Source organism: Physcomitrium patens, chromosome 2 (genome assembly GCF_059467195.1).
Source record: "Physcomitrium patens ecotype Gransden chromosome 2, ASM5946719v1, whole genome shotgun sequence".
In the NCBI taxonomy this organism is placed as follows: Eukaryota; Viridiplantae; Streptophyta; class Bryopsida; order Funariales; family Funariaceae; genus Physcomitrium; species Physcomitrium patens.
Window position 1 is genome coordinate 14,468,587 of NC_143411.1, and position 144,179 is coordinate 14,612,765.

The 144,179-nt window shown below is 34.7% G+C and overlaps 10 protein-coding genes and 1 long non-coding RNA gene across 26 annotated transcripts; 6 read left to right on the forward strand and 5 right to left on the reverse strand.

Moving 5' to 3' along the window:
* Positions 1 to 15,440: 15,440 nt before the first annotated feature.
* LOC112275130 (HVA22-like protein k) lies at positions 15,441 to 18,201 on the forward strand. Its single transcript, XM_024505187.3, has 8 exons — positions 15,441 to 15,668; positions 15,764 to 15,822; positions 16,057 to 16,154; positions 16,576 to 16,627; positions 16,798 to 16,861; positions 17,198 to 17,293; positions 17,551 to 17,623; positions 17,747 to 18,201. Exons 1-8 carry the CDS (start codon positions 15,636 to 15,638, stop codon positions 17,938 to 17,940), a joined length of 669 nt encoding a protein of 222 aa, XP_024360955.1. The 5' UTR covers positions 15,441 to 15,635; the 3' UTR covers positions 17,941 to 18,201.
* Positions 18,202 to 19,631: 1,430 nt separating this feature from the next.
* LOC112275123 (protein SEMI-ROLLED LEAF 2) lies at positions 19,632 to 27,093 on the reverse strand. The gene is made up of 19 exons (XM_024505175.2): positions 26,613 to 27,093; positions 26,426 to 26,500; positions 26,005 to 26,120; positions 25,638 to 25,752; positions 25,292 to 25,420; positions 25,060 to 25,107; positions 24,748 to 24,959; positions 24,250 to 24,446; positions 23,839 to 24,125; positions 23,521 to 23,670; positions 22,746 to 23,270; positions 22,467 to 22,616; positions 22,279 to 22,354; positions 21,962 to 22,092; positions 21,523 to 21,717; positions 21,156 to 21,296; positions 20,885 to 21,016; positions 20,537 to 20,752; positions 19,632 to 20,226 (listed from the first exon to the last, which is right to left on the reverse strand). Exons 1-19 carry the CDS (start codon positions 26,745 to 26,747, stop codon positions 20,065 to 20,067), a joined length of 3,192 nt encoding a protein of 1,063 aa, XP_024360943.1. The 5' UTR covers positions 26,748 to 27,093; the 3' UTR covers positions 19,632 to 20,064.
* A 6,770-nt stretch (positions 27,094 to 33,863) lies between these two features.
* On the forward strand, positions 33,864 to 37,282 carry LOC112273515 (uncharacterized). 13 transcript variants are annotated; one of them, XM_073531860.2, is made up of 8 exons: positions 33,869 to 34,065; positions 34,477 to 34,511; positions 34,736 to 34,860; positions 35,037 to 35,485; positions 35,661 to 35,960; positions 36,086 to 36,240; positions 36,396 to 36,503; positions 36,737 to 37,282. In XM_073531860.2, the coding sequence occupies exons 4-8, from the start codon at positions 35,110 to 35,112 to the stop codon at positions 36,959 to 36,961; spliced, it is 1,164 nt and encodes a 387-aa protein (XP_073387961.1). In that variant the 5' UTR covers positions 33,869 to 34,065; positions 34,477 to 34,511; positions 34,736 to 34,860; positions 35,037 to 35,109; the 3' UTR covers positions 36,962 to 37,282. The 13 variants fall into 13 exon arrangements, with proteins under 13 accessions (XP_090103604.1, XP_090103597.1, XP_073387961.1 ...); XM_024502418.3 differs by having other exon boundaries at positions 33,869 to 34,511; XM_073531854.2 differs by having other exon boundaries at positions 33,869 to 34,511; positions 34,744 to 34,860.
* Positions 37,283 to 52,996: 15,714 nt separating this feature from the next.
* On the forward strand, positions 52,997 to 58,105 carry LOC112279215 (uncharacterized). Of its 3 annotated transcripts, XM_090247482.1 has the most exons (7): positions 52,997 to 53,254; positions 53,667 to 54,054; positions 54,687 to 54,977; positions 55,097 to 55,239; positions 55,328 to 56,651; positions 56,745 to 57,046; positions 57,163 to 58,105. In XM_090247482.1, the coding sequence occupies exons 2-7, from the start codon at positions 53,970 to 53,972 to the stop codon at positions 57,451 to 57,453; spliced, it is 2,436 nt and encodes an 811-aa protein (XP_090103608.1). In that variant the 5' UTR covers positions 52,997 to 53,254; positions 53,667 to 53,969; the 3' UTR covers positions 57,454 to 58,105. The 3 variants fall into 3 exon arrangements, with proteins under 3 accessions (XP_090103608.1, XP_090103609.1, XP_024369207.1); XM_090247483.1 differs by having other exon boundaries at positions 52,997 to 54,054; positions 54,652 to 54,977; XM_024513439.3 differs by lacking the exons at positions 52,997 to 53,254; positions 53,667 to 54,054 and having other exon boundaries at positions 54,840 to 54,977; positions 55,120 to 55,239.
* A 3,907-nt stretch (positions 58,106 to 62,012) lies between these two features.
* LOC112294128 (protein mago nashi homolog) lies at positions 62,013 to 63,465 on the forward strand. Its single transcript, XM_024544323.3, has 3 exons — positions 62,013 to 62,279; positions 62,790 to 62,966; positions 63,167 to 63,465. The coding sequence occupies exons 1-3, from the start codon at positions 62,055 to 62,057 to the stop codon at positions 63,224 to 63,226; spliced, it is 462 nt and encodes a 153-aa protein (XP_024400091.1). The 5' UTR covers positions 62,013 to 62,054; the 3' UTR covers positions 63,227 to 63,465.
* Positions 63,466 to 69,686: 6,221 nt separating this feature from the next.
* LOC112273593 (uncharacterized) lies at positions 69,687 to 72,326 on the forward strand. The gene is made up of 2 exons (XR_002967084.3): positions 69,687 to 71,266; positions 71,456 to 72,326. It is a non-coding gene; the product is annotated as an uncharacterized LOC112273593 (long non-coding RNA).
* A 7,373-nt stretch (positions 72,327 to 79,699) lies between these two features.
* LOC112275849 (uncharacterized) lies at positions 79,700 to 85,058 on the reverse strand. Its single transcript, XM_024506531.3, has 2 exons — positions 84,570 to 85,058; positions 79,700 to 83,215 (listed from the first exon to the last, which is right to left on the reverse strand). Exons 1-2 carry the CDS (start codon positions 84,770 to 84,772, stop codon positions 80,320 to 80,322), a joined length of 3,099 nt encoding a protein of 1,032 aa, XP_024362299.1. The 5' UTR covers positions 84,773 to 85,058; the 3' UTR covers positions 79,700 to 80,319.
* Positions 85,059 to 88,405: 3,347 nt separating this feature from the next.
* Positions 88,406 to 90,007, forward strand: LOC112295646 (uncharacterized). The gene is made up of 2 exons (XM_024547494.3): positions 88,406 to 88,925; positions 89,290 to 90,007. The coding sequence occupies exons 1-2, from the start codon at positions 88,626 to 88,628 to the stop codon at positions 89,665 to 89,667; spliced, it is 678 nt and encodes a 225-aa protein (XP_024403262.1). The 5' UTR covers positions 88,406 to 88,625; the 3' UTR covers positions 89,668 to 90,007.
* A 21,845-nt stretch (positions 90,008 to 111,852) lies between these two features.
* Positions 111,853 to 114,339, reverse strand: LOC112294993 (uncharacterized). The gene is made up of 7 exons (XM_024546045.3): positions 114,078 to 114,339; positions 113,665 to 113,785; positions 113,431 to 113,474; positions 113,115 to 113,225; positions 112,756 to 112,848; positions 112,370 to 112,491; positions 111,853 to 112,232 (listed from the first exon to the last, which is right to left on the reverse strand). Exons 1-7 carry the CDS (start codon positions 114,335 to 114,337, stop codon positions 112,090 to 112,092), a joined length of 894 nt encoding a protein of 297 aa, XP_024401813.1. The 5' UTR covers positions 114,338 to 114,339; the 3' UTR covers positions 111,853 to 112,089.
* Positions 114,340 to 120,230: 5,891 nt separating this feature from the next.
* LOC112279002 (uncharacterized) lies at positions 120,231 to 121,040 on the reverse strand. The gene has a single exon (XM_024513023.3). It carries the CDS (start codon positions 120,954 to 120,956, stop codon positions 120,324 to 120,326), a length of 633 nt encoding a protein of 210 aa, XP_024368791.1. The 5' UTR covers positions 120,957 to 121,040; the 3' UTR covers positions 120,231 to 120,323.
* A 10,545-nt stretch (positions 121,041 to 131,585) lies between these two features.
* Positions 131,586 to 138,775, reverse strand: LOC112278871 (7-hydroxymethyl chlorophyll a reductase, chloroplastic). 2 transcript variants are annotated; one of them, XM_090247516.1, is made up of 20 exons: positions 137,985 to 138,775; positions 137,770 to 137,823; positions 137,245 to 137,320; positions 137,039 to 137,123; positions 136,776 to 136,887; positions 136,303 to 136,387; positions 136,052 to 136,093; positions 135,702 to 135,780; positions 135,504 to 135,555; positions 135,035 to 135,097; positions 134,666 to 134,763; positions 134,415 to 134,450; positions 134,056 to 134,117; positions 133,758 to 133,785; positions 133,521 to 133,600; positions 133,232 to 133,301; positions 132,954 to 133,011; positions 132,511 to 132,575; positions 132,142 to 132,236; positions 131,586 to 131,867 (listed from the first exon to the last, which is right to left on the reverse strand). In XM_090247516.1, the coding sequence occupies exons 4-20, from the start codon at positions 137,051 to 137,053 to the stop codon at positions 131,771 to 131,773; spliced, it is 1,137 nt and encodes a 378-aa protein (XP_090103642.1). In that variant the 5' UTR covers positions 137,054 to 137,123; positions 137,245 to 137,320; positions 137,770 to 137,823; positions 137,985 to 138,775; the 3' UTR covers positions 131,586 to 131,770. The 2 variants fall into 2 exon arrangements, with proteins under 2 accessions (XP_090103642.1, XP_024368500.1); XM_024512732.3 differs by lacking the exon at positions 137,770 to 137,823 and having other exon boundaries at positions 137,985 to 138,747.
* Between the last annotated feature and the right edge of the window lie 5,404 nt (positions 138,776 to 144,179).

Sequence of the window (144,179 nt, forward strand, 5' to 3'; positions counted from 1 at the left end):
GAAAATAAAAATTTTGAAGGATCTTTGGGAGGAGTTTCTAGTGGGGGTTCTTCTAAAGGACAAGGTATGCACATGGATCCATCTATTGCTAGTATGTTTCAAGCCTTCTCATTGTTAATGCAGCAACAGCAAAGCAATGATCGAAAGGAAGCTTTGGCAACCAAAGCATTGCAAGCAGTGGTCAATAAAATTGATCAATTTGATGGAAGGAATATTTTAAGGTATTTAAGATGTTATGTTCGTGAAATAGAATTAAATTGGATTTCTGAGAAGAAAATGGTTGAATTATTTGGACTTGCGACGATATCGGAGATAAGAGACCATATTACATCGATTTAGGATCATTATGGAAATTCATGGGAGGTTTTTTTACATGCATTGAAAGACGAATATTTCTTGGAAGATGTTGATTGCGTTACTAAGAAGCTATTTCTAGAAAGGATTGAATGGCATAATAAGAATTTGCAAGTAACAGAGCTACTAAGGGAATTTGAGAGGTAGTACTCTCAATTATCGAAGGTAGAAAAATTGACATTAGAGCCGAACAAAGTTGATCTATTTCATCAAGCTGCTGATGGAGAATTGCAAGGAAAATTAGAACTCTTTCTTGAAGACAAAGAAGAAGATGAAGGATTGACAACAAAGTAGAAGAACGTTGAAGATGCGGTGGGGTTGCTTGTAAAAAGAGAAAAGAGGAAGGATATGAGCAATATCCCAAAAATAGTACAAGCACCCAAAGCTCCAGTACGTACAACACCACCAACAATGCCTACAGTTCAACCTTCGATATCCTTATCAAAGAAAGCAGATATGGAGAAGGAAGAAATTATAGAAGGGATGGGAGATCTTCAAATCAAATTGATAAGACTTACTACAAACAATTCGAAGAATGTTTCAAAACAAGGATATATACAAAGATGCATTTGGTGTGATGACGCTTCACACACTAGGAAAGATTGCAATGAATTTAATAATATGATACGGCAAGGAATTATTTGCTGGAAAGATGGAAAGATAGCATTAAAAGATAGAGAGGATCTTCTTAAAACCAATTTTGGCAAGGAAGGAATGAGAGCATTGGTTCAAGATTACTTAAAAGAGCATGAAACAGCAGCACGAGAAAGTACAAGTTATGGTGCTAGAGTAGATAATGACCTTGGTGGAAGTATGGAAATTAGTGAGTTTTGGGCTTCTGCCATTTCTACAATGCAAGAAGGAAAATTACCTCGAGAAGCGTTATTGAGGATTGCAGCTACAATACGAGGTGCAACAAGTTGGGAGGATCCTGTTGAGTCTCTTTCAGTTCATGCATATATTGCTAAGAGCCAATATGAAGCTTTGATGGAAGAAAAGAGACGAGGAAATTTTGATGATACGAGAGAAGGAAATTCTTCTAAGAGGCAAACTCGAGGAGACAAGGCTCGGGAGGCAACTTTACAAGAATTGCATGTAAAGGATACCTCAGTATCATTGGAAGAAAAAACCAAGGGAGATAAAAGATAAGGGCAAATCAATTGCTTATAAGCTACTTTTTGACATTGAAGCGGCAACAAATTTGAAAGAGGTGTTGAAAGAATGTATATTAAACGCTAAGGTGGAATTCACATTGAAAGAAGTTTTGGAAATTGCAAAGAAGGAATTTCATGATGTTATCATTGACAGCATTAAGTAAAAGAGGCAATTAATGGGCGAAACTGGAATGAGTCATGCTATTGATGCAAGAATATATAAAGATGAAGGCAGAGGTTGATATTGGTTACAAGCAACCAACAAATGAAAAGAATGGATATAATCAACGAGTACGTTTCGAAGATTATAGTGATAAGGAAATGGAAACTTTGAGCCATTATACTTGAAAGCATTAGACAAGGGCAACTACTGAGGTATTGGTGAAAGTAGGAGATATAGAAGAACCAATTGTTGCTTTAGTCAACCATGGTTCTGAAATAAATCTTATGTCTAAAGATCTTTATAAGAAGTAAAAATGGCCAATTGATATGGAACATGGATGGGCAATACGAGCAGCTAATAACACACGGGGCGAATTATATGGAGCTTGTCCAGATGTCAAAATTTGGATTGGGGATGTTGCGACGGAGCAACATTTCTTTGTTCAAGATACAACGTCTTATCCGTTGATTTTAGGACAATCTTATATTACGGTAACACGGATGGAAACAAAAGTACTTGACGATGGTTTTGCTTATGCAAGGATATGTAGCAAAGATGGGAGGAAAGCTGTACAATTTCTAACAGTACCTCCTAACCATGAACGGAATCGAGATAGGTTGAGGGAAAAACCATTGCCAAAGATTGTTGAAGGATTTAAGGATTTTGGGGAGGTACCACTGTAAAGCGAGATTATGGAGGTACAAAAGAGGAGGTACTCTCGCGAGATGAAGGTACCTTTGATGCGAGTTTTATTGATATTTTGGAGAATGGAAATATTATATATAAAAAAGTTGATGATTTTAAAAGAAAAGAAAGAAAAAGATTATATAGTATTGAAGGAGAATTATGCAAGTTAGGTACATTACAAGATGATGAGAGGATTTTAGGTGTTTATGAAGAAAATGGACTGGAAGATTCATTGGAATTGATTACATCTATTGGATTAGGGGATAATGATAAGATTGTTGAGATTCATTCAAGAGAGGTTTATATCATACTTGAATCTTTTCAAGGACCAGAAGTCACTATAGAGACAAGATATAAAACGGCAGATAAAAAGGTAAAGCCTATTGCCGGACCATTACTAGAAGATTCTAAGAAAAAAATGGGAGAAGCATCAAAAGAAGCAAGTTTAAGAGATCCAATGAGTATTGGACATTAGTTTACTAAAGAGACTTTTGAAGAATTGAAGATTGGTTCTGATGGTTCTTTATTGTTGGAGGAAATTACTTGCTTCAAAAAGATGTTGGCTTAACAAGGTAGAACATTTGCCTTCGAATCTCATGAAATTGGATGTGTGGATCCAAATATTATAACACCTATGGTTATCTTCACTGTACCGCATGTACCTTGGAATCTAAGACCGATTCCAATATCGAGGGTACATTTACCTAAATTGGTAGAACTATTAAAAGAAAAGATGAAGATGAAAATATTGGAACCCTCATTTGCGCCGTATTCTAGTTGATGGTTTACGGTACCTAAGAAGAATGGGTCACTATGGTTTATTCAAGATATGCAACCGGTGAATGCAGTAACTGTCAGGAATGCAAGAATTCGACCTATTGTGGATGAATTTGCTGAGGCGTTTGCAGGAAGGGCGATCTATTCAATGGGTGACTTGTATTCAGATTATGATCAATTTCAACTTGTCGAAAGAAGTAGAGATATGACAACGATGAGGACACCACTTGGATTGGTTAGAATGTGCACTCTTCCTCAAGGCGCGACCAACTCAATTGCGCATATGATGAATGGGATGAATAAGGTATTGAGAGATTTTATTCTCGAGAAGACTATGCCTTTTCTGGATGATGTTCCTATAAAAGGGTGCACAGAAGGAGACAAGGATGAAACTTTAGATAAGAGGGGGTGTCGCAAATATGTTGTTGATCATATACAAGATTGTGAAAAGATTTTAACTTGGCTTGGAGAAGTTCATCTTATATTATCGGGTATGAAGTCCGTATTTGGAGTACGAGAGGTTGTGATTGTTGGACATTCATGTGGATCTTACGGAAGAAAACCAGAACCGACTAAAGTTGATGCAATTGGAAGGATGAAAGAGGATTGTGATTCTTTAACAGAGGTTCGCAGGTTTTTAGGTGCATGTATATTTTATCGAATCTGGATCCCTCATTTTGCTCACATAGCGGATCCATTATATGAACTGTTACGCAAGGGCTACCGATTTAAATGGGAAGAAAGGCATATTCAGGCAATGCAAAGATTGAAGAAATTATTGATGTCACCTCCAATATTGAGGAAGGTTGATTATAAGTGCAATAGATTAGTGATTCTTACTATGGACGCTAGTCCAATTGCCATTGGATGGGCTGTGGGTCAAGATGATTCAAGTGGGAATAGATTTGCAGTTCGATTTGGAGCTAAAGTTTTAAGTATTCGTTAGCGTGCATATTCGCAAGTCAAAAGAGAACTTTGGGGAGTTGTTTCAGCTATGAAAGCTGAAAAGGACTATTTGATTGGGGCAGTAGTAGTAATTGAAACAGATTGCTTGCCATTGCTTAGAATGATTATTAACTGTTCAACGCCAAATATTGCAATGTTGAGATGGATTGCTTATATTAAGTCACTAAATCTGGAATTTAAGCATGTTATTGGGAAGGACAATTTAGTAGCAGACATGCTATCTCGAGCAAGATATGAGAGGGAGGACGAAATGGTTGAAGACATTGATGACGTGGGATTGAAATTCTATTCAATATCAAATCTCAACAAAGAAGACAAGCTATTTCTTGAAGAATCTTATGAAGGATAATTATTGGATATTGGTCATTACTTGAATACCTTGACTAAGCAAGAGAATTGGTCTACAGAAAAATTCAAATAAATAAGAAAACAAGCATATGGATTTTTGCTTCGAGATGGATTCTTATGGAAGAGACCAAAGAAAGGAATTGGAATGCCACAATGAGTGATAGGCAAAAACAAAGAAAAACTAAAATTATTAAAAGAGTTTCATGATAGTTTATGGGCAGGGCATATAAGAATCTGGGCTTCTTTTGCTAAACTCAAGGAACGATATTGGTGGAAAAATATGTATCGAGATGTGCTCTCATTTGTAGAGTCATGTAAATTCTATCAATCGTATTCTAATATCCGACATCGAGATGGTCTTCATCCTACGTATCCTCTGGCTATTCATTTTAAATGGGTTGTTGATTTGATTATTATGCCAGTTGGGTTATAGCAGATGAGATATTTGGTCTTAGCTCGTGAAGATTTATCAAATCAAGTAGAAGGAAGAGCATTGAGGACAAAATCTATAGAGGGGATTTGTAGGTTTTTGCTTGAAGATGTCATTTGCCACTACGGATGCGTAAGAAAAATCACTATAGATCGTGGAGAATTAAATGCACAAGAAGCTCGTAAGTTCTTTGAAAGATGTGGAGTTAAACTATCACCGACTATTGCTTATAATCCGAAAGGGAATGTAAAAAGCAAACGTGGTCACCCACCGATTGTGAAAGCATTAGTTAAAGCTTGTAATGGGAAAGTTAAAGAGTGGCCACGGCTTTTGTCATTTGCATTATGGGCTGATCGAACAACACATAGTTCGGTGACAGGATATATGCTAGTAGAACTTATGACAGGTCAAAAAGTAATTATGCCGATTGAAGAAAGGGTACTTACTTGGAGTATGCTACCATGGGAAGATAGATTGACAAGAGAACAACTTCTGGCTATTAGGATTCGACAATTGGAGCAAAGATCGGAAGATGTGCAAATAGCACTGGAAAGGTTAAAAAGAGTAAGGTTATAAAACAAGGCGCGATTCGATAAGTAACATTGATTGAGACCTAAAGCAATCGAGGAAGGTGACTGGGTATTTGTTTATGATAATAGTCTGGATAATCAACATAGTACTTTGCGGAAATTTTCAAAACGTTGGTTTGGACCATATGTAGTAACAACTGTTCATGATAATGCGACTTACTCATTACGGGAGTTAGATGGTACAAAATTGAGAATACCAATTGTAGGGAAGCAAGTAAAAATATTTAAATAAAGACACGCGGAGATGAATATGGAAGACCTTAATGAAAGTATAGAGATTCCGCAGCAAGAAGATGAATGTGATTTGAATAATGAAGGTGACAAAGACGAACTTGGCAAAGACATAGAGAATATATTCTAAATCAAACAGCAATTGGATAAATTGGTGCATACCGGAGGATGCAGAGGTTCAGAGGGGGTGGATGTCGTGTTGTAACAAGAGTATACCGTGAAAATATAAAGAAAAGGGACTTTTATTAATGTTCAATTACCAAGAATATATCAGGCACACTCGTTTAGGAGCAATATTCCGAAAACAGTACAAGCACCCAAAGCTCCAGTACTTTATGTTGTATTACATGTTTTCCTGCTCAATAAAGCGTCGGGCGTCTGGGTATAGAAGGTGTTATGGAGATTCGCCAATATTCAAGCAGTCTATCAATTTTTGACTGTTGGAATATAAACGACTGCAAGAATACACCGTAAATCTATACGGATGCCCTTCGACTGCTCGCCGAAGTCCTTTTTGTCCCAGCCGATAGGTCTCTAGACGTTATAGAGAATCCCGAACAACCCAAACTGTTAATCTTCGATACCGCTTTGTACTCATAATCTTGTATCTACTGACTGTCTTGTTAGATTAACCCAATAAATTTCATTCACTTCGCATACTCAATCCTATAAACATCCTTTTAATTCTTCATCACAGACATAACTCGATTTCACAAAACAATCAAGAGTAATCACATCCACTTCATTAAAATCTCGATTTACCAGTACAGCACTGACTTCAGCAACGATTGCCTCCGTCTTCCCAAAACCCTATCAAGAAAAAAAACCCCAATTCTCTGTCTTTTTTCCCCGCCCAGAAGTATGAAGCTAGCTCTCCGACCCTTCTCCCTCCAAAACCTTATTCTCTCCCCTTCATTTCTTAACATATCCTCCCCTTTAATCCTAATTCTCTCTTCTTTCAAACCCTAGCCTCTGAATTTCTTCAATCTTCCATCTTGGATATGAAATTGGCTCCGCCATTAGAGCTTTTTCCTCTGTTTATACCTTTAAGAGATCCTTTTACCGAAAGGACGTTCCCGGAACGGCACAAAGGATGGAACAGCATGAAACGGAATCGGAGCCCCATAATCGAGACCACATTGAGTCGCATGACCAATTCAGGTCTCATATTGGCTAAGAGGCCTGTAGTAAGACCTGGATGTTCCCATAATTAGACCACATTGGGTTGCTCGACCAAGTCAGGTCTCATATTGAGTAAGAGGACGTGGATTGGATGTCTTGAAATTGGATCCAATTGGCTCTTCGAACCAGGCTCACCCGTTGTTGAATTGGTCCTTTCCCTTTCTGCTGACTCTCGTTATTGGAATCAAACAGAGCATTTCAGTATGCCCCGGCTGACTGTAACGGGGTGACTGAACCTGACCTCTCAGTATTTGTATTGGAATTGGTCGTTGCTCCCAATATTTGAGGTAACTGAATATTAATAAAAGTCCTCTTTCTTTATATTTTCACAGTATACTCGTGTTACAACACGACACCGGTAGATGTAAACGATATGCAACTGGATTAATTTCTGCAGAAATAGAAAATGGTCCAAGTCTTCATTAGTCCAACTTATCACAAGGACGAGTGGTCTTGATATTACGACGAACTAGCCATACCTTATCACCTAAGAGAAATGGTGGTTGTTCCTTTTGATAGACATCCGCATTGACCTTTTGTTGTTCTTGAGCTTCTTTTAACTACGCCTTTATCGTTGCATGTAGCTCTCACAAATGAATCGCCAAATCTTTCGCAGCAAGATTATCAATTTTTGAAAAGTCAAAAGTATCAAGTCGTGGATGATAACCATAATTAGCAAAGAAAGGTGTTTATTTTGTAGAAGAATGTAGCATATTATTGTAAGCAAACTCTGCCAATGGCAAAAGAGTTGTCCAATCATCTTGTTGGTAGTTAATGGTACATCTTAAATATTGTTCCAAAACTTGATTAACATGCTCCATTTGTCCATCAGTTTGAGGATGGAATACCGAAGATAGTTTTATATCCACATTTAGAATCTTGAAAAGAGTCTGCCAAAATCTTGATACAAATTGAGTTTCCATATCTGATATAATATCCTTGAATAATCCATAATAGCGATAGATATTGTCAAGAAAGAGCTTAGTTGTTTCTTCACCTGTGATAGATTTTGTACATAGTACAAAATGTGCCATTTTGGTAAAACGATCTACTATCACAAATATAGAGTCATAAGAACCTAAGATTGGAAGATCCATGATGAAGTCCATAGAAACAGAAGACCATGGTTGTTCTGGAATGGATAATGGCTAAAGAAGTCCAAAAGGTCAATGACGAGGAGTTTTTGATCTTGAGCAAACATCACATAATTGTACAAAATCTTTGTCTGCCTTCCACATTTGAGGCCACCAAAAATCCCTAGATATCACCTCCAAAGTCTTATTATATCCAAAATGTCCTGTTGCTGAGAAGTCGTGACGAGCTTGAAGAATACATAAACATGCTTTTCCTTCTGGAACATATAGGTGTCCTTCGAAATAGAGTAGATTGTTCTTGAATCCAAATTTAGAGAGATCATGAGATTTAAAAAAATTATTCTTGATATCATGAACAAGAAGATCTAAAGACATACTTAACTGGACTTGCTTAAAAAAAGTTAAATCAACAGTCAATGTTGATTTTATTACTCGAAGATGAAATTGCTCTAGCTTCAAGAGGACCATTCTTTGTTGCTCAAAAGCTGCATTTCCTTCTTTTGGTGCAAGATAAGAACATCTAGATAAGGCATCAGACAAACCTTATTATTTTCTTGGCCAATAAGTAAAAATGAACTCGAATCTTGATAAAGACATGCTCCAACGAGCTTGACGATGATTTAATACGTGTGCTCATATAAAATACTCGAGGTTCTTGTGATCCGTATACACGGTGGTTGGACTGGAAGTGCCTTCTAGATAATGATGCCATTCTTGAAAAGAATCCACAATTGCAAGAAGTTCTTTGTCATAGATTTCATAATTGATTTCTGCTGCTGAAAATTTTCTTGAATGAAAGGCTACTGGATGAAGTTTGTCATCTGTTCTCATTTGTGATAAAATCGTACCTAGAGCAAAGTCAAATGCATCTGTTTCCATAAAGAATGCTTTGGAAAAATCAACACGATACAAGATTGGTGCAGAAACAAACGTTGTCTTCAAAGATTCAAAAGCAACTTCTGCTTCTTGATTCTATTGGAGTTTGTTTTTACAAGTCAAACATGTAAGTGGAGCTATAACTCGAGAGAAGTCCTTCATGAAGATCCGATAGTAGTTGGCAAATCCCAAAAAGTATTGGACATCTTTTACCGTTTTTGAGATCTTCCAATTTATAATAGTTTGAACTTTCTTAGGATCCATAATAAGTCCATCATTTGAAATGATGTAACCTAAGAAATCGACTTGAGTAGTGTGGAATACACACTTTTCTATCTTGGCATAGAGTCCTGCATCTCTTAATTTTTGTAACACACGATGAACATGAAGTTCATGTTCTTCTGGATTCTTAGAATAGATCAATATGTCGTCTAGATAACAGACCACAAAATCGTCTAAAAACTCTCAAAAAACATCATTCATTAGATGTTGAAAAGCAGCCGGTGCATTTGTAAGTCCAAAAGGCATGACGTTGTATTCAAAATATCCATACCTAGTTCGAAACGTAGTCTTCCATTCATCTCCTTCTTTGATGCGTACTAGATTGTATGCTTCCTGGAGATCTATTTTTGTATAGATCTTAGCTTGATTCAGCTGATCAAGAAGTTCAAATATTAAAGATAGTGGACACCTGTTCTTGATGGTAATCTTGTTGAGTCTTCAATAATCAACACACATCCGTAATGATCCATCTTTTTTCTTCACAAATAGAATTGGAGCTCCTGCCGGAGATTTAGAATGGCGTATGAAATTCTTGGTTAGGTTTTCTTCAATATACTCCTTGGGTTCAGTCAACTCATTTTGTGTTAAACTGTAGATTGGTCCGAATGGTGGTTGTACTCCTTCTTGAAGGTCAATTGAGCAATCATAGGGACAATGTTCCGGGAGTGTATCTGCATTCTTTTTTTTGAATACATCTTGAAATTCTTGATATTGGCTTGGAATGCCACTTAAAGTCTTTCCACCAGTAGAAACAAGTGTGGCATAAATAATATATGGTGATTCTTTCATAGCAGCATGCAAGAAAGCTTTTGCACCTATAAATACAGGTTTAATTGAACTGGACTTATCACTCTCTACTTGATTAACTACACTGTTAATATTACTTTTAGAAAAAGTAAGAGTTCGCGAAATCCAATCTATTTGAGGGTTGTATTTTTCTAACCACGATAAATCTAAAATGACTAGATTAGAGGGAGATCTAATGATATTAAATACTACAAAGCTATTATGACCATTGATTATTACTTCTATAAGAAGGGTTTCATGAATAATATCTCCAGGAGACAATGGACGATCATCTATGACTTCTATATGAACAGCTTTAGTTTTCTTTACTAAAGATATGCTATGTCTTTTAGTAAATTCTTCATCTAAGAAACACGTCGAGGCTCCTGAATCTAACAAGGCAAAAGCTTTGTAATATTTAGGTCCTAAAATAATATTTAATGTAAAACAAGGAGAGGGCTCTGAGGAGAAAATAGGACCTTTACTAGATGTTGTGCAAGGTTCCAACCGCACGATCCCTATTGTAGCTGGACAAACTCGTTTTTTAACATATTTTCTTCTTTCATAGCCAAACTCTTCATTTTGTGATTGCGTCATTTTTTTGGACAATGTTGAGCAGTGTGATTTGGTTTTCCACAATATAAACATAATCCTTCTTGACGACGATGAATCTTTTCTTATTCAATAAGAAGTTTGAAACGTACTGCATCAATTTGCATATCCTCTACTTCCCAATGTATGTGTTGAAGAGGTATTGGTGTTGCCATCAAATTATAGTCATATTGAAGTTTACTTGTATGGTTCTCAGATCAAAATTCAAAAAGGCGATTGTCGCACTTCACAACAAAGTCAATTGCTTGACTCAATGTTTGAGGATCAGGTAAGTTGAGCATTCATTTTTTTTACCTCATATTGTAATCCTTAGAGAAATTGGCTAATAAGTGCAGCATCATCCCACTTGATATCAGTTGCAAGTTGTCAAAATTGTGAAGCATATAACGTTATTGATTAATTGTTTTGTCATAAAATACGGATCTTATTAGTTGTAACATGAATTGCATCATGTTCTCCATACATAGATTGAAACTCCGCCAGAAAAGCCTCTAGATTATCTAATATTGGATCTCGTCATTCAAGAAAAGATGAAAATCATGATAGTGCTGAACTTGAAAGAAGCATACCAATGAATCTAACTTACGATCCTGGAGTTGGATAGCTTTGGGGTTGAAGTTCAATCACAAGTTGTACTTGATTGATAAATCCTCGAAACTTGGATTTGGTGCCATCAAACTTCTCTGGTAGGACAATTCTTGGTTCTCTAACACTGGAAGGGTGTTCCACCATATGAAAAAGGACATGGTTTGGTGCACATGTTGAAGCAATTCCAACCATTTCTATATCTTCACTTCCCACCAATCTTGTTGCTCCTTGTAGTAGTAAATTGAGTTGATGCATCGCAAGCATTAACTCCCTCAATTGCTCTTGCATTTGTGCCATTGCACTCTTCATTTAAACAAGTTCTGCCATGATAACACTTAGGAAAGAGAAGATGTCTAATATCACTCAAGACAAATAGAAGAGAGGACTTGAGAATAAAGAAAATACTAAGAAAAATATCAGTTTAGAAGAGGATAATCCGTAACTTCTAATATGCTTATATCTTATCAAGAAAAAGGGGTAATCCACTCTTAATCAAGATTAGACAAAGCTCTGATATTGTAGGTGTATTCTTGTCAATCTGTCAAAGACAAGAACTCGATGAAAAAGCAATTCAGATAAGTGAGCCTTCACTCAAAGAAATGTAACAAAATATAAATAAATAAATATGCATATTGAAAGAGAAACTTGAATGGCTATTGCCAAAAGACAAAAAAACTACAGACCCTTGAAACTAGATTGGAAGCAAAAAAAGAGTTGACAAGAGTGAAGAAGACTTCACTCTTGTCTCTATATATACTATCTAACTAAGAACTACATGGTGACGTTCTATAGGACCTCCAATATGTATTGAATTTGTAGGACACATGCCTTGTCTTACAAGGCAAGTTTTTCTATGTATGGGCCATATAGTTAGCTTGATCTTCAAGCTAACAACATATGTGGCACATGGCCAACTTGTTGACCACGTTTCTAATCCAAAAAGTCAATTAAAGACACCTATGAAGTCAAAGCAGCATCTATGAAGCTTCTAGGAAGCTTCCATCTAAATACTATAGAATTAACTTATTTTTATCTACTTTTACTTACTTCCACCTATTTGTATATGTAATTACTAGCTTACATGAGTATGTCCATGACAAAATAAGAGTGAAGCCTTCTTCATTCTTATCAATGCCTTTGTAGTGCTTAGTCTTATTTCAAGTCTTTTTAATTTTTTTGTCTTTAGTATTAATTATTCTAATTTTAATACTATATTAATTTTGAATGAATATCTCTTGTTTTTTATTTACATAAAAGTGTATTGAATTTTTGATTCTTTGATATTTATATTCTTAAAAATACATGTTGAACACTTATAATACAAGTTGGACATGTGGTGCACATGTAAGAAGCTTGTTGTACAAATTAAATAATTATCTTACAAGTTAGACATGTATTAGAGGTCTTATAGAATGCAACCACATAACTTGTAGTTAGATAGTATATACAAAGGTAATAATAAAGCCATCTTTATTCTTATCAACTCTTTTTTTATTTCTAATTCAATTTCAAGATTTTCTAATTTTTTTTGTCTTTTATCAATATCCATTCTAATTTCTTTTTGAATATATATATATATATATATTCATACATTTTTTTCTTTTATTAAAAAATAATTCACTTATTTATTTATATTTTTTAACTTCTTATTCCTTATAATATCAACACAATTATGCTATTTTATTTTTATAAATTTAATTCATAAATATTTTATTATAAGCTCTTATGATTCTATATTTGTAGAATAGATTAATATATTTTAAATTATATATAAATATTATTATTAATATATAAACAATTAAATTTTCTTTTTTATAACATCTATTACTATTATAGATTACTAAAAGATATTATTTTAAGTAGAGGGATTCAAATTGTATCTAAGTTTTGGAGAATTGTTTTTAAAATATTGAAGGCAAGTATAGAACTATCTTAAAACTTTTATCCTCAAATTGATAGAAAATTTGTTAAGTTATTAAAAAAATCATTTAAATTTTCACAATCTTTACAATAATATAAGAGAAGTAAAGACCTTCAAAAACATGTTTTTTTAATAGATGGTGAAATAAAATCCATTTGGTATGAAAATCTTGAAAAAGACTTATTATATTTGGTAATATTAATAGAAATATTTTTAAAAAAACCATTATTAATAGTATTTTTAATGTTTTTTTTTAAAAAAATTACAAAGGTCTTAACAATGATCAAATAATACATTAGTCTTTCTAACTCAATATGAGATATTATATATATTTGAAAAGACCTATCAACTACCTTCAAAGAAATATTATAATATAATTTGTTTTAAAATATGCAATAAATATAATTTTTTACATCTAAGACTTTATCAATATTTAATCATTATTCTTTGTAGAATTTATCTTTAAAAAAAAATAATATCACAAACATCAATATTGGCATTAGTAATGAAGAAGATAAAAAGAATTAGATAGGATTACATAAAAATATCTTAATTTGATGATATCTTAGTAAAAAGCTTCTTAAAAGCTCTATAGACCTAAATTTGACTTTATAAGTATTTGTAGATGATTTGTAGGTTAAAAACTTGGCCAACAAGTTGGCCTTGTATTGCATATATTGACCACTTATTTTATAAGTTGACTACATTCTATTTATGTTCACCTCTTGTGGTACAAGTTGGTCATGTGGTGCACATATTGGTAACTTACCTTGCATATTAAACATATGTCTTAGTAGTTGGATATGTATTGAATGACCTATAGAATATTGCCATATAATTTTTTAATTAGATAGTACATATGGAGGCAAGAATGAGACCTTCTTTAGTCTTGTCAACATTTTTCTTGTTTATAGTCTACTCTCAAGTATCTCTAGTTTTCATGTCTTTAGCAATAACCATTCTAGTTTCTTATTTTAATGAAAATAAATTTATCTTATAATCAAAGAGAATATAAGTGAATTAAAATATAAGAATTTATAATAGATTTGGGCTCTTATAACACAAGGCTATGGTCTACTTTTTAATAGAAATATAAATTTATTATGTGTCAAAAAAATAAATAAATAAATAAATAAATAAATAAATAAATACCAAGATAAAATCATATATACAACTTTTAATTTTTTTAAATTGATTCCTTAATCCATATTAGCATAGTGCATTGCTATACCAACCATGGATTTGAAGTACTTGTATAGATATCATATATTTATGTAATTGAATATGTATACTATTTTTTATTTTTTTTTGATACATTGATAATGATAATAATAATAATAATAAATACTTTATTTTTATAATTTTATTTAAATTAATTTATTCGGTTTTCCAATTTTAATCTAGATGATAAGACTAATCATTCATTAATACATGGTGCATATTAGAAAAAGAATCAAACCATTCTTTTTAAAGAATATTCATATCTATTCAACAATTTCTTGATGAGCAATTTTTATTTTTATTTATATGATATAATAAAATTTTATTAATACTTATAGGTTACCACACATTTTAGAGAAATATTTGTGGTTATAACCTTATTGATTTACTAAATGTTAGATTAATCATTAATTATATTTTGACCCTTAAATTTTATATATAGATAGATAGATAGATAGGTATTGCATTGCTTATCCTATTTTTAAAATTATTTCTATCATTATCAGTTTTTATTTATGATATATCATTATATACTATATATATATATATATATATATATGTATATATCATAATTTTTCATGAAATTTGGTAATAAATCCACAAATTAATAAATTTAATTTTATGCTTAAACAAAAATAGTATTGGATATAAGAATTTATTTTTGATAGGTATGTTCTAATAATATAAATTTAAGCAAATACATGTTTTTTCCCTCTTAGCACATAAATTTTTGTGCTAAAAACGTGAGAACATTGTCAAGTGTCACAAAACCTCAATGGTAGGCAATGGCCATGCAGGGCTTGTGTAGTGGTATTATATTGAACAATTCAAGAGACAACACATTAACAAATATCATCAAACAAAAAAGAAGAAACAGAATTCATCCAAGCAGATACAACCAGTAGGATTCGGTACCCTCGCGGAAACTATCACGGAACAAATCTGACGTGGCCAAGAGGGGGGGTATGAGGTGGCCAAAGGGAAAGGGACGAAAGAATGATGCATGACGAAGGGTGAGTAGACAAGACGAGAGAGAGGGAGGGGGCGACGAACGATGGACGAACGAAAAAAGACCGACGAGGGAGGGGGAGAGTGCAGACAACGACTGTAGAGAGGCACAGGCCATGCTGCTGCTACTTCCACTGCTGGAAGGGAAGGGAAGGGCAGTGACGAGAAGGGACAGGACAGGCAGTGAGTGTGGGAGTATGAGTGCGATAGTGTGAATTTGCTGCCCGAAGCTTTGTGATCCTTCGTTGCTGCTCGTTGTGCTAGGGTTTCACCGCCCTCTCGCATAAGCATCGTGCTCCCTACTCCTCTTCCTCCTTCTCCTTCCCTCTTGCGTCCATTCCTTCGCTTATGCTCCTTCCGCTGCCATGGCCGCTGCTGTCTCCGCCTTAGGCGGTGAGGTGTGTCTCTTCTCCCCTTCTGCACCCCTACTGCGCTTGCCTCTCTGCCTCCCGATTTCGTGGCTTGATTGTCTGCTTTTTTTTGGATTGAGCAGCTTGGGTTGCGGTTGCTGCTTACGCCTACTGCTTCTCACGTCATTGTGCGCACTGCCTGGTACGTTCTTGTCCCTCTTCTCATGTTCAATCTCGAATGTCCTTGCGGATGGCCATGGCTTGTTGCATGAGGACGTGATGGTTAAAATTGCTGTTCAGGCATATGCTTAAATTTTGGAGGGCTCGCGCTGTGCGTTGTGGTTTTGGTTTGTTCAGGAATTCACCGTAGCGCCTGATTCCGCGGTTTTCACGCACCGTTTTTTGACGCTTTTTGTTGTTGTTCTGCTTTGTGTAGTACCGTGGTTGGTATCGGATTTCCTATCTACTCTACTCACAAGGCAATCGAGAACCGGAATCATTCCGAGCAAGAAGAGTGGCTTGTCTATTGGGCAGGTACATGCATGACGGTTTCCTCGAAACCCGGAGTTGGAAATGGGATCTACATTCTTTTGCTAATGTTAAGGAAACACTTGTTTTCAACTAACCCTTCATGTTTCGGGTTCCTGTTAATTTACTCTGTTATGCGGGTTCGACGTGAAATTCCTGGCGATCAAGGACGTCCTTTCTGAAAACTGGTGTTCTGTGTGACCAGATCGGCATTGTTCTTATGTTATGAACCTCCTTTTGATGACAGGATACACGATTTAATTTAGCTAGCATGGCTTAGAAGGCAAGCTGCAGTTCTCATGTATGAGGCATAGTTGATGAAAATGGGTTAAAGTTTTTAGTAAGCAACTCTGTGATAAGTTGCACCTGTAAATTAGTAAAACTGAAGTACATGCTTTGACGCCGGTGTTTATTTTGGCGTATGTAGCCTATGGTTGTTTCAGTGTCGCGGAAGTTTTCTCTGACAAGCTTTTGTCTTGGTAAGTTTTTATATTTTTTACATTTTACGTTCATATATTGCAGTATAAATTCCAGCATAGATTTTATACATTATATGGCCTTTTCAGGGGTAAACTGGACAAGTACATAAAATCCGCAATGCCGACGAGTGAGCGCAAAACTGTAATGCGTTTTTCTGGTGGGTCTGCAGGTGTCCATTCTACTATCATGCTAAGTTCGTGTTTCTAGTGTGGCTGCAACTTCCCAAAAATTATGTATGTTTTTTTTACCTCTTTTACTCAACATTCTTTGTTAGCGTTATCACCATCTTCAAGTTTTTGGATTCTATAGTGCCCATCATTCGCAGGAAATGTAATTTTTTTGCTAATAATCCATTTCCTTCACGATGTTGAGTCTTTGAGGAACATTTACAGGAGGTCTCATATTTTAGTTTCAATTATATCTTTTGCTTGGCTGTTTGTTTAGTTACTAGCCTGGAAACAAATTTGTGCTGAACTGATGTTTAATATACTCGTTTTACATCTCTTAGACTTCGTCACCTCTGCCCTTGAGCACGGAATAATACTCAACCTCATTTTCTTTTGCTCCAGGGAGCTCGACATTTATACACTAGTCTCCTACGTCCATTGCTGCTGAAGCATCATGCGAGACTTGATCGCATTGTGGATGGCACTCGAAATGAGATGGTGCGACATATTGATTTGCCAGCTGTTTCTTTTCAGCTAATTTTAATCTTGAGATTAGCCTTGTGTTTTTCAGGATTCATAAATGGTTTTCTCACTTACTCACATACACCCACTCTCACATCTCTCTCTCTCTACACACACACACACATATATATATATATATGCACAACATTTAATTGCCTGGTTTCTAGGGTGTGGTGAACTCATTGATTATATAGTGCGAAGATATTAACAATTTGGTCATATGAGTTTTGCAGCATAAGTTCGTTATGAATCATCAAAGTGAAGTGCAGGCAGTGCAGCGGATGCTCAAGAAATTCTCCGTCCTAGGCAAGTTCATTTGATTCATGTTCAACCGTGTATATATTCCGTCTATCAGTGTCTTCTCCGTGTCAGTGTGTTTCAAGTTGGATATAAAGCATTCAGTAATTAAGTATTATCATGTGTGTACAGTATATCAAGCTGCTCAGGATGCTCTGCAATCGGCAAGAGCTATTGAAGGTGGATCCAATCCTGTCGGAAGCAGGTCCAGTCAAGAAAGTGTCACCTCACCACCTCCATCGCCGCCAAGTGATTCAAACTATGATGAAACCGCTGATGATTCTGGATGGATCTACACCGACCATCCACGGCAGTCGGATCAATAGACCGTCCGATGCCTGGCGGGCACCTACTATTGGTGCTTGTGATGTTAATCCAATACCTTCTATTCAGCCGGGGAGTGTTAGTATCGGATACCATTAAAATCTGGTAACCTCTTGTAGAGACTGAGAGAGAGGGGATGGATGCAACGTTGTTTTAACCAGTCATTAGCATTTCTGGAATTGCTGTACTATTCACTTAGCATTTGGTTTGGGTTCGCTCAAACGGAAATTCATCAGGAGATATCTTTGGGGAGTTGGCTTGAAGTTGGTTATAGTTCTCAACTTTTGGTTTACGTTCTGCTTCTGATTTATTGTATATGTTGATTCGTACTCCTGTTGGTGTTCGTATGAATTGTTGATAGTCGGTGTGGAGGAATAGCTTGTTTGGAATAAGAATTTAGGTAACTGTAGTTTAGTTTTACGATTCCAAAATGTTATAAGGTCAAATCTGCTATCATTTTTAGTGTTCTTGAAAGTTTATCATCAAATTTGGTATATCATACCATAATATTTTTCAAGTGTTACATTTCTAGTAGTCTAGGTGACATTATTTTCAGTTTAAGTTTTTAAAGTATATGTGTTCTTTCATTGAATGTCCATAACTTACTCTTTCAATTAACAACTCTACTGTATACACCAATGTTCATTTAAGTAACTGATAGATTTCAAGGCATTCATTTAAGTAGTTTAAATGACTGAAATTTCTATGAATAGAAAAGCCTAATACGGGAATATAATATCATATCTCTTTTTAGGTGTAAATTAACTAAATTCTGAAGAGATGTTGCTAGTATTCCATTTGTTAGTAAATAAATGTTAGAGTTGATTGTGTTATGCTCATGAATAATTCCTCATTTCAAACTTTTTTAATAGAACAAAGGGAAAATATCATATATATCCTGAAATATGTTGAAATTTCAAAAATACCCTTGTATTCTTAATAATAGTAAATCTACCCGTCATTTTTGTGATAATTGACTGAGCTCAGTCCATTGCTCAGTCAATTATCAAACGGAAATTCATCAGGAGATACTCATGTTTTAGGTGAATTTGGGGTCGAAATCACATTCCACGTAGATTTTAGGGTGGCACTTTTTTACACAATTTGGACACCCCACAAACTGGACGCCGCCAGAGCCATTGCAAAATTTCTGTTGTGACTTACGACTTTACATCGGAGTAGTATAGTGATAGAGTGTTGAGAGAGACAAAAACAACTTGAAGTTAATTGATAGTGTGGGTTTCAAAACATGAGTGCTAAGTTCATGCAAGCCAGTGGCATGGTAGATAAGTCAGGGGATTGTGGTACGAGGATGCAAAGCGGGCGAGAAAGACACATGTGGATATCGCAAGACACATGGGTTACTTGAGTTTCATGGTCATCGAAACTGGAATTCCAGTTCGACTTTAGAGACTACTCTAACAATGATGGTGGCAGTAGCAAAAGTTTGTTAGTTGCATGGGAGAGCTGGAAGGCTCGCAACGCACGTGAGCTGAGCAATGGACTGTTCTGGGCAACATTGGTGTGATAGAAGAGAAATTGACGGACAACTATCTTTCATCAAGATTGTCTCCTTCAAGATCTTTTCCTAACTTGCTATGTTTGGAAGGAAGTACATCACAATGATACAACACAAAAAAATTAGACCTAGTGTAAGAAACCACACCTTGCACAAGGTCATGTCACACCTCACTTGCAGCTTGCTAAGTGTCTTGTTTGTATTTACAACTTCTACATTATGTTTGTCATTACAAAGGATAACCACAAACACATAATGGAAGTGGAGGTAGAAGCAGGGTACAACCCCAAAGTGAGCTTCTCCCCGAAAGAATTTCAAACTTCGTAAATCGGTATATTTAGAATTCCTATCTAGTATTATAACCTCAACAACGCCAGAATCGAGATGTGCATTGGACGGCTTGCGAATTGAATGCACTTGCCGCTAACAATGCATATAATGGAGCTGCCATTCAGGATTTCACGGCTGCAGACAAGAACGATTCAGCGTTCAGGAAAACCTCTATCAGATACCTAAATTAATAACTACCCTAAGACCAATCTGGATGACAATATTTACTTCACATAAAAGGAGCGGCAAATACTTCGCAAGACAATGAGCACAGTTATTAACATCCAGCTGCTTTTAGGAAATTGTCATATGGACTTGACGGGGGTAATTTTAGGTCTTCGACATTCGGTGACGCCAACCATGTGGGTTTCGATTCGGGACTTTGACTTTTGGAATTACTTGCGTGTCGTGCTTCCTGATGTTCATCAATTTTGTCCAACTGTCGACAAAACGGCGGATGTAAGCTTAATCATGTTAAATTTGACGACACTTCGAAGGACCGTCAGGAATAACATTGCTATAATAAAAACAGGTCAAAGCACCTATCAACGACTACAGAGAAGGGAGGTCATAAAATTTCAGTACGACGAACAATCCTGGAAATAGGCCAGGTACCTGACTGGGGCATTTTAGATGACATCAACAAGTTTCATAATCGAGCACTACGTGTGAGATACACTAGGATGCATCGAAGACGTGTGAATTGAAGAAAAAGAAAAAGAAAAAAAGCCGCTTGGGACAGGGAAGACCTCGGTGCTTTCTAAGCCATTCGTCCTGTAGGAATCCTTAGTGTTGGGATGTGCATTTGTAGAAGGGGCATTGCCATGGCTGTCCATCTTTAGAACAGCAGACATCTTCTTGTGAGCACCCACTCCAAACTTTTCACACTGGTTTGCAGTATCAGAATACGACAGAGGACCGCTCGGAGCATGAGTAAGTCCAGCTTGTCCAGCTGTTTCATTTGCCTGCATTGATATACATGGGTGTTCATGACCTACATGTTAGTATCCGGGACGAGATAACCAAAACGAAAACTCAAATCACAACTACTTTTTAACGCAGCTTCTTTAGAAGCTAAGGCAAGTAAACGCAATTACCAAATCCAGAAGCTGCGACACGCCAGGTGCTTGGGCAGGCGCGCTGCTGGCAGTATCCCTTAGCATAGGTGGTAGCTCTGAACCTGTTCCACTGGTGCTTTCATCCTCTAAAACTGCATTTGATAGTAGTGTCTGCAATTTCCAAACAATGAACAATAAAAACAATCAGTCAATGGATTTGACTTGGACATTATCATCACCGTACTGAAATAACAGGCATCAGTACTTGATATAGAAGCGCAAACCAAATAAGCAGTCAACGTCACTATACCTCATCAAAAGACATGGAATCTTGGGAGGCATGGGCAGATCGCGCATTCACGGATTCCGAGTACAACCGAGACCTGAGGATTTCGTTATCAGCCGGTACAAACTGTTCTGTCAACCTTTCCTTCAGATCCGCACCGTCAACCTACAATGGCACCGAGGAAAATTGATCAGCCGCTAAGGTCTACAACTGCACTAGTAGGTAGTGAATAATGTTACCCAGAGGGCTAGAGCAATGAGCCTTTTGTGCCACTTCCAACTCGAAGCTACGAAGACTGCATTTGATGATCCACAAGACAGAAATTAATCAAATTCATGTCTAAAATACAATTATGCGTTTATAATGACTGAGGTTAAAAACTGAAGTACACCTCAGGTGAGGAATGAGAAGCCTCGACAATTCGTGCAACAAGTGCCTCGTTCGATAAATCACCAACAAGAGAAATGAGATTTAACGAATTCAAAGCGGCATCATCGTCTGCCTCCGTTGCATATCCATGGGCATGCATAGCTGAGCTAGCTGCTGTCAAAGTACTATCCTCGCTCAGGTCCAAAAATGGATCTTTCTGTTTCAACCCAATATTCAGGTAATCTTAAAACCATTTAAGGTATCGAAATGCAGACAAGAACATGGAAAAGAAAATCAAACGAGGATCTTACATCATATGACAACATGAAGACATCACTATAGTCTGATGTTACTGACGACGAATAATACCAAATAAAGAAAACACCCATCAAACGGTTTCAAAACAGGTCAAATCTAGAGGTTTTTGACATCAAGTGATACAAACACGAGAGCAAGCTCACCACAAGTGATGTAAGGGGAACTTTGACAGGGGCAACTATCTGAGGTATATTGTAAGTCTTCGCTGCAAACACAAGCATTCCGGTAGCTAGTGTGAACAAGGATCTTTTTCTTGCCGGGGAGAGGGAATCACCTGCAAGGCCCGGAGACAAGCCAAAATTAGTAAATCCATGTGCTCACGTCGTTCTCATGGCCTTGTGAACATTCATCAAGACCAGGATCAGTCCGAGAATATGGACAGATTACTAGCAGACTCCACAGGTTGCAAAATCTTTAGATGGACTCCGTAGTGGTCCACCACTTCTCGCTAACAACGTACCAGTTGAATGGAGTGCAAGGTCCCTGATGCTAAGGGCCAACTGTATTGCTTGTAATTGGGTGTTGTGACTGGAACTCTGCTCAGTATCCACCAAATGAATATGAATGTTATAAAATGACAATTTAATGAGTTAACATTGCAAATAACTCAAATAACAACTCAAATGACAAGTGAATGAAAAAATATACCATTGGCCTTGAGAAAAGAAGGGCAAGACTGTAGGTGTGTGCCATAGCCTCGTAGCTGGAGGGCCAATTGTCTGCCAACTTTGCTTGCAACCAAAGAGTCGAAAATATAAGCTGCACTTGATTTCCACTTAACCTTGCTGTAGCCATCTCCTGAAAGATATCAGAAAGACATCACAGAACAAAGGAATTACACGAAGCTCCAAGTGAGTGATTTGAATCCGAAATAGTCATGGTCATAACCAGGCAAAAACCCGTCTAGAATAAGGGTCGGTCATTTACAGTCTCTTTGCTGTTGCCCGTAGAAGGCTTTCGCAAATGTGCCATAGAACGACCCAAGCTGAGTCTAAAGGCTTGAAGTCGGCTGGGGCTGGCAGCTCCATTGGAGATTTCCTCTCTCCCAGATCGAACTTCATCGCGACCAAAGCTATCAGAACGTCCTTCGAATTGCCAATCAGATTTGCCCATGCTGTCTGTTTTACCTACCGCCCTGCCCATACTGTTGGTCTTGCTTTTTAACTTTCCATCCTCATCGTCACTATCTAGGAAACTACCACCGAAGCTTCTGTCTTTTCTCAGCCTTTCGAACAAAGCAGCAGCTGAAGAGAAAGCAGACACCCTCTTCTTACTTCGGCTAGGCGATGATATATCAGTGCGAGGGAGGAACTGCTGTTCATAACGAGAAGATTGGGATGCAGCAGATGGGACCAGGAGTAACACAAATATCCGATGCGCTCCAACGCGAGTTTCCAGATCAGGATGCAACATTGCCTGTAGAAGCTCGTTAAATAGGGATTCTGGAAACTCCTGCACTTGAAGAAATCAACGTGTCAGTGCACACAGTGGCTTATATTCGTGGCATTAAGTTCCTGAAAAATGAAGATGCTGTCGAAATGTGTGACAATTGAAACTCGATAGATCCTTTGAAAAAACAAATTATGAACTGTTCAAAGTAATTAGGTTTGAATGATAAATAATGGAGAGAATAAACCAACCACGCGAAAGGCAGCAAGTTTATGACTCTAGGTGAAATGACTAGTGATGTGATTAACTTCACCTGATGCGCATACAAGTGGTCGGGAAGGTAAGCGACAGCTAGGGCTAGCACAGAGACTGCCTGTATTGTACTTCTGGAAACAATGGCCTTGGTTGATAGTTTCTCCAGAGTGGCAGCCATCATGTCAAGAAGAGGCCCCGCATCTCCGACCTTTAAGAAAGTATGTCACAGCAAAGTTAAAAGTAAGAATCCGCAATTACTACATAATCGAGACGAACTCCCATTGTAGTACTTAACCACTCCAGCAGGAACATTTTCGGAGACGTTTACACAATAACAAATGTGTCACCAGGAATAGATTCAAAGCTAGAAACTTACCCTCCGTCCGAACTCCATCAGGCACTCTTCTATGGCCGCTTGTAATGAAATATTTTCATCAAAAACACTGCCCGGCACTGAAGATTGCATGGACATCTGCAAACTCATTCGTAGATGTCTTGACAGGTCGCTCATGGCACCCACCTCAGCAACTGTGGCCTTTGTCTTCGATTGGCGCGCTAAAACAGCAGTAAGAGCCACGATATTTCTCTTCATAACCACCTTCTCTTCGACAATTTTGTGATCAAGATGTCGAACCAGTGCTGCTAACAGTAATTGACCATTCCCTACACAAATTTAACAACAGCGTCTATTAAAAAAAGGACTAGATGAGGAAAGACGTAATCAAAATGAGAATTGAATATAGAGGATCATGGGCATCATAGGATCTAGACAAGGGAGAGTATTCACCTGTCTGTTCCATCAAAAATTGCATATTCTGTAAAATTACCAGGGCCAGTCCCCTCTCCAGAGACCAATGCTTCTTAGCGTCGAAGTAACGGAACATTGGATCCAAAACCCTTCGTACAGTTGTTGCCTCTTTGGCAAGTGTTCCCATATTTTGGATACAGATTTGGGACCACACTGAAGGAGCGTCTGCTTCCTCGCTGATACAGAAAAGTAAGTGAATGAAAATCACGATAATAGTGAGATTGCACATGTTAGGGAAGTAAAATAGTCGCCAGATTTACTAACCTATGCATGTCGCAAGTACAATCGTAGCGTCACACATTCTGAAACAAGTTCCACATATCTCTAGGCACAAAGATTTTCGCATGCTTCTTGATTCACGGGTTGATAAGAACAACGCACAGTAATCGGTATATCACCTCCCTCATGACCATCGGGAGATCATGTGCTCAAGCGGTGTTAGTAGTACAAACATGTAGGGAGGTGACTCAAAAATACCTAGTCAAGTTGAGAGGATCCATGATAATATCGTGTGCCTTATGCCGATGCAATTTGTTCAATTTCTCCCTCATTACATGAAGTGCATGGGCATGACTCTCTGATCTCATCGTCTCCCTCATCCACTGTTGCTGTGCTTCTCCTTTCTCAATCTCTATTGCTTCCAATTCTTCGGATGGGAGCTCATAATTCTCAAGTGATACAGAAACAATCTACACCAAATAAGAGAACAAGAGTAAGACACTTGCGAAGTGCTTAATACACAGCGGAAGACCGAAAATATTTCAAAAGATATTTCCTAGGAAAACGTACCTCATCAAACTCCGGGGGAATGTGCGAGTGTTGACCCATAAAACCTACCTACAAAAGTGAAGAGTTCAAAAGAGTGAGAATAACCTATACAAGAAGTTGGAGTACTTGCAAAGCAAACAAACTATGTCGTATCTACATGATAATCGATTCAATGCTCAACTATGAATGATCAGAGATACAAGTCATTTATCCACAAATATAATTTGCTACGTGAAAGACGAGTATAGGATACCATTGCCGCTAGGGCTTGTAATGCAGCAGCCCTTATTGGCATCCGCTTTTTCTCATCTCCATGCTCAAGAGCTAATGCGCAGAGTACTGGAACCATTGAATCCAAATTACGTATGTATGTGGCATCCGTCTGTTAAGCCACAGCAGTGACGTAAGGACGAAGTCGAGAGCCTAGTCAGCAACAATATAATCACAAACAAACTCTAAGATTTCCTCAGTCCGTCAAAGGTTCTGCAAAAGCATGCACAGCGACGTCGAACTTACATACCCAAAAACAGAACTAGTCTACGACGGGACATTCTAGCAAAGAAGCTCAGCAGCTTCTCGCAAGGCAAGGGCGACCATACCTGCACCCGGATGAAATCCACCAGTATCATGCAGCCTAAGATGCGCAGGCTGTCATGCTTAGGTTGGTCGAGAAGCGACTTGATCATGTTTAAGGCATTATTTGCAAACAACGACCTGAAACATCATCGTCAATTTCAATTAGCGCGCGATGATCAGACAGTACATCGTGTCCGCTAAGACCAATGTTGAATCACAGCTGAACGCGAAGTCAATTGCAGAAGCCACCAAGAAAGCATTATACACCTCCTGTCTGAAGTTGATGCCCAGGCCAGGACCTGTGCCCAGAGCATGGTGTGATAGGCTACGCACAGAACTCAAGACTAAACATACAAAAGCATCCAAACCGGTCTGTGAACTGCGACTCACATTTCATCCCTACAGGCTATGAAAAGCTTCGAATAAGCGCGCATGACAACCCTGACAGTCCCGATGTGCTCATTCTTCAGCTCTTTGAGGCCTCTCTGCTCAAGGGCACTTGCAATCTGCAACGTATCGTAATCATCAACAATCAAATCCAGATCTCAGTGAGAACGAAAAGCGAAAAAACATCAACATAAAATTCCGCAGAACTCACTCCGGATCTGCTCCGATTAAGTGGACGTTTTAATTCTATCGAAACTCGTCCCTAATGACAGGAATCCACTATGAAAGCTGATGTAGATCTAATTGGTATAAATTCCGGAGATTATGAAGGGCAGCAAGGTCAATTGGGAAAATTAATGTACAGATTGTAACCAGGGGAGCGTGATCAGCTGGCAAGGGATGTAAGGCAGAGTTCGCGACAAACCTTAGGAATCCGCAACGGATTTTTGGCCGCATAATCCACCAACTTCCCAATCTTGCGATCATTAGGGACTTCAACCTACAATTCATGAGCGACGGAATCTGTTGTCAGAGCCAATGTTGACAAAGAATAAGGGGAGTGAAGAATTCGGAAAGAGGAGAAACTGCAAGTTCCACAACGGCGACCTTACTTGGGTTTTGGGATAAATGTCAGCGAGAAGCATGTTATAGCGCTTGACAGGTTGCCGAGAGCGAGCGCGTAGGGCAGGGCAGCAAACGCACATGCTGCCACAGACGGGCAGCACTCGTCTGGACATCAACCCCATGATGGCAGCGGAGAGAGAAGGGCATGAAAGAAATGAGGAAGCGAACGGGAGGAGGAAAGAAGGCCGAAGAGCAACGAGGGAGGAGGCGATAGCAAGCGAGGAACGGAGAAGGCTGGGAAAGCGGAGCAGAGGAGACGAGACACGGTTGGCAACTAGCGGGCAAGCAAACGCCGAGAAGGCTGGCGAGCAGAGGGGGAGAGAGAGGATGGCTCACTGTCGCAGCTCCGCATCGGAGTGCGCGGGTACTCCTCAAGTCTAAAATGCAACGCTCGGTGAAGCCACGGCCTTAACCAACACCATCGTCAATGCCAATGCCAATGCCGCGGTACCAGCTGCCAGCAACAGCATCATCATCTGCCCCCGCACGCGTCTTGGCGTTCAACGGACTCACCGCTCGCATCGCGGGTCCGCATGGTTCGGCCAGGGCCCGTCTCCTCCCCCCCTTACCCTGCCCGTTGAACGGTAATTATTTGAAGCGGACGTACCCAACGACTGGACGAAGACGACGCCCTTCGTTGCATTGTACACACACAATGTCCAACGACGGGTATGTGTCCCTCTCCCTCACCACCCTCCGTCCCTCTCTGCGTCGTTCCCTCTTTGGTTCCCCTGTTCCCTATCAGGTTCCCTCGTTCCCTCGCGACTTTGGAGCTTCTCATCATTTCAAATTTGAAACTGCTGTCCAGCAATACCTCTGCAAGTTTGATTCATTCTTTTATACTCACAGTTCTGTTTTGCACCCTTCCTTACTGGAGTTGCCAAATATGTCCCATGATGCATACAAATACACGTTGCACGACCAAATTCATTGAATTCCATCCAGCATTTCTTCTCAGTGTATTTGATTATTCACTTAGATTTATTTTTTATTTTTATCATTTCTCACACAATAATTCTCTTTACAATCACACAAAGAATATAAGATTGTGTTTGATAAAGTTTCATCAAATTCTCATTTGAATTATTTTTCTAATTTAACCACTAAAAAGGATTATAATATTTTATATCAATAGTCAACTTGTTGACGTTTAATTATATCTATATATATATATATATATATATATATATATATACAGATATGCACATATATACATAATTATTTATAAAGTAATTAGCATAAAAAAATAGTATTCATTATTGTTCATCTCAAGGATATTAGGAGGTCTTAGATTTAGAGAAGGCAAGAAGCAACAACTTTTCAAAATTGTATTTAACTGAAGTTGAAAAGCTTCTGTCTATTGGCTTTATATTTATATATAGGAAATCAAGTAAGAAATTATGAGAGGAAAATATGATGTAGAATGCACTTTTTCTCATATGGCATGAATAGTATTGCGTCCCGGAATTTAGGGTTAGGCCCACCTTAAAAGGTGTTTTAAAAAGAATTTGAAGAATTGTATCAAACATTGCTAAAAGCATCTATAATAAAAGCATTTTTTTTTGGGTGTGTATGTATATGTATGTACGTGTATATATATATATTTATATATATATGCATCATAATTAGTAAAAATCAAGATACCAGTTATTTCATTTTTAAGAAAACAATGAGTTTATTAATGCTTCTGATTACATTATACTAATTACAATAGCCAAGGCTTCACAAAGACATCGTTGTTTTACCAAATATATGGCTTTCAAATTTCATATAAGGCTTTCAAATCATGATCTGTTCGAGTTAAATTCTAGATCTAAGAACCCCTTTATATCATGTTACTTTTAAAGTTTTTAACTTAGTTTAAAAAACAATGACAACACATTTGAAGCCATTTCTATTATTTTTCAACTTATTTTCCACAAACTAACTCAATCTTCTTATGTAAATTGGATTTTTTAACTTTTATTTTGTTAATTTGCAATTTAAACCTCTACATATTGTTAGGCTTGCTATCATGTTTGCTAACCCTTGTTTTTCCTTCACTATCAAATGGAAAAAAAGTGAAAAGTAGAAAGTGAACAAAGTTGTGCCTGGAACTCAATATGGGATGATGTTGACCAGGCAAAAGTGCAGACATACTTGACACCAGGACCTGATTTTAAAGAATTTTCAAATTTTCAAAAAATAAAAGAAAAGGAGTTGAAATAGCAAAAAACTGTGAGACATGAGACTAAATTATGGGCAGAACAACCCTTCTTGCCCACAAGTTGATCCAAAGAGCACATCCCCAGTTCTCCAAGTCCTTGAAAAAGAATTAGTCTTGCAAAACCACTAATTCAAAGCCACAGATATCTTCAACCATCCTCCAATTCTTTCCGCTGAACTGGGTAACATGGTTATAAGTTATGCACTGCAGACCTGGATTTAAACGAGGAATCTTAATGGAAGGATTCAACAACGGCGGCATTGGAAACCCCCATGTAAACAAATCCAGAGAAATTACTTCCACGATTTCAGAAGAGGGTCCAGTTGTAAGCTGCAGGAACTCTCCAAGATTCTGAGAAATTTGCCTCCGCTGAAACTTAAGTGTTTTTTTTCTAAAAAGAGAAGGAAATCCAGCAGATCCCGATCCTGGAAAATCACAGTGAGGAACGGAATTATGAACCTCGATCAATAACTACACCAGCTACAAAACAGGGTCGATAATGAACCTTTTTAAATTAAATGGATCATGACTAATCTCGAATTGAACTTCCCTTCGTGATATGCATGTGTAGTCATTACTAGGGTTTTGAGATTCTCCGTTTCTATCCATCCTCATTACAATCTCGGATTCTCACTTTTTGCTCTGCGCCACAAAGTATCACGTCTGAAGTGGACAGAGCATGAAAGAGTTCGGGGATAGGGTTCAGGTACACAGGGGAACCTGCCATGTGGGCACGCACGGACTCACGCAGTCAGGCAGGCAGGCAGGCGGGGTTCTGTTATGCCGTTATGATCAATCCAGCCAATTCGTTAACGATTCCGTCATCGCTCAGCTTCCAACCACGCCCCTCAAACCTCACACATCTCCGCCATCCTCCCGGTGCAGTCCAGCATTTCCAGTATGATTTGATTTCTCTCCCTCTCTCGCTAGTCCCAATATCATCATCATCAGCAGCATCTCTATCATGTTATTGTTGTTGTTGTTGTCAATTGGGTGAGCCAAAACTTCACTGAGTGGTTGCCTGTGAGATAAGAGACTCGCACTCTGTGTTGAGAGTGGAGGGCAGAGTGGGGAACCGAACTCACCCAGTTGTTGTCATCGCATGGGCACGGCGATATTGTCATCATCCAGTGGAGGTCTTTGTACTACAGGCATGCGTGCCGAGCATGCGGTGAGGTGGGGGAGTTTTTGGTGAGGAAGACCCTGAACAGCAACGTGCAGTTTCTGCTGTGCGGGCGGTGCATTCGACTTGGCGGAGTGCAGAGCAAACTGGCGCAGTACTCCATCGACCTGTGTGGTGTCACAGGCAAGCTGCGGGGTCCTACTAATTCGACCCCGGGATCCAGGCCTACTTAAGAAGCTACGAAGCTTCAACTTCCACGGTTGCCACGAAACGTCTCCATCTAATGCACTCACGTCTACATCAGGTGCTGACCACCACAACCATTACGGAATCTTAGGCCTTGAGAAGCCCGCTCTGCAGCAATGGGCATTGGGGAATTTCCAGCTCCTCACACAATTTCCATTCCAATGCGCTATGCTATACTACTGCGCGACCTGCGCCTGTCATTCCCAGTGTGTGATGACAGCTTCAACCCTGATGATTTCTCCACCATCTTCGGTGCACTGAAATGCCTGCAAGTGCGCATGGGGAAGTTTGAGCACAACTTGGACACCATCGAGCTGGGCATGAGCAAGCTGGAGCACCGCATCGACAACATGGAGCTCCTCATGGAGCAGTTGCAGAGGGAGCTGAACTATGGGGAAGGCGAGGTTGATCCCCCAAACTCATGCTCCCGCATGCACGAAACGCAACAACAGCACCAACAACAATACACCCCTCCCTCGCCGCACCCCTCTCTGACGCCGCCCTCCAATTCCACGTCAGCTGCCCACGTATTGGCTCTGGAGCCTCCTTGACCCTTTCCAATTCAGCTGAGTCAGCACTGTTTCTCCAAGTCTTGTCCACGTCACTGCTTTATCAACTTAATAGCGTAGAAGAATTTATATTTCTGATCGATACATCATTGGATATATTGAAATAAGGAGTGGAAAATCTCACAATAATCAACTCTTGACTTGGTAGGATTGTCAAAAACTGGTTATGTGTGTTGATTGTTTTAATTTTTTCCAATTTAAACTGAAATGTAGTGAACGTCTTAGACACCTAGATTTTTGAGTCTAGACAAATGTTAAAATAAATTTATTAGTTAACAAATTTTCACAATATGATTTGATTCAAATGAATACTTGAATTATTAAAAACATATATATTTGTATTGAATTTTTGAATTTGGAGCCTGGGTTTTCTTAAGCTTAAGTGGTAAAAACAGAATTGCAGAACATTTATGTTCATTCCTCTATACTATTACATGTGGAAATGTTTTATATAGTAATCTATGTAATATACTGAAGTATCTATTTCACTTCTTCTGTATAAAATATTTCCTAGAAATTCATTTTTTCTGGTTTATCAATCAAATTATGTAGCAATTCATTTGATCTTACAAAGTTGTAATGTAACATTTGTTTCAGTAAATGATTATAAGTTATAAGTAATAAGAGAATCACTCAAATATTTAATTAAAGAAATACTTTACAACTTATTGATAATGTAAGAATTATTTGAATTAATTTACATTTATTAATATTTTCCTATTTATGAAATTGGAACAAAAAACAAAAGTATTTGTAGAAAACATGTAAAACAAATTATTTTTATCATGAGTATTACTCTCTATATTGACTATTATTCTTTACTAAAAAATTGGTATTTTTTTAAAAAATTAAATTTAAAGTTACCTCCGTATAGAAAATATTAAATCAACCCACCTACATCTTAAATTAACACAAAACTTATCTTAAGCTATTAATTCTTTGGAATACGGGCTTGGATTGAAACAATTACTTTTGGATCATCTCTATGAACTACAAATTTTGCAATGGAAGAGTCACAAAGCAAATTTTGATTGCTCACGTTGGTCCTCTCTTGTCTGGCTGCAAGTTTGGTAGTTGAAACCTTCAATTCCAACCTAAACACTTCTCAAGCTCACAAAAACTGCTAAGAACGTTCATTCATGAGATTGTTGATTGCTTATTACTATAGTGGAATTCATCACCTAAGACTTCTGAGACCGTTTTTGCAAATGTTTCATAATGTGCATTATACTGGGCTTAATATATACCTTCATTTCAAAAAAGAAAAGCCTTGCAAAAGGTTCTGAGTCAATTGAAAATGTAGGTGGGTTTCTTTAATATTCTTCTAAATAAACATGTGTGTGTGTGTATATATATATATATATATATATATAATTGCTCATATTTTAAATTCATAAAATTGCTATTAATTCTATAGCCTTAGAAGTTAATTGTCTTACGAAACATCAAATAATTTAAAGTTATAATATTTTCATACTGAATATTATTTCCAATGATCATAATCATAATTTTAAAGCTAATTTTTTTATACAATTAAAAAAAATTGACATTGAAGTTATAACAAAAGATTAAAAAAATGATAATTACGCTAAAATCATAGATTATATATTGAGATAATTTTTGGTACCTAAAAATTATAATTAGCAAGATTACAATTGTCACTAGAATATATCCCAACCAAATTTATTAACAAATTAAATCGTAGCAATAGTTGGAACTACATATTTAGATACAGCTTATGCTTGCCAATATATTATTAGTATTTAAGGTATGTGACTGAAATTACCTTAAATTGTTTCAAATAAAAAAATCTAAGAGTTAAATAAAATTTTATTTTGAATATTTTTAGGCACTGGATTGTGTATGTTTTGCTTAAATAGCACTTTTGTATTTATGTAATTAAATATAATTATTTACAATTATGTTCTTAAACAATGTTTCTATCATCATTCTAGGTGAGCATCCAAATGCAAGATAAATAATATTGTTTTGCATCATTTAATATAAGAATCCAAATTTGAAGTATGAATCTTTTAGAAGTAATGTTCATTAATTTTGAAAGTATAAAAAATAATAAAAAATAATTTTTAAAATTTAAAAGTATTATGATATACCAAATCTGTGCATATTTGAATGTTTGTAGAGACATTGTTGCAAGTTGTGTACATAAATTCTGTACATAGAATTGTTATAATAGAATTTATGTACACAATGTATGTACAGAATTCTATTATAACAATTCTGTACATTGAATACAATAATATTGTATTTTAATTGAAGGTTCAAACTTTTAGAGATTTTTATGATAAAAAAGTAGATATTCGTTAAAATGTTTTTTCTAATAAAAACATAAAACCTCAATTTAATTATCTATATTTACTCCGATCAGAGTGCAGTATCACATTTTCTTTTTACAAATTTAACATATATATATACACATATATATAGAGATAGAGACACCCATAATTTTCTTTTAAATTCAAACAATAAAGAAGATAACTAACTTATGATCATGAGATGCATCAAATCCAGGATAACTCCCCCCCACAGGTTGTTGGTTATTCTCTCCCCACAGTTCCAAATGAAGACTGCATCCCCAGCCCAAACCAGGGCTCGAATGGACCTTCGATTATTCAACACAGATCGACGGCGCAAAGCTCTCGAGAATAGAAGAATGTAACTGGGCGTGGCAGCGGATGTAGGACCCACATCTGCACACACGTGGAATCGAAGTCCTGTGGACGGAACGATCTCGCCGTTGCTGCTGCAGTCACAACTCCGATCATGCCTCACCGTATATCTATCACCGACTTCACACCACCGCCCGTGTTCATCAATTCCCTTGCTCTTCTTTTCAACGTCAAAATCGGTTGGGAGTTGGCTGGTGGACTCAAGGCGTTGAATGTTGTGGCTCCAGTAGGAGAGTGGATCAGCGAAGGTTGAAGTGGTTGATATAGACTACTGGAAGGGACTGACGCTAGGTGACGTGATCGGGTTTACGGTGTCGACGATGTGAACAATACTGGTATTAAAGTATTTGCACATGTGCACCGGTTCACGAAGCGATACTGCACTCTGATCGGAATGTGGCATCCTCTAATTCTAGAGTCACGAACCAATATCCCTGTGTATGTGCCGGCTTTCTTATACCCTTGGGAGGTTTCATCCAACATAGTTTGCATCGGGGAATGAGCGCGGTGACGGTTACCGGAGATAAAGAGACCAAAAAATTGAGTCCGTCTTTTCTGTTGCAACACTACTTTACACTCATGGATGATCAAATATTTGCCTAATCGGTGAGCCATATGCACACACAGGGACTTAGCATTCATCTTTACCAGACATTCTCGTTTAAGGTTTACTAAGCTTTAGATTGAGCGATGGTTTCACAACGTCGAGTTTTTCAAGAATACAGAATAGGCTCTAGGCTTATTTTTCCAATATTTTGCAGCGTTCTGTCCCGATTCTGTTTCGATGTATCCCATGTGGAACTTTCAGATCAATTACATTCTGCATACCTGGGGCATTTTCATTAATCCTTTGAGATAATAGGTCGGATCAAGTCTTGTACCGCCAGATATGCAAACATGCATTATCCGACGCATGGTTGGAAATTTCTTTTCAAACAATTCATTGATATCAACGTGTTCAACTGTATATTGAGAAATTCTATCGCACAGTAAACCTTCCAAAGGATTCTATTGCAGATCAGCTGGATATACTATTTGTCTTAATGCACAGAGTAAGTTTATAAATGAACCTGAGAATCTGCTGCAACTAAATTGTTGTTCATAATCTCAGCAGCTTCTTTTATCCTCCAAGAAATGCCAATAGTTCAATTGTGTCACGATTCGTGTGTGCTTACAAGAATTTTTTAGAAAGTAACTGAATGAAATTGTTAACTATGAATCGATCCATGATATCATTGTGACCGTCATATTTTCGTTTTTTTCATTCCGAACGAAGTTTGCCAGGTGTGGACAAGAATGATAACAATTTCGCAGAGCTTCGCAAGACCCTTGCACACACAATACTCGCACAATTAAAATTTCTGATGCATGTTTGTTAATCGGCTCGAAACCGGATTGACAGTAATAAAATTATACCTTCCTAAATTATTACACTCCAGGATCACAATTTCGTCTCTTATTCCACCATATTGTTGTATTGCTGCTTTGTGTCAAGGAAGTCTGGTTCGCATGGTTTCATGTGAATGCACGGTTAAGAACAAAACACTGAACTATTGTTAGCTTGTCGCCTTTCTAAGTGGTTTTTGTGAAGGTTGAAAGCCTGAAATGATCCATATATGTCACGCCTGTTGGACTTGGTAAAGAAATAAGATGGTCCAACCAAGACTGAGTGGCGATGCTTCCAAGTACTGGTTGAGATCGAGGAGTGCCAGAAAGAACGGTGGAGAAAACTTAGTGTTTGTGGATCATATTCAAAATATTTTTAACGGCAGCCTTGCAAGATCGTCAGCAAAGAAGGAGGAGGGTACATCCGCTGCTGCCATACCTACCACCACTTCAACCAACCAATATTCCCTATCTGGTTCTTCGACTGCACCTACCATACGCAAAAGCACACGCCTCTTCGAAAAACGAGTGGCTTTGTTACCAGGTCGTCATCGAGTAGGGCCGCAGTATTGGCTTCGACCAAGGTTGAGAGGGGGAAAGCGATCGCTCTTGGTTTCGGTGAAATCACTGTATCTTTCAGGTGAGCAATTCCTGCTCTCACTTCTGTTTCCATACTCCGCCGTTTCAGATAAAAAAATTTCCAATGCGAATCTCAGGTATGGAAACCCGTGGAAGATGTAGCATCGTCCATGAGCATCATATGTAAATCCAGCATGAACTTGTGATACATTTTCAGTCTCTGAAATAAATACCAGAACAACAAGATCTGAAGGACGGTGATAAGAAAATCAAGCCTTGCAGTGGCTGCTGTCAACCAACTCCGCACAGCAGGAAGAGCGCCCGTTTGATTGAAAAGCACGCAGCCTCACTAATAGGTTGTCGAGCAGGAAGAGCTCACAAGCGCAGGCGCAAAGGCTCACAATTCAAAAGGAAGAAGAAACGCGTATGCTGGTTATATTTAGGAGCTCCTTGGTTGGGAGGCTGCCATAATTTGAAAATGCCTCTTCATGAAAGGAGGACAGGACTTAGGGTGGACTCTGATTCTGGGTGTAAGGGTACACTAAATTGTTGTTAATCCAGTTCCATAAACATGAATTTCCTTTTTGTTGTCTTCTCCCACCACCATCCATGACACTTGGCGCCGATAAGGTTATTTACCTCAGTCAATTTCCTGTGGCAGGTCTTGTAGTTGACGCTGTTAACTCCTCCAGTGAAAAATTCCGTGATCCTGCAAGCCGCCCTGTCCTACAGCGCCTAACTGACCTTGGGCAAGACGACTTGCTGCATAGTATTCTGGAGAAGTTGCCACCTGCAAATCTTCTCAAAGCTTCACGAGTATGTTGCTCAATCTATGTGATCAAGTTTACCAATACTACTACAACATTCGACTAAGATTTTTCGACGTTCAGCCTTGCAATTCTAAACGAGTCGTCAAGGACTCCAATACATGCTAATGCACTTTGAAGTTTCATGCCATCTTTGTCTTGCAGGTGTGTAGGTCATGGGCAAGTCTTTGCGAACCAGCCTTAAGATTGCAATGTCAGCGACATGGATGGTCGTTACCTCGTCTTCCTCGTGGTGCCACCCCAGCATTTCCAGTATGATTTGATTTCTCTCCCTCTCTCGCTAGTCCCAATATCATCATCATCAGCAGCATCTCTATCATGTTATTGTTGTTGTTGTTGTCAATTGGGTGAGCCAAAACTTCACTGAGTGGTTGCCTGTGAGATAAGAGACTCGCACTCTGTGTTGAGAGTGGAGGGCAGAGTGGGGAACCGAACTCACCCAGTTGTTGTCATCGCATGGGCACGGCGATATTGTCATCATCCAGTGGAGGTCTTTGTACTACAGGCATGCGTGCCGAGCATGCGGTGAGGTGGGGGAGTTTTTGGTGAGGAAGACCCTGAACAGCAACGTGCAGTTTCTGCTGTGCGGGCGGTGCATTCGACTTGGCGGAGTGCAGAGCAAACTGGCGCAGTACTCCATCGACCTGTGTGGTGTCACAGGCAAGCTGCGGGGTCCTACTAATTCGACCCCGGGATCCAGGCCTACTTAAGAAACTACGACGCAACATTTGCAGCAACTCCTGCTTTCTCTGTGTAAATTTACAGATCTATGTATTCTTTATACACTATTTATCCGTCTGTCTTTCCTCTTGCTGTGGTCTCCATACATCCAGCAGTTGTTGTGTGCCAGTTCCATCCCCAGGACCCTGCTCACCTACGTATCTGCACCTTCCATCACATTTTCCACCAAATGTCTCGACCTCATGCACTCACGTTAACACCACCACAACAACAGAGTCCTAGGCCATCCGCAAAATTTGTAATAAACATTGAAATATCTAAAAATTAAATAAAAACCCATTCTTTTGTAATTTATTGATGAAATTCTAAGATGTCACATCTTACTTAATTTTACTCAACAATGTAGATGTTGAGCTTTTTTAATATAGAATCTCTTGAAATTTCAAATGTTGCAAATTTTCAAGTGTTTACATGACAATTTTGTAGATGGTAATCCTTGAATTTAAAGTTTTAAAATTTATTCTATTTATTTTATAAAATTTATCAAAATCATTCAATCTAGAATACTTATTATATATTTTAAAAGTTATGTAGTATATTTTGAAGGTTGTTGCATTTTTTTAAAATCAGTTTACATTATAAAATAAATAAATATATATATATATATATATATATATATGCCATAAAAATAAATATACTATCAAAATACAAAGTATTCTTTGTTAATATCAAAATATGTTTAAAGACATGTTAATGCAAGAATTTTAAGCCAAAAAATGGATAATATATTGTCAAAAGTTAAGATTTTAGTAATGACTTAACATCACTTAGATTAAATTTAATAAAAAAAATTTGTGAATTAATTATGGATTTGATTTAAGATAATAATTAGAGTTAATTTCTCTATTATTTCTTTTTTGATATTATACTCTTAAATATAATTATGATGCATATTAGAGGTGGTCATACATTATAGGAACTACCATTTATTTCAAATTATGTTCTTTGTAATTTAGACCAAGATCCCAATAATACACTTATATAAAATAGGCAAATATAAAGAACAAATATTATTTCTTTAGATTTTTTATATTTATTTGCCTATCTTATAATTGCCTATCTGTCACGGACATACTCATGTAAGCTAGTAATTACATATATAAATAGGTAGAAGTAAGTAAAAGTAGATAAAAGTAAGTTAATTCTATAATATTTGGTATAGAAGCTTCTTAGAAGCTTCATAGACGGTGCTTTGATTTTATAGGTGCCTTTAATTGACATTTGGATTAGAAACGTGGTCAACAAGTTGGCCATGTGCCACACATGTTGTTAGTTTGAAGATCAAGCTAACTATATGGCCCTCACGTAGAAAAACTTGCCTTATAAGACAAGGCATGTGTCCTACAAAGTCAACACATATTGGAGGTCCTATAGAATGTCGCCACTTAGCCCCTAGTTAGATAGTATATATAGAGACAAGAGTGAAGCCTTCTTCACTCTTGTCAACTCCTTTCTTGTTTCTAGTCTAGTTTCAAGAGTCTTCATGTTTTCTAGTCTTTGGCAATAGCCATTTCAGTTTTTCTTTCAATATACATACTTGTTTATTTATATTTTGTTACCTTTCTTTGAGTGAAGGCTCACTTGTCTGAATTACTTTTTTATCGAGTTCTTGTCCTTAACAAATTGACAAGAGTATACTTACAATATCAAAGCTTTGTCTTTTCTTGATTAAAAGTGGATTAATATTTTTTTTTGATAAGACATAAGCGTATTAAGAGTTGCGAATGACCCTCTTTTAAAATGATATTATTTTTAGTATTTTCTTTGTTTTTAAGTTCGTTCTCTTACTTGTCTTCAATAATATTAGACATTTTTTTTTCTAGGTGTTACCCTAGCTGAGCTTGTCGAATTAAAGAGTGCAATGACACAAATGCAAGAACAACTGAGACAATTAATGTTTGTGATGCATCAACTTAATTCACCAACAAAAGGAGGAACAAGAATAACAGAAAGTGGAGATGTAGAGATGGTCAGAGCTGCCTCAACATCTACATCGAATCATGCCCCTTCTCCAATGGTGGAACACCATTCAAATACTAGAGAACCAAAAATTGTCTTATCCAAGAAATTTGATGGTACGAGATCAAAATTTCGAGGATTCATGAATCAAGTATAATTGACAATTAAACTTCAACCCCAAAGGTATCCAATTCCAAGATCACAAGTCAGGTTTATTGGAACACTACTTTTCGATTTTGTATTATCATGGTTTTCATCTTTTTTTGAACGACAAGATCCAATATTGGATAATTTAGCAACTTTCTTGGTAGAATTTTGATCTATGTATGGAGAACATGATACAGTTCGTGTTGCAACAAATAAGATCCGTATCTTACAACAAGGAAATCAATCAGTAACAACATATGCTTCATAATTTTGATAACTTGCGATTGATACTAAGTGGAATGATGTTGCACTCATTAGCCAATTCCTTTATGGACTACAATATGAGGTAAAAAAATTGATGCTCAATTTACTCGATCCTCAAATATTGAGTCAAGCAATTGATTTTGATGTAAAATGTGACAATCGACTTTTTGAATTTTGATCTAAGAGTCACATAAGTAAGGCTCAATATTATTACAATTCAATGGCAACACCTACGTCTTCTCAACACATATCTTCACAAATAAAAGATATGCAAATCGATGTAATATGTTTCAAACTTCTTACTGAACAAGAAAAGACTTGTCGTCGTCAAGAAGGATTATGTTTATATTATGGAGAACCAAAATACACTGCTCAACATTATCCAAAGAAACGACGCAACCACAAAATAAGGAGTATGGTTATCAAAGAAGATAATATGTCAGAAAATGAGTTTGTCTAGCTACAATAGGGACCGTGCGGCTGAAACCTTGTACAACATCTGATAAAGGTCCTATTCTCTCCTCAGAACCCTCTCCTTATTTTATAGTAAATGTTATTTTACAATCTAAATATTACAAAGCCTGTGCCTTGCTAGATTCAAGAGCCTAAGCGTATTTCTTAGATGAAGAATTTACTAAAAGACATAGTATATCTTTAGTAAAGAAAACTAAATCTGTTTATGTAAAAGTCATAGATGGTCGTCCACTGTCTTCTGGAGATATTACTCACAAAATCCTTTCTATAGAAGTAATAATCAATGGTCATAATAGCTTTGTAGTATTTAATATCATTAGATCTTTCTCTAATCTAGTCATTTTAGGTTTATCGTGGTTAGAAAAATACAACCCTCAAATAGATTGGATTTCCCAAACTATTACTTTCTCTAAAAGTATAACTAAGAGTGTAGTTAATCAAGTAGAGAGTGATAAGTCCAGTTCAATTTAACCTGTATTTATAGGTGCAAAAGCTTTCTTGTATGCTGCTATGAAAGAATTACCATATATTATTTATGCCACACCCGTTTCTAATGGTGCAAAGACTTCATGTGGCATTTGAAGCCAATATCAAGAATTTCAAGATGTAATTGAAAAAAAGAATGCGGATACACTCTCGGAACATCGTCCTTATGATTGCTCAATTGATCTTCAAGAAAGAGCACAACTGCCATTCAGACCAATCTACAATTTTTTGCAAAATGAGTTGACTGAACTCAAGGAGTATATTGAAGAAAATCTTGCCAAGAATTTCATACGCCATTCTAAATCTCTGACAGGAGCTCCAATTCTATTTGTGAAGAAAAAAGATGGATCATTATAGATGTGTGTTGATTATCAAGGACTCAATAAGATTACCATCAAGAACGGGTGTCCACTACCTTTAATATCTAGACTTATTGATAAGTTGAATCAAGCTAAGATCTATACAAAAATAGATCTCCGGGGAGCATACAATTTAGTACGCATCAAAGAAGGAGATAAATGAAAGACTACATTTTGAACTAGGTATGAACATTTTGAATACAACGTCATGCCTTTTGGACTTACAAATGCACCAGTCTCAAGGACAAGAACTCGATGAAAAAACAATTCAGACAAGTGAGCCTTCACTCAAAGAGAGGTAACAAAAAATATATAAACAAGGATATATATTGAAAGAGAAACTAGAATGGCTATTGCCAAAAGACAAGAAAACTAGAGACCCTTGAAACTAGACTAGAAGCAAGAAAAGAGTTGACAAGAGTGAAGAAGCCTTCATTCTTGTCTCTATATATAATATCTAATTAGGGGCTACGTGGCGACGTTCTATAAGACTTCCAATATGTGTTGACTTTGTAGAACACATGCCTTGACTTATAAGGCAAGTTTTTCTACGTGTGGGCCACATAGTTAGCTTGATCTTCAAGCTAACAACATGTGTGGTACATGGCCAACTTGTTGACCACGTTTTTAATCCATAAAATCAATTAAAGACACCTATGAAGTCAAAGTAGCATCTATGAAGCTTCTAAGAAGCTTTCATATTAAATACTATAGAATTAACTTACTATTACTTACTTTTACTTACTTCTACCTATTTGTATATGTAATTACTAGCTTACATGATTATGTCCGTGACAATCGGCAGCTTTTCAACATCTAAAGAATGATGTTTTTTGAGAGTTTTTTGGACAATTTTGTGGTCTGTTATCTAGACGACATCTTGATCTATTCTAAGAATCCAGAAGAACATGAACTTCATGTTCATCATGTGTTACAAAAATTAAGAGATGCGGGACTCTATGCCAAGATAGAAAAGTGTACATTCTACACTACTCAAGTTGATTTCTTAGGTTATATCATTTCAAATGATGGACTTATGATGGATCCTAAGAAAGTTTAAACTATTATAGATTGGAAGATCCCAAAAACGGTAAGAGATGTCCAATGCTTTTTGGGATTTGTCAACTACTATCGGATCTTAATCAAAGACTTTTCTTCAGTTGCAGCTCCACTTACACGTTTGACTTGTAAAGACAAACTCCAATGGAATCAAGAAGTGGAAGTTGCTTTTGAATCTTTGAAGACAACATTTGTTTCTACACCAATCTTGTATAGTGTTGATTTTTCCAAAGCATTCTTTATGGAAACAGATGCATCAAACTTTGCCATGGGTGCGGTTTTATCACAAATGGGAACAGATGACAAACTTCATCCAATAGCCTTTCATTCAAGAAAATTCTCAGCAGCAGAAATCAATTATGAGATCCACGACAAAGAACTTCTTGCAATTGTGGATTCTTTTCAAGAATGGCATCATTATCTAGAAGGCGCTTTCAATCTAATCATCGTGTATACGGATCACAAGAACCTCAAATATTTTATGTCAGCATGCATATTAAATCGTCGCCAAGCTCGTTGGAGCACGTCTTTATTAAGGTTCGAGTTCATTATCACTTATCGGCTAGGAAAACAACAAGGTTTGTCCAATGCCTTGTCTAGACGTTCTTAACTTGCACCAAAAGAAGGAGATGCAGCTTTTCAGCAAAAAAGAACGATTCTCTTGAAGCCACAGCAATTTCATCTTCAAGCAATAAAATCAACATTAACTGTTGATTTAACTTTTCTTAAGCAAGTCCAGTTAAGTATGTCTCCAGACCCTCTTGTTCATGATATCAAGAACAATTCTTCTAAATCTCATGACCCCTCTAAATTTGAATTCAAGAACAACCTACTCTATTTCGAAGGACACCTATATGTTCCAAAAAGAGAAGCATGTTTACGTGTTCTTCAAGCTCGTCACGACTTTCCAGCAACAGGACATTTTGGATATAATAAGACTATGGAGCTGATATCTAGGGATTTTTGGTGGTCTCAAATGTGGAAGGCAGTTAAAGATTTTGTACAATCATGTGATGTTTGCTGAAGATCAAAAACTCCTCGTCATCGACCTTTTGGACTTCTTCAGCCATTACCCATTCTACAACAACCATGGTCTTCTGTTTCTATGGACTTCATCATAGATCTTCCAATCTCATGTTCTTATGATTCTATATTCGTGATAGTAGATCGTTTTACCAAGATGGCACATTTTGTACCATGTACAAAATCTATCACAGGTGAAGAAACAGCTAAGCTCTTTCTTGACAATATCTATCACTATCATGGATTACCCAAGGATATTATATCAGATAGGGGAACTCAATTTGTATCAAGATTTTGGCGGACTCTTTTCAAGATTCTTAAAGTGGATATAAAAATATCTTCGGCATTCCATCCTCAAACTGATGGACAAATGGATTGTATTAATCAAGTTTTGGAGCAATATTTAAGATGTACCATTAATTATCAACAAGATGATTGGACAACTCTTTTCCCATTGGCAGAGTTTGCTTACAATAACACGGTACATTCTTCTACAAAACAAATACCTTTCTTTGCTAATTATGGTTATCATCCACGACTTGATACTTTTGACTTTTCAAAAGTTGATAATCCTGCTGTGAAAGATTTGGCAATTCATTTATCAGAGCTACATGCAACGATGAAGGCGCAATTAAAAGAAGCTCAAGAACAACAAAAGGTCAATGCGGATGTCTATTGAAAGGAACAACCACCATTCCTCTTAGATGATAAGGTATGGCTACTTTGTCGCAATATTAAGACGACTCGTCCTTGTGACAAGTTGGACTATCGAAGGTTTGGACCATTTTCTATTTCTGCACAAATCAATCCAGTTGCATATCGTTTACATCTACCGGAATCAATGAAAATCCATTCAGTATTCCACGAGTCTCTTTTTGAACCATACAAGATAGTGGACATACCAAGAAGACGACAAGCTCCACCTTCTTCTATAGAAGACGACAATAATTAAGAGTTTGAAGTAGAAGAAGTCTTAGATTCAAGGCGAAGCCAAAATAAATTAGAATAACTTGTCCATTGGTGCAGATATGATATTAGTGAATGCACATGGGAGCCAGTAAAGAATCTTGCAAATGCAATGAAGGCTGTGGAGGCTTTTTATAGATGAAATCCATCAAAATGAAGATGAAAACTTTTTTTACAAAAGAAACAACATCTAGGCAAGATAACATTCTATTTTCAATCCTTGTTTGTAGCTTCTTTGTAGTTGTGACGCTGAGGAGATGGAGAACCAACAACCAGCGAATTTGACTCAAGAACCTTCATTTATTGACCTACCGGATGAGATATTATGATTGTCACAACCTTCAAGACGATGCAATCGAGATGAAGATCTTCAAAAACGACATGTTCTTCATCGAATTGATAGAAAGCTACAAAGCGTTTGATATCACGACTTGGGATGGGACTCCTGATGTTCGGTGATTTTACTAGAGGTAGGAACAACTCCTGATGGTGTTCCAAATGTTCTATTTGAAGGAAGTTATGAAGGCGTCAACAATGATCAAATAACTAGGTCGTCTTTCCGCCTTGATATGGGACACTATTGGTGGTTGAGAGGCCCTATCAATCATCTCTGAAGAAAACAAAGATCAAAGTATGTGGCAAATACAATTTGTTGCATCACAGATTTCTTCAACATATGATGACCGCCACTCGTGGAACTCGTCCCTAGAAGGGGGGATAATGTCATGGACATACTCATATAAGCCAGTAATTACATATATAAATAGGTAGAAATAAGTAAAAGTAGATAAAAGTAAGTTAATTCTATAGTATTTGCTATAGAAGCTTGGCCCACACGTAGAAAAACTTGCCTTGTAAGTCAAGGCATGTATCCTACAAAGTCAATACATATTGGAGGTCCTATAGAACGTCGCCATGTAGCCCTTAGTTAGATAGTATATATAGAGACAAGAGTGAAGCCTTCTTCACTCTTGTCAACTCCTTTCATGTTTCTAGTCTAATTTCAAGAGTCTTCATGTTTTCTAATCTTTGGCAATAGCCATTCCAGTTTTTCTTTCAATATACATACTTATTTATTTATATTTTTTAACCTTTCTTTGAGTGAAGGCTCACTTGTCTGAATTTTTTTTTCATTGAGTTTTTGTCCTTGACACTATCTTATATAAAAAAATAATACAAAATAGGCAAATAGAAAGAATAAATATGAACAAATATTCTCTTTTAGATCTTCTACCTTACTTTACAATAGATTTTTGTTTTAGACCAAAAACCACAAAGTTTTTGACTTATTAGATTTAAAAGCCTTAACTTGTTTTATTTGCAAAGACTTTGTTAAAAAAGAAGAAATATCTTTAATAAAAAAAACTAAGCTTATGCATGTAGAAGTCAAAGATAGTTAGTTGTTATCTTTTAAAGTTGTTTCTCATGAAACTATTCTTTTAGATGTAACAACTATTAGACATAATAGTTTAATAATATTTAATATAATTAGATCTTTCTCTAATTTAATTATTTTATATTTATTGTGGTTAAAAAAATCAAAATTTTAAATAGATTTATATTTTTATATATTTATATTATATTTTTACATATTTATATATTTTTAATTTAAAGGTTATATTTTTTCAATATAATTTTAAATATATAAATATTATTTTTAAATTATTTTCTTGTGAATATAAATGATATATAAGAAGAAACTCAACCACCATTTACACCAATATATAGCTATTTATAAAATAAATTAATAGTATTAAGAAATATATTGACAACAACTTAGCTATGAATTTCATTCACCATTCTAAATCTCCAATAAGAGTTTATATCTTAATTTTGAAGAAAAAAAGACAAATCAGCGAAGTTATATATGAATTATTAAGGACTTAATAAGAACTTCATTAATAATAGGTGAAACAGAATTGGTCTATCTCAAGTATCTAAGAATCTTTTAATCCACCGCAATATAAAACCTCATTACAGGGTAGAACAAACTGGATCAGAACAGAACTAATCAAAATGGCTCACGAAAGACAAAATTGAGCAACGAAAAATAGAACAAAACAAAACTAAACAGGAAGATGCAAAACCAAACTTTACTAAGAGAAAGGGTTTGAAGGCATACTTGTTTAGATGCCCAAAAGGCCATGGCCAGTCCTATTTATACTTTGTTCTATCACCTTGGATTTTCTAGAATGTTCCTAGATAGTGGATCTCACTTAAATAACCGCCTTAAACTCCTTCTAGAAGGTTCCATGGTAGGCTACATCTGAAAAATCGTCCTAATTTTTTTAGAAGGTTATATGGTAGGTTCCACCTAAATAACCACCTTAAACTCTTTCTAAAATGTTCCACGGTGGATCCTATGTAGTTTACTAATCTAACTCTAATTTTAAAAACTTCCATGATTCGAACTATCTATTCTTACACAAATATCTTATTTATACCCTATTATAATAGGTATCTTCTACATTTAATATTAAAACTTATTAATCAATTGAATCAAACAAAGATCTATACAAAAATAGATTTATATTGAGCATACAACTTGGTATGCATAAAAAAAAGAGATAAATTAAAGATTTCATTTTAAACCAAGTATCAATATTTTGAATATAATGTCATGCCTTTTAGAATGATCAATTCATCAACTATTTTTTAACATCTTATAAATAATATTTTTTTGAATTTTTTTAGATTATTTTATTATTTATCATTTAAACAACATCTTAATTTATTTTAAAAATACAAAATAATATGAACTTCATATTTTTCATGTATTACAAAAATTTAGAAATCTATGATTTTATGCCAAGTTGAAGTAGTGTATATTTTATACAATTCATGTTGATTTTTTAATATACATCATTTCAAATGATAGTCTTTTAATGGATCCTAAGCAAATTCAAACTATAATAAATTAAAAGGTTCGAAAAATAATAATAAAATATTCAATTCTTTTAAAGATTTACTAGTTATTATAGAATCTTTATTAAGAATTTTTTTTCAAAGTTTAGCTCCACTTACACATTTGATTTACAAAGATAAACTTAAATGGAATATAAAAGCTAAAGCATCATTTATATCTTTTAAAATAATTTTTACTTCTATACTAATCTTATATTATATCAACTTTTTCAATGCATAAGACTTTGTTTTGGGTGTAGTATAATCATAAATAAGAGCAAATGAAAAACTTCATCCAATAGCTTTTTGTTCAAAAAAATGTTTAGCAACTAAGATCAACTACAAGATCCATAACAAAGAACTTTTTGTAGTTATTGATTCATTTTAAGAACAGTGCCATTATTTAGAAAGTACTTCTAATCCAATCACTATATACATGGATCACAAAAATATCAAGTATTTATCTCAACATATATTTTAAATTACCAACAAGCTCTTTAGAGCATGTCTTTGTCAAGATTTGAATTAGAGATTACTTATTGACTAAAAAAATAATAAGGTTTATAAGATGGCTTTTTTAGATATTCTTATCTTACATTAAAAAAAAAGAAACTTTTGATCATCAACAAAGGATTATTTTAAAGTCATGGAAATTTTATCTTTGAACAATAAAATCAATAATTTATTGTTGATTTAATATTTTTTGAATAATTTTAATCAAATATTTATTTTTCATGATATTAAAACTAATTAATTTAAATCTCATAATACTTAAAAGTTTAAGTTTGAGATTAATTTACTCTATTTTTAAGAGACACTTATATGTTTCAAAAGGTGAAGCATAATAACATGCTCTTCAAATTCATCACAACTTCTTAGCTATATAGTAATTTGGATTAATTTGATCTAAGAATTAATCTTAAAATATTTTTATTAGCTTTAAATATTAAAGACAATTACAAATTTTGTATAATTGTAAAACATTTATTCAAGATCAAAAACTCTTTAACATCAATCTTATTAACTTCTTTAGCCATTATAAATACCAAAACAACCATGGACTTTTATTTCTTAATTTTTTTTATCATGGATCTTTTAACTTTAAATTTTTATGATTTTATATTTTTTATAGGTTATTATTTTATAAAAATAGATTATTTTGTATCATGTATAAAAACTATTACAGATAAAGAAATATATAATCTTTTCATTGATAATATTTATTGCTATCATAGATTACCTAAAAGGACTCAATATGTATCAAGATTTGAGAGATTTTTTTTTAAGATGTTAAATATGGATAAAAAACTATCTTTTGTTTTACATTCTCAAACTAATGGACAAGCAAAGTAATTAAATCAAGTTTTAGAGCAATATTTGAAGTATACCATTAACTATTATTAAGATGATTGGACAACTCTATTCTCATTAGAAAAGTTTGTTTATAATGATATATTGAATACCTCTACTTATTAAATATCTTTTTTTTATTTAATTATGGTTATTATTTATGACTTGATATATTTGACTTTTCAAAAATAGATAATCTTATAGAAGAAGATTTAACAAATTATTTATTAGAACTACATGCAACAATGAAGGTACAATAAAAAGAAGATCAACAATAACAAAACATCAAAGCAAATGCATATTACAAAGAACAATCTTAATTCTATGCAAGTAAGAATGTATGCTTACTTTATTGTTATATCAAAATTATTCGCCTTTGTAATAAGTTGTATTTATCTATTTTTAATTTATAAATGGATAAATCCAGTTGCTTATTAATTACTCCTATTAAAGTCTATAAAGATTTATTTCATGTTTCATATATCTTTTCTTAAGCCATACTAGACAATAGATATATGAAGAAGAAGACAAATGCCACTTTCTCTTATAAAAATAGATAATAGTTAAGAATTTAATGTCAAAGAAAGTTTGGATTTAACACAGCTCCAAAATATGTTAGAATAGTTTGTATGTTGGCAAGGATGTGATATAAGTGAATGCACATGGGATCCACTAAAGAATCTTGTAAATGCAATAAAAAATGTTGATACTTTACATCAAAACTAAAATAAAGAATCAAGATATGTGTATTGTTCTTTAAAGAACTTATTTCTAAAAATGGAGATAATATCATGAATACACATAATTACTTAAATAAGAAGTGTTATATAGAAGGTGTATATATATATATATATATATATATATATATATATTTTATAATATTTTGTGGATTTGACACAAATTTGGTTTTATATATGTTTGTAGTTGATTGATAGGTTGAAAACTTAGCCAACAAGTTAGCCAAGTATTACACATATTGATTACTTATAATACAAGTTGATTATATGGTACATATATATGAAACTTATCTTATAAGTTAGATAAAAGTCTCACAAGGACACATATCAAAGATTCTATAGAATATTGTTATATAGCTCCTAATTAAATAATATGTATGGAATCAAGAGTAAAGTCTTCTATATTCTTAACAATGCCTTTTGACTTTTTAATCTTGTTTCAAGAGTCTCTAATCTTTTTTTTTTAGCAATAGCCATTCTAGTTTTAATACACTAATATTTTTGAATGAATATCTATTATTTTTAAGTGACACAAGAATTTGTTGAGGCTTTTAATTTTCTAAATCATGTCCTTAAAAAATAATATTTTAAGATTCTATACAAAATAATTATTCTTTTATTGTTACAAAGATGACATAAATTTCTTTTAATTAGACATATTAATTATAAAAAATCACTTAAATTACTTTTTTACAATTTTTAGTGGCTTAAATTATAAAACATAATTAATAGATTTTTAATAAAATATAAGATATGTGGTAGATTAAAATATAATTAGCATTATCTTTATATATTTTAAAACAATTTCTAATTTAAAAATAAAAATTATTATTTTTATTATTAATTTTTACCAAAATATTTTTGATCATCAATTTTGATATATATATTTAATTTGTGGTAGTAAACCAAATCATCAAAACAAGACATTTTATTCTCTATTGAAATATAATAATACAAATTGTTATAAAAATTTAAGTGATGTATTTAAAAAGATAAAGTTTTAATTTAAGATAAAAGATAAAATATGATATTTTTTCTTTTAAAACCAAATGATTAATTGGTCTTGTAAAAATATGCACTATCAAAAGTTAGACATTTTTTGATTTAAAAAAAAATCCCCTTAATAGTCTAAAATTTAAAATTACCAATATATACTTATGTAAATATAAATTTTAATGTTAATTTTGAAAATATTATCTACATAAAAACTTTCAAATACTTAATAAAAATTAATTCTTTAAAATTTATATAAAAAACATATATGTATTTTTTAAATATTAAAATTTTGGATAAGACATAGAAGTTTAGAGTGTCTTATATATTGATATATTAATTTTGTTATTTAAAAAACAAAAAATTCTTATTAAATTTGATTAATACATGAAAAATATTTAAAATATAGAAATAAACATTGATTATCGCTAATATTATATATTAACAAATATAATCAAATAAAAATATGTATTTATCAATATCATTTATTACTGATAAAAAATATTAAATAATACTATATCTAATTAAGATTCAATTATATTTCTATTTTTTTAATTTATCATTTTAAATCCTAAAATATATATATATATATATATATATATATAGATTTATCTTAACATATTTTAGTTGCAAATTAAAGTTGAATAAAAAAGTATTAAAAAATAAATTTTGAGTATGCTATCAACTAAATTATATATATATATATATATATATATATTCATAGTAAAATTTTCTTATTATGAAAAATTTAAATATCTATTTAAAAAAAATATTATGCTCAAAAAATAAATTTTATTTTAACTTAAACATTATTAAATATTCAATAATAGATACCTTATTTATAAAATATTATACTATATATATAGATATATTTTATAATAAATATAAATTTTGGCTTTTATAAAATATAATTTACAAATAAGTTTATGAAAAGGTGGACTATAAAATAAGAAATCTTTTTACTATCTTAAAGTTAGAAGGTTAAGCATATTGTCATGGTAATAATATTAATAGAATTTTGACAATAGAAAAAATTAATATATCATTAATCAACATATTACTTAAATAAAGTATCATGTACTCAACTTTTTAATAATGTTATTTGACTATTTGAATCTACTATCTTAAAATATAGCATTGAAAGAAAAATAAAATCCTAAAATTAAAAATATTTTAATGACACAAACTTCTAGAATATTTTTATTTATTTTATTATTTTTTATAGAAAAATATTAAATAAATCCACTCTTTTATTAAATTGATCCATCCATCTTAATCATTATGAAAAAAATAAAAAAATAAAAAAATATGACATCTAGATTCATTTCTCTATTGTTTGATCCAAAAGTAATAAAAACTAACTACATTCATTATGATTACTAATATTCTTTATCATGGATAGGTCAATTTAGTAAAAACATGGATCTATTTAACATTCTCTTTATTATATTTTTCTTATTTGAAACTTGCAAGATTACTAATACTTTGCCAATAATCATTTTATTGTTGTGATGTAATCTAATATAAATGTTACTTATTATTTATCTTTTAGCATTTTTTGCATGAGATTATTAACAACTAATCAAATTATTTATTTCTATTTTTAATAATAAAATTTTAACTTATTTTATACATTTTGAGAACATGAAATAAAATAAAAAAATTAACACTACATCATTAATTAATACTTGTAACAACCATGTATGGGGGGAGGGTAGCAAATTTTTCTTTACTCCAAACAATTAGCTTCACTAGTATGCTTCTTATCAACACATTGTGAATGATGCATTTTAGCAAGACGGTGGAAACCTTCTTGACAAAAGGATCACAACATATATAAAAATAACAATGATGAATAAAAGCTGGGCCATAGTACATGACAAAATTGTGGGTGATGCAGACAAGGAGTAGCTATATAAAAGGGAGCACAAACAGATGTTGATCTTGGAGGTAGTTGCTCAACTGAAGACCACTGTACAAAGATTTGCTGTCCCTCTTTTCCCCTCCCTCCAATTGTTGCAGGTATTAATTAAAGTGTAGCAATATCAATTAGGAATGTAATGTTAACAATTTTTCATAAGAATCTATAACTAATATTGAGACCATAATAATTAGTTTTTTCAAAATTTCTCATATTGCATATAAAAAATATATATTGAAACAATTCATTTTATTACACATATAAATATGAAGTTTTGGTAACCAATATATGTTTCCTAATATATAATTTATTATACTATAAATACATAGTAATAATATTTACAATAATATCTTGTACAAAGATTATCTCAAAATTTTAATTTTGTTATCATGTACAAAAGTAAACAATTCGTGTTTTATTACAAATGCAACGGTGCAATATAAAAATTTGAAAGTGTGTTAGTGTGTATATATATATTTATATATATATATATATATAGAGAGAGAGAGAGAGAGAGAGAGAGAGAGATATATATATATATATATATATATACACAACAAATGTTGTGGCAAGTTGGATAGGTTGTAAACAAACGGATAATCAGTGAACGGCAGAGAATCAATTTGCAAATTTTGTCAAGGTTTCTCTTTTTGAATGCTCTCTTGAAATCTGATTGCAAGTGTGCCCCAATCAACAAAAATTTCGAGATTGGACGTAAGCGGTCCAAATACACCGAGGGTTCCACTGGGATTCGATCCACTTTCGAGCACTCCAGAGCGAACCCAGGTGTCAGCCACTTTAAAAAAGAAAAGTTTGAGAGGGTTGCCACGTCGACCATAAAAGCGACAGGTCAGAAAAAAGCGCGGGAGACGACGGGGCCACGGAAGGAGAAGCCCCGACAAGGGCGGGGCTCTGACTGACGCCGAATGGGGCGGAGGGGAAAGATCGCACCCTTCGTGCGTCGATCTCACAGCGCGTGTGTGGGCGGCTTGATGCTTTTTTGTTGCCCAAGTTGCTGCGAGAATGGAAGCAAGCGGGCAGGGGGTAGGGGACAGTGTAGATGGTGGGGTAGCCTCTACCCCCCAACTGCACATTGCGAGCTTTTCACTGGCGCTGCAGGACGCTGGGGCGGATGACGCCTCGTGACTGCACGTGAACAGCCCGTGAAGGATCAGAATCACAATGGCGGCCACGCCCTCCAGGTCCTAATATGGACTCAAGCGTCGCAAAGTTCGGCCGGACGCTTCAGTGGGCCTGACTTGATCATTCTTCATCTCTGTGTGTGCTCGACTGACTGAACGACTCATTAAAGTCAACTTTTTCTTGCATGGTGTGGGGCATGGACTGCCGCACTGCTATCATCGGCTTGAAGCGTCTTATCCAAGGCTGCCTGGATCTCCATCTTGTCTCTTAATTGTGTTCCTCCAACCACCAGTGAAGTCAGTCCATCCGGGAGATGAGCTTCTTCTCCAGTAGAATGGAACTGCTGGAAAGGTGACCGCCATTCAAACAATGGTCTATGAAGCACTCCACAGAAACTAGCTGCATCGCATTAAACACATCCATCTGCAATAAAAAGGCACCTACCACAGAAACGGGAAGAAGTTTCGGCAAAAACCAGTTAAGATCTGGTGTTGTTCCCCTTTCATCCTGGTTGCAGCTTCTCGCAATTAGGAGTAGCCATGTCATTCTCTTCGCTGTTTTAACTTCGTTGCAATTAAGAGTTGCCACTTGTTGCTCCAATTTATTCTCTTCGCCACACATGACGGCCATATCTGCCACCACGGACAACATCCAGTGCAGGAACCCGCTAATGGCGGGAGGATTGATGTACTCAATCTCAAGCTGGAGTATCATAATGTCGTTGTTGTAGCGGTGTGTTCGTGAGAGAGAGAGAGAGAGAGAGAGAGAGCAAGTGTTCAGGCACTTGGAGAGCTGAACTACGTGACATCTGCTAAACTAGATGAGCCTGGCTGAATCATCAGCGTGGACGCAATGGGACACCAGATGACAAACATCGCTAAACATGCAGGTGAGATGACCAGTGGAGTTGGAGGTGATTCTAGTGGAGAGCGAGAGAGCAGGAGCGGAGAGGGAGAGGAATACGCCGCATGAATGGTGAGGATGAGGGAGGCGATGGGACAGCTTCGAGGAGGAGAGATTGGTGTGATGGTTCGCTCCCCATGGACGTAATGCATCGCTTGCACACCTGGGAGTATGAGCGTGACAGGTTGCTCTCAAAAGCAATAACCGAACGACGGGGACAGTTTATTTGTCCGCGAGAAGTTAGGAAGGTGTCGAAGGCGACGAACGGGGAAGGCTCGGCAGAAGAAGTATGGCGAGAAGAGAAGCATCTGAGGATGCCCGGAACACCGTAGTGCAAGTCGCCGCCGGAGAAGTTCACACACTTGCTCTCACAGGTAACTTTCGCAGCACTTGTTTTGGAACAACTCTCCTCGCATGCACTTGTGCAGCTTGGACAATTCTCGGTCGAGTGTGATGAATGGGACTATCTTGTGATTTGGGGGGCGTGGCGCTCAGCTAGATGCAATGTTAGGAAGTGTTCACGGGAACCTGACTCCAAAAAAATAAGGTAAAACTTCCGGTGTTCTCGAGCTCTCTTAACCTTTGCAAAGCTTCAAGGTCGTGACTCAAGTGCGGCACTGCGCATTTTGATGAGGAAAATGCAAGTGGACTGCGCGACGCTTAACTATCAAGAGCTGCAGTAGTGAGCCTTATTCCGTGTTTTCCAACATCGGAGCTTACTGTTGAGGTGTAATACCCAAAGTCCTCAGCTCTCGGGCTTCGTTGACTTGGGTAGAAATTCAGCCCTGTTACTACTACGAGCAGAGTTTTCTACGAGATAGGTTTGTCCGTCTTTAAATGTACACCCCCATTAAGGAGCGAATGTTCATCAGTCTTTCTTCTCTAGGTGGAAGTAAGTCCTACCGAGATTCCAGCGTTGACTCAGAGAGATTGAGATTCGCATTTTTCCTGACCGTGCAATGTTCTTACAGTTAAGAGATGGCGATTGATTGGTGTTTTTGTGAAGCTGTGGGTGGTGTATACACATGGGGGCGAAACCTGTTCGGGCGATCGGGCATTGGTGGTGTCCAGGATGGTTTTGTTCCCACTTACGTATCCGTTGGGACGAATCTCGACGATGGAGACGGTTCCCGGAGCTCGCATTCGTCTGGAAGAGAGGGCAACTTCCATTCTCTTCATGTACGTGACAGAGACAGAGTTAATCGGCCACCAAAAGTCGTGCAAGTTGCTGCAGGGGCGAACCACAACCTCGCATTGACAGCAGATGGCGTAGTGTGGTCGTGGGGTTACAATGCCTGTATCCAACTCAAGATTTTACATTATGCTTCCTCTTTCTTGTTGCTCTTCATTCACGAACTGCGCATGTTTGAATGTTATCTTATGTGCTCGAATTGCATGTTCCTTAACTAAGCATGGATGGTCAACTTGGTCGTGAAAAGGACGCATCGCATCCGTCGTCAGTTACCTTCACTTGCAGAACCACCGCCGAAGACGGTCGCCGAGGCGCAGCTATGCGGCTCAAGAGAGGAACTACCGACCAGGAGCGCAAACGGCCGAAGGTAACCTCTGAATGTTCCAATTTGTGCGATGCATTGCTGCAACGTAACCTGTTAATGAAATCTAAGGTTGCAGTAGAAATTGGTGCAGATCATTGCGGTGGAAGCTGGTGGCATGATATCTTGTGCCATAGACTTGGATGGCGCTCTCTGGCTTTGGGGTGCCGTTCCAAACCCTTCGGATTGTTCTGGTAGTCGCAGCAGCGGCAACGGGAGCTTCTCTGTCATAAGAGTGGAGAGGCCTGAAAAAGTAAGAGGACTTTTGGGGCTCAGGGTTTATCGAGTCGCTGTGGGGAATGAACACATTGTCGCTCTTGTGGAAGGAAGGGACGATAGCGACCTCGACTGCTATGCCTGGGGAAACAACCAATTTGGTCAGCTAGGTCTCGGCGATTTCAGAGACAGGGAGTACCCTCAGGTGGTGAAAGCTCTCTCCGCATCCGTTATCGGTTCTATTGTGGATCTTGCTTGCGGCGCATTTCACACTGCGATTCTTGCCGTGAAAGAGGATCATCCTGCCAACCTCATACTGGAACCAAATTCCCCAAGGTGTAGGCGAAACAAGCAGGGTTGGGATGTCAGTCAAGATATCTCCACCCCCAGACATAGTTTCTTTAGAACCCATCAACCGATGGCCGAGGAGTTGGAATCTATCCGAAACTCTCCTAATGTGCGCATGAGGCAAGATAGTGAGACGAGCTCCTCTCTAAGGTCGACCGCTTGGGGCTCATCGCGCATGTCTTCCAGTCGCAATTTCACACAATGTACCAGCACGAGGTCTAAAGAGAGCTTTTGCTTAGAGGGTCGACTGTCCGTTTGTTGGACGTTTGGACAGGGAGAGAGCGGACAATTAGGTCAAGGTACGTCGTCTAATCAATATTTCCCTGCTCCTGTCGAAGGTCTTCCGAACGAGCGTCTCCGGACGGTTGCATGTGGACTCTTCCATACATCCGTGGTAACCGAAACAGACGACGTTTGGGTGTGGGGAATGGAGGGAGGATTAGGTCTTTGCCCCGGAATTGGCCCCCCTGGTACAAAAACTGGCGATGCATTCTCTCCTGTGCGCGTATTCGGCGATAGCTCCGCAAGTTGTCATCCTGTCATGGGGTCCAAAGGCATCACCTGCGGGGCGGCACACACTGTCACTATTTCTAACGGCGGTAGAGATATCTGGGCGTGGGGGCGAGGTCAGAGTGGAGTTCTGGGGTCAGGACACACCTCCGACAGCTGGTTCCCATGTCCAGTGATATGGCCGCCGGCGGCCTCAGCGTCATGGTCTGGTGGAGCTAAAGTACCTTCTCAGTCGGATACATTGTTCCCCATAGACTTCGATTGTCGAAGGTCAAGCCGAGCTTCAAGTTGGACTGGGTCCAGAGACAGAGCAGATTCCATCAAGTCTTCTCCCAAAGTAACAGGTCAGTTCTCCTACCCTGTCTATGTCAATCGTGCATCCGATTTTCTTGTCCCCACAATATTCTTATGCTAGTTTTATCCAATTGCCCATGCAGTCATGGTCGACACGAGGAAGACCGGAGGTCAACCATCAGAGAATTCGGCCGTGTTAGATGAAATTAAATCCATCCAGAAGGAGCTGGCCGAGGTACGACGTTACGCTGAAAGCCTCCACGCAGCCATTTACGGGGAGGCGGAATATTTCTATCAACAACCCGGAAACCTTTTCCACTCGGATAGGAACAGCGATTACGATCAAAGCTCCGATCAGGGACAGGGGAGCGGCGGTGCTTTGCGGAAAGAGAAAGCTCTTCAGGAGTGGGAGCACCGCATGGAAGCTGCATCTGACGCCAATCTGGTCTGTCCACTCATCCATTGTTCCACGCATCTGTTATCAGATCTTTCCCTGCAACTCCTCCAAACCTTTGTGCATTCCTGTCCGAAACTAAATGCCTATCGTTTTTGTCATGGCAGGCAAATCTCGATCGTTTTTACAGAGGAATGCGAATTCGATTGAAGGAGGTTTTGTTTGAGAGGAAAAGCAGTGAGTGGTGTCACCATTACATGTCGGCAATGGATTCCTCCGCTACTCCCGTGGACCCACAACCTATGCGGGAGCCGTATTCAGCGGATTGTACTCCCTCCATGAATGGTCCAGGAATGCTGGCCATGCTTAAGACCGGCCTCTACAATGACAGAGCAGAAATGCTTCCACCGGCAGCCTCCGTCGCCGAATTTTGCATGTTAGCCAGACAGCAAAGATGACAGATTCCTCTCCTTCTCCTCCTCCTCCTCCTCGTCTCTGTTGCTGCGTTTCCTCACCGTCTCTCTACCCCGCACTCGATCCTCCTCACCGCACTCGATCCCATGTTTAGGTTCGCCGATACAATCGCTTCAGAGGTTGCGGTAAGCAGATGCTTTGTAAATACTTCCATCATCTCCACATTACCATGAATCGGAATTGTAAGCCTTAAATCTTCAACTCCGTGGAGGAGTTTCATCCTTGCGGGGAGGGTATCTGGACATCTATCTATCAAAGAGGTGAAAGCCGTTTCCGTCTTTCGAGAACGAGCGGCATCGCTTGCTGATCACTCCGACACTTGACATAATCTTACCAGCCTGTCTCGAGTAAGCTTGTCCGTGAACATCCATCGCTAGCGAACCATGCGACAAGTTCTAGTGCCCATGCAAAGCAAAATGGAGATAATGCCTTTGAGCTTTGTATGTGCCAAGGCAACTGGAATTCATTGCTTCCAGTGGATGACAGGTTGATCATGGAATCCTGGATGAGACATCCATCCACCCATCCATGCTCGTCGTATCTTCTTTGTATATTTAGCAACAAGTGGATTAACCCAAATGAGGTTCCAATTCAAAGGTTATGTAGTTGTATTGACAACTGCATGGATGGTTTTAACTGTTGTATCATGTTGGATTATGCAAGAGGGCAACTTCTTGAGGTCTTTGGCAGAATGTATGGATTGTGAATCTGTGACTTTGAAAGAGAAAAAGTATTTGTGTAGAAATTTGAATAAATCACAAAGAGTATGTTAGTGGAATGTAATTTTGTCCAAATAAAATATGAGCTGCAAATGAATTTTGACCATCAATTAGTGCTGTTCTTGAAACCTGGGGGCATTGTTAAGAGTTGATTCTATTGTGGTGGTATAAGTTTATATTGTTTGAGAAAATAAAACTTCATGAAATGTTTTTAATGAAAGAAAGTTGGGAAACAAATGTTAATAACCATGATATTATGGAAAAAATATGAATCGGTTTGGTGTCAAATCTTTCTTTAACATTCAATTTTGAGGACATCATTTAAGACTTCTTTTTGGGAAATTAAGTATATTTAATGAAGAAAAGCATCTACAAATGTTTCATTAGAATGCATTTTGTAAATATTGCCATCATCTCCACCACATAGATGTTAGAACACGTAATACAATAGAATATATGTATATAAAATTGAAAATGTTACTTGGAGTTTTACTGTTGTATTTATTTTTGTATCAATAAACTATATTACTACAAATAAAATTTAGTATGTTTCTAATTTAATAGATGCATCAATAGCATATTATTAGAAAAATAAAAAAGTAAAGACCAAAAATAATATATCAATCTTATGTTATTTTTTTATTTCTAGTTTTAATTTTAAACTTCATGAATTAGAGTAAATTTGAGTCTAGAAAAAAAAAATCACATGTAATATATTTGATAAACATAATTGAGCTAACATAATTTCATATCAATAAGTTGTGAAAAGTAATAAATAAATAGAAGTTGCTAAAGCAACACGTCCATGTTATTAAAGCAACACCTCCTTGAATTTCATGATTTAATCAATCTATCTCTCGTCTCCATCGAAGTCATTGTCCCAAGTTGCCATTCTTAGTCACCGTCCTCAATCTCCAACCCCCCATCTTTGTTTTCTATTTCCAATTCTCCATTCTCATCACATGTCCCCCATTCCAATCCCCTCCTCTCCCTCCCATCTCCATTCATATTCTCATTTTATAGAAAAATGATATATAACTTTCAAAGTAATTTATGTTTCTTACTTAGAAAACCAACCCTCAACTCCAAAGCCTTTAGCCATAGATTTTGCACATAATTTCTATATTAAAAAACTTGTACATTTTTAACTAGAAAATTTTAGATTCCATGAGCACACAAAATACAATCAAGTAATCTAGCATTGTTTAAATTAAAATAAGATGTATTATATTTTAATTGCAATTAGAAGATTACAATGCAACATCAACAATGTTTCAATTAGAAAATAATTTTATTTAAAAAAAAAATCTTGTTCAAGGTTATTGTTGCCATCTACAATGATAACAAATAGGAACATGGAACAAGTACTAGAATCAATGACAATAGAGGCTAGAAGAGAGGTTGATACAAGAGACATGGATTAAAAACAAGGAATTGAGAATATGGAATGTGGAATTGGAAACATTGAATGGAAAATTGGAAATATGGAACATGAAATTGGGAACTAACAATAAGGAATTGGAAACATGAAATAGGAAATTGGGGATATGGAATCATGATGGAAAGGTTGAGATGGGAGATGAGGGCTAGAAAATAGAGAATTAGAAATAGGGAGCATGAATGGAGGAGTTAAGACAAGAGATAGGAGGCGGAGAATAAATTGAATTAATCATGAGAATCCAAGGAGCATGAGTAAATTTAAATAAACTCATTGCATGAAACATAACATTGAAAGTAGTAGTGATTAATTTGATTTTTTTTTCTTATTTAAATGGCTATTATCATAAGAACATATATAATTTTGAAATGTATATGATGTTCCAAAATAATTAAAATACTAAAAATTATCTTTGTATTGCATAGTTTTTAACAAGTATATTTACATTGCAATTTTGTAATCAAAATAACAAACAATAATTCATTAGTATTATTTATAAAGGTATAAAGCATAAGTACTTTATAAAAACTATGATAAAAAAAATTTAAAATTTTGAGTTACATTCAATTTTTCATTCTACAACAAACAATTCAATTAATTATAAGATAATTCTAATATGTAAGGATCAAATATTAGTTATTTACAATATACATATAGTTTAATTTTAAATACTTGCTACATTTAAGAACTTATAAATTGACAGATATACGTATGCAATTTGATACCAAATTTGTATATTTTTAAGATTTTTTTTTATAGATATACATGCTTATAAAAACAATGATGCATTGTGTTTGATGAAATTAGAAGTAACTCAAACACAAGTGTGATCTTTGAGTAAAATTCCTACATTAGCAATAATACTTACAGACTATCCTTCCATGATTTGAATACGATTATATTGTATTTTCTAATAAAAATAAAAACCTTGTGAATTGAGTAACATGAATTCTACAAAAATATGTTCTAAATTCAAATGTTAATTCTTTAATCAAAAAACCATTATAAAAATAGCAATAAATGTTTTTATGGCAAAGTAAAACATTTTCTTTTTGTGAAGTTGTATTAATATATTACATATTTGAAACTAGAACTAAGAAAAATAGTAGTAATAAAAAGATTCAAAAAATTGAGTAGATGTCTTTTGTGAAAACAATATCATGTTTCTGTTTTGATACTAAAATAATGATTAAATAAAAATGATCAAGCTGAAGGTGATTAAATAATAATTATAAGATGCTATTCATTCTCTTAATTTTTATAAATATCTATCAGCTATAATAAATCCACAAGAATGTTTTTGTAATTTAAAATATTTTCAGAAGTATTTCATAACTTATTTGTAATTTTGAAAGAAGATAAACTTTACACAGACAAGTATTTATATTTAAATGAACATGAAAATTCAAAAAAAAAACAAAAAAAAAAAAACAAAAAACAAAACAAAACAAAACAAAAAATAAAAACATAATAATAATTTTTGTGATTTCAAATTATTCTTGTTTGTTGATGATTTATACCAAGCTAGTATTTTAAAAAAAAAAAAAAAAAAAAAAAATGGCCAAAGTAACTTTCTAAATATAGATTTTGTGTTTAAAAAATGTAATGATAGGATAGTATTTTGAAGGTGTGAATACATTATAAGGAAACAAGGGTACACTCAAAGTTTTTATTTTTTTGTTTTTTGTTTTGTTTTTTTTGTTTTTTTGTTTTTTTTAACTCTTTTAGACAACCCAAACAGTAAACTCAACATTACATCCTTTCACAGTCAATTTCAATATTGTTTAATTTTATTCATTTTTATATTTTTTTTTATAGAAAAGTAAACAGAGTTAAAATGAAGTGTGTGTTTTTCATATCCACAATTTTTCCACCTACAAAGAATTCACTAATTTTAAAGTATTTTTTACGTATAAAAGTAATATAACTACGAATACATCTTAAAACCTAATAATAGTAAAATATTACTTATTAACATAGTTGCAACATAACATTCACTGTCATAGCTTGTGTCAAAACAAAAATTACATCTAAAAATGCAATTTGTCTTATTGCAATTGAGATCAAGCTTCAGAAATCATTCATATAATCTACACACATATATAATACTGTAAAACGCTTTTCGTAGTAAAAATTAAAGGACACAGTAACTCACTGGCATAAATTTATTGATCCATGTTTTAAATACTTTCAAAAAGTATTATCTACAAAACTCACACCCTGTTACATCGTAACGTCAATTCAATACAGTACAGTACAATACACCACCATATACCAAAACACTATACTATACTATTTCATACAATACCGTACATTACAATCCCACACGCGTACACGGGCTGCCCTTGTTTGGCCTTTGCTGCGGAAGCCATTAGGGTTTGCGTTTTTGCACTGCTTTGGAAGTTTGTTTGTATTGGAGAGGTTAGCGATGGCGGCGACTCCTGCCGAGGAGTTGGGCGAATTCTACGTCCGTTACTATGTCGGGCATAAGGGCAAGTTTGGCCACGAGTTTTTGGAATTCGAGTTTCGTCCCGATGGCAAGCTCCGCTACGCTAACAATTCCAACTACAAGAACGACACCATGATCCGGAAGGAGGTTTTTCTCACTCAGGCCGCGCTGAAGGAGTGCCGTCGCATTATCACTGACAGCGAGGTTCGTGCTCGTGTGCTTCTCTATTCTGCTGATTCGATGGAGGATTGGGGCCACTAACCGTTGTTATAAATATCGGGTTAAGTCATTGACTTATGGGTATTTGGAGCTGTCTGATGGTGCTGCGTGCTGGAAACCTGCCCTTCCACTTCCTATTCTTTATTCAAGCGTCGGGGGTTTTATGTCAATGGAGTGCTTTGTAATTGACGACGCTATGCTCCTATATCTTCACATCATTTGATAGTTAGCATCTGTACATCCAATCTCGGACATGGGTGAAAGAAAGTGAGTTGCTGTAGGCGTGTAATAGTCCGTCGAAAATATAAATTCGTGGATTTACGCTCTTGCTTGTTTTCTGATTATTTGGATACGTGAACCTTGATCTTGCTTTTTATTTTTGTTGACCCAAGGCTCGCGGGTCTATGACGAAGAATATATCATGGTTCCCGAAACTGTTTTGGTTGGTGATAACGCACTTACCTAACTCCGTCGGCTACACTGTCGAATCCTTAGATATTGAAAGAAGATGACAACAACTGGCCAGAACCTGATAGAATTGGACGACAAGAGCTGGAGATTGTGATGGGGAACGAGCATATATCATTCACTACGTCAAAAATCGGTTCTCTACTTGATGTACAGAGTAGCAAGGATCCTGAGGGACTTCGAATCTTTTACTATCTTGTCCAGGTAGGTTGTTTCGGAACGTTTGCTAACTGGCACGGAGATATTTTAGCAGGAAGTCTACATTGTGTCAACGTTAAATCTTGAGGATCCGTTTCTAGATATTCGCTCCATAAGATCTACTATACAAGTTTCTTGCATTGAATTCTAGGCTGATAGTTGTGGTTAGAGATTCTAACACTTCTTATTGTAACGGTATTTTTCAGGATTTGAAGTGCTTCGTCTTCTCGCTTATTGGTCTACATTTTAAGATCAAGCCTATCTAAATTGCAGTACAAAATTTGTAGGCTGAATCTTCTGAAGCACGGATGTGGTCATAATTTGCGAGGTTCCCAAATCTATTGAATCAGACAGAGCTGTTAGTAGTCAGGAACTTTATAATACTCTCAAATTACTGTTGGACATAGAATTGTGTCATTATGCCCGACCAGGAGTTTTTCAGTTTCAGTTCTACTGTACATTGTTTGCTTCTGATTAATTGGCAAAGTGTTCGATTTTAATGTGACTCACGGTTATTTCAGTTGTAATAAATTAGATGATGCAGGTTATGAGTCCTTGGGCTTTGAAGGGACGTTGTGGGTGTTAATGTACTTCACGCATTTGTCATAGCTTACTAGAAAATTTTGCCTGGTTATTTCGTGAGGCTTGTCAATGTAATAAGACACGAATCAATGGGAATCTCTATTGAGCATGCAAGTCGAAAGAGTGGAACGTGTGCTGACTTATTTGGTTTGCGGATCCTTTCAGTTTATAGCGTATGTGAAAATGGGTTTCGGGTTAAACCCGGGTACCACTTCATGATGTATTAGGGAAGGGAAAGCAGCACTTCTTTTAGTCTCTCCCCTGTACACGAGTTGTGTATACATGTTCCATGCTTCCATTTACACATGTCAGTGCATGGGATCTTGAGTTAGGCACCTCTGTTTTGAGTTAAGCACTGGTTGCATCAAAAGCCGTATGGCCTGGGTCCTTACTTCTGGTTTAGGAAAAGGTTATTTTAGAGGAAACAATAGATTGATACCTATATCGTAAGTTTGGCATGTTAGTATGTACGCAGTGTGAAAGTTTAATGCATTAAGGGTTCTTTACAATGTGATTTTTTGAGTTTCTAACTGTAGTTAAGTAAATTTAACAGTTTCCATCTGTTACACACTCTGGATGGCAGATTGGCAACGCCTTGGAGTATGGTCACAATTTTGGATGAGAGGTGAAGGAAAAAGAACATCTGTCTCAGTTTGCCTGGACTGCAATGACCACACTGTATCCGATGGTGCAGATGACTTGCCTAGTACCAGTTGGGCTATTGTAATAAAGCTTTTCCAACATGTATTGTTTAAAAAAAAGTCATAACTCCTGCATTGGTAATGTATTTCGCACCTTCATTGTACAGGTTTTTTGAAACTTCAGAGCATCTTGAATATTGCTCTTCAAAAAGATTTTTCGAGACACATTTCATGTATGACTGTTAGCAAATTTCAAATCCTGACATTCCAAAAGTGAAGCTAAATCATACCTTAGAAAAAGCAACACAATGATACGCAATGATTTGTTAGCAAATTTCAAAATTTCAAATCTTAACATTCAACCGTTGGAACTAGGAATATAATTACTCAAATGGTAAAAAAAATGCAATTTTGTATAAATGTTGCTGTCAAAGCCAGATTTCTTTCTTAGAATTGAACTTGAGGAACTGATTTGTTTTACTTTCATAAGTAGTTCAAATTGTTACTCTTCTATTTTCTTTATTTTATTTTTTGTTCTTTTACATGTGAATATGAAAAAATAATCAGAGAGCGAGAAATAACTATATACACAACCATATACTAATAATACCTATATACTGTACCATCAATATATTTTGTTCTGTTTGTAAAATCAACTCAATTTCAAAGGCACCAATGTACATTTTATATATCCCACTATCAAAAACTTAAATAACTATGGCAACACTCTGAATATTCACACCAAAAAACTGAAGTCAACTAATAAGTAAAACAACATTTATATTTGTAATACAATAGCTACTACTTCCTTCAAAAATATTAAAAATAACCTCAAATTTTTTTAAATGTTCCCATGCAAATTGTCTTATATTATTATTATTATTATTTCATATTTGTGACTCATTTACCAATTTTCTTTTTAAATCCAGATAATCTATACATAGATGCCACAAAAAGAGTGTCTAAATAACTCGATATCTTTTAAAGTAAAAAGAGAGGTTAATGGCAAAGACAGCCAATTTTTATGTATATGCCTTTTATAGTCTCCATGTGAGTGGGTTGTAGCCTATTTAGTGGAAAAAAAATAAATTAGCTTAGTCCCACACTTTGTATACTTGAATGCACTACTCAAAATTGTAGAAGATTATTTGATTTATTTTGGGGGTACAAAAGATGTAATATGGACTTGTGGCATGGTTAAGTTGTGTCTTCCATGTATTTAGTACAACTCTTTTGAGTCTCACCAATCATATTAATATGACTTTCTTTCTTGCTTGGAACTTAAAGTGCATGACTTTTCAGTTAAGTTAGAAGTTTTCATTCAATTTTAGATTGGACAAGGTTCTAAAGATGTTATGATTTCGACTTCTACCAAATTTAGTTAAATTAATCTAAACTAAATCTAAGTTTCTAATAGTAGACTAAGATATCAAAGAAAAAAGTATCTACTTATCCACAAAATAGTTTAAGTCTGTCTACTCCTAAGTCCTATTAAATAACTTTGACAACTACAACAAACTCTATAAAGTTTATAATAGCCTTATTATTGCTTTCACTTATATTTACATTATTTTGGACCAATTATTTAGATATGTTATAGTTAAATTCTAGTAATTCTAATTAGATTCCAAATTGATAATTTGACAATACAAAAAGTCTTAAATATCTAAAATTATTTGCAGTCAATAATATTTTAAGAGGTGCCTCAAATTAAAAATACTACAATAGGAATAAGATTTTTTTTTTTTTTTTTTTTTTTTTTTTTTTGAAACAATTCTATTTAGTTCCAATTTGTAAAAAAATAAATATTCATTTTAAGTCATTACAATTTATTTTGGAGTGATATGATATGATGTAGTGCTAAAATTAATAACCTTTAGGTTCAAGATCAAAGTCTTCTCAAGCTTCATTTAGATTAAAAAGTAGTTATTATTTATATTTAAACATGGCTTTGATATGTTGTTGTTGTTGTTGTTGTTTTAAGGACAAAAAGGTGTTATTTAGAGTTGAATAACATGCTCTATTATTGAAAGTTTTAGATCTTATTATAGAAATTTATTCCACATCCTATAGAAAAATCTAAGAATTTTTAGATTAACATAAAAAAGAATTTTTTTAGACCATGTATTTTCTATCTTTGTTCAATTTAAAATTGCATTTGTAGTTTAAATTAATATTCATTCTAAATTAGGCCACTATTTTGGAAAGACTATAGGAGTTTCTTTGATAAGTCTATATTTGATACTAAAATTAAATATTTGTTTTTTTAGGTAAATAGCTTTCATGAACTATTTATAAAGTAGTATTGTCATGGCTTCTTTTGAATCAATCAACCTTAGGCTTCTTTCAATTATGATTTTACTATGTATATTCTATAAGCTATCTTTGCTTGAAAAAGCTTTTGTCTCTCATTTCATTACTAACAATAATTCTATCTTCAATGTTAAACATTGTTGAATACTACAGTCCAATTTTTTTTGTAACTTCTTAATGAGAAATTGATCTGCATTTATCTTTTGAATTGAAAAGCCAAAAAGAATTCTAAATAATTTTCTAACTTCTTAGTTGATTGTCCATGTCCATCCAAATTAATATATTTGATTGAATTTGAGACATTTTTTGAAATACCAATATTCTAAAGACAAACCAAATAATTTTTAGTTTAGAGACTCAGATGAGCCTTAATAAATTCCAAGTAGGTTTGATATTGATTTTTAATTGCTCTAAATTATTAGAATTGAGCCATTTTTGTAATAACTTGGATTTTTTGATCCCCACTCTTTGATGAAAAGAATTTTATTATTCTTAGAAATTGGAAAAAGAAATTATAGGCTTAGTTAAATACTTCTATATCAATGATGAATATATATATATATATATATATATATATATAGTAAAAATAAAAAACCTTATTTTATTTCTCTTTGAAAATGGAAGCTTTTGATAAGATTTTTATTTATACATATTTTTATTTTATTTTATCAAATAAATTGTTTATCTTATCAATGAAGTTTTTTTAGAATCCTAATTTTTGTATAGTATTAAGTAAGACATCCTATAATATATAGTAATAAGCTTCACAAAAAAGTTAGCTCAGGCATTAGCAATGGTTGTTTAGATAACTTGACTTAATTTCTAATTTTATAAACAACAAGGACGTTATCTAAAATATACTAAAGTAGAAGAAAAATTATTTAATTTAGGCTAAAATTATTTTAATAATTACTTGTAGTCATTTTTCAGTATTTTTAGCATAAATTTTGTATGAAGTGTTTAGTAGAGTAATATGTCTCTAAGAAATATTTTTTTTACTTCCTTTGTGTAACAAGACAAATTTTCTTTTAATAATTATAGATAGAAGAATCCTATAGCTTAGTGCCTTTTTAATCATATCTAAGAAGTTAGCTCCAATGATATTTTGTAAAGTTTTAAAGAATTATACATTTATCTCATTTAGACATAGGGTTTTCTTATTAACCATGTCTTTGACAGCCTTAGGCATTTTCTTCTTAATTAGGTTGGAATTCATTCTTTCAATGACTTTGAAAGAGATTGTTTTAATCATTGAGTTAAATGCCGAAAAAAATTCTATTGTGTAGTAGTGCATAAGAGGAGATTAACATAGAAATCCATGCAAATATTTTGGAAGTCCTCTTGCTTGAAACTTTGAACATGATCTGTTTTATGTTTCTCATGTAAAACATGGTTTGGTCATCATAAGTACATTACAAAAATGGGAACTTTTCTCACCAGCCAGTACATAAACCTAACAAGAAGAGTGGTTTCAATTAAGTTACTAAATATTTACGAAACCATCCAGAACAAGGTCCAGAAGAAGCAACACAAAAAGTGAAACAATGGTGGTGATAGGGTAGAAAAGAATACAAAAGAGAAATGTAAGAAGAGGTAGTGGAATGCTCGGAGGAAAAGCTTTCATCACTTCATTCAGTTCAACTGGGTCCGCGAAATCCTGAATCCCTAATCCTGTTTGTTGCAGTGGATGTGAGTTTCCGCAACCAGTTGTTAACTCACAAGGTGTACAGTTGGCGATGCTGCGGTGAAAGTAGAAATTGCGATGTAGGAGACTGAAAGTGAGAGAGAGGAAATATTATTTACCTGTTCGGGGAACCCCGAATTGCAGAGATGAGCAAGGAAAAACGGCCACGAACGCACATCGTTGCAGTTGAGCTGCACACTCCGCTGTGTTGTGCTGGCTTTACACCCTGACGTGGTCCCTTCGAGAGTTGAAGGCTGGATACGTGCATTTATAAATGGATCTGGCATTTGGATTCATGTGACATTCCCCTCGGCTCGACCCATTTTCAGCCAATCTTCATGCCTTCATTATTCTGGAGCTCGAACCGTGGACCCACAGACCCGCACCTTATTCCCTCAAGGAATTTTGTTTTTGTTCCAATTTGTTCCTGTCGAGCTTGATCCATCCGGACGGAATCCTAGAGTGGATAAATATACATCTTGTACAGATTTAGCAGTGTGGGTATTGGCGACTGGGAGCCTTTGCCTGTGTGAAGTGAGGTTCGTGGAGACAAGAATAGTATCGCTGTTGATGTTTGTGGGCTTCAGAGGGGTGGTGATTGGGACATGAGTGACAAAAGCAAGATCGGTAATGTGACTCGGCATCTTGCGTACCACTTAATTTAGGTTGATGTGATTGGCGTGCCGAGTTTGTAAGGGACCATAGAGTATCGAAGTGGTGGATCGACTTTTGGACTTTTAGTTTCTGTTCGTGAACACTGCACCCGCCCTCACGATGACTTTGATGCTTCAATGATGGTTTTGTAGCGAGTAGGAATGCCGAAAGACGGAAAACCGTCACTCTATCGTTTCATGAACATGAATGTGGACATTGACCAACCCAAGTCTGTAGAGCGAAAAATGTTCGAAACAAAGGACCAACCCAGACCTAGATGATTTCCGAATTCCCATTTTAGAACAAAGTTGGCACCTTTCATGCAGTGGCAGCATTACATTGCGGCGACAAAGAGTATGTTATGAATCCGAATTTGCTGAGGAATATAGGCCCAAACGAATCACCCTCGCTAGAACTGGAGAAGGGGGAGCAGTGAAGATCCATTCTGCTTTTAGAATGAGAAATCTCACGAACACGTGATCCTTTCCCATGGAAATCTTAAAATTTTGCATCAACACAATTGTTAAGCTGTGACGACGTGAAACTAACTGGCGCCAAGCTCTCGGCATTACGGTTGCAATATGATATTGCACTCTTCAAGCCAAGAACAGAACCTGCGGCAGCCGAGCGCCTTCTGCTGCAAAAAACATCATTAGAAGACGCATACGGCACTGCGATGACTGAAGTTGTCTCTGCATTACTTTAATAAGACGGCGGTATCCGTTTTCGATGTTGGTGGCGCATTTTCGGACATGTCACTGACACAGGCCTCTGACAACTGCAGACGTTCGTGGAATTCGAACGCCAGGTTGCAGGACAGCGGATGACTCCGACGAGAACCCCGGCAATGGGGGGATATCCAGCATAAAAAGATGCGGGCCCAGGAGGCCTTGAAACAGTGGGTAATCCTCCCCGAAATGCCCACGACCTGTTTCCTCTATTGTGAGGCCAAACGGGAGCGCTTGTAGGCTGTGAATCCCGATCCCTGTCATCAAACGTGCACACAATTAGGTCATGTCCAGGCTGGAGCAGACCCTCGATTATTTTCTTCAGTGCATGTTGAAGATCTGCACATCTCGAGCTTGGAGTCCATTTCTGTAGGATCTGGGACACCACTCGCAGCACGTTTGTGGATGTAGGCGCAGGTCCCGTCGCATGCGGCGGTAACACTTTTATTTCCGCATATTTGAATCGTAAACATCGGAACGGAGAATAGGGTGGATTACTGGGTCACCAGTGATCTACTGTTGGTGTGCTACCGCACAGCTCACTCGATCCACTCGCCATGCGATAAGTAGCCAACGCGTGGTGCATGCAGCTCTTGTATCCACAGCTCGTATCTCTCCGTTTCAAGTTCGCATATCTTTGTTCTCCTTGCCTTCACTCATTCTCTTCAAGTTAGTCAGAGTCCCCTTTTGTTTGTGCGCGCTTCTCTGGTCAGTCACAGATCTGTTCAAATCGATTCCACATTTTGTAATCAGTAGTTTTAGTTCGGATTCTTCACGTGGGTTGTGTATTGCAATTTCAGTGTGCCGTTCTGCTAGTGAACTTACCGATTTGCACATATCAACATAGCGACGAATACTTTCGTTTGATCCGCACACTCTCCTCCACGGTAGTGAAATCTATTCTCTTGCTTTCATGTTCTGTACTCTTTTCCAGATCTGATGCTCGGTTGCAGCTGTTATGCTCACGAATCTGAGCATGAAACTCTCCCCTTTTTTCTTTATAACGTTATGAAACGAGATCCGTTATGCGGTTGAGCGCGGCCCTGCACCGTACAAGAATCTCACACCCTACCTTGAGAGCTTGGCAATGACCAAAGGTCCGCACCTTGAAAATTTGTGGGAGAGCTGTTTACTTCGCCTGCTAAATCGAACATAAAAAAATGTGCGACAACCTCTTTCCAGGCTCTGAATTTTATTATCTTCTCTTGCTATATAAACTAGGGGCTAACCTCTCGGGACTTGGCTCTCAACACACGTCACACAGTGCGTTACTCGACGTGGAACCCCTCGTGATTGCAGCTTAGAGCTCGTCGTTTTCATCTAACGCACTTTTCTTTTCCAGTCTTGACTGTCATGTCAGTACCTTCAAAGAGCCCGCCTGAGTTCGTTTGCTACGACTTCAGTGGGTACCGTCACCCTTTCACGGAACACCACAAAAAGATTTCGGAGCTACTTGTGAGAGCTGTTTGATCATGCCATTGTGCTCTACGCGCTCGCAGAATTGATCGAGAACACTAGATTAGCTGATGATATGTGAGGATTGAAGTCGTTGCATTCACGTTAGCTTCAAGTTCCTGAGCTCATTTCGAATTCCGTAAGGGTGCTTCACGTCTCTTGCAGGTGCCGACTTACACATTGGAAGCGTTGAGAGTTACTTGTGCTTCGTAGTTCACTTACATCTTGGAGTACTGCATCTTCAGATCTGTGAGTCTTCGCCGCCTATTGCCTTCGCCACCATGCTTGACGAATGGTTTGAAACTGATCACATCCAACTTGAACGGATATCCTGCCCCTTCATAGTGCTGTGATTCCGTTCAAGCAGTTCAGTTGTCCGACAACCATGGTGTGGTAGGACAGTAGTACTGCTAAGGCTTTGACATTTTGAAGATGCAGCACTACAAGAAGTGTGTGAGCAACGGGCTGGATTCAAGATGTGATTCTTTCTGCACAACACAGCGACAGCACTGCTGCTGGTTCCGGCGTCTTCCTTAACCTTTCTCGCATATTCGAAGATGCCAATCTTGCAGCCACCTTACATTTGGCCGTTTCGAGTCTGAAGTGAAGAGGTGCCGAGAACCAGACGTTCTCAATTTCCTCAACCCCGTCATCTATGGCGGCGCTCTAGCCTGTTGGCGCATTCATTCTCGTTCCCTCAACTAATCTCCTTAGAGTCCACTCTAACACCCGAGTTAGTAGCGGATGAACCAAGTTTTGACCATTGTGTTACATGTTTAACCATTTTTGTGTTTTTTAAATCCTTTTTCGGTATCTTATTTACGCAGTCAACTTTAGCAGGCACAGCACAAATTTCATCTGGAAAGCGAGCGTTGACGTGCCGAGTTGTATTCGATGGAGCATTTTCCGGACGGGGTAGGGCACATAGCTCCGACATCCACAACACGTTATGCGCTCTCCCAGCTAGACAAACTTCGCTACCAGTCAAAAAGAATATTGCAAAACGGCTGAAAGCTCGCATGACTTCAGCAGTCGTACGGTGCAATGATCGCCTAGATCGATTGGGCTTCAAGTTCGGGTGCAATCTCATTCGAGATTGTTTGTGACGAATTGTAACTAGGATTAGATCAAGTATGACTCATATGGGTGCATGCAATCTATACATTCTTGAATCATTTCTGCCACAGGGTCGCCCTTCTTCACTGTGGTCAAAGGTCTTGCAGACTATGCACAAGCTGTAGCAATCAATTCATACTCTAAAGGTTCTGATAAATTTTATGAGTAAATGACTCTTCTCTGATGCTCACCACTTAAATGGAACTTGGATTGTTGGGTTGTATTAAGGGGTGGCAAAGCACTGACGTCTCGTTGTAGATTTACTCTCAAACTTGCTTCAGCAGATTCCCGCACTGTGTAGTAGAATACTGCTTTACACGTTCAATTGCTATCTCCGCAATCATTGACGTGGTTCCCGAGCGCCCTGCACTGACATTATAGTCCAACACAACCTTTTTGACTACGCATATTGTACGTTTTAGCAACTGTGACAATGTCTGCTATCTTAGGTCCATCGCAATCGGTTGCAGCCAACTGTGCAACTATCAAATTATTCTTTGCAATGACGGCATCTCACCTTGACTGCTTCGTAAATCGTGTATTGTGCGGAGAATGAAACTTTCAATGGAATGTATGACCGCACATGTGACTAGTGCGAAGGAAAATTGGATAACGAAGGCAGAAGATGCTTCACGAGACCAAGACCACTTTCAATAAATACAAGCTCGGCAGTGTCCCCTGTCCATCGTACTGGTTCATGCTATTCTTAGAGTTTGCATTTGGCACAATATGAGATTTCTGGAACTGGTTGAAAAATTGGCTGAACCATCGAAATATGGGCTTGGAATGGGAAACGAAAACAAGAGACTTCTCACTTCCACCTGTAACCTACGAATGCGAGTGACAGATGATAGCAACTCAATCTGGAGAACTGTCGCTGTTGTTTGTACACTAGTGTTGAGAAAAGCTTGAGGGAAATCAGCCTGCCACAGAAATCGGAGCTGGGAATCTTCACTACATTGAACCAGCGGGCACACAAAGCAGTGGGCAGAACAAATTCGTGCACAGTCGTCTCGTAATAGCTTCTTGTCCGGTCCCGCCGCCTAAGCTACGATCTTCAGGTGTAGCCCTTCCTTGGGCAACGTTGCATCAAGTTCGGATAGAAGATTCCAGTTGGAAGTCACTGCATGTAATTGACCCATCCGCAATTGCAGTATACGGTTAACTTTGTTAGATTATTATCATGCGGAGAACCAAGAAGGCGAAAAGTCCATAGCATGACGGTATCAAAGATGCCGCAAGAAGGATCCAGCACACACATAAAATGAAAATTGTTTAAACCGCAACCTTCTGCTTTTTTGTCTTCCACGATATGTACATTACACGCTGTCCAGCACTGTCCTTCCATGTCAAAAAAATCAATATCCTATATACTGTAGGGGTCAACTTTCAGCATAGTTATCGAAGTCGGGCGGCTTCTTCGATCACCACAATCACAAGCTCGCGGAATACTCCATTTAATGCTGCAGCTACACATGCCGCTTCCAGCTTAGCGTCGAGTACTGAAGGCATCCTTTTGAGCCAGGACAAATAATTGCCATTTTCATAAGCTTACTTGCTCAACGGCGGTCATTCTGGACCTGCTTCAGAAAAATACAGAACAGATGCAGTGTCAGCGTTTAGCTATCGGTGTGGGCTTTGTCTAGATTCGGTACTGTTCTCGCATGCAGAAATGAGTTAGTAATCTGGCAGCTCTCCATCCCATTTCCTCGCAGCAAAGCTTCACTTAAGTTCTACCTATCTATCGATCTATCTACCCACCTACTTACCCGTGAATAAGCCCATTTATAACTGCATCATTCACGTGTTTCTATATAGATACTAGACTCGGTTGAGAGCTTATCAGAGTCTGTGAACTGGAACTGGGGATAAGGTATGTGGGTGGTGTTTATCTATCTTTTTCATTTGTATATTTGTTTATCTATGAGTCGAAATGTGAGTTTATCTGATTAAGATTCAAAGTCATCATGGACCACCTGCCAGTACCCAATGAACCCAGAAGTCAGCGTGTATGCAGAAGGTTGAATTCTATGTGCAGCTTTACATTTTGATGAGCACAAGACAAGAAATCACTGTTCCATTGAAAGAACTGTAATGTATGTGGGACTGTTTGTAAGAGTCTTTTGTTTTCATATAATTTTTATATTTCAATCATTTTTTAACATAATCTACTGTATGGGTTTTTTTTTTTCTTTCTTTATTTGTTCTCTTACAATTCAAATATTTGAAGATAAGAGATTAAATGACGTGGTGTCTACATGTCATTACTTTGTGAAAAATATAATTGTCCTGTCCATTGTTTTGGAAGTGCAATGAAATGGATATTAAGAGTGTATGCAATGGCACGCATTACTTTCATATATATATATATATATATATATATATACATTATCATCTTAGATATACATACACTATATATGTGTGTATATATATATATACAGAATATCTAAGATTATCATCCATCTTATTATCTTTACAAAAGTTATTTTAAATTATAATTGCTTCAACCAATATATTTAAAAAGAATTTAAAAATTAATTAAATTGGTTTTTGTAAGAAAGTTTTTTAGGAAAATTTAAAAACAAAAATAAAATTGATTTGTCTAAAAATAATAATAAATAAATAAATAATAAGGTTATAAATATGTAATTAGAATTTTATAATTAATTTTAAATATTTATTTTTTAAATTTTATATAATAGCATAATAATTATAATAAAAAAAATAAAAAATAAAATTAATAATAAAATCTAAATATAAGTTACTAGTCAAATTACCAAAAAGTCTAATTTATAATAAAGCATTATCTTTAATTTAATTCACATCAAATCTCAAATATCTTAGGAATACCATGACAATTGGTGTGCTTTACTCATTGTTGCACTTCTTTTGTTTTTTAAATTATGTAGGGCAATGTTAAACTCTTTTGCCTATACATATACATATGTTTATTAGTCTCACAATTGTACAATACTAATCTAGATTTTCCCGTTATCACTATGTGGGCTATCACATTGTAATGATGAAAAAGTGGCATTTCAACCATTGGAACATGAGCTTACAATGTGCAAAGTATTACTTCAACTCAATATTAGCTTTGCAATGGTTGATCAGATTTGCAAAAGGCATACAATTAGGTATTTTGCTACCAAGGTGAATTGACCCCAAATTTTGTTTGATGCTAATTACTAGAAAGGCCTACACAATGTTCTAACATGCAAAGTACATATGGCAATTGAAGCTTTTGCAAGCCTTGGTTGTCATGCCAATATAGTTGCATGATCCAATACAATGCAAAATTTGCTCAAAACAAATAAATTATAAATAGAGCCAAAAACCAAGAAGCCATTGCTATTACAATATTACCATCAAGCACATTTAGACTTTCCCAACCAATACAAGTATTAGACTATTAAAAGCTAATAGAAAGTTGTGTAGTATGATAAGACTAATATAATTTGTCCAATTAACTTTGGCCAATTTAAGTGTTGGAAAGAAAAAGAAAAGCATTATCTAATTGTATTTACTATCTAAGTGTCAAACATTGTAGTGTTTTGTTTTTGGTTTGGAATTGCATGACTGCATAAGACATATTGTATTTTACCAAGATTAAAAGAAATATGGATGCAACCTTATACAAGAAGATAATGCATAACAAACTAATAGAGATCTTAGGTTATTATAACTTAGGTATTAATGATACAATTTTTGAACAAGATAATAATTCAAAGCACACTTTTTGAAAGCCAATAGATTGCTTTAAGGAACTTAGCTTGCAATTCTAGAATGGCTAATATAGTCTTGAAATCTCAACTTTATTATATACAAAGGCAAAATCAATTCTATCTTTATACTTATTAATATCTTTTTTGTAATTAATCCTTGAATAAAAAGATCTGTAGTTACTTTTATTTTAGCAATATTTTATTTTAAATTTTTTTCTATTTTATAGCTAAACCTCTTCTTTGATTTTTTAGTCTTTTAATTTTTTTTATATTGGCACAAGAGAATTTGTTTTTTTAAGGGTTTTTATAGATTCACATCTTTGATAATTATACGTGAGTTGATAACAGATTTGGTAATAGAAGATTTAACATTTTTACAATATTAATATTTTTTATATATATGTTATTAAATTGTATCTCATATACTAATATAATTTTGATTGTGATGGTGACAATTAACAAACACTAGTAAATAGACACAAAACTACCTACTAAGGATAATTTTTATTTTTAATACTTTAATTTTAAATTATTAAATTTTATTTTTTATTTTTTTATTAATTAAATAAAAAATAAAAATTAATTCTTTTGTATTTTATATTATATTATTCTTATAGAGCCACTTTTTCAAAAAACAATCCATGATATAAAAGTACCTAAATCAAAATGCCTTTGTAATTTATTCTTTCATTACTGTATTTTGATTATGAAATTTTTTTTATTTTCTTCATATATATTATTTTATTTTTAAAATAAAGTAAAAAATAATAACTTAATTAAAAAATAGAACGAATTCTAAATAATTTAAATAAACTTATTGTGTCTACTTTGTGCCAAAGCTAAACTTATAGAGTAGACTTGGTCTAATTTATGATCATTCTTATTTAATCTATTAAATTTATTAAATATATATATATATATATATATATATATATATATATTTATATATTTATTTTAAACCATTATTAAAATTATCTTCATATAATTTACTAAAGTAAAATTCCAAATACCATTCATACAATCAAATCATGTATTCATATCAATGAAATGTCTTAGTATTTATATTTGTAAATAATTATTGTAAACAATTTACACAATACCTATTCAAAGCTAAACTTAAATATTTAGTAGAAGTTTAACAAAATAAAATAAAAATAAAAATAAAAATAAATCTTGCATTTCTAAAACTTATGAACTATTAAACTTACAAACTAAAAAAATTAGTTATTTATTCAAATTACTAACAAGTATATCTAAAAATAAAGACAACTAAAATATTAGAAATATTTAATAAATTAATCAATATAAAATCTTTACTTCAATCCAAAGTAGTTAATATTTAAAAACAAATAAAATAATTAATTATATTCTAAGAAAAGATAATTGAGTGTAATTTCATAAAAGCATAGAACTATTTTTGAAATATTTTTTAAATTTTCGTCTAGAAGCTCTAATAGCTTAGAAAAACATCGAGATTTATTTTTGTGATAAAGTTACATCTTATAAGTGCAGCCTTAGATCAAAACTCTAGTTTTTAAAAACAATTGACTTATGTTTGCAGAAAGTTAATAAATTTTTAATTAAACAATCAAACTATACGACCTACTTTTTCAACACCAATTATCTATCGAATTATGTAATTACCATCATTCTCTTAAGTAGTAGAATTTGTGACCTTCTACAATTTCCAATCTACTAAGTAATTGTAAATATATATATAAATTTTATTGAAAATAAGTGTTCAATTGGTACTGAATCAATAAATCATAAATTAATTGAAAACTGATTTTTATAATTTATTTAAAAATGAAAAGTAAAAAAATAAACATAAGCATATTATAATGAATAAGATATAACTTTTAATCTCATTTCTAATAAATATAACGAATTAATTGCATTTAATAGTAATTGTGGTATACATATTTTCTATTGGTGGTATATTTGGACACATCCCACACTTAGTCCAAAAGAATAAAAAAATATTTTTATTTGAAAGGACTTATTGAAGGAATTTATTAAATAAAAAATAAAATAGAATCTTCTAAAAGAAAAAATTAAAAATTAATTCTAATATTAATTCTACTATTAATTACATACTATAGTTTACATACTATTGATTCTAATTATTGTTTTTTAAGCCATTTAAAATTAGAGGTATTTAAGTACATAGGACTAATAATACTATCCTTCTAACATCTTGAACCTAAAATAATGAAAATTATATTTTTAGCCAATCAAATAAGAACTTAATTTCATATCTATTTTTTATTTTTTATTGCAAGTAAATTACAAAAGATTATATATATTTGGTAAGTTAATACAAATTTTGAAAGAAAGTTTTAAATTTTTTAAATACCATATAGATTTATTATATTTTTTATTTCAAGAATTTTTATAATTATTCATAAAATAATAGTTGAAGTATATAGTTAAAAATAATTTATAAGGATTTCTTATGTAATGTATCTTCAAAGAATTCAAAAAGTTAACAATAATCATTTTTGTCTTGATTTCTATTATTATTATTATTTTAATTTTAATTAATTACATAACAAAATTTAATAGAATTCATTTTTAAATTGGATATATTTAAAAGAACTAAAAATTAAAATTAAATAAAAATCGTTTTTTTTAACCTTATACACCATCAATTACAAAAATATTTATAAAATAGATAAATGCATATTTTAATACAACATAAGTAAACTATAATATTTGGCTTATTTTATCATCTATGCATCTATTAACTTCAATTACATAAAGCAATAATATTTTTAAATAGTAAACATTAATGATTTTAAAAAACTTATTACATACAACATTATGTAAGTTAAAAATATTAAGAACATTTAAAAACTATGTAACAAAGAAAAAAAAATATTAATAATTTTATTGCATTGGTTAAAAAATTAGTAAGAGATATATGTCCAAATATCTATAATCACTATAATACAGTAGTATTTCTGTGATAGAATAGTAAATCTTCAATAGACTTAGGAAAGGCTTTTAGAATTTGTTACTACATCAAACCCTTGTCAAATTCACATTTTACATTCATTCACCAATTTACTAAATTACTCAACTTTCTTTCCCTACTCAAGTGTTTTGTTGAACAGTAATAAAAAAATAATATGTTAACATGTATTGTTAAAATATTAAATCAAATTAAATCAAAAAAATTAGTGTCTATGAGACATAAGTGTTTTTAGTATTATTTTTCAAGAAGTTAGATAAATAAATTTTATAGCAATTTTTTAAAAGTAACTAGATTAGATGGTGTGATTTTATTTATTTATTCCTTTATAAATATTATAATCCTTGAATAAGTTTTAAGATATTACTTACTTTCTAGATTATTGACATTAATCTTTCTAAATATTTCTAAAAATTAAAATATTTTCTAAAACTTTATTATGCAATAAATTATAATTACACATATATTCGTAAAAAGTATTATTTACGATTTCTTTTAAAACAACACACTCTGTTTACTAGACTCAAAAATGGCAATCATTATTTTAAAAAGAAAATAAACAAAGAAAAGCAAATGAACAATACAGTAGTTATATCTGGCATTTTGGTCTAATTAACACAGATGGAAAGAGGCGTACTGGCCTCCCATTTATAATTGTCCTTGTGGTTTCATTGAAGGCACATGCAATGCCCCCATATCGTGGAATAAGCCCTGTATGGAGGATGTTGTAGACAATCTTTAGGATGTAGACAATCCATGACTCGCACAGAAAACCCACCACAATCCATGACTCGCACAGAAGTGAAGCATCCATCACCTCCTATTGTGTTGGGAAGCCGGCCCTGGACCACTCGGTGGAAATGCCACTTGCAAAGTAGTTGTCCACGTAGACGTTACTGAATGTCGCAGCAATTACATTACTCATCTGAGCATTTAAGACGTATCAGCATCTCAGTTTTTAAACAAGTGGCGCATATTAAAATAAATTTAAAAAAAGAAAGGAAAAAAAAGATGTTATCCAACCTTCGTCCTGTAAGAGAATGGAACTTCCATACCACCTATAAGTGGCACAGCTTGAATAGAAACTTTCTAGCCTCTAGAATCAATGGTGAGTTAAAAAACCCGACTGCCAGCTAGATTTATGAACAGAGGGGAGTAAGAAGATTCCAGTCTACCAGTTTCTGAGGCAACATTTTAAATGGTCAAGAATCACCATCCACTAGGTGGATTGAAAGTCTTAGTAGGAATCCAATTCAAAATCCTCAGACCCCCCATCGAATATCGAATGCGATCTAAAGTTACAGTCTTCATTCTTCTTCCTGCGTGGGAAGACCTCAAGCTGATTGTTCAGTAGAGGCAACAGGACAATGAGAACTGTCCTTGCCGGCATCTCTGAACTCCTCTATATACCAGGAAAATTTCCGAAAATCCAGCCCACAATCAGCGTCCGGGTTTGCTAAGGTAAGATGTCCACCAGTAGCACTAGCTCAATATAATTCAGTGGAATTGAATTTTGCGAAGGCCTCTTTTAAAAGATCAAAAACCTTCTCTGCAATATATTTTTGTTGCACGGTAGCCCCTTTCTGCTGCACCTTGTCAGGGTGAACACAAAGAATCGCTCTCTGATAGGACTTTTTCACAGAAATACCTGTGATTAAGTCCGTCAAAGACACGGGTTTCCAGTTGGTATCTGGCCACAGTATCAAATGCAAGGACGAGAGTAATGCTCGCAAATTGCCTTCTTTGCCAGTTGCCCAGCGCCGTATTTCAGCGTCCAAATTTCCAGCGGCCATACTCCTTTCGGCTTGTTCCCTCAGCTGGGCCTGATCGCGTTCATTCTTTTCCCTCAGCGCCTGTTGCGCACGCTCTAACGCTTTTTGATGCCTCTCAAGCCTCGCTTTGGTTCTCTCAGCACTCTCTCCCGGTATCTCTTGAAATTCATCACCTGTTGGTGCAGTCTGTGTCAGTAAAGTTGTCCAATCATCGACAACCTTTGGTTGAGGTTGAGGTTTCCTGACGGGTGGAGTAGGAGCTGGGGAGCTTCCCGTAGAGGAGTACACAGGATTTGAAGGCGAGGGCCGTCGAACATCGCCACCAAAAGAAGCAGCAGGTTGATGGTTAGGCGGTCGCTGTTTTGGCTCACTAGTTGCCCGACTACTTGCACCAGCAGACCGAGATGGTTCAGCCGCACCTCTTTCTCTTTCCCTCCTCCGGTCACGCTCTCTGTCCCGCTCTCTTTCTTTCTCTCTCTCCTCCTTCTCCCGCCTTTCCTTCTCCCTTTGTCGTTCTTCTTTTGCCCTTGCTCGCTCCTCTCTTTCCTTTTGGTCCTTCTCTCGCTGCTCCTTTTCTCGAGCACCATCTCTCGCTGCAGCTGCTCTCTGCAGTGCGGCCCTCTCTGCGCGCTCGCGTGCTTCGGCAATCGCCCTCTCAGCAGCAGCTTTCTCCATCCTGTGCTGTGCTTCCTGGGCAGCTCTTTCTGCTGCTTTTTTGGCTCTTTCCGCACTCTCATCAGTTTGCCGAGCTGCTGATGCCCTCTCTGCCCGCTCACGTGCCTCGGCAATCGCCCTCTCTGCAGCAGCTTTCTCCACCCTGTATTGTGCTTCCTGAGCAGCCTTTTCTGCTGCTTTCTTGGCCCTCTCTCCAGCCTCACCAGCCTCCTGCTCCCTCAGGCGGTCCATCTGTCTCTCCCTTTCTCGCTGTCGTTCACGCTCTTTCTGCATCCCAGCTCTTTCCCGCTCTGCAGCCTCACGTTCCTTCTGCACCAAGGACGCTTCTCTTTCTCTAGCCGCGGCTCGTTCTCTAGCCAATTCAGCCTCCTTCGAAACATCTGAACCATTTGGTCTACTTCCATACACTGGAAACTCGTCAGATCTTCCCCTACTTCTTTCACCTACACTGTCCTTGTGGATTCCAGAACTCCTTGGGATCCTTGTCCTGTCAGAACCAGGCCTAGGAGGAGCTCGTGAAGGGGGGCGTGCTCTAGAAGGCGATGTTGTAAGCTTGACATCGTCAACGGTCAGCCAATTCTCTTCAAAAATGTCTACAGGCACTTTGTCAGTATCATGCTTCTTATTAGCTCCTAAGGAAGGCTCGTCAAACTTTGGCTCGCTATCGAACTTTGGCACAAAGCCATTCGACTCTGATTCCGCCGTGGCTTCATACCTACCTGATGGGTAAGTGGGCGATGCAACTTCGGGAGTTTCCTTGGGATTCACGTTAAATGGAACGCTGCCGAAGTCCCTCCTTGACGACTTCTCATCCCAAGTTCCTGAATCTTGAGAACCTTCTCTGCCATGAAAAAGAGAGCGATTTGATGCTGTATCCTCATTGGACTGTGACGTGGCCACAGGTGAGGGATGAGGAAATCCGTCGAAAGGATCAACCGGTCCACTTCCATTATCATCCTGATTCTTTGATACGTCTGTTGTATTACTACTGGAAGATCCAGAAGCAGGAGGTATGTAGAAAGGATCTGATGGATCCGCATAAGCAGGAGGAGCTGAGTCTTTAATAATCTTAGCAAAAGGGTCTTCCTCTACGGCAGAAGAGAATGGATCATCATCAAGTGTCGGGGAGGTATTCATAGTCGGAATTCCACGCATCTCGTCAGCATCCAGGGGAGTCACAAGAGGTACTCCTCGAGATGCATCAGCATCAACAGTGGCCTTGGCAGGGGGGATGCTGCCGAAAGGATCTGATGGAGGAGCTGGTGTTGAGCTGGGGATGTTACTAAACACATCGTCATCATCTGTGTTTATGATTGGAATGCCCCGCATTGCATCTGCGTCTGCAACAGGTTTCTTTTTTCCTTGGTCGCCACCGCCAAAACCTGGTGCATAGTCATCGAACAGAGGTTCAGAATGCCTGGATCGAGGCGGGCTAGAGTGTTGAGGTTGGTTTGACACTGGTTGCTTAGGACGACCTGTAGACGTCGAAAATCCTCCCAAAAGGTCACCATCGAAAGAAGCGTGCAGCGTTCCTCCTCTCGGTGCAGGTTTAGAGGCACTGAAGTCCCAATCATTATCAAACATTGTCTGAGATTGGGTTACCTTTGGCGCGGGCCTCGGCATGCTGAACGTACTGAATGGGTCGTCTACCTTCTGACTCACAGAACTAGTCTGCGATGAAGTTCTAGTACGACCATATCCTCCAGAAAATATATCATCCAAAGAACTGGACGGAGTGTGAGCAGTTGATTGTGGTGGCTTGGAGGCACTAAATCCTCCCAATAAATCATCAGTAAAGGAGTTTTGACTTGGTTGTGGCCTTGATCCTGAAGCGTTGAATCCTCCCAAGAGGTCACCAAAGGCATCATTGGACGAGTTCGTTGCCATTGGAGGTCCCCCAAAAACGTCATCGTATCCAGCTCCTGAATTGCTGCGCCTGATCAATGTAATACCCCCATTCTACAGTGAGAAGTGTGATCCTGAATTTGTATTCGAAGTGAAACAGTACAGTTTTACAGGGAACAAGGAACATACAGTTACATTTCAAGAATAGCTAATCACAAAATTTTCAATTAACGATAGACTCAACTATTTTTCCTACATTTACGACTGCTGGTTTCAGAGGCAAGCAAGCGAGAAAGACTTCAAGACCTACACGGATGACATATGAACCAACTAGAAATCAAAGATACCAAGGAGGCTCCGGTTCATTATGCCCTGAAAGTAAATCATGACTGCACGTGCTGATTCTGAAACTAAGTAAAAAATAATCTCAAACTATAGCGGAGCATTCCGTTACCTCAAAGCTGTTACCTGCCTCCCTCGCAAGCATAGAATAAAATGCACCGTGCAGCATTCTAACAGACATAGCATCTCATTACAAAAGAAAAATTCAGATCGTAAAGGGCAGCTGGACTAGGCACACGTCGGCATTTAGCCACGTCATTAATGCCTGCACCTAAGCGTTAAAAGAGTGTATTATGGGCATTAAAAGCCAGTTCTAAAGTTTTTAGGCACGCCTTTGACAACAGCCGGCTACATGATTCAACTTGCGCTCTGAAACTGTGGAGCAGAAAGAAATGGTGGAAAGTGATAGATCGCCAGAGGATACAAAAAACCAATAACTCTCTTCGAATGTATAGCCATAAATCAGCCAAGAGCTCAGTCTAAAATAAATTACCGATGTTCTCGAAAAGCACATATCATTTCTCGGTATGGCGTGAAAAGCAGAGCGTGACTTCAGAGGTTTCATGTGCAGTACAAGTAAAAAGAACATGTTCCAGTATGCACATGAACCCCACGACAACCCAACTCAGCATGCAATTGCATTGAGTAACATTCATCATAAAAACAACGCACTCACTAAGAAGACAAAATTTAGGTTCCTTCTCAAGAAAAATGCAGACAAATGGAGTTCGCAAACCCTACACAATGTCCACATCCATCCGCCAAACGACTCCGATCGGGGCAAACAAAGCAGCATCTCAAATACCTTTAGAAGCAGATCTCATATCGAAGGCCAGTCTGACTCAAAATACTCACAAGCATCGATCTACTGTAATCTCTGTTGATCACGCCACGCCACATCCTCCCATCTTACCTCTACCTCGTGTCGTCAGCATAGAACCCCACAACAGAAACTACACATATCATATCTCTCTAAAACTGCACACCGCTCACAGCCACAACAACCAGAATCCAGGGGGCCATCCCCAACATTGTATAACCCGGTTGTAAGAAAATGCCGAAGTCCCCACCCTCATGCCATTCAAAACCGCAAAGGCACACACCTAACGCCGGTCCCGTTAGCGGGCGAAGAGTTGAAGACCGAGTTGAAAACGTCGTCGTTGTTAGCCATCCTAGGTGCAGATCCAGACCTACCCATGCTCCCTCCGGTCGATCCAGCTCGGCCATGGCCCCCCGCCATAGGCGCGCTCTTGCCGCCAGGTTTCAGCCCATAGTTCCGCTGCAATATATTGGCGAAGTCCTCCATCTCCCACAATCCACAAGATCCGCCAGCCACTCCCCAACCCTTCCTCACCACTACTGCTCGCCCTCACCTGCCGCTCTGTAGCTCTTCCTCCTCGTCCACACTTCACTGAGTTGCGCGTGTCTCCTATCTAAAAACACATCGATGGTCACAGACCAAACCCATGAACAACACAAGTGAGCGGAAGAGGAAGGGGAGGGAAATAGGATGAGTAGAATGGGGAGGAAAATCGGTAAAGAGACAACATCAGAGAGGCAGCAGCAGCAGCGAGGCCATAGCCACAGAGAGGCGAGGGGGGGACAGGAAAATGCCGCGTGAGGAGAGAGAATGATGTGTGGACCAAGCCAGTGCAGTGAGCATGAGAGCGTCTTTGGTTCGTTGGTTCGTTGGTTAGTTCGTTCGTCGGTTCGTTGGTTGATTGGTTGGTTCGTTCGTTCGTTCGTTGGTTCGCTCGTTGGTTCGTTCGTTGGTTGGTTCGTTCGTTCGTTGGTTGGTTCGTTCGTTCGTTGGTTGGTTCGTTCGTTGGTTGGTTCGTTCGTTGGTTGGTTGGTTCGTTCGTTGGTTGGTTGGTTCGTTCGTTCGTTGGTTGGTTCGTTCGTTCGTTGGTTGGTTCGTTCGTTCGTTGGTTGGTTCGTTCGTTCGTTGGTTCGTTCGTTCGTTGGTTGGTTCGTTCGTTCGTTGGTTGGTTCGTTCGTTCGTTGGTTCGTTCGTTGGTTCGTTCGTCCTCTCACTCGTTCGTTCAGCCGTTCGTTCTGACCCCTTCCCCGTTGGAGTTGTCCACACAACCCCCGTTTCACCTCTCGAGCCTGTGGGCCCATTGGCATTTCCTCCTCCACATCTACGCTAGCTTCAGATTTTACAATTGGGTATTCTTTTGGGGAAAGTGCATCTTCACCTAATTGTAGATGTTTCCTTGAGGTGGGTGTCCTTGTTTGCATAACCCATTCCATGAAAATCACTTTATTGAGTTTCGTCAAATAAAAAAATATGAGGAATTCCTTTATATGATTGTGTGAGTGCATCATGCACATGAGATTGATTGTGTAATTGAAATTTTAGAGATGAAACTGTTGCACTGATTGCACATGGAAATGTATTTTTGAAATCCAGGCCATGAATGGGTTAAATAGAACTTCATCCTAGTAAAGTGTAAATTTAGATTTTTTTTGGATGTGACTCATTTATAAATGATTGAAGCTTTGTAAAGTATTAAAAGAAAATAAGATATTTTTTAAAGCTTTTACATTTTTTTTTTAATTTCAAAAATATTTACTGAAAAAGTTTTTAAAAGGTCTCGATTTACTTATTTTCACTATGAATTCTGTAAACAATTAGTTTGTAGATATGAACTATCTACACATATACAAATTATTTTAGAATTTTCCACATTATATACACATCATATTCCCTCACCACCTCAAAACTTCTTTTTTAATTTAATTTTAAATAAAAAAAAATTGGGTTAAAATTTCTTTCTTAAGTTTTATATTTTGACATGATATTTTTATTTTTATTTTTTAAAATACTTTAAATATCTTAAATGCAACATTGTATATTTTTTATAACACTATTTTGTATATATAATAACCATAAGGCTAATATAAGCTTGCAAGTTTGTTAAAAAAATATAGTTACATTTTATTTGTTTTCAATTGAAACTTTGTAAAGTTGTATTTTATAGATTTTATTTTTTTAAATGCACAAGACAGAATCCAAAATTTACTTGAAGATGTCTTTTTTAAGCTATTGGTCTACAAGTCAAGGAATTTTTAATCAAATATCACAATCATTTCTACAAAAATGCGTTGAGTTTTTAATACCAAGTAAGATTTTATTAATACAAAAATTGTACTGGCAACATTCAAATATCTCTTGTCTTACCTCCTTATTTGTATTGTAATAAGTAGATTATGTAGACGCTTTAAAAAAGATTCTAAGAGCAACAGAATGTAATATCACTTTTGAATATGTTAAAAATAACTTTTATTAAATAATAAGACTAAGCAAAATAAGATACTTTTGATATTATTTATAAGATTGCCAACAATTAAAATTTATGGTTTTAATTTTTAAAGACTACGTGTATTTATATTAACTATTAATAATTCTTGATTATGAAATATCTATATTATTAATTAACCATTTAAATTTTTGGTCTATTTATTAAAGACTTAAGTTTCATCCAACTCATGACTTTTTCAAAAAACATTATGATGTTTTTTTAAATTCTTATTAGGAAACTAAGTATGATGTACTTTTAAAGATGAATGTTTAAAAAATCATCAATATTCTTGATATGGCAAAAATGATAATATTTCATGCTAAAGTGATTTTTAGTTTGTCATTTTTGTTAGCAATTTTTATGTTAATAAAATTATGTGCAATAATTTTATTAACTTCAAACTCCTATTCAATATTATTTTTATGTACCATTATCTTACCATCTTAGAAAAGATGGTAAATACATATTATTTTAAGTACTACGGTTAGCTTAGCATGCAGTAGTAGTGTTATAAGTGCTATATGCAGAAAATTTATACACTTTGGATAGAATAACAAAGATTTTGTTTTTTTGTTTTTTTGTTTTTATATATATATATATATATATATATATATATATATATTTTAAAATATAATGACAAATTTTAGCATCTTACATGATTAAATTATTTTTTAATATGAATTATTTTGATATTTGAAGACATAGTTTTATGCAAATATGAAATACTAGATGATATATTGCTATGACAATACTTAGAAGAAAATTATAAATTTTTGGAAATAAAGAATATAAGCAGAACATCTTTAATTTTTTAACATGTGATATATTGTAATAAGCTTGTGTATATCAAAGTATGTTTTTGGACAAGTCTAGTAGTTTGCAAAAATCACATTATAAACTAGTATATTGGTATGTTATTTTAAAATGTTATACATTTACATACAAATATTTTAAGGATATGAGATTTTAGACACCTTTTCATAATCAATCTTTAAGAAAAATTCATAAAGATATATGGATATTTAGAAAGACTAAATAGAGGTATTTTTATTGTATGTGTGTTCATATATTTAAAAATCCAATCAAATATTTAAAATACAAATACATATTTTTGATATTCTAGAATATATGTACTAATTTGTAGAAGTTGTAGATATCGTTTTATAATTTATTTTAACAAGAAGCCTTACCATTGCCAGACATGCAGAACCACTATTACCATTTTCCAATTTTAAAAAAATTGTCACACTCACAAACACACAAACAAACACACACACACACACACACATACATTACATATATATATATATATATATGAATGACTTAAATCACTTAAATTTTTTCTGTTTTTATTTTTATTTTTTTGTGTGTTTTTTTGTGCTGTTTTGAAGCCAATTGTAAACCTTGGACAATCTTTTTGCAACATGTTGACTGAAGTGCAAACAGAGAGTGAACATTCCAATTTCCTCCCTCGCGCTCCTCCAATGTAAACAGCCAAAACACGAAGGCGATTGGTAACGGGCTGATATCCGGATACTCAGGAGAGCTGGTTAATACCCTTTCCCTGCGAAGCACTAACACGGGTATTAAACCAGTGGAGAACCTGTTACTGGGTATCATCAGTGAAGGCAAACTGGACTGGTGCACTCACATCGCTCCGATGGTGAGATTTGCATTGTTTTGTAACGGAGACATTGATTGCTTCGTGATGTGGTTTGTGGGATTTTCGTGTTCATGGTTGTTAGGTAGCAGTGGTTGTGTGCCAGTCAACTTAGTGGAGCTCAGATCATTTTGAAGGCTTCCTTTGAAGTATTCTGAGGTCTGCGGTGAAGAGATACCGAGGTTTTGGAGGCGATGCCAAGGTACACGACGTCACAGACTTACACAGATGGGAACACGCAGATTGTGGCGCTACCGGAGCCAGGAAGTAGAGGGGAAGGGACAGGAAGTGGGTTAGGAGCGTTGATAGCGGTACCAAGAGCTGAGGGTGGAAGCAAGGCAATTGTTGAGTACAAAGCGGGGGAAGAGACAATTAAGCCCCTTGATGATGAGGATTTGGAGGTCAAGCTGCGGCGGATCAGTGAGCAAGTGCCGGTTCGCATTAGTAATACCTCCGGGAGTTCTGCTGGATCTGGGTCTGGCGATTTTCATCAGGTATGATTTAACTTTAATCCTTGTACAGTTGCCTTTGGAGGTGTATTGAACAGGTTTTAGGGTTTTCTTATCAATGCACAGAAAAGAAACGTGGGATGAATGAATGCTTTGAGTAATGTGCTGCAGGTTATTGCATGAAGTGAAACATACGCAGAATGGGTCGACAGGATATTAATAAGTAATTTACATAAAAGAAATTACAATTTTTAAATTTTAAACTGATAGAATCAAATACATTAATGAAATCAAATAAGAATCTGGGAGAAGGTTGCTCTGGTAGTGCATAGGAAATAGCCACATGCATGGTTTTTATTTCCAAGAAAATAAAGCACCTAAGAAACTGTTGTTGTGTTGATATGTCCAGTACCGACAAATGCGGAGGAGGGAGCAAGATCGCCTAGCGCGTATGGAAGTTGATTATCAGAAGAGAACTGCGGAGCGAGAGTTTCTTTTGCGGCGAGAAGAACGTTTACGTGCTGCCGAGGAGCGAACTGCGAAGAAGCGGGCGCTTCGCCAAAAGAAAAAAGAAAAGAAAAAGCTGAAGAAATCTAGGCTCGGTCCATCGTCTGCAGAGGGTCACGATGGAACTCAATCTGCCTCCCAAGCTGCAGACACCAATCACTCAAACGACATCAAAGATGAATCAGACGGAAGCGGCGGTTCAGACGACGATGATCTGAGCAAAGAACAGGAGAGGCTAGGAGCACCAAAAACACAACATATATCTGAACGCACTACATGAGCGGGTCTCTCCAGTTTTTAAACTAATTTTGACGAAGATCGTGCTGTAAAGATATAAGAGGATCTTATGAAAAACATTAAAGCGTAAGGCATTGTCAATGGGAGGTTTTTCATTTACGCCATTGGTTTTGAGTATTTACAGCGGTGAGTGTGGAGGAAATTTTAATGGATGGAGTAAGTTTTGTCGACCGAGCACACTTACGATGCCAATGTAGCTACTCAAAAGTGTATCATAGAGCTAGTGACAGTGTTCTTGAACTTAAAATTGTTATGCTATAATCTCAGCTTTTTTGATAATCAATTGATAGTTGCAGGTGGAAATTGACACTGTGCTAGTTGTACCTCCCATTTGTATAGCTTTTTCTCCATTGTTGGTCCTCTTGTACACTTTTCTTTGGTATACTGACGCACAAGATGTGATGAACTGTTATGTATAAATGTTTGGCACGAATTGTTGATTCCTGTCCTTGGAGGTGTCTCCTCGCCTGCTGCAAGCTAAATTGCAGATACATGCATAATGTATGATCAAGAGAAATTGTACGTCTCAAAATTGTGGCATTTCTATGAAATGCTACAGTTATTTCCAACGCCAGAAGATGTTAATTTAAACAACAGCAGATGATGTTACACTCAGTTGGAAGGGCCAAACACTATTGGCAACCCTAGGCTGTAAGTTCATACGCCATCGAGTTTGTGAAGGCTGCAATGGTGATCTATGATCTTCAAAAGTGTTCAACTTTATGTCTTGCAGAAACTCAGTGCAGTTCTGTGACGAAACGCGAGTTAGTCAAGAAGCAAGGTGTAATGAATAAACTGCAGAAAGTGCTCATGCTGCTTGCATCATTACATCTCTCATAATCGTCGAGAAGAGTTAATGCTTGTCAATGTAATGTGGTGAAAGACTGCGCCACCGTTTGAAAGCAGCTCCGGTTTCTTCACAAGAGTTCGTGGCAGTTTCTGCTGATATGAACAACACGAATCAGATGAGGGAATATGCCAGGGAGTTTGTAAAGAACATTTTTGAAACTGCACTGTGAAGAATTAATCGACAAAGGAAAAGTCTCTGTAAACCTGGGATTCGTTCATGGCGATTGTGAAGTTGGGCCTCCTGATTGTTCTAGCCCTATCTGTCTGCAGCAAATTTAGTTTCCTTCCTTCAATGGGAGCCTTCCTCTTGGAACATGTAAAAGATAGTGGCTCTAGTAGTGTTGGTGATACCCAACCAGCGCCCTGGTTCATCCACCAAACATCCCATCCCTTTGGTATTAGGGTTAGGTGAAAAGAAGGAAAATTATGCTAGTGCAGTTTTATGTGGTGGGTAAACTTCAACTTGTATGTAATCTTTGTCTTAATACTTCATAAAGGGGTAAACTTTAGAGAGATAGCAGAAACTAGAGAGAAATCCTTGAATTGTGAGATAGGAGAGTTGAATAAGTAATCAAGAGCTCTAAACTATTATTTTTGGAAGCTTAAGATGTCCGCAATCTTGAAATAAGAGAACAAGTAGGATATTATAGAAACAAAGATGTCAATAATTTCATTTTGAGTATCCAGAGTTGAGAGATTCTACACTGAGATACAAGTAGTAGAAGGTAACTTATTATATTAGTAACAAATAATTTGATTGGAATAGTTTTACAACATAATCATCCAATATATACATTGGACATGTTTAGAAAGATATTCAATGTAAGAGACCAACAACAAATAATACTATTGACAAATAAGTTGAATGGAATATCAATAAAAGAAAGGGGAGATATTAATACTTATCTTACAAAAGCCATGGATATAAAGAATCAGCTAAAGGTTTATAAGTGTCTTACTTGCAATGGTTTTACTATACCATGTAGATCTCCACAACATTAAAATATTAGACCATATTTTTGCTATATGTATAAAATACCAAATCATATTGCTTGCAAGTGCTCACAAAACTAATATCAAAATACTAACATCAACTATGTGGAAGGAAAGACTTATAAAGGATATGGTGACAAGATTGTTGAAACAAATTTTATTGATTATTAAAACAAAAACTAATAAGTTGATTCACAAGCTACTAATTACTTCATAAGAAAAATGTAAAATCTTCAAATGATAGATAGATAAATCTCAAATAAATTAGTAAGAACAGCAAATGGTAAGTTGTGCATGATTGAAATTGTTGAATCTATCAATGTAATTTCATATTATAGAGCAGTGAACTTGTATAATAATTTTATGTGTCGATGTTCACTTGCAACTTGATATTGATAAGATCATTGATAGACAATGATAAAGTAATTGTTTTTATTTATTTATTTATTATTTTATTTTAAAACTTGATATTAGATAATAAATCTAATATAAAAATAAAATAACAAGTAGTAGAAATCATAAAACAAACTTTGTTAATTTCACAATAAAACAACTGATCCTAAAGCTAACTTGATTATAATAGAGAAAAATACAAGATTATAGTACAAAAGATATAAACACTTACAATATGTTAGATTACAACATTTATTGTAAGGTAATCAAGTAAAATAAGTGTTGCTATTTAATACCATTTGAGAGACCTATAAAGATTGCTTAATGGAAGGACAACATTAGGAGTAATTTCTAAAGGCTTCACTATATTGTGCTAAAAATATACTTCAACTTGTCTATTCTAATTTAATTGGATCCATAAAAACACCTTTCTTATAAGAATTGAGAAACTTTGTTGTCTTTATAAATGATTATTCTTGCAAAAAATAAATTTATCAAAATAAAATATTAAAAAAATTAAAAATTTAGATTATAAATAGAAAGAAAAATGGGAAGACAAATAAGCAACATGAGAACTGATAGAAGAGAAGAATACTTGATATATGAATTCAATAACTTGATTAATCATGGAATAGATAGATAATTCACCATAGCTTGTATCTTGCAATAAAATATGATTAGTGAATATCAAAACCAAATATTAATTAAAAAATCATTCTCAATATTAATTATTTAGCAATTAATTGGATATTTTAAAATTGTGGCTATCTATATAATTAATTATTTAATGAATCTAAATTCTATTATAGCTAATTATGATATAATTCCAAAATAACTATACTACAAAGTTTAACCACATATAAACCACCTTTGAGTCTTTGGTTCAATAGCTTATCTATACATCATAAAAAAAATCAATCAAAATTTGAGATAAAATCCATTAAATATATATTTATAAAATATGACAATCATATAAAAGTTTACAATTTTTTTTATTCCTTCTATTGCAAAATATGCATCAATTGTAATATTATATTTGATAAAATATTCATAAATTTTGACTACATCAAGAACTTCTTAACTCCTATAAATAAACCTAAGTTGTTTCTAGAGATAGAAAAATTACTTGAGGATTCACTTGAAAATAATCATTGATTAATGATTGATTAAATCTCAACCCTTGAGAATAATGATTATAGAGATGATAATAGCTCAAATACTCCTCTATCCACATTAATCAGCAATTCACTCTCTCTTTCTCTAAAGGATACATCTACTTGCACACTCCAATCATATATAGAATCAATTAATTAAAAAAAAACATCCTATCAAAAATAAAAAATCCAATAAAAAATATAAATATAATTATATGTTTATAGTAGAATATAACATAGAACCTAGAAACTATGAAGAGGCAATTCAATAGATTGGATGGCAAGAAGCCATCAAATATGACATAGAATCAAATTGTAAAAATAAAATATAAAGACTAGTGGATTTATCAAAAATATTTTTTAATATTAATAAGATAGATCTTCAAAGAAAAATTAAGATATAATAAGAATATCTAAAAATTAAAAGTCAACATAATTGTCAAAGAATATAAACCAAAAGACGGTATTAACTTCTTCAAAATTATTGATTCATAGTTAAAAGCTTATAGCTTTGGTGTCACGAATATATATCTCTTGTAATTGTTACCTAAGTAAGTAGAATTAAGTGAAAGTAGATTAATTTCATTATACCTTCTAAAAAAGTCTCATAGATATTGTTTTGACTTTACATATGTTTGTAGTTGATTGATAGGTTAAAAACTTGATCAACAAGCTATCCATGTACCACATATGTTGATAGCTTGCGGAACAAATTAACTATCTGGCGGCTATATAGAAAACTTGTCTTACAAGTGAAGATATGTGTTATACAAAGTCAATGTGTTTTTAGAAGTCCTATAGAACGTCGCCATATAGATCCTAGGTAGATAGTATATATAGAGGCAAGAATGAAGCCTTCTTCACTCTTATCAATTCTTTTCTTGTTTCTAGTCTAGATTCAATAATCTCTACTTTTTTTGTCTTTTGGAAATAACTATTCTAATTTTTTTTAATATAAATATTATTTTATTTCTATTTTATCACTTTTCTTTTGACACAAATTTTTCAAGTTTATACATCTTTTTTGAGTTTGTATCCTTAATAGATTGACAAGAGTACTCTTACAATATTAGAGCTTTGTCTTTTCTTCATTAAGAGTATATGCTATTGAACAAGAAAAGACTTGCTGTTGTCAAGAAGGATTGTATTTATATTGTGGAAAAGTTAAACACATTGCTCAACATTGTTCAAAGAAATGATGCTACTATAAAATGAAGAGTACAATTGTCAAAGATGAGAAAATTTTGAAAAACAAATTTATCTTGCTACAATAGGCATTGTGTGGCTAGAATCTTATACAAATGAAGGTCCTATCTTCTCCTTATTTTACAATAGATATGCATTTAGGACCTAATAATCAAAAAGCCTCTGCCTTGATAGATTCAAGAGTTTTAGCTAGTTTCTTAGATGAAGAGTTTATTAAAAGTCATAGAATATCGTTAATACAAAAAATTAAATCTGTACATGTAGAAGTCATAGATGGCCGTCTATTATCTTCTAGAGATATTGCTCATGAAACACTTCTTATAGATATAACAATAAATAGTCATAATAGTTGTATAATTTTTAATATAATTAGGTCTCTTTTTAATCCAATCATTTTAGATTTATTGTGTTTAGAAAAGTATAATCCTTTGATAGATTAGATTTCTTATAAACTTAACTTTTTTTAAAGTACTATTAATAGTTTTATAAAAAGCCATGAATCTAGTGTAGCCAAATCCATACTTATAGGTACAAAAACTTTCTTGTATGATACAAAAGAAAGATTGCCTTTTGTTATTTATGACACACCTATTTTTAATAATGGAAAGACTTCAAATGACATTCCAAGTTAATATTAAGATTTCTAAGATATTTTTGATAAAAAAATGTAGATATTCTCTTGAAACATTATGCATATGATTGCTCAATTGACCTAAAAGAAAGAAGTCAGTCACCATTTGGTCCAATCTATAGTTATCACAAAATGAGTTTCTTGAATTCAAGAAATATATTAACAAGAACTTAGAGAAGAATTTCATACATCATTCAAAATCTCTTGCTGAAGCTCTTATCTTATTTGTGAAGAAAAAAGATGAATTAGTACAAATTTGTATAGATTATAGGAGATTCAAAAAGATTATCATAAAAAAAGATATCCTTTACCTTTGATATCTAGACTTTTTGATCAACTAAATCAAGCTAAGATCTATACAAAAATAGACCTATGAAAAGTATACAACTTGGTCTACATTAAAAAAAGAGATGAATAGAAGACTTCATTTTGAATAAGGTATGAATATTTTGAATATAATGTCATGCCTTTTTTATTCACAAATGCAAGAGTTGCTTTTCAAAAATTTATGAATGATATTTTTCATAAGTTTTTTGATGATTTTATTGTTTGTTACTTAGAATATATTTTAATCTATTCTAAGAATACAAAATAATATGAAAATCACGTTTATTATGTGTTACAAAAACTTAAAGATGCAAGATTATACTCTAAGTTGGAAAAATATGTATTCCATACTATTTAAGTTGATTTCTTAGGATATATCATTTCCAACAAAGGACTTATAATAGATTTGAAGAAGGTTCAAAGTATTATAGATTAGAAGATATCAAGAATAATAAGAGATAAATAAAATTTTTTAGCCTTTGCCAATTACTATCAGATCTTTGTTAAGAATTTTTTTCAAATTGTAGCTCCTCTTACATATCTTATATGCAAAAACAAACTTAATTGGAGTAAAGAAGCTTAAGCATCTTTTGAAGCCTTGAAGTCAGCATTTATTTTTGCACCAATTTTATATCGTGTCAGTTTTTTGAAGGCATTTTTTTATGAAAATAGATGCATCAGATTTTGTTATGGATGGTGTTTTGTTACAAATAGTAGAAGATGACAAGCTCCATCCAATAGCTTTCTATTCTGAGATATTCTCAATAGCCAAGATTAACTATGAGATCCACGATAAAGAACTTCTTGCAATCATGGATTTTTTTTAAGAATGACATCATTATCTAAAAGGCACTTCTAATCAAGTCACCATATATATATAAATCACAAGAAATTCTAATATTTCATGTTAGTATATGTTTTTAATCATCACTATGCTCATTCAAGTATGCTTTTGTCAAGATTTAAATTTAATATCACTTATCAACCAAAAAATTAAGAAGATTTGTCTAAAGTCTCTTTTAGATGTTTTTATTTTGCACGTAAAGAAGGAAATATAATTTTTCATCAACAAAGATAATTTTATTGAAGTCAAAATAATTTCATCTTTAAGTAGTGAATTCAACATTAATTATTGATTCAACTTTTTTCAAAAAAATTCAATCAACTATGTCCTCTGATTCACTTATTCATGATATTAAGAATACTTCTTCTAAGTCTTGTGATACTTCTAAGTTTGAATTTAAGAAGAACCTACTTTATTTCAAAAAATGCCTATATATTCCAGAAAGAAAAATATATTTACGTGTTCTTCAAACATGTTACAACTTTCCAATGGCAGGATATTTTGGATATAACAAGACTTTGGAGCCAATATCTAGGAATTTTTGGTGGTTGCAAATGTGAAAGGCTGTAAAAGACTTTATTCAATCATATAACATTTATTTAAGGTCAAAAATTCCTTATCATTGACCTTATGGATTTCTTCGACCATTATCTATTCTAGAATAATGATGGTTTTTTATTTCTATGGATTTTATTATGAATCTTTCAGTCTCAAGTTCATATGATTCTATATTTGTGATAGTGGATCATTTTATCAAAATGATATATTTTGTACCATGCAAAAAATCTATCATAAGTAAAGAAACTACCAAGTTTTTTCTTGATAATATCTATTGATATCATGGATTACCAAAAGATATTATATCAAATAGGAAGATTCAATTTATATCAAGATTTTAGAGAACTCTTTTTTAAGTTTTTAAAGGTAGAAATAAAGCTTTTTTTGGCCTTTCATCTTCAAACTAATAGATAGATAGAAGACATTCATCAAATTTTGGAGCAATACTTAAGGTATACTATCAATTATCAATAAGGCGATTAGAAAACCTTCTTGTTATTAGCAAAATTTACTTATATTAATATGATGCATTTTTCTATGCATCAAACATCTTTCTTTGGTAATTATGGTTACTATCTAGAATTTGATACTTTTGACTTTTCAAAAATTCATAATCTTGCGGCAAATAGTTTGGCAAATTATTTGTCAAAGCTACATGTAACAATGAAGGTATAATTAAAGGAAGCTCAAGAATGACAAAAGATCAATGCGGATGCCTACTGAAAGAAACAACCACAATTCAATGTAAGTAACAAGGTATGGTTACTTTTCGTAATATCAAGACTACTTGTCTTTGTGATAAGTTGGACTACTATAAGCTTGGATCTTTTTCTATTTGTAGACAAATCAATCCAATTGCTTATCAATTACATCTATTGGAGTCAATGAAGATCCTTCCTATCTTCCATATGTCTCTTCTTGAATCATACAAGACTGTGAACATATCAAGAAGAAGACAAGTTTCACTTCCTCTTATAGAAGTGGATAATAATGAAGAATTTGAAGTGGAAGAAGTTCTAGAGGCAAGGTGGTGCCAAAATAAATTGGAATATCTTGTCCATTGGAGCAAATATGATATTAGTGAATACACATAGAAGCCAACAAAAAATCATGCAAATGTAGCAAAGGCAATGGAGGCTTTTCATTGACAACATCCATCAAAACCAACATAAAAAATAGTAAGTCTTTGCTATAAAAGAAACAAGGTCCAAAAAAGATTTCATTCTACTTTCTATTTTTATTTGTGATTTCTATATATTTCTGAAATTAAAGAAATGAAGAACCAATATCTAACAGATTTAATTCAAGAGCCTTTATTTGCTGACTTGCCAAATGAAATATTGTAATTGTCACAACCTTTAAGATGATGTAATGAAGATGAAGATCTTTAAAAATGACATGTTCTTTCTTGAATAGATGGCAAGATAGAATGCGTTTGGTATCTCAATCTTGGAAGGAACTCCTAATGTTTGGTGATTTTACTAGAGATAGAAATAACTCTTTGTAGTGTTTCAAATGTTTTATTTGAAGGAAGTTATGAAGGCCTTAACAACAATCAAATAACTGGGTGGTCATTTTGCCCTAGTATGGGACACTATTGATGGTTTAGAAGCCTTATTAACTCTCTTTGAAGAAAACAAAGATTAGAATATCTGACAAACATAATTTGCCACATCTTGGATTTCCTCAACATATGATGAACTCTCTTTGTGAAACTTGTTCCTTGAAGGAGGGATAATGTCACGGATATACACATGTAAATCAATAATTATCTATGTGATTTAGATAAAATTAGGTTAATTCTATAATATCTTCTATAGAAGCTTCATAGTTGCTACTTTGACTTTATAGGTGTCTATAATTGATTTTTTAAGTTAGAAACGTGGTCAACAAGTTGGCCATGTGCCACATATGTTGGTAGCTTGAAGAACAAGCTAATTATGTAACCCACATATAGAAAACTTTCCTTGTAAGCTAAGCCATGTGTCCTACAAAGGCAATACATATTAAAGGCCTTATAGAACATCACCATGTTGTCATGATATACTACGACTATATAATAAAATTATAATCAAAATTAAAAATTTAATTAATATCTAATTATTTTGATTCAATAATAATTCAATGTATCTAAATATGGCTATTATAAAAGCATCTTAGTTTATTTTTTTATCTTAATAATTAGTAGATTGAAGGTTGGTTAGTACTTTTATCTTCTAGGCTATAAAGACTCTTTTATTACCTTAGAAAGACCATAAATTAATAAAATCAGATTAGAAGAGATAAATAATTAATATGGTTGATACTAGGATTAAGTTGAGGATAGGATTGGGCTAAAAAATCCTTAGAATAGGTTAGATTGATATCCAAGGTTGACTGTTCATGAGATAGGGTTGAAATTAGAGCTTTCGCTATTAAAATAGTTGCCTAAGACAAAACAAGGTTTCATTCAAAGATCAGAGATTAGGATTTGAGAACTAGGTTGAAGTTTTTTTCAAAGACATAAGGCTGGTTTTGATAGGATTTGTTGGAACTTTAAAATTATTGTTAAAAATCAAGGTTTGTATTGGCAACTTAGAATTTATACAATAAAATTAGGGCTAGCACTCTTGGCTAATTTATAAAATTAGTATCACATCTATAGTTTAAATTTTGATAGTACTTAGTTAATTAGGTGTGATAAGTGCATATAAAATTTTGTGATAATTCAATGATGAAATTGAAAGATATTTGGATTTCGGTACAAGAATATATTAGAAATTGGTAATTTAGAGTTGAATAAGACTTCTATGATATCTAAAGATCTACTAGTTGGATCAAGGTGAAATTTGGCATAGTCTTAAAAGACTTAAAGATCAAACTATACATGTATTTTGAATTGAAGTTAATAGTTGGAGAAGGAGAAATTATTGTTGGAATATTTGTATCAACTTTCAAATTAGCAGCGAAGTAACATCAGTGTGATTTTTGGATATTTTCTAACAATTTGTAAATTAGATTAGAATAAATTCTTGTTAAGTACATAAAAAACTTATAGTGGCATTTGTATGCAAAATTTTGCTTCAAGTGAATGGTTAGATTACAAGCTATAATTTGCTAAAGCTTAGTAATTAAGATTAAAGTTTACAAAGAAAGTTCAAAATTACCTAATTATTAAAGTAGTAAGGTAATTGGAATTTATGTATGGTTGAAATTACTAAAAAGAGTATTTTTGATCACTTTGTATTGGATTTAAGTACTTTTGAATTAAAATTCAAATTGCATTCCTCTCATAAGGATGAAACATATTAGGATTTTTGGATATTTATAAAACACAATCCTACCTTCTACAACTAGATGCCTAGCACAATCCCAAATAGGACGACACATATTATGACAAAGTAGCTCCTAGTTAGATAGTATATATAGAAGCAAGAGTGAAGCCTTCTTCACTCTTATCAACTTCTTTCTTGCTTTTAGTCTAGATTTAAGGGTCTCTAGTTTTCTTGCCTTTTAGCAATAGTCATTCCAATTTCTTTTTAATATATATACTACTTTATTGCTATTTTGTCACTTTTCTTTTAACATAAATTTTTTAGGTTTATGTATTTTTTTCTAGTTCATGTCCTTGATATTCCTCCAATATGCACTATCATTATCATTTTTTTATGGTATGCCATTTTATTACTCTATTAAAGGTACTCAAGCCACTTTAAGTTGTTGTCAATAAATTATCATTGGTGACATTTTTTTTTTTTTTTTTTTTTTTTTTTTTTTTGGTATATTATTCTTTTGCATTAATTGACTTTGAATTTTTATTTTTTTTTATCCAACTTTAGTTCTCTCTTCTTGCAATGAGGCTAGTGATAGTAGTCCTTTGTATATGTATAGAATAGTCTTTATTTTTGTTTTATCTTAGTTGACATTATCTTTGTTGCAAAAATGTTATAAGAATAGTGAAGAAGATTTTTTGGTTAACGTAGCTTCTCCTCTTGGGGTACAATTGACAATTTTTTTGAAGTTGGAGTTTTCATGAGATGTATTTCCATTCAAATTCTATGCCATTTATTGTAGATAAAAGATGAGAGTATTTGAATATTTTAAAAGTTAGATTCAAGGTTATAAAGATGTAGAATATAAAAGCTTTAGAAAACAAGAAAAGATAGAGGAGTTTCTATGGCAAAAAAGTTAAGTAAAATTAGTATTTAAAGCTATTTTTAAGGTTAAATTTTTTAAATTTTGTATATTTAAGCTCATACTTCTTTTTATGTAGTTAATTTTCTATTGTAAATAAAATTAATAGGACTTAAAGATTTTATAAATATATCTGCTTGATGTAAGTACAAGGAGAGGAGAGTGTAACTTACTTCAATTGTGCCATCTTGATACTTGTTTCTAATGAGGTGATGGTCCAATTCAATGTATTTTGTTCTTTGGTGCATAATAGGATTTTGGACTAATGTAATGCTATTCATATTGTTGTATAATAGCTATATAGATCTTTTTTCATCAAGTTGTAGTTCTTTGAATAATCTACAAAAGTATGTGATATTATAAACAACTTTACAAAGAACATAGTATTTTTCCTGTATAGAAGAGAATAATATGATTGATTGGAGTTTACTTGATCAATGAATTGGTATTAATCAAGTTTGTATAGAATTTCCAATGTAGATTTTTATAAGTCAATATCTCCCATTCCACTTGCATCAACAAAGGTAAATAAATGCCTTTTGTTATTGGTAGGATAGAAGATATTATAATCCATTGTATCTTTCAGATATTATACAATTTTTTGCAACAACAAAATGTGTAAGTTGTAGCTTGTTTTTATATCTTCATACTCTATCAACTATAAATTATATATCATAATAATTAATTACTACATACAATAACTTCCTTAATAGGCTTTAATACATTTTAGGATTGACTTGAAGAATCTTGATTTTATATTATAGTTGAGTTATAAAGGATGCTTTAGAATGGCTAAAATCATTATAATAAAGTTTAGATTTACCATCTTTGGTGAAAGTAGATGCCTTTGTTGGTGAATTATAGCTCAATTTTTAAATCTAATTTTTATTTCTAAGATTTTTTATTTTAAATATATTCATCAACTTCTTTTTAAATTTTTGAATATAGTCTAAGTTTTTTCTTATAATAATAATTTCATCTATATATATTAATATGATGGTATATTATTGGTTATGTATTTTAAAATACATATTTGGATCCTTCTATTTTTTTGAAGTTTCTAGTTACATTATAATTTAACAACATAACAATTAGGTGAAAGAAGAAAGTAAGTGTTTTATTATAAAAGAGCCTAATTAAAAGATATTGATAAAAGATTGGAAAATAGTAAAATCTTGTAGTGTTAAAAATATTTTTTATGAAAATGAATGATACTTACTTTCTATGGCCATAAATAAAGAAAAATAAGGTAGATTAGAAAAAAAAAAATATGAGCATATGTGAGAAAAAATTAGAAGTTTATTTTAGCAAAAATTACTTCAAAAAAAAATTGATACATGAAGAAGATTGGTTTCCAATGAGGATCAAAATCAGACCCGGAGGCACAAAACTAAGTACTTATGCTATTTCTAGGAATCTTTTTTTAATCAAAGAGCAAAATTTGAGAAAAAATTAGAGATTTTTTTTTTAAATATTATTTTTATATCATTTGAATTAATATTGAGGTTTTGAAGGATTTTCAAAGTTAATAATGTACTTGGTGGATTTAGATTTTAAGAAATAAAATACATTTATAAATTTGAAGGTTTTTTGAATTTTGTAGCTTATATATAAGTAAAAATTTGGTAATTTGTTGTTGTGCTTGTTATGGACATGTTTGAGAAATTTGAGAACAATTAAGCAATTAGATTGAAGAATACAAGAATTTTTGTGAATTATGGTCTTAAATAATTGAAATCTAGGATTGGTGAGGGATTTTACAATCTGGAAATATTTTCTAATTTAATTGAAGAAAAAATTAGTGAGAGAAATTTAGCATTGAATATTTATATATAATCCAAATTTTGGAATAATTAAATGATTGAAGAAGGAAAAATCTTTGTTGAAAAATCGATGTTCAACTCAAAGAAAGAAAGCGGCCAACAACCAAGAGATTTTGGAAGCTTTTCTTGTAATTAGTATGTGCAATCTTCTTCAAATATTTTGTGCTTGTTGCTAACTTAGTTGTTGTAAAGTTTAAAAATTTTGAATCAAAACCAACAGTTCAAGTATTAGATATTGAATTTTCAATCTGCTATAGGATTTCTTAAGAATTTATTTATGATTTAGGATTTGATTAAGAATTGATTAGCATTGGTTTAGAATTTAGGATTTAATTAGGATTTAGAATTTGATTAGAATTTAATTAATATTTAATTTAGATTTATTTAAAATTTAATTTAATATTTGATTAGGATTTAAGATTTGTTTAAGGTTTGGTTAGAATTTATTTAGGATTTATTTAAGATTTGATTAAGATTTAATTATAATTTAGATAGGATTCTATTAAGATTTCATTAGGATTTGGTTTAAAATTTGGTTAGAATTATTTTGCAAGCTATCAATACATGTAGTATATAGATAGCTTATTGATCAAGTTTCTAACCTATCAATTAATTAAAAATATATGTAAAGTTAAAACAATATCTAAGAAGCTTTTAAAAAGATTCTTTAGAAGATATTATGAAATTAATCTATTTTTATCTAATTCTATCTACCTATGTAATACTTATAATAGGTATTTATTTATGACATTATCCCCCCTTCTAAGGATGAGTTCTATAAGGAGCGGTGATCATATGTTGAAAAAGTCTAAGATGCAGCAAATTTTATTTACCGCATATTCTGATCTTTATTTCCTTCAAAAGTAGTTGATAGGTCCTCTTAGCTATCAATAATGTTCCATTCTAAGGCAAAAAGACTACCTTGTGATTTGATCATTCTTGAAACCTTTGTAACTTTCTTCAAAGAAAACATTTGCAACACCATTAGGAGTTGTGCCTACTTCTAATAAAATTACCAAATATTGATAGTCTTTTCTTAGGTTGTGATATCAAACACATTATATCTTACCATTTATTTGAAGAAAAACATGTCATTCTTGAAGGTCTTCATCTCTATTACGTCATCTTCAAGGTTATGATAATTATAATGTTTCATCTAGTAAATCAACAAATCATGGTTCTTGAGTTAAGTCCACTAGTTATTGGTTCTCCATCTTCTTGTACCACAATTATATAGAAATCACAAACAAAGATAGAAGATAGAATGTAATCTTTTTTAAATTAAGTTTTATTCATAGTAAAGGTTTGGTATCCTTCATCTTCGTTTTGATAGATGTTATTGATGAAAAGCCTCCACCATTTTTATTACATTTGTAAGATTCTTTGCTGGCTCCTATATATGTTTACTAATATCATATCTGCACGAATGGATAAGTTATTTCAATTATTTTGGCACCACCTTGAGTCTAAAATTTCTTCCACTTCAAACTCTTCATTATTATCTACTTCTAAAAGAAGAAGCAAAACTTGTCTTCTTCTTAGTATATTCACTGTCTTATATGGTTCAAGATGAGATATGTAAAAGATAAGATAAAACTTCATTGACTCTAGTAGATATAATTGATAAGCAATTGGATTGATTTGTCCATAAATAGAAAAAGATCTAAGCTTGAGTTAATCCAACTTATCACACAGACAAGTAATCCTGATATTACGACAAAATAACCATACTTTGTTACTTACATTGAATTGTGGTTGTTCTTTTTGATAGAAATCCACATTGATCTTTTGTTGTTCTTAAACTTCCTTTAATTGCATCTTCATTATTGCATATAGCTTTGATAAATAATTTGCCAAATCTTCTACCACAAGATTATCAACATTTGAAAAGTCAAAACTATCAAGTTGTAGATAGTAATCATAATTAGCAAAGAAAGGTTTTTTGTTACATAGAAAAATACATTGTATTATTATAAGCAAATTTTGTCAATGGCAAGAGGATTCTCTAATTGTCTTATTGATAATTAATGGTACATCCTAAATATTACTCCAAAACTTAGTTTACATGCTTTATTTATCTATTAGTTTGAAGATGAGAGGTCGAAGAAAGCTTTACTTCTATCTTTAAAATCTTAAAAAGAGTTCACCTTGAATAAATGTCTCATGATTAAACAAAGTCTTTTACAACCTTCAACATTTGCAACCACCAAAAATCTCTAGATATTAGCTCCAAAGTCTTATTGTATCCAAAACGTCATATTTTTGAAAAGTCATGACGTACTTGAAGAATACATAAATCTCCTTCTCCTTCTGGAACATATAGGCATCTTTCAAAATAAAGTAGGTTGTTCTTGAATTCAAACTTAAAAGTATTACAAGATTTAGAAGAAGTATTTTTAATATCATGAAAAAGTAGATTAGAGGACATACTTGATTGAATTTGTTTGAAAAAAGTTGAATCAATAGTTAATATTGATTTCATTGCTTGAAGATGAAATTAATCTGGCTTCAATAAAATTATCTTTTGTTAATCAGAAGCTGCATTTTATTTTTTTGGTGTAAGATAAGAACATCTAGAAAAGGCATTGGATAAATCTTGTTGTTTTTTTTAGCTAATAAGTGATATTGAACTCAAATCTTGACAAAGACATACTCCAATGACTCTTGTAATGATTGAAAACATGAGCTGATATGAAATATTGAGGTTTTTGTGATCCATATATACAATAACTGGACTAGAAGCACCTTCTAGGTAATGATGCCATCCTTGAAAAGAATCCACAATTGTAAGTTCTTTGTCATAGATCTCATAGTTAATCTCAGCTGCTAAAAATTTTCTGGAATTAAAAACTATTAGATGAAGTTTATCATGTATTCCCATTTGAAATAATATGGCATCCAGAGCAAAGTCTGATGTATCTATTTCCATAAAAAAATGCCTTAAAAAAGTGAATGCAATACAAGATTAGTACAAAAATAAAGGTTGTCTTTAAAGCTTCAAATGTTATTTCCGCTTCTTGATTCCATGAAAGTTTTTCTTTTCAAGTCAAATGTATAAGTGGAGCTACAATTTGAAAGAAGTCCTTGATGAAGATTTGATAGTAGTTAGCAAATTTGAAAAAATATTTGGACCGTTTTTTGGGATCTTCTAATCTATAATAGTTTGAACTTTCTTAGGATCTATCATAAGTCCATTGTTTGAAATGATGTAACCTAAGAAGTCAATTTAAGTAGTATAGAATACAAACTTTTCTATCTTGATATAGAATCTGACAACTCTTAATTTTTGTAATACACAATGAATATGAAGTTCATGTTCTTCTATGTTTTTAGAATAGATCAAGTTGTCGTCTAAATAATAGACAATAAAATCATCCAAAAACTCTTGAAAAATATCATTCATAAGATGTTGAAAAGCTACTGGTGTATTTGTAAGTCGAAAAGGCATGACATTATATTCAAAATATCCGTACTTAATTCAAAATACAGTCTTCTATTCATCTCCTTCTTTGATGCATACAAAAATTATATGCTCTTCATAGATCTATTTTTGTGTAGTTCTTAGTTTGATTCAATTGATCAAGAAGTCAAAATATTAAAAGTAGTAGGTACCTGTTCTTGATGGTGATCTTATTGAGTCCTTGATAATTAATACACATCCGCAATGATCTATCTTTTTACTTCACAAATAGAATTAAGGCTCTTGCTCGAGATTTGGAATGGCATATGAAGTTCTTAGGTAGATTCTCTTCAATATACTCCTTGAATTTTGCCAACTCATTTTGTAATAAATTATAGATTGGTCCAAATGGCAGTTGTGCTCTTTTTTAAAGGTCAATTGAGTAATCATAGGGATGATGTTTTAGAAGAGTATCTACATTCTTTTTTTCAAATACATCTTAAAAATCTTGATATTAGCTTAGAATGCCACTTGAAGTCTTTGCACCATTAAAAATAGATGTGGCATAAATGACACAAGGTGATCCTTCTTTTACAACATCTAACAAAGCTCTTGCACCTACAAACATAGGTTTAATTCTATTAAACTTGTGATTTTTTACTTAATTAACTACACTCTTAGTTATTTTTTTAAAAAAATTGAGAATATGAAAAATATAATTTACTCGAGGGTTGTATTTTTTTAACCACAATAAACCTAAAATGATTGGATTAGAGGGAGGTCTAATAATATTAAATACCACAAAGTTATTATGACTATTGGTTATTACTTCTATAGAAAGGATTTTGTGAGTAACATCTCCTAAAGACAGCAGATGATTATCTATGACTTCTACATGAACAAGTTTACTTTTTCTTACAATGATATCTTAAGTCTTTTAACAATTTTTTTATCTAAAAAGCATGTTGAGGCTCTTGAATCAAAAAAGACACAAGCTTTGAAATGTATAGGTCATAAAATAATATTTAATATAAAACAAGAAGAAGTTTTTGAGGAGAGAATATGACCTTCATTAGGTATTGTATAAGGTTCCAATCACATGGTCTCTATTGTAGTTGAACAAACTTGTTTTACGATATATTGACTTCTTTGACATTCATACTCTTTATTTTATAATTGCGTCACTTCTTTAGACAATGTTGAATAGTATACATAGATTCTCTATAATATAAGCACAATCCTTTTTGACGGTGATGAGTCTTTTTTTGCTCACTAAAATGTTTGAAACGTACTACATCAATTTACATATTATCTACTTCTGAATATATGTATTGAGGAGACATTGGTATTGCTATTAAATTATAATAAAGTTAAGGCCCACTTGTTTGATTCTCAGATCAAAATTCAAAAAATCAATTGTCATATTTCATAGCAAAGTCAATTGCTTGACTCAATGTTTGAGGATTAGATAAGTTGAGCATCAATTTTTTTACCTCATATTGTAATCCATAAAAAAATTGGCTAATGAATGCAGTATCATTTGAATTGATATTAATTGTAAGTTGTTAAAATTGTGAAGCATATAATATTACGGATTAATTGCCTTATCGTAAAATATGGATCTTGTTGATTGCAACATGAGTTATATCATATTTTCTATATATGGATTAAAACTCCATTAAAAAAAAGCCTCCAAATTATTCAATATTGGATCTCGTCATTCAAAAAAAGATGAAAATCACAATAATGGTGAACTTGAAAAAAATATACCAATGAATCTAACTTGTAATCTTAGAATTAGATAGCTTTGAGATTGAAGTTCAATCACAAGTTGTACTTGATTGATAAATCCTCAAAATTTGAATCTTGTGCCATCAAACTTCTCAAGAATGGCAATTTTTGGTTGTTTAATACTGGAAGGATGTTCCACCATAGGAAAAGGGATATGATTGGATGCAGATGTTGAAGCAACTCCAATCATATCTATATCTTCACTTTTTGCCATTCTTATTGCTCCTTATGGTGGTAAACTAAGTTGATGCATCGTAAGAATTAATTCTCTCAATTGTTGTAGCATTTGTTCCATTGCATTGTTCATTTCAATAAACTCTGCCATAATAATACTTAGAAAGTAAATGTCTAATATTGCTCAAGACAAGTAATAAAAAGAAAACTTGAAAACAAAGAAGATACTAAAAATAATATTAGTTTAGAAGATGGTAATCCGTAACTTCTATTATGCTTATGTCTTATTAAAAAAAAAAAAAAAAAAAATTACTCTTAATCAAGAAAAGATAAATCTCTAACATTATAAGTGTACTCTTGTCAATCTGTCAAGGACATGAAGTGGAAGAAAATACATAAATTTGAAAAATTTGTATTAAAAGAAAAGTGACAAAATAAGAATAAAATAGTATGTATATTAAAAAGAAATTAGAATGGCTATTGCCAAAAAATAAGGAAACTAGAGATCCTTAAATCTAGAGTAGAAGTAAGAAAGGATTTAACAAGAGTGAAGAGGGCTTCACTCTTACCTCTATATATACTATCTAACTAGGAGCTACATGGCAATGTTCTATATGACTTCTAATATGTGTTGACTTTATAAGACACATGCCTTAGCTTACAAGGTAAGTTTTTTATATGTGGGCGACATAGTTAACTTGTTCTTCAAGCTATAAACATATGTGGCACATGGCCAATTTGTTGACCACGTTTCTAACTTAAAAAGTCAATTAAAGACACTTATAAAGTTAAAGCAACATCTTTGAAGCTTTTAGAAAGCTTCTGCAAAAGATATTATAAAATTAATCTACTTTTATCTACTTTTATCTAATCACATAAGTTATTATTGGTTTATATGTATATGTCCGTGATAGGGAATGTGTTAGTGATATCCAACATACATATACTTCAATTCATCTTCCAAACATTTCATCCTTTTGATATTAGGGTTGGATAAAAAGAAGAAAGTTACTCCATGGTAGCTTTAAGTGGCCAATAAACTTCAGCTTGTACATAATCTTTGTCCTCTAATGAAATATTGCAATATTAGCAATAAGTTGTACTAATTGGTGCTTTAGTCAATTGGCATGGATTCCCACTTTCAGCCTTCATCTAGGATTCTCCCCTCACCCTCACAATTCTGTAGTATGTCTTCAACACAAGCTGCAATAACTTTCTATTTGCTCTTGTTTTGGCCTTAATTTGTCAGCAGCAGCATCTACAACCATGCTGACGTTGAAACTAACTTTTGACACCCGCCACAGCCAATTTCTGCTGTAACTTCATCAGCAAGCTCCACATCAAGAGAAATTTTCCTTCCTCCCACAAATTCTATCCATCGTGTCTCCTTCCTTCACCACCGATTCAAGTGACCAGGACCATGGCTGCTGCATTCGCTCACTTCACATTTCTTTTCACAGTTTTCAATCTCTAGCTCCAGTTCTATTGACCCTGAAGAGTGCTCCGAGTGTGGGGCAATTGTAGAGCCCACATCAGTACTAAGAGCGAACGAAATCGGGAGTTGGTGACCAACACAAACACGATGATATTTGCACACTGGAGGTTGTGAAGCTTGAATTCGAACCATCCTTCAGTCTTCACTACACTCCTTTCGGGCTTACAAGGAGACTCTCCATGTGTTGCTGCCATTCACTGAGTCCTCAAATTGAACTTCCTGCATCTTTAGAAATGCCTTTCCTTCTCCAAGCAGCTGGTATATTCTGCAAAATCAACTAAAAAAGAAACCGTGGGGCTAAATTTACAGAGAAACATCCAAACAATCAAACCACCACATCGTGGTTGATGAGAAGGGGCAGAGTACAAGGATAGTCTATCAATGAGTTAAATTGACCAACTTTGAGAGCCTCGGTGAAGTGATTGTTCTCAGAAATGCAGCAAATGACCTCTCATCTCGTCTGATCAGAGTTGCAGTAAGGAATGAATGCATCAAAAAGGATGCAAAGTTGGAGGCTTGATGGAAAGAGGAAACCAAGGACCAGAGGACAAAGACGAGTTATTGTGGGATCAGTGCTTGGTACTGTATGTGATCCTGCGAAATGGAGCTGCATTATTATGCATGTGGGAAGATTAGATATGGGAGCCTCACATGTACAACAAATTACGATCAATAAAGGAAAGACCCAGTAATCCCAGAGAGAGAGAGAGAGATAGAATTCATAACATGGTAAATGGCTCATTACAGTCAGTAGCATCAGAATGATAGCCTCAAGTATCGGTGTAATTCTTCATGTTCAGCAATATCTCTTTTCTCACTCAAGCCCTTATTTTTGCATCTCACAACTTGGTTTGCACAACATTTTTGTGTCCTTTTCTTACAGAAAATGGGTCTTTTTGAGAATACTTGTGTTTCATGGCAAGCTCTTCATAGTGTTAATTAAACTCATAGGATCAATTTGTGGTCTTCAAAGTTGTGGATAGAATTAAGTCTCTTTAATTCTTTGAAAAAAAAAAAAAATTACACAAACTTTTTTATCTATTTTAATTTTTTTAAATAAAATAAGTAAAAATATTATGAAATCTTTTTTAAAGCAATCAAGCAATTTTTTCACACATCAAAAAACTTGTTAAATTATAAATTTAAATTAGTTTTTATCTTTATTTTGTGATCTCTAGTTATTTTCTAATTAACATAATATTTTTTTTTATATCCATTCTATTAAAATTTTCTTATTCTCCTAATAGATTTCCTGTACTTATAATTTATTGATTTATTTAATTATTTATATAACTATGTATTTAATTATTTATATAACTATGTATTTAATTATTTATATAACTATGTGTAGTTCTTTTAACTACCAACAACTTCAATTATTTTAAGAGTATGTGTGTGTGTGTATATATATATATATATATATATATACATATATATGTATTTAAAATAATGCATGTCAAATAGGGTCTAGTTAAGACTCTTGTTACAATCACATTATTTATAAAAAAAATTATGTTATGTTAATTAAATTATTTCATTTGATTACTATAAATGAACAAACAAACATATATAATTTTTAAGACTGATCTTTCTATTTATATGCTTTAAGATTTAATATTAATGTGCAATCAAATGTATATATATATATATATATATATATATGTGTGTGTGTGTGTGTGTGTGTATATATATATATATATATATATATACATATACATATATACTCTTGCATAAAATTATACTATAATTGTAAAAAAAAAACATACGATTTTGTTCAAAAAAACTCCCAAAAACTCTAATTATCTATATTTTGTGTATTGTATAGGTTTTTCTTTATTTTTTTAATATTACAAACTTATAAGATTTTGTTCTTACAATCCATGCAATTCAATTATATTATATGTTTGAAAGTTATTTGAAGTTTATTTAAAAATTACCAACATGCAACTCAAATATAGTCATTATTAATAATATGTTTGTTTGAAATTCCATAAAACATAATTATTTCATGACATCCAATTTAAGTGTTTTACTTAATATGTTTTTCATCTATAACACTTAAAGTAATCATGGATCATGGTAAACATAGAAATTGTTTAATAGGAAGGGGAAATGTATTTAATTGATGATTATTCCAATTATGACAACAAAATCTTATATTGAACAGTCGTACCTATTTTCCTATTGCTACAGCAGGCTAAAATAAGTTTTTTCAAGTCTGCAACACCCATTTGAATTGTATATTCAACATTCTAACATTCAATATTGTTTTAGGTGTTCTAAGTGGATTTTGTTAAGTTGCATTATTGTACATTTATGTTCAGTTGTTGCGACACTCAAAAGTACGAGCCGTGCAGTTTCAGTGAGAACCCTGGTTGCACATATTTGTACAATTATCAAGCTCAACATTAGAATAAGCACCATGGTAGCTCAATCTGAGTATCTGCGCAGGAATTGCTTAGATATCAATCTGATCTATGAATAGAATGCCGAAACTCCTATTTAAGCAGTAGTGCCTATGGCTCCAAGTGGCAATGGATACATAGGAAACTTCCATTGCAAATGATTGCTGTGTTTGTGATTGATGGAGTAAACTACTGAGGACATTTGCTGTGGACTTGAATACTATCAAGTTGCAATCGCCCCTGAAGCAAAGTGTATTTCGCCCTCATAACCTTGTTCGTACCACTATCCTCATCTCTACTAAGTGACAGATAGAATGTAGAGTCATCCAATGCTGCATCACCAAGAAAATATCGTCACGGAACCTTAATGTGCGTAAGTAGAGACCAAATCATAAGAAACAAGATGATGCGAAGGATTACTAAAACATACTGGAATCCTGCTAAAGTTACAACATACAAGAATGAGCACCTTTAATAGCCAAGATCTGAGGCAACCATCTTTGATAAATGAAACGCAACCGTGGTGCTTCTCCAACATGTGAGTCTGAGATCAACAAATGGCATTGAGCTGAAGTTCTCCCTGCATTTTCACTGAGAACATGAAGAAAAATTCTTAAGATTTTATGTTAATTTGCAGTCAATTGCAAGCAAGGACGCTATTCACATTGAAATGTTGACATTTCCCTAAACCTATATGCATCAGTGGCAGAAACAACAGCCTCGAATGTACCTTGACAGTGCCCGTAAAAGATGAAAAAACCAATGCCATAAACATGAATGGTGTGATAGAAGAAGGAAACAAAAGTCATTTATCTCAAAAAATGCTTCAATTGAAAGTAGTGCACTCAATCTTACTTGACGTAGCTGATGGCGTCATAACAAAGAGCCAATGTCTTCACCATTGCTGACTCTCGGGGGCGTATGTGTCCAAATCGTTCAGCACAGGGCCTGTAATCAAGTCGAGAAGTCAGCGTTCATAGGTCAAGCCTTATTTTGCAACACTGCATTGAGTAGCAGGCGTCAGAGTTCAAAAGAGGAAACTTCCGGAGAATTGAGGTCAAAAGAAGTGGAGAAGTCGCCATCTAATATTCACTATAAAATTATAGTTGTTTACACAGAAGAGAGGAAGAAATCCCCCAATGCTTACATGTCTACTTCTCCACCTTACATCCCCACATAACAAATCAGCCTAATAAACGAGCAAGTTCGCCTACCTTTCATTAAACAAGTCATGGAAGTCGTCAATAATAACAGCTCTTGGAAAATTTCTTTGAACATGAAAGGCAGCAAAATATTTTCGAAGTTCCTCATCATCACGTATATATCTGCAGTTCCAGTCGTAAGTGATGCAACTCCGAGCTCCTCGCTTTGTCAAGTAACGAAGAGGAGGAAGAGGAAGACGTATATAACTCCCTGAAAGTCTTATCAAACTTGAGCGAGTCTCCGGACATACTTCAAATGTTGAAAACTTATCAGAATAATCTTACTAGATACCATCCTGCAAACTGTAAATGGCTCGTAACTACTTACTTTATGGTGATTCTTGCAAATGCATCCGATTCCGGATCAACACCCTGCAGTAGGCATTGCAACAGTTACATATGATCCCCGAACCCTAGAGACCACCCTCTTCACTTCCTTGCATATCAAGCTTCTACGTGGAACAATGAGATAGAGCCAAAAGTATATATCAATGGGGGTTGATGACAATTAGCATTGTTGCGAAGACGGGAATGTTAACCGAAAGAGAGGCAGGAGTCTTACCTGAGACAAACATGGAGGATTCTCATCAAAAGAGTGAGGTTTGCAGAGGAAGGTTACAAAGGAAGAAGAGTCCTGCTTGGCACAATTGTAAGCAAATTGCAGCAGTAATGAAGTCTTACCACTGCAAAAAAACAACAAAAAATACTCAAATACTGGAAGCATTTGCAAGGAAAAAGCATATATTGGCTTTAACCACCTTAGACGAAAAAACGAAATAAGACCTCAATTTCTGTAACATTCTTGTCAAGCCAAAAAAATGAGAATAAGGCTACGTAAGTCGAGAAGGAAAAAGATAAATATAATTTCGCCCACCTGGAAAAGCCACTACGAAAAAAAATTAAAAGTGGGGAGGGTGATTTCGTAAAGACATGTGAAATCCAAATTCACAAGATCGATGGCGAAGTAAAACTGACCATGCTGGAGGTCCCCAGAGAAGAGCGCGTGAGCCAGGCGTAGGAGAGAGGTCTGCGAGGGTTGATGACCCAGAATTAGAAAGGAAGAGATCGGACAACGAAATTCCTGACTCTCCCTCAAAGACAACTGCTTCATTTGCATCTTCTTCTTCTTCCTCCTCTTCACCTTCATCATCTGCGTATGCCGTCGACATGAGCTGCGGTGATCCCTCCACCCAAAAAATTAAAAAGGGATTCAAACATTCCAAAACACAATACATCTATCCACAAATCTAAGTTCTCGCCAAATAGGAACATCAGTCAAGTACGCGGCCTCCCGCCAGCTTGAGAGTCCTCTCATTTGGATGGATGCGGTTGCCACACTACCTTTTCATCCGTCAAGACAGCAATTTCTTGGTATTCAGCGAGTTCTTTCCCAAGACACTTGTGTATGGACTTCTCCGAGACCTCACTGAATGGGTTGATTCTCAATTCTCACGTCTTATCTTTGACACTATGCATCAGGTCATTTCGTTAACTTTCACAACCCAATGATGTACAGTTCAAAAGAACCTTGCGGATAAGAAAATATGCTGGTGGTTTAGGGTACTATACTTCAAGTTTAGGGTACTACACTATACTATATCAAGGTTGCACAGAAATTTCAAAATTTATTCAAAGTCTTTAAATTGGATCAACATGTTCTTTCAAAATTCATATTCTTGATTGCCCAATTTAAGAGTAGATTTGTTCCATCCCTTCTAAAAAACTTATTTAACAAGTCCTAAGCCAATATTTAAATGACTCTACATTAATAAGACTTATACATGAAGAATTGGCAACAAATGTTTCTAAATTTTCCACAAGTTTAAAAATGGTTCTAATTTTAAAATAAATTGGTCTATACTTTTAGTTTATTGGTAATACAAAATCACTCTTAGGTTTCATTGGGCGAATTAATTTTGATAGATATGGAAAAATAATTAAAAAATTAAGATACTAATAAATACATCTTTTGATTATTTTTAAAAAATATAAATATTTAATATTTTTATTATTTAACTTAGAAAAAATTTAAGAATTGATGTTTAATTTATTTTAATATTACAAAAATATTTTTTTATCATAAATAGTATCTTAAAATTTGGATGGTATTGCTAAAACCTATAAAAAAAATTTAAATATATAGTAATTAATATTATTAGAAAACAATATAAATTCTATCTTGAACCAATAAAACATAAATTATTTTTCATATGTCTAAGAAAGATAGAAGACTTGGATAAATTGATAAAAATAATCCACCATAATATCTTTATTATTAAAATATATACTTTAATATTTTCATTAAAAAGAATTAAATATCCAAAATCTTATTAATAATGTACTTATTAAAGATATAGCCAAAGTTATAAAAGAATGATGGTTAAATTATAAACAGGCCATAAATCCCTCTTTAAAAATAAATCGTTCAATCTAAAAACTCATCATATATAAATAAGAATAGATCAAAATACTCAATTTTTTTCACCTAAATAAATCTAAGATGTATCAATTTTTATTTTTTATTATTATTTTTTAGTATAATCTAAATAAATTGATAATAGTCTTAATCATCCAACTTCAAAGAATTATCTTCTTACATATAAAAAAAAATGAAATTTTTTAATGATATGTTTAAATTTAAAGAATAAAGATTTATTATTGTAATAGATTTAAAAGAAAATTTAGCTTAGAGCTTCAAGCCAATCACTTTTGGCAACACATCTCCTTATTGTCTTTTGACTTATAGATGTATGTAATAGATAAGAAAATTAATCTTTAAATAAATAAGAATTAAATTGTTTGAACTTATATGATACAAATGAATGATGGTTAATTTGTAGAGATCTAAGTTAAGTAGATATTTTATTGAATTATATATATATATATATATATATATATATATTTTAAAGTAAAAAAAGGCTCTTAAGCTTCTAGAACTTGGAATTAAGTTACACTTTTAGTGCACAAAATGACTTTTTATTCTTAAAACTAGAGGCTATACAATGATTTTAATTGGAAGCAAGCCATATTTGACACTAAACTCTCTACAATCTCTTTCTTCTCAACTACAAATATTAAAAACCATTTGGAACTTTAATTGATGCTTATTCATTTCTATTATTTAGAGACAAAGAAATAAAATGGTCTTCAAATTTAAGATTTAGAATAATTTCAAAAGAAGATAAGAAGTGTGGTCTAACATCAAAGATTATAGATGAATGGCTTAGAACAACATACATAAGAAAAATCCTAAAACTTTCCATTTACATAGATGTTCTTTGAAGATAGTGGAATAAGTCATAGATGGCTAAAAAATAATATTCATTAAAATAGGGATTATTATTTGCTTATGAAACTAAATTTTTAATAGAAGCTTTATTATTTACTCTCTACATGATTTATAAGAAGATAAGTGATAAGTTGTATTATATGATGGTTCATGTTATAAGTACACCACAAGTTGTTGTACACATTTTCCAAATTGCTATATATACATTCAATAAAATAAAGACCTCCAATTGGCTACTTATTTCGTAAAAATTGACACTTGTCATTATTGCAAAAGTTCCATTATCATCTTCTATAATAGTTCTATTGGTTGGTCAACAAGCAAGGTGCAAGAATAGAGTTCTTACTTGAGTTTGATTTTAATTTTGTTTCTACAATTCCACAATGATTCTTAGTCTTATACTTCATTTTTTTTTTTTTTTTTTTTTTTTGGATATGAGTCTGCTTAACATCTCGGCCATCATCCCACCAACTAGTCTATGCACATCCAACTACTAAGAGCTTGTGAAATTCCATTGCCCATTATTGTTCTGTCATTGCTGTAGAAACAATGTCGAGATATTATTGTAAAGCATCTAGAACAACAAAGAAGATGTAATTTGCACGCTCTTTACTCCAATTTGTAATAAATGTGTGATATCTTTGTGCCAATCATTAAGGTGGTGCTTGGATATTAATCATAGTAAGCATTGTATTTGCCATATGGAGGAGAATAACCCTCATGCTCTTATAAAAGAAAATCTTAGTTGATGACATTGATTGATTTTTTTATTTAGCTAGCTACAACAGCTTAGAGATTTTGGAATTGATAAAAATGCTGCAATACCTAGTGATATAAAAGACATGTGTTTATCTGACAATATAAGAGTTTAAAGAACTCTTAGCAATGCTCAAGAATTGTTGATACGCAGCTAGAATTGTGACCAACTATGTCATTTGAGAAGGCATTAAGAATTTGATACATGATTGAAGAAAGAAGAAAGAAGAAGATAAGAAACTTTGCCAGAATATTGGTAGCTAGATATTATAAACAACAATTGTATATTTGCTTGATATTATAAACAACACTTGCATATTTTCTTGATTTCAAGCAACAAAATAATTATTTAAAATTAAAAAATCTAGCTAAAGAAATTGTTGATATTGCATTGATGCTTAGTTGGCAATTATCAAAGCTCTATAAGAATTCAAGAGTGACTACAAGGCCCGATATATTATGGAAGATATTTGCAATAAACTTGTCTAGAAGAATGATGATAAGAAGCTAAAGCTTAAAAATTGCAACATAAAACCTTGTTAGATTAAAAAGTTGGAGAAGAAGTCAAGAACTTGCTTCAAGTCTAGGATTCATAGCAAAACTAGAAAGACAAAGTTAAAATCAAACTTGAGTAGAAGAGTTGCTCCTTCACCCTACTTGCAAATCGATCAATGGAATCATTACAGTAATAGCAAGTGTGAGTCTTTACAAAACAATTAGCCAATTAGAGGACTTTATTTATTTTTTGGATGTGTATATAGGAATTTGAAGTATGTACATAGCAACTTTGGGTGTGATTGTAGCTTAACCCTTATATGATATGTTTATTTATAAACTTGTCTTATCAAAAAGATATTAAAGATTAAGTAATCTAGACTTTTAAGTATTCTTTTGCAATCAATCCAACAAATATATCGAAGTTGCTTAAGAGAATAATAATAATAATAATAATAATAAGTATACAAAAGACTTAATATTATAAAATGAAAAAACATTTGAAATTAGATGTTCATAGAAAATTTTATTTCAATTTCAGTAATTATTTTTCAATTCACAAAATTGCATGTAGCCATTATGACATTTGATATACCTATTATGCTCATATTAATAAAGTAAAAATTAATATACTATGTCATGTAAGTTATTTCTTTTTAGGCCCATGAAATTTAGTGGACTATTTTTATATCAATCTTAATTTATGATACATACTTTAAATTTTTCATAGTTTTACGATTCTTTATTTATTCTTTACTTATTCAAAGTATGCACATCATATTGTTGTGATATATTTACTTTTATTCATAAAACATAACCACATTTTGTTTGAATGGATTTAATTTTTCACTTCTTTTTTTTCAATCTCAACATTTTAAGCAATTTATCTTTGATTTCATTTCTCTAAAGCCTGTATTTTATAACAGCTTGTAGTCTGACATAACATTTTTAACTGTATTGATTTAAAGAATATGATGTATACATATATTGTCGCACAAAAGAAATAAAAATAAAAAATAAATATAAGGTTCTACTACACTGCGATTGTAAAGAACAGTGAGTCTAGTTCCTATTGTCCATTGTCAAAGTTAAATTACTAAATTAATGGAGTAAAGATGAAAATCAAAACTCAACTACAAATGATCTATTCTAAAATCTATGTAAACAAGTTTTTCTTTTTCTTCCTTTTTCCACAAAATATGTCCATAAATAATAACAGTATTAGGGGTTTTAGGTGATTACATTACCATTTCAACAGCACAACTTCACATACAACCTTAAACTCTTGTCCTATCTCACAATAAGTTGCCCTTCTGCTCCAAGTTTTGAGTTTCTCAAACACATTCATTTAGACAAAACCCATTTCCCCTGTGCCAAAAAAGGCCCTAAATGAGAACTGTCAATCCACTATAATCAATTTTAAACCGCGGCTAACCTATTATTTAGCTTCTCCATGTAAGACCTAGACAACCTGGACGTAGTATACGAGTTCGAATAAGAATAATAATAATACAGCGAGTGTGCACAAAATATACCGAAATCAGCCGTCGTCGCCGCCGGAGCTGTTGTCGCGGTGTCGGTGGAGAGCGAAGTTGCAGTGATGGAGTCTTCTTCTGAGGTACCCCTCGTCGAGGTTCACCCTTGACGTGAGAATATGCTTCTGAGCACCACAACGAAAGCAATCCAGCCTTCATTGTAATTCCGCTTGCGGTGGTGGTGGTATCAGTTCGTCTTCTTCTTCTTCGTCGGAGCTGTACTCGTACCCGAAATGCAGCTGATCAACCGTTAATTCACTGAGCCCCCTTTGATCAGTAACACCATACGTCTGCGCAAGTTGGGCTTCGGGAGGATAGAGGCTCTCAGCGCCATTCTGCCACGCCGGATTTATTTGAAGACCTTGGAACTGCATCTCGAGCTGAGCGCCGAGTTGAGCTCCATCGATCGAGCTCGGATCCAGATTTCTTCTTTGATATTGCGGTTGCGCCACTGGATAGGGGTACCCGTAGACTGGAGTGTTCGCCCATGGGTTGTTATTGAATGTGTGCTGCGGTGGGTATTGGGGGTGAATGTACGGAGCCTGGTTTGGATAAGCGGCGTACCCATACTGATTGAAACCAGGTTGGTATGGCGGATAAAATTGTGGCAGAGCGTATGGAATGGGATTGCAGTAGCCGGCGTTCTCCAACGGATTGAAACTGGAAGAGGATTGAGTTTGAGGTTGGGGTTGCTGCTGAGCGTCTTGAACAAGAGTGGAGGGTACTGTTCCGAGGCAGGAGGTGTCTTCGGCAACAAACGGTAACTAGCCGTCTCCACCCTCGTGGATTCAATCGCGTACCACTGCTTGAGGTTGTGGGCCGCAAAGCTGACTGATGGGTCTTTGTAATCACTGATGTACATGTCCACAGACGGCATCAGCGTTATGTACCTGTCGTTTCTGCCAATGATGCGCATCAATGCGTGCACAGGGAGGTTGGGAGCGTTGGTCTTCTTTCTCGCGTAGTATTCATGAAATCTTTTGCAGATCAGGTCCTCCTTGTTGATGTACAATTTGGGCACCCAATCTGGTAGTTTCTTGTAGCTCTCGAGGTTCTGTAAATATTCCTGAACACCTGCTTGGACCCTCTCGGGTAACCATATAAATGGGGGGTTGAAAAGGTGGGTTTCCAAACGATGAGGAGGATTCATGGAGGCGAGATCTTTGGCAATGAGAAGTGCGATCGCTCCTCCAAGTGAGTGTCCAGTGATATAAATTTCGTGAGGTTTACCATTATATGGGTGGCCTTGAAACTTCGAGACCAAATCAAGGACTTTTTGTGGCGGGTGCTCTGGTGAAGTGAGTTAAGCATAACTCTGAGGTCGTCCAGAATGTCTCGAGCGTTGCTGGTTTTCGTGCCCCGAAGAGCGATGACAAGGCGAGGGGCGGCCGCGTTGGGATGAGTATCTTTTCGAAGGTAATGCCTGATCCCCACCGTGGACTCGTCTTCTAAATTAAAGGTGAGTTCATCCATGCGCGTCCAATAAATAGCCGTGTACAATTCCGTCCGGACGTCTGCTTCGTACTCGGCCTCAACGAAATGTTTCGACAAATACTGGAAGCTGGTAGTTTCCTTGTCACGGGAATAGACTCCATCGACCAGCATGGCAAGCACCTGCTGCAGATTTGCATTACGTATGAAACTAGCAACTTCAGGTGGTAGAGTCCGGTTAGGGGTGGCAGCCGCTTGTTGCTCTTTAACCCAGTTATCTATAGATTGCGCCTCCTTCTTCATCCTGGCGAAATCCTTGAAATGTTTGTAGATCGCTAAGGAAATCATCGTGAAACTGCGAACACCCTCCCTGGAGATGTCCTATGCGCTTAAAAGTGAGCGTGACGTAAGCGTGTGCTTCGTTGAACGTGTTTCACCTGCTATTCGGTGGATTGAGCAAGACACTGCTGTCAGGGACCACGGTTGAATTCTCGAGGACAATGCAAAACCCTGTGTAACGATGACATAACGACACATGCAGCAAGATCGCATCAACGGCATTATCAGACGCAGAAGTGTGCAATGTCGACATACAGCCGGAAGAAATCAATGGCATCCACAGAATCCACAAAATGACATCATCTCTAATGCATGTCGCCTGCAAGTAACAAAGTCAAAGCTCACCCGGAATCAACTAACGCCTCGGACCACGCATCCGACCACCCGTTTGCACAGCTGCAGGCACATACAACGTCTGAAGACGGCTCATATAATGACACCCACACTATGCTACTCAATATGTACGTTTCTGATAAAGATTCGATCTAGGCAACCATTTCAGCACCCAACTCCCATAAAACGTAATTTTGGTGAGTATCTTTCTTTTAGTGGAATGTTTCGATAGTGTGGGCACTCTCCAGAATTCTGCTTCGCTTGGCGGTCGATGATCAGCAATCAATGCATGAGAAATATGAGTGAACTACAGCTACGAAGATGCTTCGTTTGGTTCTGTCGTCGAGGATTCCGTGTCCAGCGACCCCTCCTAAGAATGGTAAAATCCAATTCGGCAACTACAATGGTCAAGTGCGTGACGCACTAGGTGACGATCGAAATGGACTTTCGCCCTCTTTTTACTCAAATAACACTGTCGTCATCGTCGGTATGGACACACGGAACACATGACTGTCTCATCTTTGCACTTATCCCCAAACCCTAATTACTAGTTAACAAAAAAATGACAATTTTTTTAATTTCTTGATTTTCTACTTACAATTAATTTATGGGCATTCATGCGGATAGCATGGTTGGAAAATGGTATTCTTAAAGATGGGTTTTAAGTCGGTAGAATCATGTGATAATCTTTATTGTCTATATTTTATTTCAAATGGACTGTCAACTGACCATGCAAAGAATCAAAAAAATTGAGTGGCCTTTTGAATTGTTGTAGTATATTGCTGTTGTTGTATTTAGTTTTATGTTTTAGTTTCGGATTTTTCCTCTCTTTAATTCTAAATTCTTGTTTCTGCTAAATACAAATGATCCTGCTACTCAAGCCTGCTACTCAAGGGAATCTAAGACCCATTTTGACACTACGATTGGATTTACATTTGCTGGCAGATTTTGATGCTTTTGACCATTGAACGAGGAGCTTTGAATGTGGGTTGGAGGGTATCAATATTATTTCAGGGTGAGGGGAATGGTAGATGTCTCTTCTCAAGCATAATCTATTAATAGACATTGTAAATCTATTGCAAAACAATAGAGTCTTCACAATAAATAAAACAAAAGAAAAAACAAGAACCAAAATATAAGGAGGATTCTAGACATGGAAGAATTAAGTTTTGAGAGTCCTTTCAAGTATATTTGTGAAAACTTGAAGCAAAATAATGTTTAAAATATTTCAAAGATTTTATAGTAGAACACAGTTACAAAAATCAAAGATAAGTAATATATAGCCATGACCAAGATGACTTGATGCACCTTTCATTTCTTTTGGCCAATCTATGCTTCCAATAACATGATATCCAATATTTGGATTGACATTGATTTTATTCACTTAAAGTTGTATAGGATTTTAAAAACTTGGTATATCATAAGAATACTTATAGTATCATACACAATAAGAAATTTCAAGAAAAAAATGTAGCAATATATTTACCACTACGTCATGTATAACATGATTATTTGTGTCACATGCAACATATTCATATTCATATTAATAAAGACATTATAGTTAATTATTATATCTATTTACTATTAATAAAATAATACATAATTTATCTAAAATCATCCACATAAACAAAAGATACTTTGCATAAATGTTATAAATGTTGTGAGTGTATTTGACTTTTTGTATTGTTGCTAAAAATCCAAATATTTAAATGTAGTGCTAGTATTTTAAACAAATGTATAATTATATTAGAAATAAGTTATGTAATTGCACTAAAAGTAATATAAGCTTAAATTGAAATGTTATGTTGTCAAGGATAAGAACTCGATGAAAAAATAATTCAGATAAGTGAACCTTCAGTCAAAAAGAGGTAACAAAATATATATAAACAAGTATATATATTGAAAGAGAAACTGGAATGGCTATTGCCAAAAGAGAAGAAAACTAGAGACCCTTGAAACTAGACTAGAAGCAAGAAAGGAATTGACAAGAGTGAAGAAGCCTTCACTCTTGTCTCTATATATACTCTCTAACTAAGGGCTACGTGGCGACATTCTATAGGACCTCCAATATGTGTTGACTTTGTAGGGCACATGCCTTGACTTACAAGGCAAGTTTTTCTACGTGTGGGCCACATAGTTAGCTTGATCTTCAAGTTAACAACATGTGTGGCACATGGCCAACTTGTTGACCACATTTCTAATCCAAAAAGTCAATTAAAGACACCTATGAAGTCAAAGCAGCGTCTAGGAAGTCTCTAGAGAGCTTTCATATTAAATATTATAGAATTAACTTACTTTTACCTACTTTTACTTACTTCTATCTATTTCTATATGTAATTATTAGCTTACATGATTATGGCCATGACATTATCCTCCCTTCTAGGAACGAGTTCCACGAGGAGTGGTCATCATATGTTGAAGAAATCTATAATGCGACGAATTGTATTTGCCACATACTCTGATCTCTGTTCTCTTCGAAGATGATTGATAGGGCCTCTCAACCATCGGTAGTGTCCCATACCAGGGTGGAAAGACCACCCAGTTATTTGATCATTGTTGAGGCCTTCGTAACTTCCTTCGAATAGAATATTTGGAACACCATCAAGAGTTGTTCCTACCTCTAGCAAAATCACCAAACATCGGAGTCCCTTCCCAAATCGTGATACCAAACGCGTTGTATCTCACCATCTATTCGAGGAAGAACATGTCGTTCTTAAGGATCTTCATTTCGATTGCGTCGTCTTGAAGGTTGTGACAATCGTAATGTCTCGTCCGACAGGTCAGCAAATGAAGGCTCTTGAGTTGAATCCGCTGGTTGTTGGTTCTCCATTTCCTGAGCGCCACTACTACAATGAAGCTACGAACAAGAATTGAAAGTAGAATGTTATCTTGCCTAGATGTTGTTTCTTTTATAAAGAAGGTTTTTATCTTGATTTTGATGGATGTCGTCGATGAAAAGCCTCCACCGCCTTTGCTGCATTTGCAAGATTCTTTATTGGCTTCCATGTGCATTCACTAATACCATATCCACGCGAATGGACAAGATATTCTAATTTATTTCGACGTCGCCTTGAATCTAAGACTTCTTCTACTTCAAACTCTTCATTATTGTCCACTTCTATAGGAAGAGGTGGAGCTTGTCGTCTTCTTGGTATGTCCACTATCTTGTATGGTTCAAGAAGAGACACATGGAATACTGGATGGATTTTCATTGACTCCGGTAGATGTAAACAATATGCAACTGGATTGATTTGTGCAGAAATAGAAAATGGTCCCAGCCTTCGATAGTCCAACTTGTCACAAGGACAAGTGGTCTTGATATTGCGACGAAGTAGCCATACCTTATTACCTAAGATGAATGATGGTTGTTCCTTTCGATAGACATCCGCATTGGTCTTTTGTTATTTTTGAGCCTCTTTTAACTGTGCCTTCATCGTTGCATGTAGCTCTGATAAATGAATTGTCAAATCTTTCGCAGCAGGATTATCAACTTTTGAAAAGTCAAAAGTATCAAGTCGTGGATGATAACCATAATTAGCAAAGAAAGGTGTTTGTTTTGTAGAAGAGTGTACCGTGTTATTGTAAGCAAACTCTGCCAATGGCAAAAGAGTTGTCCAATCATCTTGTTGGTAATTAATGGTACATCTTAAATATTGCTCCAAAACTTGATTAACACGCTCCGTTTGTCCATCAATTTGAGGATGGAATGCCGAAGATAGTTTTATATCCACTTTAAGAATCTTGAAAAGAGTCCGCCAAAATCTTGATACAAATTGAGTTCCCCTATCTGATATAATATCCTTGGGTAATCCATGATAGCGATAGATATTGTAAAGAAAGAGCTTAGTTGTTTCTTCACCTGTGATAGTTTTTGTACATGGTACAAAATGTGCCATCTTGGTAAAATGATCTACTATCATGAATATAAAGTCATAAGAACCTGAGATTCGAAGATCCGTGATGAAGTCCATAGAAACAAAAGACCATGGTTGTTCTGGAATGGGTAATGGCTGAAGAAGTCCAAAAGGTTGATGACGAGGAGTTTTTGATCTTCAGCAAACATCACATGATTGTACAAAATCTTTAACTGCCTTCCATATTTGAGGCCACCAAAAATCCCTAGATATCAGCTCCAAAGTCTTATTATATTCGAAATGTCCTGCTACTGGGAAGTCGTGACGAGCTTGAAGAACACGTAAACGTGCTTCTCCTTCTGGAACATATAGGCATCCTTCGAAATAGAGTAGATTGTTCTTGAATTCAAATTTAGATGGATCATGAGATTTAGAAGAATTGTTCTTGATATCATGAACAAGAGGGTCTGAAGACATACTTAATTGGACTTGCTTAAAGAAAGTTAAATCAACAGTCAATGTTGATTTTATTGCTCGGAGATGAAATTGTTCCAGCTTCAAGAGAACCATTCTTTGTTGCTGAAAAGCTGCATCTCCTTCTTTTGATGCAAGATAAGAACTTCTAGACAAGGCATCAGATAAACCTTGTTGTTTTCCTGGCCAATAAGTGATGATGAACTCGAATCTTGATAAAGACATGCTCCAACGAGCTTGGCGACGATTTAATACGCATGCTGACATAAAATATTCGAGGTTCTTGTGATCCGTATACACGGTGACTAGACTAGAAGCGCCTTCTAGATAATGACGTCATTCTTGAAAAGAATCCACAATTACAAGAAGTTCTTTGTTGTGGATCTCATAATTGATTTCTGTTGTTGAAAATTTTCTTGAATGAAAGGCTATTGGATGAAGTTTTTCATTTGTTTCCATTTGTGATAAAACCGCACCTAGAGCAAAGTCCGATGCATCTGTTTCCATAAAGAATGCTTTGAAAAAATCAACACGATACAAGATTGATGCAGAAAGAAAAGCTGTCTTCAAAGATTCAAAAGCAACTTCCGCTTCTTGATTCCATTGGAGTTTGTCTTTACAAGTCAAACGTGTAAGTGGAGTTGCAACTCGAGAGAAGCCTTTGATGAAGATCCGATAGTAGTTGGCAAATCCCAAAAAACATTGGACATCTCTTAACAGTTTTTGGATCTTCCAATCTATAATAGTTTGAACTTTCTTAGGATCCATCATGAGTCCATCATTTGAAATGATGTAATCTAAGAAATCGACTTGAGTAGTGTGGAATACATACTTTTCTATCTTGGCATAGAGTCCTGCATCTCTTAATTTTTGTAACACATGACGAACATGAAGTTCATGTTCTTTTGGATTCTTAGAATAGATCAAGATGTCGTGTAGATAACATACCACAAAATCGTCCAAAAACTCTCGAAAAACATCATTCATTAGATGTTGAGAAGCTGCTGGTGCATTTGTAAGTCCAAAAGGCATGACGTTGTATTCAAAATATCCATACCTAATTCGAAACGTAGTCTTCCATTCATCTCCTTCTTTGATGCATACTAGATTGTATGCTCCTCGAAGATCTATTTTTGTATAGATCTTAGCTTGATTCAGCTGATCAAGAAGTCCGGATATTAAAGGTAGTGGATACCTGTTTTTGATGGTAATCTTGTTGAGTCCTCGATAATCAACACACATCCGCAATGATCCATCTTTTTTCTTCACAAATAGAATTGGAGCTCCTGTCGGAGATTTAGAATGGAGTATGAAATTCTTGGCTAGATTTTCTTCAATATACTCCTTGAGTTCAGCCAACTCATTTTGTGATAAACTATAGATTGGTCCGAATGGCGGTTGTGCTCCTTCTTGAAGGTCAATTGAGCAATTATAGGGACAATGTTTCGGGAGTGTATCCGCATTCTTTTTTTCAAGTACATCTTGAAATTCTTGATATTGGCTTGGAATGCCACTTGAAGTCTTTTCACTAGTAAAAATGGGTGTAGCATAAATAATGTATGGTGATTCTTTCATAGCAGCATGCAAGAAAGTTTTTGCACCTATAAATACGGGTTTAATTGAAATGGACTTATGACTCTCTACTTGCTTAATTACACTGTTTGTTATACTTTTAGAGAAAGTAAGAGTTTGGGAAATCTAGTCTATTTGAGGGTTGTATTTTTCTAACCACGATAAACCTAAAATAATTGGATTGGAGGGAGATCTAATGATATTAATTACTACAAAACTATTATGACCATTGATTATTACTTCTATAGGAAGGGTTTCGTGAGTAATATCTCCAGAAGACAATGGACGACCATCTATGACTTCTACATGAACAGGTTTAGTTTTCTTTACTAAAGATATGCTATGTCTTTTAGTAAATTCTTCATCTAAAAAATACGCTGAGGCTCCTGAATCTAACAAGGTAGAGTCTTTTAATGTTTAGGTCCTAAAATAACATTTAATGTAAAACAAGGAGAGGGTTCTGAGGAGAGAATAGGACCTTTACTAGAAGTTGTGCAAGGTTCCAGCCGCACGGTCCCTATTGTAGCTGGACAAACTCGTTTTCTGACATATTATCTTCTTTCACAACCATACTCCTCATTTTGTAATTGTGTCGTTTCTTTGGACAATGTTGAGTAGTGTGCTTTGGTTCTCCACAATATAAACAGAATCCTTCTTGACGACGACAAGTCTTTTCTTGCTCAGTAAGAGGTTTGAAACGTACTGCATCAATTTGCATATCCTCTACTTCCGAATGTATGTGTTGAAGAGGTGTTGGTGTTGCCATTGAATTATAGTAATGTTGAGGTCCACTTGTACGGTTCTCAGATCGGAATTCAAAAAGGCGATTGTCGCACTTCACAGCAAAGTCAATTGCTTGACTCAATGTTTGAGGATCAGGTAAGTTGAGCATTAATTTTTTTATCTCATATTGTAATCCGTAGAAAAATTGGCTAATAAGTGCAACATCATTCCACTTGATATCAATTGCAAGTTCTCGAAATTGTGAAGCATATAACGTTACTGATCGATTGCCTTGTCGTAAAATAGTGATCTTATTGGTTGCAACACGAATTGCATCATGTTCTCCATACATGGATTGAAACTCCGCCAAAAAAGCCTCTAAATTATCCAATATTGGATCTTGTTGTTTAAGAAAAGATGAAAACCATGATAAAGCCGAATCTGAAAGAAGCGTACCAATGAATCTAACTTGTGATCCTGGAGTTGGATAGCTTTGGGGTTGAAGTTCAATCACAAGTTACACTTGATTGATAAATCCTCGAAACTTGGATCTGGTGCCATCAAACTTCTCGTGTAGGGCAATTCTTGGTTCTCTAACATTTGAAGGGCGTTCCACCATAGGAGAAAGGACATATTTTGGTGCAGATGTTGAAGTAGCTCCAACCATTTCTATATCTTCACTTCTTGTCAATCTTGTTGCTCCTTGTGGTGGTAAATTGAGTTGATGCATTGCAAGCATTAACTCCCTCAATTGCTCTTGCATTTGTGTCATTGCACTCTTCATTTTAAGTAGTTCTGCCATGATAACACTTAGAAAAAAGAAGATGTCTAATATCGCTCAAGACAAATAGAAGAGAGGACTTGCGGACAAAGAAAATACTAAGGACAATATCAGTTTAGAAGAGGGTAATCCGCAACTTCTAATACGCTTATATCTTATCAAAAAAAAGGAGTAATCCACTCTTAATTAAGATTAGACAAAACTCTGATATTGTAGGTGTACTCTTGTCAATCTGTCAAGGACAAGAACTCGATGAAAAAACAATTCAGACAAGTGAGCCTTCACTCAAAAAGAGGTAACAAAATATATATAAACAAGTATATATATTAAAAGAGAAACTGGAATGGCTATTGCCAAAAGAGAAGAAAACTAGAGATCCTTGAAACTAGACTAGAAGCAAGAAAGGAGTTGACAAGAGTGAAGAAGCCTTCACTCTTGTCTCTATATATACTCTCTAACTAGGGGCTACGTGGCGACGTTCTATAGGACCTCCAATATGTGTTGACTTTGTAGGGCACATGCCTTGACTTACAAGGCAAGTTTTTCTATGTGTGGGCTACATAGTTAGCTTGATCTTCAAGCTAACAACATGTGTGGCACATGGCCAACTTGTTGACCACGTTTCTAATCCAAAAAGTCAATTAAAGACACCTATGAAGTCAAAGCAGCGTCTAGGAAGTTTCTAGAGAGCTTTCATATTAAATATTATAGAATTAACTTACTTTTACCTACTTTTACTTACTTCTATCTATTTCTATATGTAATTATTAGCTTACATGATTATGGCCGTGACATATGTGTAGTACCAAAGTGATAAAAACACACTTTGCATAAATAAAAATATAACATTTCATATATAGAATTTAAATAAATGATTAAGATAGAAAAAATAAATAAGATAAATTGAAATATAAAACACAACCATATTAATCTAAATATCTCTAAACTAATCTAGGTTGATTATTGTTACCATCATTCAACTTTTGTACCATGAGATGCCATGATTTATATCTATTTACTTACTTATTTATTTATTCTTTAAATAATACTAGATTTTTACATTCATTGATATTATCCTTTCATTTAAAACATACATTTCAAGTATTCATAGTTTTTTTTTTTTTTTTTTTCTCTCTCTCTTTATAGCTCAAATATTTCCGAAATTTTTCAAGAAGAGTGTTATTTGTTTTTTTTTTTTTTTTTGTTTTGTTTTGTTTTGTTTGTTTGTTTTCTTTTTTATTATTATTTTTATTTTTTATGTCTCAATGCATACAACCATTTATTTGTATTTAATTATTTGTACATATCCCTAAAAATATATCACATACCTAATGTTGGCATGGGATGAAGATAATTTTAGCCATATCTAGCAACAGCAATGCTATATTATGCTTGGCTAGTCTAGTGCAGTCCATATTGACAAAGTAGGTATGTGACACAAGTTTGAGTATACACATGTACTCTCATTTCAATGCCATGCCCTACATTATGTATCTGTATATATATATATATATATATATGTATATATATCTGAACATAAGAAAGTGCATTTATAATTGGATTGGATTTTTTATTAAATAAAAAAAAAAAGTATCAAATCTTTGAATTGGTTCTTTAATCTAAAAAAGTTATTATGGAAATAGAGTTGAGAGCAATGAAGATTTGCTATACACTTAAAAAAATCAAGAAAGAGATAATTTTTATCTTGAGTGGTACAAGACAAAGATGATGTTAGCATTTAAGAAACATTTAGAAAAATTATGGAGGATGTAAAAGAAAAACTACCAAGTGTAAAAACTTTCAAAATGAAGAAATAGTATCTATTACAAGTAAATAATGTCTTATAAATTATCGACACTAACTTAAAATTAAATCAACATGTAAGATTTATATTTGTAAAAAATAATAATCTATAGAAGTATATATAATATTTTGGAAAATATATAAAATGAAAATGTTACTTGCCCAAAGTATCCACACTCAATTGCGAGGATGTTACATGTTCGAGAAGCCTGTACCTGCTCTTGATGGTACCTACCAAAGTACCTCAATGGCACGACGTCACAGGAGTAGTAAGTGAGGAGATAAGGTTTAGGCACCATTATGAAGTAGCATTTACTTCAAATGGAGTAAAAGACATTCAATATGTTAGAGGGGTACTTAAGAGTTGGGAAAAGCACTTGGTGGGCAGTTAAGAAGTAGCACCACAAGTTAAAATTGTTGTTGGACTGGCCGTTGTGTAATTTCAACTGAGCAGTAAACTAGTCCTTGCCTTTTATCCATCCTCATGTGTATTAAGCCCAGTCTCACAAGGTTGTGTTCCACGCTTGCTATTAACCTCAAAAGCTCGAGTAACAAAAAACAATATTTAACATCATATTTATCAGATGCAATTTGGTCTATATACAATACATATAAGTGATAATAATTGGTATCAAATCAAATTTGTCAAATAATAGTGATATGAATTAGTACAAGGACAAGAAAGAAATACAAAGATATTTGATAGCAAATACAAGTTCAATGTAAGAAGAAAAACATCTAGACGCACAAACACAATCAATAATTTATTTGTTTATTTTAAAGAGTGTAAATATAGATATATTGAATTTGGGACCCCGGCGGTGGACACAAGAGTCTTCTCCAACGATGACTTCAATCCACGACCTGGAGTGGATGATTGCAGGGCAGCTAAGCTAGACTACGATACCCCTGCTGTACTGGTTAGAAGTATGTATAGACATTCGGGAAATTGGGGCAATTGAGGGATGTAGAGTCGAGGTAGCGTATAGCAGAAGAAGAGACCACTAAGTTGGCAAAGCTTACCGATTGGCTGGCATCAGAGCATGGACATGTGATGAACACGATTGATCTTAGGGGTGAGACCAAATACCACGGGGATCCATTCAAAGGTGACTACCATCAAAGGGCTTAATTTGGGAAAACTAGATAAAGAGTACAATGCTGTAAGAATTTGCCTCCCAACGAGACTTGGTTTCAATCCACAGCTGGAATAATATGCTTCCTAATAATTAAAACGTCCACATGTATCTACACCAATGAAGCAAATCAAGTTTCCAGTTGGATCACTTGCTACTGTCCTCGAGTATCTTATCGATTTCACCATTTTTGTTGTACAGCGACACCAGTTTCTTTGCGTAAGAGGGTATATGTTGATCAGCTCTACATCCACACAACATAGGACAAAGTATAAGTAAGTTTGGTTTTCTCGCTTGTTCAGTTGTTCATTACAGTGGATGAATGGTGTTGTTTAAACAACCACATTTCAGATGCTACAAACTACGGACTTGTGCGAGAAGGAAGGCAACAAATAATTGTCAATTCTTGTAACTAAAACTGCACATGTCCTGACCGAAGTAATGCACGCCTGCTTCTGATTCAAGTTAGCAAGGTACATCATATAAACTTCAAATATGTGCAATACCCATAATGTTACCTCTTCTGTCCCCAAGCTCGATGAACATGAAGGTAATTGCGTATGTTATGATAATCTAAAGAATATCGGCCGAACTCCAAACCTTTCGGTCCTACCTGCAATGAATATTGTGAATTGCCTTTTTAATAAAAACGTCTGAAAACGTAAACCATTAAATTTCCAAAAGAGCCCAAATGGATGTCACATTCGCCACATATTGATATACACACACCATGTAACCTAACAATCAGATTGTAAACTAATCTAGCAATAGTTATATACAGTTTTCTTGATAATGCACTACGATTTCCAGCGACACGACTACAACATAAGCAATACCAGGCTACAAAAGTATTCCAAATCAAATCCAGGCTCGGATGTCATACGCACCAGATTAAGAAGCCACGCAATAATGTTGCCCACAAATCTTGGTGCTGGTTGAGTTTTCTCCTTACCTACAACCATCACTCACAAATATCACACTAAAATGTGAGAATCATGGGCATCAACACATGAACTTAAACTTCAAATAGGATTATTCTGTAATTTAAGAGGGACCTTCCTTGGTGATTCAAATGATGCACATTGAGAAAATGATGCATTGTAATTGATTGACATTGAAAAACGTTTAAAAGGAATTGGCTTTGCTTCCATCAAAACTAGCCCATATCAAGAACCACAATTTCCTAGTTGCTACTTCACTAACCATTAGCAGTAAAATTGATCAGAATCCCAGTTTCTGACAATTAGTGAGATGATGTATAATAAACATCTGCAAATAACCCTTCTCATGAGCATGGACACGACCACATTCCAGTTAACGAAGTACTCACCTAATTTGGCTTTATCGTCTGCTTTCACTGTTTCCATTACAAACGGTCCCCTGTTTCCCTGCGAACGAGCAATAATAATTTTTCCATCATAACACATATCCCTCAAGGCCATCTGGAAATTGGGAAACAAAAGCAATGGCGGATGCACACCCTCGACCCCTCTCTACCCCCACTATCTCCCAAATAAGTTAAGTAAATAAATAAATAAATAAATAAATAAATAGTATTTTTCGATGATGATAACAAAAATAATAACACAAAAAAGCAATCAGACATACACTGCTGATTGTTGGTGTAACATCCAGAAGAGGTCGCACTAGATCTAGCATCTCCTTGCCTCGACCATTTCTGCACACGTCAACATCAATTCTAAGTTCTTCAAAGTTTTTAGTTTCGATAATCGGCAGACGCGGATAGGAAGAATTATTTGTTCAAAGAATTATTAAAACAAGGTCATCCAACTTGAATATCATGCTCGTTTCTAATCTGGAACAAGGAAAAGCATCAGCATAGCTTAACTATTGAACTACTTGTAAAGGACATTAATAAGGAATAGGAAGCACTCACCTAACAGTAATGTACTGAGGGTGTCGTGTCATAGGAACCCCTGGATACTTGGGCACTCCCATATACCCGACCACTAAATCCTGTACCATAAATCAAGTCAGCTATCAACAAAAGTGCAAGCATGCGAGAATTGTAGGAACGGACTATCTTTGTAAGAAAACTGTTTCCATAATAAAACTCAAAAACAATACGAACAACTTATATTGATGTAAAAATTAGTCCAAAAATGGAACTTACTGCTAATCCATTTGTGTAATCAAAGCAACTGCAAAATAAACAAAAAATTGTAGGTCAGACACTGGTCAGAAAGAGGAAAAATGTAAGGACTAACCCAATCTATTCAAACTCTCATGCATACACACTAAAAAGACTGATCCAAGTAATAAATAAGCAATTAACCAGCACAGATATGAAATATTTAGTAACTTTTCATTTTTGAAAAATAAATCGTGACGAAAGCGCTCCCTGGTTAAATGCCAAATATTGAGAACGAAAATCATTCATGCCTTACTAATATCACAAAATGGAATACCACCTGTAACACGATGGTGCGATTACATCTGTCAAATCGTCAGCTGGTAAACAGAAATAAGGGACCTGAATATAATCAATTTTCATGTTAGAAAAACTTGCATTTTTCGAAGAATGCCAGGATTTAGAGAATACTTTGCTTGGTTGCAGCAAACTAAATACTGAAATTTATGGGTGGGTGAACCTATGTTAGCATTAATACTGCGTAAGCCAACAGAGAAAGCTCTTGATATTGAAAAAATATGCCGAGCCAAGGAAGAGGCTAGGTCTACGAAAGATCTTGCGCACGGCTTTAACTACTAATACTAATCTCCATATTGTAAAGACTCATAGAGCAACCACCACACATATTTCTGGACTAACCTCCTCATTACGGCCATCTAGATGCTTCAGGTGTACCTGCAAAGGAACAACAGCAACTTGGAACTAAATTAGCCATTCAGATGAATTACATTTAGAAGCACCAAAGAAATGAAGAGCGGACCGGGGAAAATGTCCACATAATCTGGTGAAAGTCATCCACCAAATTCCTTTCTCTGAAGGAACATGGCAATCTTGGAGTCCCTGCACAAATGATTCAACATAACGCAGTATAAAAGCTTGTGATAGAGTGCCTTGTAGTCTTGCATAAACTCATAATGGAGGACCGTGTCCGGATCGTCACTGGCTGCCTTCAGAAACTTGTCAAGTCCCTGTCTGGGGCCATTATCCACTGAGATCAACACAAACACAGCGCAACTTAATAATGATAACTCAGAGCGTGATGTATCCAGGCAAAAAGACACCAAAAATTTTGCCAAACCATGATAGTCTAACATGTTCTAGGATGAATAACAAATACAAGCTCCTAAAAGTGAGATTTGAGTGAACTTTTGTGGATGTATTTCATAAAAATCGGGATATCGGTACTTGAGGACCTTCATGAATGTTTAAGTCTCCTGTCTAACTGCAGAACAATGTGTATCAAGAATAAACAAACTTACCACAATTCGTACCGAGGACGTAAAGCTTTTCCAAACCCAAATGCTTTTCAACGCTTCGTAGTGCTGCCACATCAAATTCAACATCAAGCAACACGTTAGAGAAAAAATGATCGATCTCTCTATGATTTGTAAAATAGATCATTGAGGCATGGAACACGATTAAAATATTAAATGCAGGCACAGGAACAGCTGGTGCCTGTCCCAGCTGGATATAACTGAACTTCGAAGGTTGCTGTAAGCCATCATCATACAAAGGACTGAGAGAATGGTTCATAAATCTTCTAAAATACAGCTCTTGTCAATACAAATTACCCCTGAGAAATTCTGAAGCTGTAGAGAGCAATTTATCCGAGCTGATACGATATTCAACTGAAACAAGTACTCAGCTCCTCACTATACAGGTATTTCCCTGTATCTATATGACATAAAATCTAATAATAATCCATGAACAGTCACATCAGGGTCTTACCTTGAACCTGACATCCTACTCCACAGAACAGTAGACGCTTTACTCCAGCTGCCTGCAATACACAAGTTCTTATCAACATTCAAGGGAATCTCGGTACAAAACATGTATCGACGTTAGAAACAATCATCTTCAGAAAAAAGCAATCACATTTCAAAGAAAATGTAAAAATAATTTTATATGTATGGCGCAAAGGAACACCTCAACAAATGCTAAGGTGCTGAGGTTCGGTGACAAAGTTGGTTTTACTCCTCTTGCAGCCAAAACTTCCTCTGGTGTCCTGTCAGAAAATCAAATTATCCGCTTGCTAATACTTCAGTAGAAGAAAATAATGTCAAGCCTCAAGTCCAAACCAAAGAACAAGACTTGTGTATATCTATAAATAAAACCCTGCCGACTACGAAAACAAAATTTTCTGAAAGAGGTACTAAGAATCTCAATAAACGGCTGTCCCATTTTTAGACTAGAGAACGATTGCGCGTAAGACTTTAACCAAGATTAATGATTATAAGAGATTGATTAGATTGACTTGAAGGATTGAAGAACCATACCTGGCAAGGACTGGATTAGGTTTAAATCTATCTTCAGGATCACTGCATTGATGGAAGCAAAGGATTTTTTTAACAACACACTAAAATAAAAAAATTCTCTACTAAGTCAATTCAGGAAAGGTAACTTAAAAGCCTATCAGTGTCTAGCATTCAACACCAAGTTCCCGACTTCTTACGTTAAACCAAGAATACCAAGGTTCACGATGATTATCTAACGCAAGAATCATAATCAGATGGATAAGGGTCTTCACCTCTGCACACAAATGACAGCATCTACCATATCTTTCCTCAACATCTCCATTGCAATAGTTGTCACGATTCCCGTCCATTGAGCACCTAACACAATTGACAACATTAAATAACATGTTATCAAGTTGATATTGTCAAGGAAGGCACTCTTGTTTTATAGATGAAAACTAGAGAAGTATTATATGTTTGGTTCACTAAAAGCCTACAGAAAAGAAACCTTGCATAAAAGTCATTCTTATTACAACGACACAAAAGTTAGTGGAGACCAACGTAAAGACTGACGAAGGTTCATCTCAAACTGCTTTTCCGTTTCATATTTGTTTACATTCATAAGCTAGTACTCTTCCATCGGCACAATCCCAGAATTCCTTCAATCACAAGGAACAAAATTTGAATTGCAAAAATAAGAAAAGCATTGCTGTGATTACTCGTGTTGCACGCATATTAACTGCTAAAAAGTGCCAAGATATAATACCTTCAACAGGCTCTGTTTTGCGTGCATAGAGCATCTCATCATGCACACCGAAAAACAAGTCCTCCATCGATTCTGGATTACGTCCGCGTCCATGCACCTTTGGCTCCAGAACCTTAAACATACAACCGTGTTTAGGTGGTAATACCATCCTACTATTATTTTGGCATGCACCATTGAAAATAGTACGAAAATTCATCATCTAACGAAGTTACTCAGTCCCCCAAGCTATATAATCACGTAGAGAATCATGATTAGAATGTCACCTCTATCCTCGACATGCCATCCCCGAGAAACGCACAAGCATCCTTTACGTGCGCGATGTAATAAGTATCACAGAGTCCACATTGACTGCCAGCCAGAACCATCTGGTTATTCATAAAATCTTACATGATCATCCACTTGCTGTCATGCACCATAAGATGAATTTCTTCAAACGATAGAATCATATCGAAGCAACCAAGAAACATACCTGCAGTGATCCTTAGCAGGATACGTGGATCCTGGTTTAATAGGTTTGGCTTTCTCTCTCCAGTCGGACGGTGAATCTACAGTAGCAGTTGCATAGCCCAAGACCACCACGTTACTCACACTTAAGACCAGACATATTAATGTTCGCATTTCGGCATGTCTTTTAGCAGAGGCATATAGCGTACAAACTAGACCAGGATAGCTGTACCTTGATACTCACTGCACATGAACATAAGCATGTACAAGTTGTCCTAGTGAAAAAATCCAAGTTAAAATATTATTAAGAGAAATCTCAACCAAGAGAGAATTTGAAGGCATGATCCAAGTTCTGACTATTTCTCAACGAAGGAACTCTGTAATCTTCTTTCATTGGCATCTGTATCGTTAGACATAGGGAGACATGGTACATGGTGCAAAACATTCTTGGAGGTCTTTAAATAAACTATCCTAGTGAGTAACTAGAAAGGCACTGTAAGAAAGCAAGAACTAGCAATTTGAAATATCACGATCTAGACTTGGCGCTTACTTTGTCACCTTGACAGATGCGCAAGTAATACAAGCATGTTTCTTACGAAGAAGTCTGGCAACACAATTATACATAGGTCAAATTCTGACAAACAAATTAATGATCGTCACAGTTAAGATTGTGCAGTCCAATGTTATCTACTTCAAAAACTCGATTTGATACGAAGAAGCAGAACCTTATTGCATTTTTGTGTGAAGACAAGCGGAAAGACTTACCTCCACCACTGCTCGTTTTGGAAGCACGAATCGAGAAGTTCAATTTGGCGTCTTTCATAGCGAGGGCGCGCTTGACACCATGAGTAGGGAAAAAGGGAGACGATGGACTGCAAAGAGTAGAGGAAGCGGAAGGAAGGGGAGAGATCCAGACAGCAGCCATGGCTATGGCCGAGCGAGGATATGCTACGTATTGAATCAAAGACGAGACCAGAACTTAGAGCAGGAGCGGTGGCGGCAGAAGAGATACAGAGAAACGAAAAATAACAAAATCAAAAAAGTGAAAAAACCAAAAAAACAAAACAGAACCGAAAACAGAATTGAGACGAGGAGAGGCGCAGCGTACTGAACCGGAGTTAGAACAGAATGCTGCTCCACTGCTGACGCAGATTAATTGCGTGCGAGGTGCACTTGCTTGCGGATGTTCACAATTTCGATATATGGACTTGCTTAAGTAAAAACAGACAGGACATTGATAGGTAATTTTGCCTCGAAGTGTGTTGCACATGCAATTAGGAGCGCGGAAGATAGATTCATCCAGCAAAGTTGCCTAGTGTGTCTAGTGAGCTGGAGAAAAAGCAACATCCCTCCATCTCCACCATTCAATGTCTACATCTGTTCAGGTGGAATCCATTACAATCATATCCACGGCAGGAGTATGGCCGTCTCGCTGCCGAATTGAATGACAGCGTGCGTGCTCGCACTAGCTTCCGGATGAGAAATACACTCCCTCAAGTCTTCCCTCTCAAACAATCCTCTGGATACAATTGCAGATGCTAAGAGTTATGCCACTCTGCCACCTATCTATCTGAGAACGGGCTAGCAAACTGAGTGTGGCATGGTAAAGTCCCGAAAATTCAGTTAATTCAAGCTTCTAAACTTTATCGGTATGTGAAATGCTAACTCTGTTCGTGAGGACCGTTAAAAAGGACGGCATTATGAACCTGAAGACATTCAAAAGTCCGTGATACTTATCAATCGATGAGGATGTTGGTTAATTCTACTTTTCTTTCTTCTTCAGTACTATTTCCATGTTTTGTACTTTAGTAATATGAAGCATAACATTTTGATCAGTAAAAAATAATTAGGTTTATATAAATAATGTGTAGCAAGAATAATACAAGACAAATCTTGAAAAGATTCCTAATTCATGAAGCCCTTCCTAAATTATTTGAAGGTGGTTTGATAGAGTGTTGTGAAATTAGAAGATATTTGTTTAGGATGACTTTTGGTACTTCATTGCAAATACATTGTAATATGTTCTAAAAGTATGTCTAATACCACCTAAATAGATCCGTGCTACCTAAAAAACATTCAAATGTGTTTATGAGTAGTTATCAAGTCAAATTAGAAATTTTAAAGGTTGACATCTGTAATGACTGTGGGATTAGGAGGCATACAACCCCATCCAATAATGTTGTATTACATGATGTCTTGCTTGAGAATGCACTAGGCCCTTTTTAAGACCATTGTTATTGCAATTTCTAATTTACCTTCCACAATTTACCTAGGAATCATAATCAAATATTTTTATTTTAATCTTCAAGCATACAATAAATACATAAAATTTAAAAAATAATTTAACTTATCAATTGAAAAAAAGAACTTCTAATACTCTCAAATGTTGGCTGTTGTCTTTTTCCAACTTAGATATTCATCTTCTATCAATGATTATTCTTTGTTGAATTCTTCAAGAATTCTTCAAAATTTCTTCAAATCAATAAAAATATAAAGATCTAAGCATACTATGCTTTTACAAAATTTTGCCTCAGTCAAATTAATAAATTTTTTAAGATCACAAAAAATCTTACTAATCCTAGAATTCAAATATCTAAGCTCCAAATTCAATCAAGTTTTTATATCCTTCAATCTAATTTTTTATCATGTTGTAACATGGCTAATACATAAAAGAGTGAAGAAATATTGTACTATAGAAGATCTTATTTCAAAATATTGTAGCAAATTTTCTTAAAAATATAGATAATAGTCAAAAGGTAGTAAAACTCAAAGTGTACATGTTGCTTTTTTACAAAGTAGGCTTCTACCTATTTTGAAGGACCATAAATAATGTAAAATAATATAGATTAGAATAATAAAAGATATAAGCTTATGTCCTAGGAAGTTACGAGTTCATTTTAGCAAAAATTATCTCAAGAAAATAAGAATTGATACCTAGAAAGGAGTAGTTGCCAACTAAGATTAAAATTAGACCCCAAGGCATAAAATCATACATCTACAATAACTCCATGGTTTTTTTATAAATCAAAATATAGAATTTGAAAGAAAACTTTATAGGATTTTGAGCAATTTGAGTTTACAATGACTTTATAAGAGTTTTGCAAAGTCAAGATTGTTTTGGTGAATTTGGTTTGTGAAATTAAAAAATATATATATTTACATTTGAGAGAATTTTGTAAGTTTGGTAGTAGATCTAGATGTAAAAATTTATAAATTTGTAATTAAAATTTTTCTTATTATATTTTATAAATTTGAGTATGATCAAATAATTAAATTAAAGATTATTGAAGTTTAAATAGGTTGAGGTTTCAAAAATAGGGCTTTAAAGGTCAATAAGGATTTTTAAGATCTTTATCAATTTGCTAGTTGGATTGAAATAAAATTTTTATATATATATATATATATATATATATATATAAGTAGTAGACTTAATTTTTAATATATACGTAAATTTTAAGAGGTATTTAATAATATAATTAAGAGATTTTAGCTCAAAAAGATTAGCATCAATAATAAAAAAAGAAGCTAGCCATAACTCAAGCAGATTTTAGGATTTATCTTCTATTTAATAAATTTTATTATCTAAGTAATATTTGTATTTATTGCCAGCTTAGTTGTTGAGTGGCGTGAAAAATTTGAGTTGAAATCAATAGTTTGATTGTTTATTATAGAGATTTTAATCTGCCATAGGATTTGTTGGAAATTTATTTAAGATTTAAGGTTGGTTTAGGATCTAAAATCTCATTAAGATTTTTAAAGATTTTATTAGGATTTATTTAGAATTTGATTAAAATTTATTTAAAATTTGATTAAGATTTATCTAAGATTTGGTTAAAATTTGTGTAGGATTTGTCTAAGATTTTTTAGGATTTTTTTAGGATTTGATTAGGATTTGATTTAAATTTGATTAGAATATGATTAGAATTTGTTTGGAATTTGTCTAAGATTTTTTTAGGATTTGATTAGGAAATACTTAGGATTTTTTTATATTTTTTTTTTATAATTTATTTAAAAATTTAATTGAACTTGATCAATATTTGATTATGTTTGTTAATCTTTAATGGCAATTTATACAAAATAATATTAGAATTGTCAAAACTTATTCTTGCAATTTTCTTTTACCTTCTACAGCCAAAAGCTTGACACATTCTCAAGCAAGATGTCACATAATACAACATATTTGGTGAATCTAATGTAAAAGCTTGAGATGAAAGATCTTGGAGTTTGTTTATTTTTATTTTTATTTTTATTTATTGGAAAATAAGATTAAGAGTTTGAAGAAGCTATGGAAGGAGCTTTAAGTAGAACTTTTAGTAGAATTTCCACTAAAGGATAAGGCATATATATGGATCCATTGATTGTAAGTATGTTTCAAGCTTTTCAATTGTCTATACAACAACAACAAAGCAATGACCACAAGGAATATTTGGCAACCAAAGCATTGCAAGTAGTATATAACAAACTTCACCAATTTGATAGAAGAGATATTTCAAAGTATTTAAGATGTTATGTATAAAAAATGGAATTAAATCAGATTTTTGAAAAAAATATGATTAATTTATTTAGAATTTCTATAATATTGGACATAAAAAATATGTCATATCAATTATGAAGCATTTTGGAAGTTTATAGGAGATATTTTTACATACATTAAAAAATAAATATTTCTTGGAAGACACCAATTGTATTACTAAGAAATTAATTTTAGAATGGATTAAATAGCCTAATAAGAATTTACAAGCATTAGAAATATTAAAGGAGCTTGAAAGGTAATATTTTTAATTATTGAAGGTGAAAAATTTAACATTGGAGCCAAAAAAGGTTGAATTATTTTTTTAAGCTATTAATAGAGAATTATAAGAAAAATTGGAGTTTCTACTTGAAGACAAAGAAGAAGATAAAGAATTGATAAAAAAATTAAAAAATATTAAAAATACAATGGATTTGCTTACAAAATAAGAAATAAAAAAAGATAGGATTAATACTCTAAGAAAAATATAAGCACGTAAACTCAAGTGCATATAATACAACCAATAATGCATATTATTCAAACTTCAATATTTACATCAAAAAAAGAAGATATGGAAGTTGAAGAGATTATACATGATATGCGGGTGTCGTTGATGAAATTCCTGTACCTTTTGTGGCGCATTCGCAAGATTTTCAGCTGGCTCCCACGTTCGCTCATTAATGTCATAGCCACACCAATGAACAAGATATTCTAACTTTCCCCACCTTCGCCGTGAATCCAATACCTTTTCAACCTCGTATTCTTCGTGGTTCTCGATTTCAATACTAGGTGGCGGACATTGCACTCTTCCAGGAAAAGATGACTCTCGATAAGGTTCCAACAAAGAAACATGAAAGACTGGATGTACCTTCATAGAAGCCGGTAACTCCAGCCGGTATGCCACTGGATTAATTTGCTTCTGGATGATAAATGGTTCCAATCTTCGATAGTCCAACTTATCACATGGTCGCTTGGTCTTGATATTTCATTGAAGAAACCAGGCTTTGTCTCCAACTTTGAAAGTAGGTGCTGGATTCCGAAATCTATCTGCAGACGACTTATAGGATTCTTGAGCGGATTGTAATTGAAGCTTCAACATAGTTTGAAGCTCTGATAGTTGCTTCGCAAATCCTTCAGCTGCTGGATTGTTATTTGTTGACGGACTCAATAAATCAAGCTTCAGATGATATCCATAGTTGGAAAAGAATGGTGTTTGTTGAGTCGACGCATGGAGGGTGTTGTTATATGCAAACTCGGCTAGCGGTAGATATGCAGTCCAATCGTCTTGCTGATAGTTGATGCTGCATCGTAAGTACTGCTCCAAGACTTGGTTCATCCATTCCGTTTGGCCATCAGTTTGAGGGTGAAAAGCTGAAGAAAGCTTGATATCCACCTTCAATATCCCAAAGAGAGATCTCCAAAACTTTGACACGAACTGGGTACCTCGATCTGGTATGATATCATCTGGTAGTCCATGATATCGATACACATTATCGAGAAAGAGTCTTGTTGTAACTTCACTGGACGATGTCTTCTTACAAGGAACAAAGTGTGCCATCTTCGTAAGCCGATCTGCCACGACAAAGATGCTGTCAAATGAGTTTGATGATGGCAAGTCCGTGATGAAGTCCATAGAAATTGAAGACCATGGTCGACGAGGAATTGGCAATGGCTGTAGAAGTCCATAAGGGCGATGCCGAGGATTCTTAGATCTTAAACAGATGTCACAAGAGAGGACAAAATCTTTCACATCCTTCCACATTTGGGGCCACCAAAAATCTCGGGAAATAAGCTCCAAGGTCTTGTTGAATCCAAAATGTCCCACAGTTGGAAAATCATGGCAAGATTGAAGAACTCGGAGTCGTGCTATTCCTTTTGGAATGTACAATCGCTCTTTAAAGTATAAAAGATCTTCCTCCACCTTGAACTTGTCGTCATTGGTATGTTGCTTGATATCAATGGCTACTGAATCTTTAATGGTCATAGCACGTACCTGGTTTAGGAAGTCAGCATCAAATGATACAATAGTAGCACAAAGTTGAAATCTCTCTGGCTTCAATAACGTTGTACATTGTTGATCAAACGCTGCTTCTCCAGCCTTTGGTGCAAGATACGATCTCCTTGATAAAGCATCGGATAGTCCTTGCTGCCTTCCAGGTCGATAAGTGATAACAAAATTGAATCTAGATAGCGACATATTCCACCGAGCTTGACACCGATTTAAAACTTGAGCCGTCATGAAATACTCCAAATTCTTGTGATCCGTATATACGGTTACTGGATGTGCAGCTCCTTCAAGAAAGTGACGCCATTCTTCGAAAGAATCCACTATAGCAAGAAGTTCCTTATCGTGGATCTCATAATTGATTTCAGCAGCAGAGAACTTCCAAGAATAGAATGCAACTGGATGGAGCTTCTTATCTTCACTCATTTGTGAAAGCACAACTCCC

What these genes read in the sequence shown, in the direction of transcription:
- LOC112275130 (XM_024505187.3), top strand. Translation starts at nt 15,636, where the DNA reads ATGGCCGCTGCTGTCTCCGCCTTAGGCGGTGAG. An exon ending in TCTGACAAGCTTTTGTCTTG is followed by an intron (nt 16,628 to 16,797) that starts GTAAGTTTTTAT and finishes GTGGGTCTGCAG; the next exon opens with GTGTCCATTCTACTATCATG. An exon ending in ATGGCACTCGAAATGAGATG is followed by an intron (nt 17,294 to 17,550) that starts GTGCGACATATT and finishes TGAGTTTTGCAG; the next exon opens with CATAAGTTCGTTATGAATCA.
- LOC112275123 (XM_024505175.2), bottom strand. Translation starts at nt 26,747, where the DNA reads ATGGGGTTGATGTCCAGACGAGTGCTGCCCGTCTGTGGCAGCATGTGC. An exon ending in ATCCGTTGCGGATTCCTAAG is followed by an intron (nt 26,121 to 26,425) that starts GTTTGTCGCGAA and finishes GATACGTTGCAG; the next exon opens with ATTGCAAGTGCCCTTGAGCA. An exon ending in TGTCGCAGCTTCTGGATTTG is followed by an intron (nt 20,753 to 20,884) that starts GTAATTGCGTTT and finishes ATATCAATGCAG; the next exon opens with GCAAATGAAACAGCTGGACA.
- LOC112273515 (XM_024502418.3), top strand. Translation starts at nt 35,110, where the DNA reads ATGGTCCAACCAAGACTGAGTGGCGATGCTTCCAAGTACTGGTTGAGA. An exon ending in GAAATCACTGTATCTTTCAG is followed by an intron (nt 35,486 to 35,660) that starts GTGAGCAATTCC and finishes AATAAATACCAG; the next exon opens with AACAACAAGATCTGAAGGAC. An exon ending in CTCTGATTCTGGGTGTAAGG is followed by an intron (nt 35,961 to 36,085) that starts GTACACTAAATT and finishes TTCCTGTGGCAG; the next exon opens with GTCTTGTAGTTGACGCTGTT.
- LOC112279215 (XM_090247482.1), top strand. Translation starts at nt 53,970, where the DNA reads ATGGCGAGAAGAGAAGCATCTGAGGATGCCCGGAACACCGTAGTGCAA. An exon ending in GTCGTGGGGTTACAATGCCT is followed by an intron (nt 54,978 to 55,096) that starts GTATCCAACTCA and finishes AACTAAGCATGG; the next exon opens with ATGGTCAACTTGGTCGTGAA. An exon ending in AGGAGCGCAAACGGCCGAAG is followed by an intron (nt 55,240 to 55,327) that starts GTAACCTCTGAA and finishes AAATTGGTGCAG; the next exon opens with ATCATTGCGGTGGAAGCTGG.
- LOC112294128 (XM_024544323.3), top strand. Translation starts at nt 62,055, where the DNA reads ATGGCGGCGACTCCTGCCGAGGAGTTGGGCGAATTCTACGTCCGTTAC. An exon ending in GCATTATCACTGACAGCGAG is followed by an intron (nt 62,280 to 62,789) that starts GTTCGTGCTCGT and finishes TCGAATCCTTAG; the next exon opens with ATATTGAAAGAAGATGACAA. An exon ending in TCTTTTACTATCTTGTCCAG is followed by an intron (nt 62,967 to 63,166) that starts GTAGGTTGTTTC and finishes GGTATTTTTCAG; the next exon opens with GATTTGAAGTGCTTCGTCTT.
- LOC112275849 (XM_024506531.3), bottom strand. Translation starts at nt 84,772, where the DNA reads ATGGAGGACTTCGCCAATATATTGCAGCGGAACTATGGGCTGAAACCT. An exon ending in GCTAACGGGACCGGCGTTAG is followed by an intron (nt 83,216 to 84,569) that starts GTGTGTGCCTTT and finishes TACATTGATCAG; the next exon opens with GCGCAGCAATTCAGGAGCTG.
- LOC112295646 (XM_024547494.3), top strand. Translation starts at nt 88,626, where the DNA reads ATGCCAAGGTACACGACGTCACAGACTTACACAGATGGGAACACGCAG. An exon ending in GGTCTGGCGATTTTCATCAG is followed by an intron (nt 88,926 to 89,289) that starts GTATGATTTAAC and finishes TGATATGTCCAG; the next exon opens with TACCGACAAATGCGGAGGAG.
- LOC112294993 (XM_024546045.3), bottom strand. Translation starts at nt 114,337, where the DNA reads ATGTATTGTGTTTTGGAATGTTTGAATCCCTTTTTAATTTTTTGGGTG. An exon ending in CATGACTTGTTTAATGAAAG is followed by an intron (nt 112,849 to 113,114) that starts GTAGGCGAACTT and finishes ACTTGATTACAG; the next exon opens with GCCCTGTGCTGAACGATTTG. An exon ending in GACGCCATCAGCTACGTCAA is followed by an intron (nt 112,492 to 112,755) that starts GTAAGATTGAGT and finishes TCATGTTCTCAG; the next exon opens with TGAAAATGCAGGGAGAACTT.
- LOC112279002 (XM_024513023.3), bottom strand. Translation starts at nt 120,956, where the DNA reads ATGATTTCCTTAGCGATCTACAAACATTTCAAGGATTTCGCCAGGATG.
- LOC112278871 (XM_024512732.3), bottom strand. Translation starts at nt 138,144, where the DNA reads ATGGCTGCTGTCTGGATCTCTCCCCTTCCTTCCGCTTCCTCTACTCTT. An exon ending in ATTACACAAATGGATTAGCA is followed by an intron (nt 133,601 to 133,757) that starts GTAAGTTCCATT and finishes TTTATGGTACAG; the next exon opens with GATTTAGTGGTCGGGTATAT. An exon ending in CGAGCTTGGGGACAGAAGAG is followed by an intron (nt 131,868 to 132,141) that starts GTAACATTATGG and finishes GTGTGGATGTAG; the next exon opens with AGCTGATCAACATATACCCT.